Below are 144,179 nucleotides of genomic sequence, written 5' to 3' on the forward strand. Positions count from 1 at the left end.
CAAGTAAGAAACGAATGTTAGAAGTACAGTCAGTAAAATACTGGCTCCCACTTTTCCTGTTCCATTATTTATAAAATGGGAACATTTATTGTCTTCTTATCCAGTGTCACTATGAATGAGACACTGCCACTGTCATTAATTAGAAACTCAAAAGGCAGCCAGTATTCATTTAGGTGTATTCTACATCTCTTATTAGAAATAAAGCATTGTTTTGGTCAATATAGGATATTAAATGAATGTATACTAAGCAAAATAAATCATGACTTGTACTGTTTATTCTTACTTTTCCTTAAGATACTTAAGGAAGGCATGCCTGGGTCAGTTATTAGTTTATGAGATTTTATCTACTTGGACTATAAAATAAAAACTGAAGTTATTGTGTTGCATAGCAAAAGTAACTTTAAAAAGTTTAGAGAATCACTGTTTCTAATAGCATTTGTCAACTTGACCTTCTCAACTTGACCCTATTAAATTTTCAGAACACTTACTAAAACAGCAATCCATAAACGAGTCTATGATTCTATGACCTTGCAAACTGAGATATGTAAATGAATCTGGCCTACATTGCTTCACTGAATTCTTCAAACAGGTCACTAAACTTCTCTGGGCTTGAGTTTCTCAGTGGAAAATGAGGTTAGGTTAAATTATCTCCAGTAACCCTTACTATCTCAACAATTTATGGTATCTCCACAATTTATGATAGTGTTCTCTTCCTGTTGTAGTCAGAGGTTACAAGGAGAACCATTACATACAGAACACATAATTTATAGTGTTATTTATAATGACCATCCAAGGAGTAAAATACAAAGAAAGTGCAGGAAATCTGTCCATAACACTAAAGACGTAGAAAATCCAAACGAGTCTGTATTCCATGGCAATAATCTGCATGACTTCAGCTGAAAACCTAGAGCCCACAACCACAGTCATCCTCAGCGACAATGAGGTCCTGAGCTCCTTAAGATGAGAGCAGCAGAGTACATATCAGGAAGCCAGCACAATAAACTTTTGGAGATTGAACAGAACACATCTTCCCCTCCAGAGCCATGAAGTGATGCTCGAAGTAAGGACCAAAGCTCCCCTGAACTACAGCCATTCTCAGCAACAAGGTCCTGAGCTCCTCCAAAACCAGCCAAGCGCCTATAGGTGAGCCACCACAAGCATGTACTATGCTGTTCTTCGCTCCATATCTCTTTTCTATGCTGCCAACAGTCCTCAGGTGGGCCATCCACCCGGAGCAGCCACACTACTTTAGTTCAGCTGGTGTTAACATTGATCACGGATGTTACCAACTCACTACATTCCTCCTCTCTTAATCATAGGCACTTTTCCTTGTAAATCAATGAAAGCATCAGATGTGTGGCTTGTTCATTCCGAGATATGATTTCTAGCAAAAGATTTAAATGAAAACACTAGATTGGAAAGGACTGGACTTCATGAAGAGAGCTGATTTAAAACGAGGACATAAATCCTTCCTGATCATGAACAATGGTAGTGGAAAGCTCAACTACTATGAAACAGGGTTCAAGAACTCATGCAGTCAGTCATGCCCTCCGTGCTCTCATATCCACATATTAGCCACAGCAGACCACGTGGTGTTTTTTGTTTTTGTTTTGTCTTTTTGAGATAGGGACTCTCTATGCAGTTCAGGCTGGCCTTGAGCTCATTTTGTAGCCTAGATTGGTCTTGAACTCACGATCCTCCTGCCTCAGCCTCCCGCATGCCGGGATTACAGGAGTGTGCTACCATGCCCGCAGGCCAGGTGTTTTTAAGTGAGCAGATTCTAAATGATTACTATAAAGTATAATCTAATACTAGTCCTGGTTTACTGAGGATCTGTAATTTCACCTTAACTCTGCCTTGCTAATTAACTGGCACTTTACATCTTAAGATTTGTTCTGTTCCATATTGCTGTATTTTGAACTTTTTTTTGATATATTAAATATATAGTCTACTAATATATATTAATGTCTAGTGTTATATGCCCTCAGTGCTGAAATGCTCATAAGGTACATCTAAGAAGAGTGAGGGCTGCTGGGAATGTAGCTCAGTGGAACAGCACGTACCTCATCTGAGCAACATTTTGGATTTAATCCCCAGCCATTCGGAAAAATTAGGCTGTGACTACTTTTTCTTCATAGACTGTGTTTGCCAGTCCAAGTCTATGAAAGCACAGAACATCTGAACTCCACTTTTCTGCTTCAAGCCACATGAAAGGAAAATTAGAATGTACTCTTTTCCAATATACATTCAGTTGAACTGCAACAATTCTACTGCCATCTTTATAAAACTGTGTGGGTCATCAGGATATTGTATGAAGGTTAAGAAAGTTTGTCTACATGATCATTGAGTATTCATTGCGCCAGTACCTGACATTATAAAAGTGTCAGGTGTCTCCAATTTTAAATATTTGATCTGCTCTGATTAACTCAGAGTCTGAGAGTTCCAGAAAACTGTCTAGTATTCAAAGCATATTAATATCTTCAGACGCATAAACAGATTCTTTTGGAATAAAACTTTAACACAAGAAAATGAGTCTCAATAGAACTGTGGCTGCAACTAAAACTTTTGTTTTAGACTATTTCACATTTGTAATGGAATCTTATACTGAGTTGCACCAGGTAAGAATCTTTTCTTGTATGAAGAGCTGAGAATTCATTTTTTTAGAGCACTACAAAGAAAAATGGAGGTCTAGGGTATCTGTATCACTACTGTCTCCTCCATAGTATGATCACAAAGCTTTGCATACCACGCTTAATAAATATTGATTAAGCTTAACTGGAGAGGTAGAGGAAACACCCACAAAAGTTCTTGATATAATTACTGCATAATATCATTACATAGCTTCAAAGTCAAGAAATGTAACTCAAATGTAAAACATCTTCAAGTAATTTACAATGTATCTTTAAATTTATGCTGTCAATGTTAAATATTTTCAAAGTGTCTACTCAAGTTCTTTTCAATATTTGGCATTCATAGTAAAAATCTATTATGTAGTCAAAGTAAACACTAAAAAGATGTAAGGCAAAATAATTCATTTTATTTCTTAAATGCCTCCATATATACAATCATAAAAATTTGCATGCATCATGATTTAGGAGATATTGTGCTTTCACAATTATTAAAGTTAAGATTTTTCTGAGGAAAATCTAACTTGATCACTTGTAAACAATTTAATGGCTGATGAGAACATGTTAAATTACTGTTAACCCAAAATTTTAGCACAACTGTGAATAGCATTTAAGCATGAATACCATCATTTTACTTTTGACACTACACTTAACAGTATTTATATGAAACTTTCCTGGGGGCAACAAGACTGTGTGCTGAGTTACAGTTACATATGGACGAGAGCTTTGAAGTCAAGACATCATCACAGTCCACATTATAAAGATATAATTTAATGAAGGTTACATGATGGAAAGTCAGCAAAATACGCTAGCACAGCGCAGTAAATTGCAAACTAAGCATGCACTGAATGAAAGGACTACTTTAGGCCAGGGTGAGTCCTTGATTATTGCCAGTTTTTCTATAATGTTCAGGTTCTCAGAGGTCACTAAATTTTATAATTATCTCCAAACAATTTTCTTCAAGGTCACTTAAACTTTGTCTAAACAGCTGGGTATGTTGCCAAGCAACATCACCATCTCCTTTGCTTAACTCAGCTTCCAAAATAACTTCAGTGGCACCAGAAAAGCCATCGTAGGAACGAAGATTTTTATCTGTTGGAGGAAAAAATTAACATTATGCTTTTTGTAATTTAAAAGTATAGAGACAGTTACATAATGCATTTTCTATAAGCTAACTTACAGGTAAAAATCAACCTTTAAAAAACAAATGCATATTACTCTATGGGAGACATGCATCATTTGAAATAAATGATTTTTCTCTTTCATTTGTATTGCTCCTTCTGATATATCAAAGTTAAACCATTTTTTGTTTGAAAAACACTTTTGTGGTAGGAAACAAGAAGGCAGATTTTTTTTTTGAAGAGGGGGAAAGAGTTTGGGGCAAGCAGAGTAAGGGAGGAGATAGAAGAAATGAAAATGCTCAGAATACGTTATACACATGTACAAATCCCACCCTTCCACCCATCAAATATATCATGTATTACAAACAAAGCTTAATAAATATTTCTGCTCCAACATTATGAATAAGCTGTGGTATGAAAATGTTAGAGCTGTATCTCAAATACATAGTCTTCAGAGTGGTAAATAAACATTTCATGATGAATTCTCCAGTCAAATGCTTACCGCCTGTCAAGGCTACTTGTGCTGCCTCAGATCGCAATTTCCAGTTTATTGTTCCTGTTTCAAAGGTTTGACTACTTGTTTTAATGGAAATGCTCTCTATTTTTAGGCCAACTGACCCACACTCAAACTTCCAAGAAATATAAGCAAAAGATGATCCTTCTTTTCGAGCTAAATACACCTAGAAAATAGAGAAGGGGGAAAAGAGTTGTTAGAAAAATCAAACAGTGTAGAAAATAGTGAAGCTTTGTACTGTCACAGAGTACTGGGTACATGTATCACAAACTGATTTTGTCACCGAAAGCATTCTTACTGCTAACACTTTTTTCTCCTATATTCAATATTTTTCTTCTTTATTAGCAGTTTTTCCTGTAGCATCCTTTGAAAAAGTTACTACAAAGTAGGTGTCCCACAAGTACAGTTGTAAAGGATGGCAAGCCAATCAAATTTTGGGAAACCAGTCTTTCAAAAAGTACATTCAAAATGAGATTTATTATGAATACTGCTGAAAATTTAAGATCATTTTAATGATTGATAATTTTTTATTTAGTTTTCAATGTTTTTCACAGTGTTCACCCCACCTTGGACTGCCAATATTTCCTTAAATTATTTTACTTCATTTTGTCTAACTTAACCAAATCATAAACCTTCTGAAGACAGTTATTAGATTTATAGGATTTAATTTATTAAGTATTTAGTAAACATTAAAATATGCATATAAACACTCAGATCTGCAAGTGAGACTCAATTCTTTTACAAGTACCCCTACTTTTTGGTTGTGGGACAAATAGTGGAAAGTAACACACAGAACACATCTGTCTGCTTTGGCAGCTTATAGCTGCTTTTCTTCAGGTTATATGTGCCTGCTAATTTGAAAGATTTTAGAATCAGGAAGTTTGGGATACGTAACAACCAATCACTCTCCAATTAAAATGATCTTGAGTTTCTCAGAGTAGATATGAATAGTCAACAGTTGTTTGTTGTTAGTAAGTCTAATGTGTGGAACTGTCAATTGCTTTATTCAAGTTCAGGACAACCTTAGTCAAGCATCCTCTGATGCTCACATGAGCTTCCTGTATGTTCTTTTTACGGCTGTTTGTAAGAACCTGGGGTTCAGAATTGCACCCTTATCCCCCCTGGGATTCAACGGTTTCACCAACCCTAACCTCCTGGGCATGGAATTTAATCTATGATTATCCTTAGCTTAATTACTCCTTCACAAGAGTGGCTAGTAAAGGAGGTTATCTGGTAAAGATACCCCAAACAAAAAGTTCCTGAGAGAAACACAACTCCGAAAAACCCGGGGAAAGCAATCTTTTCTTAAAAATTAATTTTAGTAGTACAATTGAGATGTATAATGATCACATTCATCACAGGGAATCCGTACGCATACATGACATATCTTGGTTCTTTTTTCCCATTCCTCTCCCCTCCCTTCAATCCTTTTCCCTCCTTATTTACAAAAGCTTTGTTTTCACTTTATTCTTTTTTCTTCCTTTCTTCTTTCCCTCTCCCTACTTCCCCTTCCCAACTGAACCATTTCATACTATTTTATATTTTGGTCCTTATTTATACTTTAAGTTTCTCACAGTAATGAGACAATACAATATTTACATCCGACTTATTTCACTTAACGGTATGGCCTCAAAGTGCATCCAGTTAACTAGAAATGTCCTAAGCTCATCCTTCTTTATGGCAGAGTACTACTCCCTTCTATATATTAAAAAAAAAGCCTCACATTTTCATCTTTCATCCATTGATGGGTATTTGGGTTGTTTCCAAGACTTAGCTATTACACACTGTACTGCTCTAACATGGGTGTGCATATATTGTTGTGGTGTGATGGTTTTAGTTCTTTTGGGAAGTTATCAAGCAGGGAATAGCTGAGTAAAATGAGACCCCTAGTCTTAGTCTTTTGAGGAATCTCCACACCGATTGTCATAGTGACTGTATCAGTCTACACTCCCACCAACAGTAAGGAAGGGTCCCTTTTTTCTCACAGTCTTGCCAGCATTTGCTATTGGTTGATTTCATAATAGCCATTCTTTCTGCAGATGGAATCTCAGCATTGTTTTAATTTGCATTTGTCAAATGACCAGTGAAGCTGAACACTTTTTTTCATATATTTGCTGTTTCTACTTCTACATTTGAGAAGTGTGTATATTCATCTTTGATGTCTACTTTTGGATTGAGTCTTTAAATTTGGAGAGTCTAATTTTTTTTTTTAGCTCTTTGTACATTATAGATAGTAAACTTTTGTCTGAGAAACTGGCAAACATTTTTTTCCACTCTGTAGGTTATTTCTTCACTCTGTTATTTCTTTCATTGTGCACAAGTGTTTTTTCAAAATGAGATCCCAGTTGTGGACTCTTCATATTTTCCATGTAATCAAGGTTTTGTTCACGAAGTTGTTGACTACACTTATGTCTTCAAGAGTTATACCTATTCTATCTTCCAGCAGATTTAGTGTTTCAGTTTAATACTTTAGTATTTGACCTATTTTGATTTTAGTTTAGTACATGGTGAGACACATGGGTCCACTTTTAGTCTCTGGCACATGGAAAGTCAGTTTTCTAGTATCATTTATTAAAGAGGCCATCTTCCAGGGAACATGTTTGGCCTCTTTTTCAAAGATAAGGTAGCGGGGTGTGTTTGGAGTTGTGTCTGCATCTTCTAATCTGTTTCACTGATCCTTGGGACTTTTTCTTTTGCCAGTACCATGGTGTTTTAAATCACAGTAGTTCTGTAGTATAATTTCAAGTAGGGATTGTGATGCTTTCTGCCTTGCCTTTGTTGCCCAGAATTGTTGCTCTTCTAGATTTCTTCTAGTTTCAAAAGAATTTTAGGAATGTTTTCTCTAGTTCTGTGAAGTATGATAATAGCATTTTAATTAGGACTGCATTAAAATCGTAAAACAATTTTGGAACTATGGCCATTTTTACTATGTTGGTTCTTCGTACCCAGAAGCAAGGTATATCTTGTCATTTTCTGATACCCTCTTTGATCTTTTTTCAGAGTACTGTAGTTTTTAATGTAGAGATTTTTTATTTCCTTTGTTAGATTCCTATTTTTTTTTCTGATTCTATCGTGAAAGGTGCTGTTTCCCCAGTTTCTCTGACTTGTTATTTGTGTACAGGAATGGTACTGAGTGTTTTTGTATTCAGATATGCAATTAAATTTGGATATTATACCTAGAAATCTTTTCATAGAGTTTTTGGGGTTTTCTATGTAAAGTATCACGTCATGTGCAAATAATAAAAATTTTAACTTTTTTCTTTCCTATTTGCATTCCTTTTATTTCTTTCCCATGTCTAATTGCTCTGGCTAATGTTTCCAGCACTACATTCAGTAGGAGTGGTAATAGTAGACACTTTTGTTTTGTTCCTGATTTTAGAATGAAAGCTGTCAGCTTTTGACTATATATTATCATGTTGGCTGCTGTTTTTTCAGAGATGGCTTTTAATCAGACTAAGATAAAGACCATCCATTTTAATTTTCTGAACTTTTTAAAAAAATCATAAATGGGTAATTTGGGAAAAGTAAGTTTAGGACAGAAACAGACACACTTTAAAGATTCCCCAGTACCAAGATACAAACAACCAACCCCCACAAATTGTCATTAATCCCCTTAAAATATTTCTTCTCACTTCAAGCACAATTATATCATTCTTGCCATTTTGAAAGAGTTCCAGAAGTCTTCTTTTGTGCATGTCTTTAGTTGCACTGTCCTGGATGTCTGAATGTTTCGAGCCAATTCAAGATGTTTAACTTTCATAATCATTCTTATTTGGCTTTTCTTCTTCTTTTCTTAAGACAGGGTCTTGCTATGTAGTTCAGGCTGGTCTTGAACTCAGTGATCCTCTTGCTTCAGCCTCCTGAGTACTAAGATTATAAGTGTATGCCAACATGCCCAGCTCATAATCACTTTAACTTTGGAGAAGAGACAGAAGTTGCAGTGTGTCAAATCCAATAAATAAGGTAAGTGAAAGACATGTCATAATGTTTTTATGAGCCTCTTCCCACTGAATGGCACTTGGCAGTAGCATGCATTATATTTTTGATTATGCCTCATAACGACATTCATAAAAACGACTTCCAGAAAATGTCAACATAATGGGATAAGCATGATAAAAGCAAGGGGAATATTCTGGGGGGAATTAATGGTAATGTATCTTTTATTGTAATAATTTTAAGACATTATTCATAGTTTTGACCACCTCTTGAACACTGAATTGGTAGTTTAAAATGCACTAAATCAAGTATTTATATGAAAACCTCCTATTATGGTCATATGTATATCAAATACCATTAGACCACATTAACTAAGAAAGAATTCTAAGTTTTCAAATATTTATTTGTCTAGAAAAAAGTATTATTTTTTAAAGTACTGATTGTCTAATTAGCTAGCTTCCTAACTAGCAGACAAATTTTTATCTATTGGGTTTTTTAATTCACAGGTTTAATTATTATATAAAATATTATTATTATTTCTGGAATCTTGTTTTGTAACCTGTGGATTTACTTAGAAGGTGAAGCAGCTGTGCCGGTAAAATCAGTAATTATGGAGTTTTTTCTTGTAGACTGACTTCTACATACTATATTCCACCCCACCAATCACCAGAGACCCACCCTCATTGCCAGCATCTGTAAGCATATATAGATGAACACAACCTGCAAGTCAGAACAGGGCCAATTACATCTGTGACACAAAATCTAAGCTGTATTCTTACAATGTACACAAGCGGAACCTATCCTTTGGGTTGTGGCTATAACCACTGTTTTCAGGGCTGAGAACAGTTTGTATACCAGTTTCTTTACGTATTTTATGTAGAATATAAAACAATTCTGCTCAAAATTTGATTACTACATGTCAGGCTACACGATTTCCTGGGGATTTGATTTTTAGTGCACTGTTTGAAATTGTTCTTTAGTACATTCTTAAAAATTATCCTGCTCAGGCTGTGAAGATTCACTCTAATTAAGCTCACCATACAGATAGGCGCCCTGCAGTCAGGCACTGCTGCAGATATCCAACAGAGCAGCTGCACTTCAAGGGATTTTAACTCAATGCTGGCGTATTAGAACTGCTCATGAATCTTATTTCTGGTTATTCCATTTATCACTGAACTTAAACATGAATTTACTTTCTGTTTCCACTGTACTTAAGTCCCTCCTTTGTCTCTTGTCTCTGGGTTCCACTATGTAGTGCTGGTTGACCTCAAATTTGCACTCTTCCTGCATCAGCCTCCTGAGTGCTGACTCTGTATTGAATTTCCACTTTATTCTATTTTTAGCCTTTCTAATTACCTCTCTTTGGAACACAAGTGTGATCATGGCCTTTCTTCGCCTGATCTTTTCATAGCCTTCTATTATCTAATTGCAAGGCAGTGAAAATCCCTGAAATTCAGCAGCTGTTCAACTCTTTGGTCTCACTTCCCACCGTTCTCCTCCATATCCCCTATTACTGACTCTTCTCTGAACAGACCAGATGTTTCCCACCTAACTGCTTTTCCACATGCTATTCCTCAGGCCCAAACACTCCCTTGCTTCCCCATCCTGTCCTCGTACTGAGAAACCACCTCCCTCCTCTTACAAAATCCATTCAGATATTATTTATGCTGCAAAAACTTCTCTGACTTAAGAAATGTCTTTTACTTTTGTCTTCCTTCTCTCAGTCACACACAGTCTCATATTCTTCTAGTGTTTACTCCATAGTCCAAACAGCTTGTTCTCCTGTGTCTGTCCTACACTAGCTGACATATACCTTGAGGCTGACACTGTACAAATGAATTCTTGATACAATGCCATGCACCAAAAAGTGCTAAAAGCAACTATTGATGAAGGGTGATAAAACTACTGAAAAGTATCTGGGAATATCCAAGAGATGCTGTGAACAAAGCACCATACCTGGTGTTTACATAGTCTCAAAGTGGTGTGAGACTTATGCCACATACATTCAATCACTCTTCTTTACAAATTCAGCACTCTTTAGTAAACACACACTATTAGGTACTATACCAGATACAGCAGTACAAAGGTAAGTAGGAAATAACAAGGTATGTCTGTGCTTGTGGAGGAGAGACAATCTATTCTTACACATATCTTGAATCAATGTCATGAAGGAAAGGTATGTGGTGCAATAAATTGATAATGGGTAAACTATATCCAGTTATCTGGGGCAGGAAGGATGGAGCTTTAAGGCAATTTCTGAGAATAGGTCAAACAAAAAAGGTAGTAATGGGAGGTTCTCCAGTGAAGGTAGAAGGCAGCTGCAATGAAGAAGGCAAGCAGTAGCCCAGAATAAGGCACAGCCAGAGAAGCAGGCAAGGGCTACCTCCAGAGAGAAATGGAGATGTTTCTTACACTAACGGCACCCAGGAACAACTGAGGTTTTGAAGGCATTTCTCTAGTCACAGAGTGAAGCACATCATTGAAGGGATCAGGGCAGATGCACGGAGACTAGATAGGAATTTAACAACATTTCTATTAAGGTGTTATTACTTGCTCCCCAAAATATGTACTGCTTTTGATTTAGCTTTTTATATTGTTTTCAATGCACATATCATAGAACAATAAATTTAGTAAGTCCATATGACTCTCAAAAAAGAGCTCTATGAGAGGCTATGAATTGGTTCTAAAAGTCTGAGAGCAGGCATGTGAGATGTATCATATGAGCTGGAGATTACTGAAGAAGGGCCTGGTGGAGCTAGAGAATACCTAACATGACAGCATGTTGGTAAAGAACTACAAACAGCAATGCAGGTGCAACATACAAGGGTTAAGGACAACTGTTACTTCTAGGTCATCACTTCCTACAAGTACATTTACTGTTATTAATTTGATACTAAATATTACAGTTTGAAATGGCCTTATCAACTGTAATTCTAGCACCATGTGAGATTGAGACAGGAAGCTTGCAAGTCGCAGCCTAGTCTGGCAACCTACTAAGACTTTTGTCTCAAAATAAAAAAAAGGTTAGGGGTGTAGTTCTGTGTGAAGGCCCTAAGTTCAATCACCAGTACTGAAAACAAAACAAAATGAAAACAAAAACACAACAAAAAACAAAGCAAACAAAGAAACAAACCAAAAAAGTACCCTGCATAAAAGTACATCAAGACATAAGCTTTCCTGAGTAAGGATCTGTTTTCTATTTAATGGCTCTCACATCTCATTCACATTGCTTAACTCCTTCTCATATAATAGATTCTCCTGTGGCAACAGTGTTCCACTCAGAGATCCAGAAGCTGTTCCCCTGCCTGATGCACACCTACCATCCTTCAGCATCCAGCTCAGATGTCACCTGCTCTGTGGAGCTTTGCCCAACACCCGCAGCCAGAGATAATTACTCCCACCTCATGGTTTCCATAGCAATGTGCTGATATCCTTATTATAGCACTCTGCATGGTTAAGATGGTTGTTTACACTTTGGTTTCCCTGCTAGACTGTAAGGGAAGAAACTATACCTTTAACTTAGCTGATAACAATGCCTGGCACAACAGGCACTCAATAAATGTCTGTTACTGAACAAATGAGTGTGCAAGAGAAAGAAACAGGCCACAGAATAGCTGTTTCTATGTGCATCACATCTGTAATACCTCATTATTTTCCCCACTATTACTTTATTAGTGCTATTGCTTAGAAAGAAATGCTTCGTTTTTCTTCAGTTCAGCATGTACAGACTTGTCCTCAAGTAAATAGCACTTCTACGCTGCTTTCTGTTTAGAATTTTCAGGCTAAGGATAGTCCTCCAGAAGACATTCATTTTTTTTTTTTTTTGCATTAACTACATGATCACTTACAGGTATATACACTTTGAAATTGTAAAATTGTATGGTTTATGCATTTCTTTAGCTAGAAAAGAAAATGTACAAATTTATAATTTCAATAATCCTATGTTCTTGGTTTAATAAAAAAATATCTATAATCATTTAGAATATGTTTAAATGGACATTTATATGGTTAAATACCAGATAAGCTTTGAAATAGAAAATAATTTTTTTTGTTGTTTTGTTATTTTGGTACCAGGGGTCAAACTTAAGGCCTTGTGCTTGTCAAGCAGGTGCTTATGCCACTGAGCTAAATCCCCAGCCTAAGTTTTGAAGTAAAAATTCAAGATTCAGGAGAAAGAAAACCAAAATAGAGACATTACTTCTACATTTGTTTGGTGTTCTAACTCATATTTCAGGGACAGCATATAGTAGATGCTCATAAACACCGGCAGCTGTTAATCTGTTACTTTTAAAATCTATTCAATTTCTCACAAATGAACAACTTCCCTTTCCACTCAAATATTTTGACAAGTTAACTTCAAAAGCTTTCTATAAATTTAATAAAGCCTATGAAAATTTATTAATATGATATGGCATTGAGGTTACATGAATGGTTCTGAGTTCGTTTTTCGCATGGGTCTAACAAGTAGAGAAGTTTAAAAGCAAAGCCTCTTGTTACTGCTAACATGTAACAATAATGTACAAACTCGTATCAGTAAACTCTGTAGTCTCAGAATCCATTTACTTACTTAGTATTTTAGGCCACAGAAAAAATAACCAATACTCCTGTTCTGTCATCCACATTCTTATGAAATGAAAGCTTATTAGTTGCTTAGCTTCCTGGTACTTTTGACTAAATGTATTATACTTGCTAACAGCCAACAGCAGGCTATCAATATGTATCTGTTAAGAAAATACACTGCCATATACTTTAGTTATGAAAAAAGTGATATGGACCAGTGACTTGACTGTTTTTTCTCATGAAAGTATTAAAGGCAGACTTTTTGATTAAAATGGATATTTCTTTGACATAAAGAATTTCTAATATACTTCTGACTATATGCTGGGAATGAGATTTCCTTTTTTAAGTTAAAGAATTACTAAAATCAATTTTGATACCAGTTTTCACATTAGGCAGAACTGAAAAATGAAGCCGATTTCTATTTGTTTAAACAATGACATAGATTGTAAACAGTATTATGCATTAAATTACCATGTTCCAGTCTGTCTCAACTTTTCTGAATATGGATTCCATTTTCCACACTCCATTCTCCCATCCAGAAATAGTTTGATTGTTACTTGAAACTCGGACATAATGATCTTTCACAATATTGTAACAAAGGTACAGCTGTTTAGAAATCTTCTCATTTTCAGAGGGAATGAACAGGATTTCCTTTCTCTTAAAAAGAAAACAGAATTAGTTTTTCAACTTTATGGAAGATATTAAAAGTTAATTTAAAAAGGTTAATTACTTTAATTACATACAAGGGTAAGAGACTCCTTCAACTTGAAAAGAAAATTATGCCAATAAAATATCTAGGAAATATTAATAAAGATGAAAAGTATGAGCTCTGACTTAACTTTTGTGATTTGTGATCCACCTGAATTCATTCACTGTTCTTCCTTTCTGCCACCATCGTCTACCTGTAAAGTGGTATATACTACAACAGCCTCCTACAGCTGACTTCTTTGCATTCCACTTGTACCTGCTCTTGTATCCATGTTTAAGGTAGTGACGAGAAAGCTTTTAATAAATATAAATGGAGATGTGTCTCCTCCTTGTTTAACTCACTTCACTAACTTCACACAGTACCTAAATTCCAACATCATTCCCCAGGGTTACAGGCCTAACATGATTTGTCCCCTGCCCACCTGTTTAACGAGGACTCGTGTTCCTCTTCCTCTTTATTTCTATGGGCCTATCACATTATTTTCCTTTAGTTTTTCAAAAATGGTGCAACTGGTTCCTGCTGCAGGTCCTTGACACATACTGTCGTGTCTAGAGAGAATGTTATTCTTTCTAATCTCAATATACTTGATTCTATTTCATCTATCCAGCCTCCAGTGTACCAGTGTCCTCTTCTGGTATTCTAACCTAGGAGAACGTCTGACAGGTATAGCTTAATACTGTCATCTGAATGTGTTAAATTACTATAAAAGATCATTTTTTATCTTAAAATTTCACAAAATTTTTGTATCTTAATCCAAAATAAATTCATGTTTGTTTTTGTATAAAATAATCCCTATTTCCTGAGTGCATCTAACGTTTGAAAAAGAAGACACATGTATTCTGTGCTCTTATGTGCCACATACTCAGTGGCTTCTTCTCCTGATGTGTAGCCATAGTAGCACTTGGGGTCAGACAATCCGTGGTGGTGGAGGGTGTCCTGTACAGTGCAGGTTATTAAGCATTCTAGGCCTACTAAGTGCCAGAGGCATTGGCCCTCTTCTAGGTCATAACAATTATCTCCAGACCCTGTCAAAGGGCCTATTGAAGGGAAAATCATCTGCTAGAGTACTACTGACCTGTTTCAACATCCTGCTATAGTAATTACTAACTGATCAGACTGGTAGGCAATGCTTTGTGTTAAGCTTTAGGCAGTACATATTAAAAAATAAACCTTGGAATGTGTAAGAATCAATCAGCAAAATATAAAATCTATTAAGCCCAAAAAACTATATATGAGTATATATCACAGTCAGAATTTTAAAATAGGCACATTAAATGTATGAAGCAGAAGGTGATTCTCTAGGAAAACCTATGAATACTGATGGCAGAAAGGTAAACAAAGTAGTTTATTACTTTTAGAAATTGATTTTAGAATTATGTATTATTACACTATGTGTTAAAATGAGCAAGTAACAAACACTTTTTAAAGGTCTTCTCATTCTTTTTTTTTCCAGTGCTGGAGGTTGACTCTAGGACTTCAAGAATGCTAGGCAAGCGCTCAGCACTCAGTCACATCCCTGGCCCCTCTTCTTTATTCTTTTTTAATCAAAGTTATTTCATGATGCTAAAACAAACTAACTGCAAATAAAATCTAAAAGGGTTATCAAGTATTTTAGAAAGGATAACCAATTACCAAAAGGAAAAGAAAAATACCTTTGTCACTGAACACAGCATGTATGCAAACAAATAAAACAATGTGGAGTAAAAATGACATTTTCATATATGCTTTAAATTTAAGATTAAGATAAAACTGTCTCTGAAAATAACACCAATGTTTCCTTCACTTTCCAAATAAGATTTAGTTCCAAAATTTTTAAAGATTATTTCTACTTTTTTTTTTTTTGTCTTTTTCCTTTTTATCGGTACCAGGGATTGAACTCACAACTGCCTGCTTGCAAGGCAGGCGCTTATGCTGCTGAGCTAAATCCCCAATCCCTTCATTTACTTTTAAAACACCCATTTTGAAAGGATGTTAACAAAGAAAAAATTTATTTTTTTAAGTCCATGGCATTAAAATACCTAGCAACTGAGAAACTTCAAATATTTTCAGAAGAGAAAATTGGGTATATGACCCAATTTGTATTTTTAAAGTTTAATCAATTTACATGCAATGCAAAATAAAGAACCATCCATTAAAAAAAAAAAAAGAAATGATGGGGATTTGGCTCAGCAGCATAAGCGCCTGCCTTGCAAGCAGGAAGTCGTGAGTTTGGTCCTGGGTACCGATAAAAAGGAAAAAGACAAAAAAAAAAAAAAAAAAAAAAAAAAAAAAAAAAAAAAAAAAAAAAAGAAAAGAAAAGAAAAGAAATGAAGACCTACATAATATCTATGGTTTAAACTGAACACAGCTGTGAATTAAATTAGCTCTTTTTAAACTGGCTTCATTTAGATTTATACTTGCAACTTGCAGCAGCAGCAGTGATTTGAATTATTTGTTGAGTTTAGCTCTGGTAATTCTATGGCTGAATCAATACTTCCAACTGCCTGCTATAGATGATAGGATAAATTAAAATGCAAACATAAAATTTGCCGGAGATAATTCACTCATTTTGCGCATTTTTCTTCAGTAGAGGAATGACCTATTGTCAATGGTAAATTTAGAAAAAGTTGTATAAATTTTAATTTATTTAGATCTGTTTGATACTGACATGAGGAATTATTTCCCTTTAAAGTATTTTATTACACATTTACCTAGATATGCACATTAAATATTCTCCAGTGATTCAATTTCAAAATCCCTACAGGAAAAGAAAATCTATTGCACTTTTTAAATGTTCATTATAGAACCAAGCACAATGGCTTTCACCTGGTTCTTAAGTAGGACTGAATTATAGAAATTGAATTTCCACTGATCTGCTGACACACGCTTGTAATCCCAGCACTTGGGAGGCTGAAGCAGGAGGACTGCCTTGAGTCTGAAGACAGTCTGGGTGCTACATGATGAGTTAAAAGCCAGCGTAAACTACAGAGTGAGACCCTATCTCAAAAAAAACCAAAAACCAAAACCAAGACTAAAAGAGATCAAATTTCCATTACTATTTAATTTCTGGAGATCAATCAAGTGACAATATTAAAATAGGTTTGATAATATAACAGAAGTCACACCGACAATAAGTTGTTGTTGGGTTTGTGGTACATGGCTGCAATCCTAGCACTTGGCAAGCTGAGGAAAAGGAAGGATTGCCATTGGGACCACCCTGGACTACAAGGCCAGCCTGAACTACAAAGCAGAAGCCTGTCTCCAAAAACAAACAAAAACAAAAACCCCTCAAATGCAAAGTTTTGCCAATACCAGATGTATGCAAGCACAAACCAAGAAATATACTTTCACCACCTAAATTATCGAAGTTCTGTATTTCCTCACCGTGCTTTTTTAAATTTCATGTAGAGAAAACAAAATTTTTTTTTTTTAATGTTTCAAAACCTCATTTTAAAAACCTGAATAGGCACTTTGCAAGAGGACACAGTATTCACCAAAATGCAAACTGAAATTGGGACAGTACATATATGACCAGAACTGTTGAAAAGATTGACATAGTAATACCAAATGTAGACAGAGATCTGAAAACAAATTTCAGATGGCTACTTAGAATGCAAACTAGTACAACTACTTTCGAACACTGTTAGGCAGTGTTATGGTTCAGTTCTAAAATGACTCCCAAAGTCTCAAGTATCTGGAAGGTGACTAAATTACCGGGACACTAATTCATCAATGTATTTAATACATTAATCTGTTCATGAGTTCTTGGCTGGATGTGCTGTTAGGAGGCTGGCCTATTTAGAGGGGGGTCACTGGGGAGCACTACTTGGAAGGGTACATTTTGTTCCCACTCCTCCCTTATCTTTCCACTTCCTGGCTGTCATGAGTATGCAGCTTTCCCCTGGCATGCCCTTTTTGCCTTGGAGCCAACCAACTTGTAAAAATCATAAGCCAAAACAAATCTTTCTCCTTTAAATTGTGGATGTTAGGGTATTCCAGTATGGGAAGGTGATTAACACTGACAATGTCTACCCAAGTTTGGGCATACTCATACTCTCATGACCTAGTGATTTCACACTTAGGCATAATGTAATTGAAATGCATAAATATATTCATTGAAAAAATATAAATCAATGTTGACAGCAGCATACTTTAAAATAGTCAAAGCCCAAACAACCAAAATGCCCACCAGTACTGAAATGGATAAACTATAACACTGTTGTAGCATGTGTGCAGATGACCCCCAAGCCTCACGCACTCATAGGTGGAGCTTTTCAGAGGTGGACAGATCTAGAGTGTGTGATCCTGGGATCAAGGGTGTGCGGTAATAGATTAGTCCTTTAATTTATCATACTTTTGGGTGTGGATAATGAGATGGTGTGAGCAGAACTACCCAAAAGGTCTGTATAGCCTGGATGGGACAAAGGGAAGGAGAGGCTGCTGCTTGCTGCCTTCTGCCTGACACACAATGAACTGTTTCTCCTCTGCAGTGTCACCCTGCCTGGGAGTCAGGTTAGTATGGACTAAAACTTCTATAAATTGTGAGCAAAAATAAACCTTTCTTTTTTCAACCTGTAGGTGTCAGGTATTTTGTCCTAGTAATGAGAAAAGCAACTAAACATCAGATCCACACAATGGAATATTATACAAGAAAGAGAATATGTTTACATATTGCATTACATATGAATTTCACTACTATAATGTGTGAAAAAAAGCTATACACAAAAAGTATGCATTACATGAGGTCATCTATTTATTTACCTACAGAAGAAGAGGTAAAAACTAAGATGTGATGTTAGTAACTAGTTATTTTTATGGAGTGGAAAATAGCTATTGGAAAGAAACTCATGCTTATTTCTGGGGTTCTGGTGATCTACTGTTTCTTTTGATGATTGAATATATGCAGCAGTACTTTGTTTAATGGACATTTATGTTTGTAAATAATTTGGTTTGCAAATAAAAGCATTGGGCAAAAACTTGTTTTTGTTTGTAAGTTATGTACTGTGTGACAAAAATGACTGCAGCCATCTTTGCTGCACAACACAAATGTAGCCATCATTTCCAAAATCATGCAATGAATTAAGTTCATGAACTGAGATATCATGTAGCTGCTCAATTTGTAAAAACTTGTTGAGAAATATATTATGTGTACTCTTCTGTTTATTCTTTAGTAAAAGTTTTTTTGTGCTAAGAACAGAAAGGTGGAAATGGGAAAATTCTACTTTAGAGTACTGTGCTAATTCTTTTATGATTATACTATTTCAATCAATTATCACTTTTCTTCACTTTTTCCATTTCCAAATAATAACACAAAGACCACGACCAATGGATTTTTTCTGTAAGCAAAGAACATATTATATAATAAGCATAAAGTAATAAAGGACTATCATTCTAGAATAAATTAAATACCTCTAGCCTCACTTCACCTCGAGCTACTCTCCAAGCCAATGACCCAGATATTCTTCCACCAAATTCTCCAGGTTTAGGGGTTCTGGGAGATATAAATTCAACAAGCTCCACAATTATCCTCTGTAGAAGTTCTTTTCTTCTATTTTCTGATAAAGATAGTTGTCTCTGTCATTAATATTTTAAAAAAAGATAATATTAAGGGAATGTAGAAGTCCAAATCTAAGCAAGAATGTAATTAAAATATAACATTTTTATTTTATGAGGTCTTAAAAGAAGTGACCAACTTGATTTTCATATACATATTATTTGGAAAACAGGACACTGAGGAAAGTTAATTTTATGTCGAGAAATCATTCAACACACATATGTTTACATCACTTCTATTAATCCAGATTTAGAATGGAGATATAGCACATTCTATTTTGGCTATGATGGATTAAGCTACTGTTGTGGCTTGCATCTTGGTGTTCCCGCAAAGCCTCATGCAGTCATACACAAGGCTTTTTCAGAGGTGGCTGGATCTACAATGTGTGATGATGGGATTAAAAGTGTATGACTACAAATTATTCCACTGATTGGTTTGACACTTATCCTAAACGAGGTGGCCTAGACAGAATATAAAAAGAGCAGAAACAAGCTGCTATTGTTGCTGGTCACGAGTAGCTTGCTTGCCTTGCTGTCTTCTGCCTGCCTTGAACTGTTTTTCCTCTATAATGCCCCTATGCCATGCTATCTGCCTTTGGAGTCAGCTAATAAGGAACTAAAACCTCTACAAACTGTAAATAAATCTTCCCTCCTTTAATGTCAGATTTCAGGCATTTTAGTGCAGCAATGAGGAAGACTAACTAAGACAGAATTTGGCACCAGGAGTGAGGTCAGAAAGGCTTCACCTGGATTTCAAAGGAAAGCCAGGGAGGCTATAATGTGTGCCTGAGAGGGTAATACATGAATCTCCCAGTGTGAAACTGAAAATGCAGTAGAGAAATCAGAAGTTTGGAAAAGCCAGGAATGTAGATCGTCTGAGGAAAACTGCAAGGAGGGAGCAGAGCAGGCCCAAGAGAGAAGCCACGGGAGCTACTAAAACCACTAGCAGTACTACAGGCATAGGTCAACCTAAGCCCTTTGGAGTTCATATCTTAACACAGACTGCCTCAAATGCTAGACATGGAATTACAGGAGTTAATGTTTTCCCTGCAAGGTTTTGGACTTGTTTTGTTCCTATTCCTTTCTGTGTTCCTAATTTGTATGTTTTGGAACAGAAATGTGTATCTTATGCCACTGACTTCTGGAAGTATTTAACTTCCTTCTCCTGTATAGGGGCTTGCAATTAAGAGACTGCCTTAAATCTTTGTGGAGACTTTAGACTTAAGATTTTTCAGCAATAGTGACACTGTTAGTATTTTGGCAACTCTTGGAGATAAAGGGATGTGCATGAGTTTTTAGGGGGCCAGAGGCAGGGAATTATAGATTGAGTTTTGATGGCCCCCAAAGCCTCAGGCAGTTATAGGTGGGGCTCTTTCAGATGTGGTTGGATTGAGAGAATGTATCTGACTCATGGTGCAATGCTTGAATTAATGATGCTAGGATTAAGGGTATTATCCACCCTAAGGATGGGTAGCCTGGATACAATGTAAAGGACAGAAAGAGGTCCTCGCTTGCTAGTTACTTGTAGTCTGTCACTTGTCATCAGTCACTTGCTTAACCTTCTACACACCGTGAACTGTTTCTGCTCTGTAATGTCTGTCTGCTAAGCCAACCTGCCCTGGAGCCAGCTATTGAGGACTGAAATCTGTATAAACTATGAGATAAATAAACTGTCACTCTTTTAACTCTGGATGTTAAATATTTTGTCTCAGCAATGAGAAAAAGAAAGACAGAATTTGATACCCGATAAGGGGGTTATTGCTGTAACTATATCTGACTATGTGGTTCAGGAGCCTCTGAAATTGTCTTATGAGAAGAATTTGGAAAAGTTCAGAGATCCTGGCTGAAAAAGCAGCACTGGAAAGTCTAAGGTTGTACTTGATGGGACATTCTGGTCAGAGCTCAGAGAACTGAATGGTGATATAAATACTGCTGGTAAAGCCTAGGCTTGTGAAATTTCTGCTGGAAAGAATGACTACATTGGGTATTAGACTCTGGACAATGTGTGTTATGGCTTGGCATAAGATCTGTCTGCATTTTGCTCATATTCAGAGACTGCCTGAGACTGAGATAGAGCAGTGATTAATTAGCTGGGAGGAGACATTTCAAGGCAGTCTAATGTTGAAGCTGTTACATGGCTATAGTTCGAGGCTTCTGTCCTGATCCACATTGAAAATCAAGAGTAAAGAGCTCAGGAGAATGATTCAAACTGTTGAGTGTGGCCAGAAAGGAAGTTCCAGTAAAACTGTAGTCTGCAAAGATGGAACAGAAGAGAAACTGGTCACTAAAAAGACTAGCAAGAAAAAGGCAGTTTTTCAGGAGAAGACAACAGAAAAGATGGCCTGAGAATATCACAAGAACTAGCAGGACTCCAGCCTTTGCAGCCTCAGAGTTGCAAAGGTAGAACGACTTTTTGAGAAGTCCCAGAGCATCATGTTCCAAAATGACAGTGGTCTAGAGAATCTGATCCTCAGGACTGGAATCAGAGTCTCTAGCAATCCAGGCACTCAGTCTTTACATCCAAGAAAGAAGGAAGACTGGCTACTCCTTCAGCTGGCAGCAGACCCTGGCATCAACTATGTGGTGCTGGTTTTAGGTGCACATAGAATTTAAGAGTTGTGGGGTGAGGAAGGCTTCCATTCCAATTTCACAAGAAGGCAGCATGCTTCAGAGAGAGCAGTGTGTGACACTGTGAGTGTGAAGCCAAAGGTGCAGTGGAGACTCCAGACGGAGGCTGGAGAAGCCAGGAAAATGAATCAACAGAGAAAAGCTGTAAGGAGTGAACCTAGAAAAGCAGCTGTGAGAGCTGCAACCAGCACTGCTGTAGGAGTGAAGGCACTCAAGTCCTTTGAAATTTGTATCTTGCCAAAGACTGCCAGGGATCCTGGATAGAACTATAATATTTAATCTTTTGCCCTGCTGAATTTTGGCCTTGCTTTGTTCCCAACCCTTCTTATGCTCTTTTATGTACCTTATGGAAGACAAATGTTTAACTTGTACCACTGTACGTTGGAAGTTTTTAAACTTTGTATTTATATAGGAGTTTTCCGCCAAGTTTGCCTTAAATCTCAGAGGAAACTTTGAACTTGCACTTTTTTTTTTCTGGTACCAAGGATTGAACTCATAACCTTGTGCTTGCTAGGCAAGTACTTACACCAGCTGAGCTAAGTCTCCAGCCCTGAACTTGCACTTTTTAGCAGTGCTGAAACTATTAGCATTTTGGCAACTCCTGTGTAAAACGATGTGTATGAGCCTTTGTGGGTGGAATATTATGGTTTGGGTTTAGACGTCACCCAATGCCTCATGAAATCACAGGTGGGACTTTTTCAGAGGTGACTGAATTCTCAATGTGTGATGCTGGGATTAAGAGTGTGTGATGACTATATTAGTCCACTTAGTGATTTGGTATCACCCTAAACTTGGTAGCCTGAACAGAATATAAAAGGGGCAGAAAGAAGCTGTTATAGTTTGCTTCTTTTTGCTGTCTTTTACCTGCCTTAGAACTGTGATGGTGCTCTGCCATGCCTCCTGCCTTGGAGCCAACCAACTATGAACTGAAAGCTCTACAAACTGTAAGCAAAATAAATTTTTTCCTCTTTTATCTTTGAGTGACAGGTTTTTGTCTCAGCAATGAGGAAAAGTAATTAAGACAGTTGTGTTTTGTCAAATCCTTGCTAAAAAAAGATAGAGAAACACATACACACATATTCAAACACTTGCTTGGATGCAACAGACAGCTACCGAGATAGCTAGAACTTGAAAAGTCAAAATACTAAGAGACGAAATGAAATGAGTTGAAGAGAACTTTCTGTACCCCTCTCTACCTCCAGGCTTTTGCTAATTATTAAGTAGCTGAGGAGAAAAGGCTGGAAAATTAGGCACAAACTGGTGATCAAAGTGCTAAAAAACAAAGCAACCTTCTTAGCAGAATCGAAGTGCAAAAGAGAAAATAAATTAGCAATGTAACAGTTTTCTGAGACAAAGGTTTCTAACAAATGCTCCAAGTTTTCAGGTTTTAATCCCCTAGGGTTATACATGAGAAATAAGAAAAAATTCAAAATAAACTGAGACCTCACTATGAATGTCATCACTAGGTTAAGGTGATCTGCCCTATTCTGGCTGCTAGCCAGAAGCAAAATTAGTTTACTTTTAAATTTTAAAAAAAAATCCATGAGTATAGAATTAAATATTTCCCTATAGAAGAAGTATTAAAATGAACTTTCCATTTTAGACACCCTGAATTCTTCCTCTCCACAGAAGTAGTCACTGTTAGGATTATAGGTGTGACGGCACACATCTGCAATCCTAGCACTGGGGAGGTTGAGGCACGAGCACTACCATGAGTTTGAAACCAGCCTTGGCTATACAGTGAACAAGCAAAGGGAAGACACAGGACAAGCTTCTTTCAGTCCCTTATACTGTATGCAGGCTTCTCACCCTAGCGTGGGTGTGGGGACTCACATCCTTAATTCCATCAGTGGACAATGATTCAATCATAAACTCTAGATTCAGCCACCTCTGAAAAGCCCAACTCTCATGACTGCATGAGGTGCTGGGTGGACATCTAGACACAAACCATAACATATACCTGCTTATTAAGCCCATTAATAGTCTCACGAAGTAATTCTTCTGTTATTGCAGTTCTTCTGGAGATCACTTCTTCATGTTTACAAGAATATCTCCAAGTGACATCAACTACCTGAAACAGATAACATTATAAATATTTAATAAGATTATAACTATCAACCTTTATTTGATAAGTACTTTTTTTTTTTATCGGTACTGGGGATCGAACTCACAACCGCCTGCTTGCAAGGCAGGTGCTTATGCTGCTGAGCTAAATCCCCAACCCCAAGACATACTGTTTTGTTTAAACTTTAAAAACCTGTGAAGGAAGCTGAAGAGAATATGCTGATTTTTAACATATTTCTTAACAGATATACTTCCAAGAAACGCTTTGATAAAAGGTGAAAACTTCAGAATACTAGCTTTTTAAGATTTATGCACAAAGCCTATTCTACTAATTAAACAAGTAAAAACTTAATTTTATTGTATTCAATTTGTATTATAGAACTTATTTTTGATAATGGTGTAATGCTAATTCAATGGAAAAAGGTGTGGTGTGGTGCCACATGCTTGTAATCCCAGCACTGAGGATGCTGAAGGATTGCTGTGAATTTGAGGCCAGCCTGGGCTATGGTTAAAAAAAAAAAAAGGAATCTTCGCAACAAATGGTGCTAAAACAATTCATTAACCATGTGCCAAAAATGAATTTCAATCTGTGCTTGGGCCAATATGCAAATATTAAATAAAAATGGATTGCAGGTGTAAATCTAAAAATGTAAAGTTTCTTTAAAAAGTGAGAGATATATTATGACCTGGACTAGACAAAAATTTCTAAGCTACAACATTAAATGGCACAGTCTATAAAAAAAAATACACAGGCCAACTGGCCTTCATTGATTTGGTTTCTTCAAAAGTCATTAAAGAGCATCAAAAGCTAGTGAAAAACTTTGGCAAATCACATATCTGATACAGTGCTTACATAAGAATAAAGAATTCTCAAAACTCAACAATGAGAAAACAAGGGGAAATATCAGCCAACAGCAAGATACGAATGGCAAATACATAAAAAGGTGCTCAGTATTACGTGTCATTAGCAAAGTACAAAAGAAAACCATAGCAATATCCACTATACACCTATTAAAAGAGCCACAAAATGTCCTACCTCATCTTTAGAAAATGCAATGACATAGGAAAGCTTTTTGCCCCATCCTGTTTCATAAAGGAGTGGTTTATCACAGACATCTTCACATGCATCACAGTGTAGCCACCGCTGCTGAGAAGCAGAATAGACTTCTGTCCAAACATGGTCTACTCAAGTAAGTAAAGGGGAAAAATAAGGAAAAAGACTTATGCATATAAAACCACAATGGCTTCCAACATCTAACACTAACTCTTAAGGATCACATAAATCGTAATATTGTAAACTTTAGCTCTGAAAGTGAGCACTTTGTGGTGCATACCAGACTAGAATAATCACTTTTAATGTAGTAAATTTTAGACAATAAAAACATGTATCCTCTAAAGAGGCAAACATATTAAACAGAGTATCAAAATTATCAGCCTCAGTTTACCAGTGTGAAGGAAATTAATACTATTTTTGAAATTTCAGTATGTTTCTCTGGCCCCTAAAATGTAGAAACACCAGGCAGTATAACTGAATTTCTCATCATTGTTTGACTATGAAAGAATAAATATTAACTGAAGGTTTCATTTGATTCTACAAATAACAACACTGAAAACACACAGAACTGTAAAAGAAGAAAAACAACTTTTTAACATGTAGACAACACAAGTTATTTCTAAATAAAGACGATAAAGATATCTATCATTTGGCTTTCCTTAACACAATTTTTGTAATGATTTCTTTACTAAATCATTTATAGTAACCCCTCTAATAATGAAGACTTCTATAGCACATAACTATACACTCTTATCTATGCAAAAACATTACTATAAGTGCCATGGTAAAGCGTTAATAAAAGAATATAGTACAAATATAGTACCGACACTGTGCTGGTATATTATAAAAATCTTGTTTTCTTCTAAAAACCTGAGGTTAGTTATTAGTGGTATTTTATAGATGACAAATGGAAGCTAACAGCAACAGGGAAATATGAAAAACTGATGAGTTCAGAGAGTAAACTTAAGCTGTATATACAAAGCCATGTTGCTTCTCCATTCATGCACATTCTGTACCTGTGTAATCCCAAACATAGCGAGCCTCGAACCCTAAAGCTCGGCAGCACAGTGTGAAACAATTGGCCCACTCGCCACACCGTCCACATCTTGTCTCCAAAAGCTTCTCGGGGTTGTTGTATCTGGTTTAACAAAACAACAACAAAAAGTCAATAGCTTTTATATGCTATCAAAATAAAATTTTTAAAAATGTGTATTATCTCTATGATAATTATTAATCATGTTTAATTCCCTATTTTTAAATATCAATGGAAAGACCTAGAATATGTAAGACACTGTGCTACAATCTTTGTTGAAAAGTGACTTGTAGATGCTTTTCTTTTTTGTGGTACCAGGGATTGAACTCACAATTTCGCACTTGCCAGGCAGGTGCTTATGCCGCTGAGCTAAATCCCCAGCCCCCCAAGAAGTGACTTTTAAACAGTGGCAATGTCTTCAAGGAGTTCACAGTCCTATAGGGAGAAGCATTAATACATTTTTACTTTGTAGCAGAATGAGACAGAAACTTTACAGTAAGTCTTATACACTTTTGTGAAAAGTGATTTAAGAAGAGAACTCATATGTGAAGTGAGTTTTGAAATACAAGTTTGCATATACAGATTCTGTAGGAAGTCTAAGCATTAAACATTAGCAACTAGTAGTAATTAACTCACTGTGTTAAAAAATAAATGACTTTAAGTTACTCAATAAAGACTTTAGGTTAATTTTACTTAAAAGCTGGTTTCCTTTCTAATTATCACTTTGATTAAATTTTTATTCTTCTCAAGTATTAAAAGTGCTTGCTAATTTGGAAATTGTTTTCAAAGATGTCTTCAGCATAAAAGGTACTTCAATTGCCAGACATGGTGGTGCATGCCTGTGATCCCAGCACTGGGAAGGCTGAAGCAGGAGGACTGCTATGAGTTTGAAGCCAATCCAGGTTATGTGGTGAGTTCAAGGGCACCCTGAACTACATAGCAAGACCCTGTCTCAAAAACAAAAACAAAGTTACTCTAATTATAAAATTGTCATCAAAATGGAGGATAACAAATTTCCACATGGTAACGAGAAGGCTTTTGAGTTGGTAAGCAGGAAAAGTGCTTCAGCTAACTACAGATGTCATCCATGAGCCCAGCAGGCAAAAGAGGTAAAAGAATGGGAATCAGTGAGCTGGCTCTGTAGTAACAAATTTGTTGAGCAGATACTTTTGCTTAAACTAAATTAAATGCATTTACAACTTAGTTAATTAACTGAAAAAGGTGTGTGTGTATGTATGTATGTATGCATGTATGCATTTATTTATTTGAGACAAGGTCTCGATGTGTAGCTCAGGGTGGCCTTGAACTCACTATGTAGCCCCGGCTAGCCTCAAACTCATGGCGATCCTCTTGTCTCAGCCTTCTGAGTGCTGGGACTACAGGCCTGCACCATGACACCTGGCAAGATATGAATTTAAATTGAAGCATAGTAACAAAATCAGAATATCCTATGACTCCATCTTCTGTATATGCTACTTGTGCCAAGACAAACGAATCAGATGAGGGGCACGGTGTAGCTCAGTGACAGTGTGTGTGTCTCTGTGTGTGTGTGTGTGTGTGTGTGTGTGTGTGTGTGTCTGTGTGTGCTTGGCATGTGTAACCCTCTGGTTGGATCCTCAGCTCAGTGACAGTGTGTGTGTGTGTGTGTGTGTGTGTGTGTGTGTGCGTGCGTGCGCGCGCGCTTGGCATGTGTAACCCTCTGGTTGGATCCTCAAACTCTCCTTGAGTCAAAAAAAAAAGACTGGTCTCTAATTAATAGTGTTTAGGTCTGGTAGGGCTGGAAGTACACATAAATGACAGAAGGTTTATCTAGCATGCTTGAGGCTTTTGGTTGGATCCTCTGTACTGAAAAAACAAAAAAGCATTTATTATCCCAGCCTGATACTGAAAATACCTACAAATAAAACAAGAAAATTATTAAAAAGGAAATATTTTGCATTAGTATCTATGCTAGTTTGTACCAGTCTATACTGCATTATTAGTTTAAAATCCAAGAATTTATGAGGATATATATATATATGTGTGTATATATATATATATATATATATATATATACTAATCTCTTATCTACTCATCTCTGCAGAAGGGTTGTACAGTATATGCTCAATGAAGAAACAACACTATAGATAATTATTGCGTATTAGCTATTATTTAGCCTATATTTTGTATATAACAGGCCTATTCCAAATTAAGGACAGAACTGAATTCCTAAGCCAGCCCACAACTAGAAAGAACATGGTATCTTTTCTTGCATGATAATACAAACAAACTTTGTAACTTTTGCTAATTACAAAATCTGACATGAGTCTTATACATTAAAAGATGGAAAAATTAATTGAAAAATTAAATTTTTCTTATTTAAAAATTAGTGATATAAGAGGTAGGTCAGGTTGGGTGGGTTTTTCCTAATTAAAACAAATTTCTACCTTTATAAGAAAATAATATGATTGCATTACACTCCACTTATACTTCCTTTATTATAATGTCATGATTATTTTCAGTTATTGTATTTACTATCACAATGATCAGAATTTCTCATTAGTATTTTTATTGTACATCAGTACTATCAGAAAATTAAAAATCATGTATTAAAAGAATACATGATTTGGAGAACTGAAAATACTGTGACTATGCTCAAAATGTGTAGAGCAACAAATTTCCTGTAAAAAGAGTAAAAAAAGAATATTAGAGTTTGTAATGGTATGGTCTCTCACCAATTTTCAACTCTTGTAGCCTGAAAACAGTTACGGACTCTAAGCAAATGAATCTGCATGGTTGTATTCTAATAAAACATTATTTACAAAAACAAGTATGGGCTGGGTTTAGCCTACCAGTCATTGCAGACCTCTGTTCTTAAAAAACGTATTTCTAATAGTTTAGATGAAGATTTAAGAGCTTGTCTAATAAAAATTTGCTTCTAATCTTTCCATTAAGAGATTACATAAGTTTAATTTCTGGGTACCTACCTTGGGAATCGATTGTTGAGCTGACATGCATCACAGTAATGATCTTCTACAAGATGTGCACCCCATTTTAGCTCATCCTCATTGGGCATTAATGATTTATCTCTAGATCTAGTCTTTCCACCACATTTGGTGCATGAAATATCATTTACCCAGTGAAAAAATTCCTCCTTAAACCAATGCAAAAGCTCCAACAAAAGAAAATCCTCATCACTTATATTAGTGCCTAAAAAGTTAAAAAGAGAACCAAGTGAGGCCCAAAGCTGACAAAATCTGAAAATATTCACACATATTGTACGTATTCTCAATTTGGGAGCTGAAATGTAGGAAACACAGCATGATAAAACAACTTTCATAAGTAAGATGTATGAATTGCCAGTGTATGACAAAGAGAACTAGGCAGAAATACAATGACCCGTGTAACTACACATTTGGAATAGGACATTTATTGTCTTGTATTTTTAGTTTTTGAGGTAGGTCTCCCTATGCTGGCCTTGAACTTGCTATGTGCTGAGAGTAGCCTTGAATTTGCAGTGATCCTCCTGCCTCAGCCTCCAGAGAGCTAGGATTATATTCCTGGCTCATTACTGTTTTGTATCTATCCTTTGGCATGCATTCACAAGTGTTACATGGTGACAGGAAACTAGTCAGTTTGGAACTATCTTGAAACACAAGGGAGTCAGAAAAGTCTAATTTCAAAAACCATTTAAGAATAGGAACATTACAAGTTGGGATACAGATGAGGGCTTAGAGATATACAGAACTCCAAACAGGCATGATCAGAGGGAAAAAAACCCATACCAAAGCAAGTAATAGTCAAGATTCCAGGAACTCAACATAAAAAAATGGAATGATAAAAATTCATTAGAAAAAGAAATCACCTGTGAAGGAAAACCCATTAGAATCACAGATTTCTCAACTCAAGTCCTTAAGTCAAGGATAGCTTGGAGGAAATACTTCAAGCCCCAAAAGAAAACAATCTCCAACCCAGACTGATATACCCTGAAAGACTGTCTTTCAAAATTGGTGGAGAAAAAAGATACTTCCAGGACAAAGAATACTTGATTAAATTCATGACCACCAAACTAATGCTCCAAAAAGTTCTGAAGGATATTCTACAAAAAGACGAGACAGTAATTCCATGAATCCCAATAGAATGAGCACACCAGGCAAGGCAAGCAGTTAAACAAAAAAGGAAAAAAAAACAGAATCAACCACAGGAAAATATGTATGACAAGGATAAATCAATACATGTCCATTATAACTATCACTGTGAAAGGTCTCAATTTACCAATCACAAGGAAAAGATTGACAGAATGCATTGAGAAACAAGATCCAACAATATATTGCATATAAAAAACCATATTTAGCCAAAAAGAACTTCATAGACTGAAAGTCAAAGAATGGAAAACAATACCCCATGCGCCACAGGAATCTGGACTAATGCAGGGGTAGCTATTCTATTTGAAGACTTAGTGGATTTCAAGCCAAGGGTGACGAAAATGGACAAAGGTCACTATATACATAAAGAAACAACCCCCAAAAGGAAGAGAACAATTATAAGTAAATATGCATCAAATACTGGCATACACAACTGTACAAAACAACACTAATGGACATGAAAAATCAGGTAAAGGCTAACACAACCGTAACGGGCAACCTCAATACCCCACTGGCACAAATAGATCAACTAAACAAAAACATCAACAAAAACTATCAAAATGAATCAAACTCTCAAACAAACGAACTCAGCAGATATCTATAGAATGTTCCACCAAACAACAGAATGCATTCTTCTCAGCAGCACCTGACACTTTCTCCAAAACAGATCATATACTAGCTCTTAAAATATACATAAGTAAGTGCAAAGGAATTGAAATTGCCCCATATATATATATATATATATATATATATATATAATCAAATCATGGTACAATTAAACTGGAAATCAAAGGCAAGAGAACATACAAAAGTACATAAACACATGGAAATTAACACCCTCGTAAACAACCAGTAGGCCACGGATAAAATTAGAAGAAATTAGTTTTTACAATTAAATGATAACACCAATGCGAAACATTGGAACTTAAGGGATACAATGAAAGCAGTCTTATTAAGAAAATTTATAGTAGTGAATCCCCACATCAGGAAAACAGAGGAGCTCAAATAAATAACCTAATGTTGAACCTCCAGATCTCACAAAAAAGCAAGTTAAACCCAAAGCATGTGTGAGGGAGGAAATTATAAAGATCAGAGTAGAAATTAACACAATTGAGATTAAGAAAATAATACAAAGAATCAATGAATAGAAGAGTAGGTTCTTTGAAACAGTAAACAGATAACCCCCTGGCCAACCTTATCAAAAAAAGGAAAGAAAAGACCCAAAGCTGGCAGGCCACAGGGAGAATCAGATGCCAGCCCCTTCATGAGTCAGTTCCATTCACAGGCCGCCAGGTAGAGACCAAATGCCAGCCTCTTCCTGTGAGTCAGTGCCATGAGTGCTGCTGGGTAGAGAACGAGAAGCCAGCTCCTTCATGTGAGTTCACACAACGTAGCATCTATGGGCTATTCCTTCTGAAGATGGTAGACATAGTTAATTCCCTTAAAGTCCTGTATTATTTTATTTTGTCTTATCTTGTTTGATCTTATTATATCTGATAGCATGAGCAGCTATTTGAAAAATAACAAGACATTATGGTAGCTATTTTGGATTTACTATTATCTTGTTTTGAAGCCCAGTATTGTGTTGTTTTGTTTTTATTGGTTCTATTCTGTTCTGCTCTGATTTTACTGTGTCTGATGGTATGAGAAGCTATTTTGAGGACAAGAGGCATTATGGTAGCCACTGTTGCCTTCTTATTATCTTGTTTTGAAATCCTGTATCATTTACACTGTTTTGCTTTGATTGGCTTTATTCTGCCTTATTTTGCTTGGTTTTATTTTCCTTAAAATAAAAGATTTTTTAAAAAAAGGCCCAAATTCATGAAATTAAGAATGAAAAGGGTGAAATCACAACAGACTGCAGAAATCCAATCATCAATATTTACTCTAAGAACCTATACTCTAATTAGATGAAAAGCTGAGAAGAAATGGATAGATTCCTAGACACATATGAATTACCAAAGATGAATCAAAAAGACACACAAAAAATTTTAAGACAAAAATTCTAAATCACCCAATCTAATTCTACTACTGCTGAAACTCTTTAATGAAACTTAATGGGAAGCAATATTTCAAAAATCATTTCTGGAAAGCGTTACCTTGATAACAAAACCAGAGAAGGATCTAACCAAAAAGAACTAGAGGCCAATCTTCTTAGTGAACATAATTATAAAAATTCTCAGTAAGATACTAGCAAAAAGAATATAGAAACCATCAAAAAAGATTATATATCATGATTAAGTAGGATTCATCTAACCTACTCATATCAATAAATACATCAGATTAACATAATCCAAGGACAAAAACGATAGGATCAGCTCAATAGATACAGAAAAAGCATTTGACAAAATCCAACAACCATTCATGACAAAAAGTCTACAGAAAGTTAGCATCCAAAATGAACATATGCTTCTCAGATGAAGAAATACAAGTGGTAAATATATATATGAAAAAAGTGTTCAGCATCACTGGTTATTACAGAGATGAAAATTAAAACAATGCCAAGATTCCACCTTACCCTAGAAAGGACAACAACTATCAAGAATCAAGAAATAAGAAATGCTGGAGGGGTTGAGTACTGAAAGACACTAGAGAGAGAGAAAAATGACTACAATTTCCAGAACAACAACAGAAAGAAAATATCACACAAGACAAGCAATTAAAGGGCCTCAATTCACCAATTAAAAGAAATAGGTTCACAGAATGGTCAAGAAACAGGATCCAAAACCATGCCGTATATAGGAAACACATCTGACTCAAAAGGAAACTCACAGACTAAAAGTCAAAGGATGGAAAACGATACTCCATAAAATAGGAACCCAGAAAAAAGCAGGAGTAGCCATTCTGTTTGCAGACAATGTAAACTTCAAACCAAAAATGGATACAGGTCACTACATACTTGTTAGGGGAATAATTCAAAAAGAAGAGCTAACAATCGTAAATATAATTATATAGTACCCAACTGTATAAGAGAAATACTAATAGACATCAAAAGCCAAATATGCAACAACACAATTGTAATAGGGGACCTTACTACTCCACTGTCATAATGAGATAGATCAACTAGACAAAAAGTCCGCAGAGAAGTAACTGAACTGAATCAAACCTAACAAATGGACTTAGTAGACATTTACAGAGTGTTCCACCCAACCACATCAGAATACACATTCTTCTTAGCTGCACATCTCTCTAAAATAAACCATATATCAGGGCTGGGATTTAGCTCAGCAAGGCATAAGCGCAATGTCATGAGTTTGATCCCTGGTTCAAAAAAAAGAAAAAGAAACCTAAATCTTGAGGTGTATCGTACATATTCAAATAGACCATCTATTTGCCTACAGAACATTCTTAAGTAAATGAAAAGGGATTTAAATTATCCCATGCATTTTATCTGGCCACAGGGTTCTGAAATTGGAAATTAATGGCAAAAGAAATTGTAAAACCTACATAAACACATGGAAATCAAATAACAAGCTCTTGAACAATCAATAGGTTACAGATGAAACTGAAGAAGAAATTAAACAATACCTACAATTCAGTGAAAATGCAGATACAACATACTGAAACCTATGGGACACAATGAAAGCAGTCCTAAGAGGGAAATATGCAGCAATGACCTGCCACATCAGGAAAACAGAAGGAGCACAAATAAACTTCTTAACGTTACACCTCAAGCTTCTAGGAAAAGAAGAGCAAATCAAGCCCAAAACTCATAGAAGAGAGGAAATTATAAAGATCAGAGCAGAAATTAATGCAATTGAGACTAAGAAAAAAATACAAAAAATTAATAAATCAAAGAGCTGGTTCTTTGAGAGAATAAACAAAATTGATAAACTCTAGCCAACCTTATCAAGAAAAAGGAGGAAAAAATTCAAATCCACGCAATAAGGAATGAAAAGGGGGACATTACTACAGATTCCATGGCAATTCAGAAGATTATGAATACCTACTTCAAAAATCTTTAGTCACATAAGTTGGAAAACACAGAGGAAATGGACAGATTTCTAGAAATGTATGAATTACCAAAGCTGAATCAAGATGATATAACAATTTGAAAAACCCAGTATTAGTTACTGAAATTGACTTTGTTAGTAATTAAAAACTTAGTAACAAAGAAACGCCCAGGTCCTGATGGATTCACAGCAGAACTCTATAAGAAATTTAGAGAAGATTTAATGCCAATGCTCCTCAAATTTTTCAGTGAAACTGAAAGGGAAGCAATTTTTCCTAACTCATTCCTGGAGGCAAATATCACTGATACCAAAACCAGACAAAGACCCAACCAAAAAGGAGAACTATAAGCCAGCCTCCCTAATAAACACTGATGCAACAATTCTCAATAAAATACTGGCAAATAGAATGCAGCAAATCATCAAGAAGATTATACATCATGACCAAGTGGGATTTATCCCAGAAATACAGGGATGGCTTAACATGAACAAATCAATAAATGTAATGCACGCCATCAACAGAGCCAAAGACAAAAATCACATGATCATCTCAACAGATGCAGAAAAAGTTTTTGATAAAGTTCAACACTTGTTTATCATAAAAACCCTACAGAAACCTGGAATAGATGGTATTTACCTCAATCTGATAAAGGCCATCTACAATAAACCAACAGCCAACATGATACTAAATGGACAAAAACTGAAAGCTTTCACTCTAAAATCAGGAACAAGACAGGAATGTCAACTATTAACACTCCTATTCAATATAGTTCTGGAATCATTAGCTAGAGAAATCAGATAAGAGAGAGAAATAAAAGGAATAAGGATAGGAAAGTAAAAAAATTATCACTATGGAATTACAGGTATGTACCACCACACCTGGACACATGTACATTCTCTATGTATTTGTGATAAACTTTTTCTTAATTTTTTTACTGTATCTGGGCATGCATTTCTTTCCCAAGTTTTTGTGAATTGTCATGAATCTCCAAAACTATATGCCTGTAAGTGAACGAGTGCAGTTAAAACCTGTGTTATTGAAGTGTCAACAGTATCCTATCTTTGCATTTATGCAAGACATATATAAAAACAGAAAAAATTACAGGAGAATTAAAAACTACAGAGAATTTATAGGTCAGAAATAATGTTGATGGATGGGAAATTAAGTATTTCTAGTGTTAATTCTGCACAAATTAATCTAATTTAATGTAATCTCAGTTAAAATTATGAACATTTTCTAAATTCTGACAGCCTACCTACAGAATTCATGTGTCTCTTCCTATGACAGCAGGTACTTTATTTTGTTTATTGCTACATTCTCATCACCTAGAACTGACTGTTACACAAGGGATACTCACAAAATATTTGAATGAATAATGGAAGGACCAAATAGACTAGTCTCAAACTATTACTCTGAATTCAGGAATAAATCACCAGGTTTCCTGTAGAAAGTTATGACTATTATACAATCAGACTCCTCCTTCTAAGGTCAATATTGTTAATAACAGCTTGGAGAAATGCAAGTGGACTCGTGTTTGCATAGGACAGCTGCTCAGAAATCTTAGACAGAATGAGTGTTAAAGGGAATGCTGACTTAGATGTAAATTCCTATAAAGATACTATTTAGAGCATGGAGAGTTTATCCTAAAATATAACCAAGATTTCAAATTTGTAAATTTAGCATCTTCAAAAAGATCATATAAATATAAATAGATTTGTAGTAACTCTTCAGTGGCAAAATAAAATTAACAAGTTTAGGCCCTGACTTTCTACCCTTTGAAAACCACTGCTGTCAGTGACAGAAGAGAAAGAATGCGAAGAAAACAGGCTATATTCATTAATAGACATCTCATCTTAAGATGCACCTTTACAACTCAATATTCTTAGCCCTTGTCTACATATGCAATCTAGGAGGCCAGCATATGTTAACACTTTTTCAAAACGACACAGAATTCTTCCTCGTCCAGAATGGCTCGTATCTGTTTCTGGCACTTAATCATGAGAAACCTTCGGACTACCAGGCCAGATCTGTCAGACTACATTTTCCCGAGCTTTAATTATCTGTAGAAGTGTCTAGGACACAATGACAAAGTCCTCATGTTTGCTTCAAGCTACAATATTTTACTTACTTCATAAACCAGAGAAAGATTTTGTATGAAAAGGAAAATGATCCACCTCAGAAATGAAAGAAAATTACCAACGTGCCAGTAGAGGCTTTATCATTTTCTCTGCCTGACAGTCAACAGAGGACAGCCTGCCAATTGCTGAACAATATCCATTTGCTACTACTTTATTTACAGAATTGCAACCTTGGGGAGAGGGCAATGCCTGAGCTAAAAGACTACAGATTTCAGACCCTCTTCTAGTAGGAGAGATTAAATGACCAGTTTTTGTGAAGCATTACTTCAACAGGCTCAGATTAAGACATCATTACTGCTTTTTCTCCCCTATCTTCCTGATGTCTGGCATGCAAATGCAATGGCTGGCACTCCCACAAACACTTTAGGCAGTAAGCTGATGGGTAAAATGAAACCATGTACTCCTATCTGCAAAGACAGAAGGGCATCTAGGTGTCTGACAGCAGCTCATCATTAACCACTAGATTTCCTACATCAATGACTTCTTACATGATAAAATAATCCCTTAGTCACTGGAGTAATTACTATTTAAGTCTAATCAAACTCACCACACCACTTACTTCACTAATGTTCAGAATTCCTTCATCTCTTACACTCCTTGTTTCTATATTGTATGCTTCCATAACACTGTCAATCAACAGAACTTTTAGCAGTAAGAGAAACAATTTCATATTTGAACTGTCTGATAGAGTTGCCACTAACAACTTACAGAGTATCTAAACAGGAATGTAGAACTTGTGTGAAAATTTTACTTAATTTAAACATAAAAGTGTATGATGTCACACTGTTTTCAAGAACTTCTACTATTCTTTGTGTTGTCTTTTTCATCTTGCCAGTCTCTTTTCCTTCATGGCTTCATCTCTCACCTTGAAGTAAATTCCAAGGCTTGATCCCTTAGCCAAATTCTAGGAACATCTTTTCACCTGGAAGTCCAGACAATTTGCAGCAGGTACCTCGACCTCAATCTCTGCCTTTCTATCAAGTGTGTTTCTGCTGAGTCCTTTAAGTTTCTAGTAAACTGGATTCAAAATTAGCCAGTTATCTTCAAAATCTTCCGTATAGATACACAACTCTGTCACATCAAATGCAAGCACCACAAATTCTATTACTAAACCAACTTTTCTTTCTCCCTTAAAATTCCAATACCTGTTCATCTTCTTATATAAAGTGTATTACCATGTTTCAATTCTCTCCCCATATTCTTGAGTTTTGCTCAATTTATAGCTATTACTGACAGATCTTCCTTAACCACAGTTTTGATTTGCTTCAACAGATAATCCTGCTGAAGTAAGGTATTCAAGACTGGACTTCCCTAAGAAGTCATTTTACCTCTGTTCTGATGAACAGGGCATACATCACTTTTGCTATATGTTTAATGTACAACAGCAATAAATAACAATAGCATAAACGTAGCCATCTGGGTGAGATATGTGCTTTCTTGCTTGCTTTCATAAGATATGGTCCTTATACTCTATTTCAATCTTTGTAAGAAATAGAGTTATTGGGGCTGGGGATTTAGCTCAGCAGCATAAGCGCCTGCCTTGTAAGCAGGCAGTCATGAGTTCAATCCCCGGTACCAATAAAAAGGAAAAAGACAAAAAAAAAAAAAAAAAAAAAAAGAAAAAAAAGAAATAGAGTTATTTCTTTTTACCTTTAATTCCTTTTGGAAAAAAAAAAAAACTGAAGATAAACCCAGTGTATACTGATCTGCTTGAAACCAGTGCCAACTAAGACATGATCTCATCTTCACCTAGTGTCCATTACATAAGAGATGCAAAGGACGCATACTGCCATCCAAGGGACGAGAATACTAGAGAACAAGAACAGCAAAGGACACTAAAGCCTCTGACATGTGCAGCTCCAGCACCCGTACACTCCCCTTACACAGCCAAACCACATTCGCACTGCTCTGCAGACTTCACATGGTCTCTATGGATGTTGTTCACGAGGAGATTCCTGGTCCCTCTTCTGTTTGTCCTTTCTGATGTTAAAAGAAAAGTCCAATCTTTTATTTGTTTTTGCCCAATACTAGCCAATACTAGACAATAAGTTCATTCTTTATTTCAATTAAAAGTACTTGAGTTTGAAAGAGAAAATGTGTATGTGTATTCATTAACATATACACAAAGTCATATTCCTGTGATGAAGTTATTTCATGAGGTTTGGTTTATCTTCACCTTATTTTCCAAATTTTACAAAACAAAAAAAAAGTATATTTTCTTTATATCTAGAGGGGAAAAATGCTGGAGCAAATGTCAGTAGAGACCATCAGCAGATTTTATGGGACATAGACTTGACATCTTGGGTAACAGATATGAAGTATTTTAATACACTGACAACACCATTCCCAGGGTGAGGACAGACAAATACATTAAGATAACCATGCTGCTCACCTAACTTTGGATCCTTTTGGTAGATTATTGTTCATTGAGCATTTGGCAAGATGTATTTAAAACTGCACTTCATATATCATATTTGTGGGGCCCTGTCTCAAATCCTGTTCAACTGCTATTCAAGAGAGGGATGTATTACTCACTGTCTTTCCCCTGTGCAGCCTAGCACAATGATTCAAATGCAGGATGCAACCAGTAAATACCTGGTAAGTAGACATTTATATAGGATATCACATAAAGGATCACAGTGATTTGAAGCTGAACAGGGCCTTCATGACCACATATTGATACAAGACTGCTGTGTAAAGACACACACAAACACAAAGACTTTGAATGAAGAATACAGAAAATACAGATTTATCATGAGAAAAACTGCAAATGGAGTGAAATATTTAAAGTATTCAAAGAAAAAAACCCTCCCACCAACCTAGAATTCTACATGCTGGTGATATTATCCTTCAAAAGTGAGAGAGAAATAAACACTTTTTTAGGCAAACAAAAACTGAGGAGACTTCACCATCAGCAGACCTGAAAGAAATATTGCAAGAATTTCTTCAGGGAAAAGAAAAACAATATAGGTTGGAAAATCTATATTGGGGAGGACAATGTACAATGTATATACTATTGTTGCCCATGACTGATATGTTTTAAAATTTTGTTTTAGTTTTTTTCTATTTGAAATAAATGGATTTAAGGAAAAAGAAAAAAGAAAAAAAAAAAAAAAGAAAATTAGGCCTACAGGAGAAAATAAAGTACATCAGAGAAGGAATAAATGAAGGTAAAATAAAATCCTTTATTTTTCTTATATTTAATCAAAAATAACTATAAAAACAACACCAATGTGTGGTAACAGTCACAATATATGGCTAAATGAATGAAGGACAGTAGGGTTGCAAGGGATAACAGAGAAGAACTGAGATAATTCTGTTAAGTTACTTGCACTCTACACAAATCACTATGGTGTTTTTGAAGGCATGCTATATTAGCTAAAAATGTATACTGCAAATCAGGGCAATCATCCCCCCATCAAATTAAATAATAATCTAGAAAACATAGTATTAAGTATGACTTAAGGGATACAAACTCAAAATAAAAACTTTGAGTAAATTAAATTACATAAAAACTCAAAAATACTATAATTGAAACTTAAATTCTAAGATCATTAAACTAATAACAATTGTTGGATGATGAATATGTCAGACATTTCTCTAAGCTGTTAATAATGTCCTAACTTATTTCTTAAAATTATTATTCTTATTTTCTGTTATGGATTAAAAACAGGTAGTCAACTTAACACCAGCTGAATTAAACTGTCATGGTGCTGAGCACAGATGGCTCACCGGAGGAAAGTTGCCAGCATAAAAGGAGACATCGAGAAGAAGAGTGAGGCATTGTGGGTTTTCCTAAGTGTTGCTGTGTTGAGCTGTTGGTTCTCCTGGAGGAGCTTGTCATGCTGGCTTCCCTGAGAGGAACTCAGCTGTTATCACTGGAGGGGCTTGGGACTTTGTCACTGAGAATCGCTGCGGTTCACTTTGGGGGAGCCCTGGTCCTCACATTGAGCATTGCTTCCTGTCTCTAGAGGGGAAGATGTGTGCTGTATAATTTCAAGGAGAAGCTTGTCATGCTGGCTTCCTGGTATTTACCTGATTGTTCTTATAGTTCGGAGGACCTCGGAACCTCATTGTTGCTAAGGATGGCTGTGGTACTCTTCAGGGCTTTATTTTGAGCGTCATTTCTTGGCTCTAATGTAGAACCCTCAACCTACTGGCTCAGCTCCTGCATCCTGCTGGCATAAACTTTCTAGCTTCCACTGCTGACCTTTGGGCCCTTCCAGTACAGATCCGTGAAACAGACTGGCATGACTCCTTGATGTAGGCTCTAGACCTCCAGTTGGACTTGTGGTGGTATTGTCACGGGCTCTAGGTCTTCAGCTGGACTCATGCAGGACAGTGATGTGAGATCCAGACCTTTAGGTGAATGTTCTGGGTCTTTAGCGTTGTGGATAGATTTCCTGAACCTTCTGGTATTTAACTTTGGGTGGCCATCATAAAATAATATTATAATTCTGTGTCTTTTATGTAATTATTCTCCTTGTAACCCCTTTTCAAATGAAGAAACTGAGGCATGGAAATACTTATTCGGTCAAACATAGTGAATAATAGCACTGAGTTTACAGACAGTTGGCTTTCAAATCTACTTTTTTTTTCTAATTTACTCAATAAATACATAATGTCTACTTTTAGTAAAAATAAAATAATGGCTTAATCATGGATTAACTGGAAATCATTTCTGTAAGATTCATATTAAATTTCACTACTTCACATTAACAATTCCATCACATATTTCATGGGCTACATTACTTAACCTAAAAATATTTACCTATCAATGATTAAAATGAAAACACATTCAGAAAAAACATAAAAGTTTCACATGAGAATGCTTAGAACAGACATTTGTTCAAAGAAGGTATACAAATGGCCAATAAGTACATGAAAAGATACTCAATTAGGGAAAAGTAAATCAAAACTACAAAGAGATACCATCTCATCCCTGGCTATTATATAAAACAGATACAGTAAGTGCTGATGAGGATATGAAGTAAAATCTTTGTGCATTGCTGACAGAAATGTAAGATGGTAGCTACCATGTAAAACAGTATAAGAATTCCAAGAAATACAAGCAACCCAAGTGTTCATCCACAGATGACCGGAGAAGCAAAACATAGTATAAACACATAATCATCCTTAAAATGAAAATGAAAGAACATTCTACTGTAAGTTATAGCATGAATGAATCAAGAGGAAAATTATAAATGAAATCAGTGCATTATAAAAATACAAATGCTGTATGATTCCACATTTACACAAGATTACTTTGGTAGTGAAAATCATAGAAACAGAAAGTAGAATGGCAGGTGGCACAAACTGGAGGGTGGTGGAAAAGATAGAGTTTCCGTTTTAAAAGATAAAAATAGTTATGGAGCTGGATGACAGTGATGGTTATACGGCATTATGAACATTTAACACTATTACTGGGCATGGTAGCAAACTGCCTGTAATCCCAGCACTCAGGAGAACCAGGCAGGAAGATTGCTATGAGTTTGAGGCCAGCCTGTATTATAACAAGACCCTCCTTCAAAAAAAAAAAATTTTTTTTTTAAATTAAACAGTACTGAACTGTACACTTAAAAATCGTTAGGACAGTAAATTTCCTCATATATATATTTTAGCACAACACAAAAAATTGTAGAAAATGTATCTAATATACTATTAAAATACATCTAATATAATTTTAAGAATCCACATAGAAATGTCATATATTTACAATATACATGGCAAAAGGCACTACTTTAGTATTTGTTTAGCAATGATGTAAAGCTGCTACCTTTATCCAATTTTCTAGCTCTGGATAACTTTTCTTGTGATTTCCTTTTTAGTTCTTTGACTGGAATACAAGTCAAAGCTTTCTCTTGAAGAATGGGATTTTCATAGAGCAGCACATGCTGAAGGTTGGACTGAAGAACTTTTAGAATGGTTGAATCAGCTGTAACCTGATAGAAAAAAAGTACTAAAATTAGGTTTTCAATATATGCTACAAAAATGACACATAATAAAAACTTTGTGGTTCTCTGATATCATATAGAGGAAGGATGAATAAATTCACTGATATACACAATATTATGCAAAATCCTTACCATATTAATATTAGGAGATAGCCACATCTGTATTAAGAGTCTAAGATGATCTGTTTTTTTTTCCCTCTCTATATATTACAGAGGACATATTTAAACAGGGATTCTACTCTCCCCTTAAATTCTGCCCAAACTTATTCAAATGCTAACTGAATAAACAAACATGCTGCAGGTGCTGGGCAGTTCTTTTCTCCCATCAGGAGAAGAGGCTTCACCTGACCTCAATTTTTATATATTGATTTCTGCTTTCTTCATCAAGAGCTGCACTACATGCAACAAATCTACTGAACGCTAACAGCACAGTGCTCCTTGAATCAGTTGTTTACCCTTGTGATGGTATGGCTGGATGGAGATATAGATCACCACCACTGCCCAGCATCACCACAGGTTATTGTACTGTATCACTAGACTGGGAAAATAAATCAGAATTCAAAATCACAAGCACATTTTTCAACTGAAAAGCTGAAACTCTTGCAGAATCCTAAGTCAAACTGTTTTAAGTCAAATCATTGCAAGTCAGAGAGCATTTGTATGCAGAGAAAGTCTCTACTACAGACTGTGGAAATAAAAATTTAAACAGTATAGAAGGAAGTATAGACGATATTAAACAACAGAATAAAAATGGCAAAAAAGTATTCAATTGTGGCAGTATACGCCTAATACTATGGTTGGGAGGTCAAGGCAGAAGGGTCATGGGTTCCAGGACAGACTAGGCTACAAAGCAAGACCTTATTTTCAAAAACCAACCAACCAGAAACAAGCAAAAAACAAAAACAAAAATAAAGAATGATCAGTTAAAACCTAAACAAAGGCATTTTTCTAAGAATAAAGCATAAAAATAATAGACACTTGGGAGTCTGGAAGAACATGGTGGATAGATAGCAGCAGCCTCAGAGGCTCTCTGAGAAACCGCACTTGAAATCCAGGAATCATGCCAGGCAGGAAGTCCTAGGCAAGGGGGGATATTCTTTGCCAACCCAGGGACAATCTAAATTAAGAGAAACCAACTAGAAACGCAATCCCGGTGATACACCAGGAACAGATAAGGTCTCAGCAGGAAAGCCGGACCTTGCGCCACTGCAAACTGCGATCTGAGTTTCCTGCAGCTACTGTTGTGTCCCGGTCGGCACAGCGGGGAGAGAGGTGTGAAGGCTCTGAGAGTGGGAAGCTTTGAATGGAGTTGGGAGCAGGGCTGGCCGGGTGCCCTGCATTGACCTGTGGTGAGTGAGTGGATCGGGACCCTTCCATAAAGAAGGAAGCTTCAGCGGAGGACATACTAGGACCGGGTAGACTTCCCAGAACAAGATGCTGTAGTGACTTCAGTCACATATCCCCCTCTCAAGCGGGACTGGTGGGGAGTGCCTGGCCTGTGAGACACCGCTAGCTGAGATCCAGTAGGCTAGCCCAACCCAGGTCCCAGTGCCTGGAAGTGCACCCCAGCGGTGAAGCCTTTGGTAGGCTGACCTGGAGAGGCGGGCCCTGCATAGACTGCCCACGTCTGTGTCTCCCTGGTGCTGCTGTGGTGGCGGGAACACCTAGCTGGTGCAATTCAAACAGACTATGGCCCACAGGGAAGGAAGCTGGGCCTCCTATATACGCTTATATATAATGAACAAAGAATATAGGAAGAGGGAGCAACAAGAAAGGGTCCTCGGCCCCCAATCCTGAGAAACATGCAATAGCAGACATGGCACCAATAGACATAAAGCACTATCTCCAGAGCCTCATAGATGAGTTCAGGAATGAAGTTATTAATGACCTGAAGCAAGATGTAAGCAGAATAGTTAGAGAAATGCTAAGCACCACCCAAGAAAAAACAGATGGTGGAATGGAAGAACAGAAAAAAAGGGGAGAATTGTTTGATGGAGAAAATAGAGAAAGCATAGAATACATGAAGCAGGTTCAAAGAGATTACCAGGAAACTAAAAACTCTATCGAAAACTGGCATAACAGCTTGAAAGAAACTAAGGATAGATTATCTGAACTAGAGGGCAGATTTGTAATATGGGAGCATGAAATGAAAAACTTCTTAAAAATAACAAAAAAACAAACAGCAACAATACAAAAGCTAAAAGATGATAAGAGGATCTATAATTTAAGAATTAAGAACATAAGAAATGGGGACACAAACAAATGGACTACAAAAGCTATTCACAGAAATAATCCAAGAGAATTTCCCTAATTTAGCAAATGGTAAAGATACTCAGATATATGAGGCATACAGGACTCCAGCCACCTACAACCCAAACAGAGCTACACCCAGGCATGTAATAATCAAAATTCCAGAAATCCAATATAAGAACAGAATATTAAAAGCCGTCAGACACAAGAAACAGATCACTTACAAGGGAACACCCATCAGAATTACAGCAGACTTCTTGGCACAAACCATCAAATCATGAAGAGTGTGGGGGGAAATAATTCAAGCTTTGAAAGATAACCTCCAGCCAAAATTGATATATCCTGCACAACTGTCCCTAGAAATTGATGGAAAAACAAGGTGCTTCCAGGATAAAGAGGAACTTGGGGAATTTGCAACCACTAATTCAACTCTACAGAGAATACTGCAGGATAGTCTAAAAAAGGAAAATACCAAGATTCCAGAAATAGTGGCAGAGAGGCCACAATGAATGGAGCAGAAAACAAAATGAAGAAGACAAACTGACAACAAACGACAGAAAAAGAGCTCAACAGAAATGAGGCAGAGAAGATCGGAAGGTAGGAACAGCTGTTTTGGACAGGACGGGACATCATAGTAGCTAGTGCTGATTTAATATCCTCTTGTTTTGAAGTCCCATCAAACTTGTATTCTTCTGTCTTATCGGTCTTAAAAGGTTGTATCTTATTGGATTTTATTATATATGATAATATAAGCAAAAAATTTTATAGACAAGGAGTTCATATGGAGACCATTGTTCATTTTCTGTTAATTGGTCCTAAATACCCTGTAATGATGTCATTCTCTTGAATGGTTTTATAGTGTCTTGGTGTGTTTTGTGCTACAGTGTACGAAGTTGTACTCAGGGATTTCAGGGAAAGACACTATGGTAACTATTTTTATGTCAGGGTATCTTGTGGTGAAACACTATTTTGCTCAAGTGGTTGTGATTTGACCGGCACTGTTCTGTTGTTACACCCTCTTTTATCTCAATCTCCTTTTTTTTAAAAATTATTTACTTTTTTAATGTTTTAATTAAGGGAAAAATAAATAAAAAATAGCAGGATGCATTATAGTAACCTACTTTGATTTCCTATTAACTTGATTTGAAATCCTGTATTGCCCTCACCATCTTGTTTTGACTGATTGTCCACTATTCTGCTTTGCTTGATAGTACCAAGTTCGAAAGAACAGGCATAACTGTGAAGACAATAAGAATCATTATGATGCCCATTCCAGTTGACTATTATTTTCTTTTAAAATCCTGTAATGTCTCCAATGCTTTGGTTTTATTCTTTACTGTTTAGTTCAATTTTATTATAACTGCCAATTCTTCTTAAAATAGCAAGAAGCAGTATGGTAACCATTGTTGATCACCTAGTATTTTGTCTTTACATTATCTATTATGTCCATCCTTTTGATTTGACTGACTCTGTTCTGATATGTCGCATTTGGTTTTACTCTCTTCAAAAAAAGTAATAAGAACTGTGGGAGTAATAAAACCCAAAATGTGTAATTGTCATTGTACAAAAGAAAAGAAAAGAAAAGAAAGTGCTCTAAAGGTTATAACTGCATATATGTTTAAGTGTATAAGATAGATAACCATATTACTGAGTGTTTTTTGGATCATTGAACAAAACTGTTTGTACTCTCACTGTTTGAAAGTCCACTTTATATGCTTCAATAATGTAACTTGAACAACTGTTTCTAAGATGCGAATATATAAACTATTAACTAGTGATTTCTTACTGTTTATTTTTTAAATTTTGTATTACTTGTACCCTTTTTCTGTTTTTTTCTTTTTCTCCTTAAATTAAAAAAAAATAATAGACACTAAAGATAAATCCAAATGTCTTCAACTCCAGTTAACAGAAATTCTAGAAAGATAGTAGAAATAATAGAAAGAACATCTCAAAGAAATAGAAACAAATTTCTCACAGCTGAAGAGCTACAGTAAATAGAGACCCAAACAAAATCTAGGCATAAAATTATGACATTCCAAAATTATGACACTCCAAAATTAAGATTAAAAACAAAATCCTAAAAGCCTTTAAGCATTAAGAAACAGTATATGAAAGGAAAAATAATTTGACATCAGGCAACTCACTGAAAACAATGAAACAAGTCAGAAAGCAAAAAGCAAAAATAAAGCAAAGAAATTAGCAATACAAAATCAGGGTCAGAAATAAATTCAATCTTACTAGCAACTACATTTGTGAATGGGCTAAATATACAAATCCAAAAGTAGATACTAATTTTTTTAAAAGAAATTCATTACCAGAGAAAACATGTCAAGCATTGTATTTAGCACTGAGATGGGAACACAAGATAGGCACAATCCCTTTCCAGTCTAATGGGAAAAGGCATTAAATTATAGAACTATCAGTCATTTTACAAATACTTGTCTGTGTGAATGTCAGATATTAGAAAAATAATGGAGATCAAAGAAAGGAAGTGATTGCCTTCACTAAGCAACAAGTCTATGGATATGTACTGATACAAAAATGTTCATTTATATGAATATTTATTAATCCTTTATTTTCTAGGTCAGCTAAGTACAGGGATACAACAGCTAAGTTAAACAACTTATTCACAGATATGTTACAAATTATAGAACAAGTAAATATAAAACAGACTTTAGTTTATGAACTAAGGAAATGACATTTCCCTGAAAAAAAAAAAAAACATTTATCATGAAGTATGAAGGAAAAAAGAAAGCTAGCAAAGAAGAAGCATAAAGAACAGTCATGTCAGAAGAAATAGTACAGCAGCCTGGAAAGAGTATGTAGAGGATATACTTAACTTATCTGGAAAGATCAGAGAAATGAGGTGTCAGCACCTAGAGAAGTAATATTGGAAATAAAAGGTGAGGGTGAAGCTAGGTTGGGGAGCAGCTAGACTTTTCAGGTCTCTTTCCAGTGTAATGGGAAGACATTAAAGAGATTCAAGCAAGAGAGTAAAATGATCACACTTGTATATTACCATAGCCCTCTAGCCTTCTGGAAAAAGCAGGCATCTGGCAATCTGACAAGGACTACTTCATAGAGTATCAACAAGAGAGCTGATGGCTTAAACTTGGGTGCTTACAGTACAGCAGAACAAAGTGAATGGGGGAACCCATTCAGGACCCTTTCTGTCTCCCAGGAATTATTCTTATTCTCCAATAAACTTTTCTACTCTTAACCTCTATTGTTCCTCAGAATTCACTCTTCAATTTCAATTACATAAACTCGACGTAACTGACATCCAGCAGGTAATATATTTTCCCCCTGTATCATCTTGGAGATCCCACCAAGATCTCTGGAAAGATGTAAGAGTTTGCTTTCGTTTCACGGCACCCCTAAATATTTCAACTCCATTCTGGATTGTGACTTATTTAGGTAAATGAAATTGTCATCCTCTAGTTTGTCAGTTGCTTATATCTTGACTTTTTGTCAAAATGGTGATAGATTTAAATTGAGAGCATAGAGAGGTTATGTTTCTCTGTCTCTCTGATGGAACATTTTATTTCTGCAGGCAGGGACTTGTATTCCTGTTTTTAAGCTGCGTTAAGATTCACTAATTGCTGAGTTTAATTATGTTCCTTATTTGACTCATTTGATAGATGGTTTACTGTCTTATTTCAGATTGCAGTTCTGGGGGAAGGTAAGTAGACTTTGATACTAACCAAAACTCTGAATCTGTAAAATGCTGTAAGACAGATTGTATCTGAGACACAGTTACTCTGCCAGTGAGCTAACTATCCAGAGCAGCTTCTACTCTCAAAGCCGAGCGCTGGCCTCAGTCGGGGATTAACCAGAGGTGCTGTGTTGGCCACACAGGCAGCTGGTCATGTGGAACCAGTGAAAGCTGACAGAACAACTGAGGGGACAAGGGTGGGGTAACTCCCAGGTGGACATCCAAAGGTTCCTCAATGAAAGCTGGGTCCTGATACCCGAACTGTGTAGTCAGCAAAGAAATCTACACTTGTCTATTTTCCCATATGCACTCCTCAGTGAGTGAGAACTCACTCAGTGATTTCTGATATCCTCTATTCCAGAGTGACTCTAGACAACACTGTTAGAATCCTCTCTTAAACCTCCATTAGGAGTTGAGCTACAGTTTTTGACTTTTTTCTCTCTGCTAGTAAGACAGACTCCCTCTTCAGATAAGTCTTGATATATTTATGGGGCCAGGAATAGGAGAAAACAGAATCCTCTAGATCTCCTAAGAAAGTTTTGCTGGGAAGAAAGTCTAAGTTAAAAGAGGTTTTTTCTTTTCTTTCCTACTCTGGGAGTTGGTTTTGGAACCCCTTGGCTTGTCAGACTACCTTCTCAACAAAAGCAGACACTCCAGGAGTTTGGGCTAAAGCAGCCTTTAACACAAGGGCAGAGCTATCAAAGGGATGATTTATGCTTGTGCCTTACTTGTGCTAACTAAGGGTGCAAACAAAATTTTAGTTGGCCTTTCTCTTCTGTCATGTGTAAGAGGAAAAACTGATAAATGTGCCATTATGAAATTTGAGCTTGCTAGACAATGTCAATCCTTCATCTGCGAGTTTCTTAAGTGTACTACAGATATAGACAGACAAATATTTTCAGAGTGGGTTTAAGAAGAGCCTGCGTAGGACAGATACATCTAGACTTTACCAATCTGCCCTGTGGTTCTCCCTCCAGTCAAGTTGACAGATCACCAATAACTGTCACTTTGACTCCAGCCACTAAAGACCTGCAGGGAAAGAGCACTCACGAGTGCAGACCACCTACAGGTTTTGGAGATGTTTAACAGTAAAGTAACATGCAGACTTCCAGGAAGATGGTGGAATAGTGAGCATCAGAGAAAGAACTCCCCTAAGATTTGATGTCCAAACATTAGAATATAGCAATGTAACATAGAAGAAGAGGTGGAGGAGAAGGAAGGGAAGAGGTGGAACCAAGGATCTAGGGCACACTTGATGTCTCCCCACGGGGAGAACAAAGACAGAGACTTCAAAGAAGAAAGAGGTGGCAGCAGAGCTTTCTCCAAGCTAGGACTGAGTAGGAGGGGCAGCTCAACCTGCACACTCATGGTTTCTATGGTGATACCAGAGGCCTCCATGGAGAAATGCACCAGTGAAATGAACCAGTGGACCCAGTGGACTGCAGTGGCTGGTGAGTTATTTGGGTTGAGACATCCCCCAGGAGAGGGTGATTGGCTGGGAGCCACCTGGGAGAAGGGCCAACTGAGCTCAGAACTCAGAGCAACTGCAGGCTCCATCTAGTGGCTCCCAGCATCAGGATAAGGTTTAAATTGGCAAGGAGGTAGGGAGCCCAAGTACAAGATGGCAGAAGGTACAAGGATTGGTGCAGACTGAATGGGTCTGGTGCTAGCCCAATGGCCAGAATCCAGTCTGAAATTCAGTGGAACAAGAGCTGGAAGCTCACTGCGATTATACACTACTCTGCTGTAAAACTACAGTTGGATTACTCTGATTAATCAACAAAGGTCTGAACTCAGCCCACACTTGACTAACAGTGAGCAGAGACATGCCCTGATGTAGAAATTCTTTTCTTTCTTTTTTCTTGATTGACTTTCTTGTTTTTACTAGTGTGAACATGTAGAAATTCTTTTCTTTCTTTTTTCTTGATTGACTTTCTTGTTTTTACTAGTGTGAACATGGTGTCTAGTTTTTTTGTTGTTATGCTTCTGTTCTTGTTTTTACTTCTTCCCCGTCCTCATTTGTTGTCCGAAATTTGTGTGATCTTCCTTTGTCCTCCAGCCTTGCTTCTAATTTCTTCCCCTATTTCTCTATTTTTTTCTCCTAGCCCCTTTTAAATTTTCTACCTGAAGATAAAAATCACTATTGAGAGCTCATTTGCATAAATTTTCTGCTTTAGTCTAGATTTTATTACATAATCATAAATCTAATACAGATAAAGGTGGCAAATTAATAATTAGCATAGATGGTCATTTTCTATGCTGTTTCATGCTATTATAGCTGACTGTACCACTTTAGTGAAGGTGACACAGCTGTAATCAGTTGTTCTTCCTGGTATACTAAGATTGCCTAAGCATCATAAAAAATACTATAAGCCAGTGCCAAAGAAACAGAGGCTAGGCAAACAGGCTTTGTAATATGTTTACACTGGTTATCATCAAAACGTTGTCTTTTTGTGGTTAAAACGGTAAGGTTTTCTTATTAAAAGATGCTCTTGGTATAAAACTAAATTAAGAAACAAAGGTTTTCATATAGTTCTGACACTCATTATTGCTAATTTCATGGTGTACTAAATGTATTCATGCCTTCCAAGTGTACAGATCTTCTAAGATGTAAAACTAGGCCTGAAAATTAGGGTGATAAACTTTTCTTCTAAACTCAGATATCTGTCTTTCTCTTGAGCTCCAGCTACTTGTGATAAGAGGCAAATGTCCATCCACCATGAGACCACCATTCAAATAAAATTTTTTTTAAAAAGCTTATGTGATGTGTATGTTACACATGTGTCATTACATTTAGAGACACTCAGCCACTGAGCAGTCATGTCACATGCTTCTTCAATAATATCCTATTAAAGGATAATAAATCATTTAATAGTTCTAAAGTGAGACCTTCTTTCTGTACTAGACAAAGATGACTGACTAAAAGGGCTATTTGATACTAAGATAGACATTTAAAAATGTTTCACAGAGAATATCATGATTGTCATGCCGAAACATTATAAGTGGCTCGATCTTTTTTCTGTAATATTTTATAATTGTTATCTGTTAACATTCTGCAGAGATTCAACTATTAAAACGATGACTGGTAAGAAATAACAGTCCTCTGGGTATGCTTTACATTTCAGAGTGCTCGATATGCAGATGAGATTATAATAGTTAAGCTAAGTGCTCCCATGCAATACTGATATAACTGATCTTCTCTTCTGGGTGTTCAACAACTGAAGTTTTGAGACCATGACCAGAAAGATAATTGGGCTAAGACAGCTACAATTTTGGCCCTCCAAAGTCAGTGAAGACCCAAGACATGGGGAAACCAGAATCCTACAACTTTGGTGAGTCACCCAACCTCCTGTGCTGAGAGAATTTCAGAGTCCAGAGGATGGGAATCATAAATGTACGTTGTGCCAAAAAAGAGGCTCACCAAAGAGGGAAAAAGTCTCTCATGCTTTTATAGAAAACAACATGACCAAGCAAGACTAGTGACCACTAGACTAGTGGCTAACACTGACAAAGGAAGCTCTGTATAGTTCCAAAAGTAATGCCTGAGGAAACTTAAGTGATCTTGACAGTAAGAAGTTTATTTTCATTAACATGGGTCTCACTTTAATTTGGTCTTAAACACCCAAGAGAAAAGTATAACCAAAAGATGTATAAAAACAGTATTATAGTGGGCAGGGGATTTAGCTCAGTGACTTAATCACCCGCCTGGCAAGCATAAGGTTGTGAGTTTGATCCCTGGTACCAAAACAAAAAACAAATAAACAAATAAACAAAAAAACCCAAAACTAATACCATAATAATAAAAAGGAGTCCCAATCACTGACCCCTTCTGGCAGTTTCCAGCTCTACTGGTATAGTTTAGTAATACTAAAAAACTACAGTGGAAGCTATAAAGCTCAATAAGAATCTTTAAATTCCTTAGCTAAAACTGTCCTTCAAAACTACCAAACTCTTTGTCTTCTTACAGCTAAAACTATAGGGACTTACAACAAAAATTCTAGACTTGCAGATAACCTCCATCAGTAGAGGTGTCTAAAAGCCAACTGGTTATAATTGGTACTCCACTCTTAGGAGCAGTTTCTGGATGTGGCTCTTTCCCCAACCTCCTTTTTCATTCTAGTGCTCATGCTTTGATTATATACATTTTAATTTTTAAGAAAATTTGTGTACTCCTTCCTAGAGGCTACCTAAAGGCTCCTAGTGATCAGGCTGATGGGACCAATGACAGATGTGCCACTCTTTTTACTGGGATCACTAAAATCAACCTGGTAAAAAAGGAGTTCACAACTACTAAACTGCAACAGAAATATTATAGGCAGTCAGACAGGGACAGGTCCTTTAGGGAGTCAGTGCACAAGATGAGAACGCATCAAAGAAAAAAGTAAATGGATTTGAAAATAACTGATGAAATAGCACCAACATATCTTAGCAAATAACTATTATGAAGTTAGGAGGGGTTGGGAAAGAAGAAAAATGTTAGGAATGGGTTTTGCCATGAGCAAATTGGTCAGTAGTTACAGGAAGAAAACACCCACAAAAAGGACTACTGAATGGTCAAGTAAAAATAAACTGGAAAAAGTCCTTGGAATTTAGTAACATGGACACTATTAATCATAGTAAGAACAGTCTTGCAATAGCATTAGTAAAGAAAACAAGTTGTAAGCAACTGAGTCACACAAGTGGTATCCCAAAGTGGGCTAAGTGAAACAAGGCAGCTGTACAAGACAGTCCATTGGGATGTGGCCAAAAAAAGATTAGAATTTGTATCTATATTACTTTTATTCAAATGTAAAGCATTAAGTTATAATAGCTACTGTTTATTTCTGGAGGAACTATCTTAAGGAAGAAAAAAAAAAAAGCCACAGAGGGAGGGCTTACCAGTGAGTGGCATGCTCATTCTTCTTTAAAAAGTTGTCATGCCACAAAGTTTTATAGTTCCAATGAACCTAATTAAATAGATTCACAGATTATATGATGTAGTTGTAACTTAACCCTCAATTCTGGCTAACAAGATTATCAAGAACTACGGTATTAAAGCCAATACTAATACAGAAAGCACATGCAAACAAGGAGAAAATGACAGGGCTAACATACATACTTTTTCAATGCCAACCCTTCAACAGCTACATTTTAATGCAAAAACGAAAACAAAATAAAATAAAAAGTCACTGATATCTGACAAAGTTAGAACTCAAATTAAAACTAAACACAACTATTTAAGTCATGTGTGGTGGCCTGTAATTCCAGCACCTGGGTGGCCAACCTGGGCTACATACTGAGTTTAAGGGCAGCCTGAACTATGCAGCAAGACTCTGTCTCAAAAACAAAATGAAACAGTAAAACAAAAAAAGAAAAGAAAACCAAAAACCAATCTTATTTAAAATATGTATTTATGGAATTAAAATATGGATTCAGCAAATGATATGCTGTTTTTTTAAGAATTAAATATTATTTAGTACTTAGTTCTTCTTTGCAATGTTTTATAGTATATTTGGTATACTGCCAGTGGTATACATATACATGTATGTAATGTATATACAAATAAAAACATATTTAGAGTGCTCAAACATATGCTATAGATAGGGCACCTGAAGTACAGAACTCTAATAGACAAGTATATACTAAAGATACAGTGGTGAGCATGGGGAAGAGCAGTAAAATACACAACACACAAGATCCAGGGGTGTATATATGTTATTGATATGTTTTTACATAGGAGACCTATTGTTAAAAATGCAGACTCTTAAGTTCAATCCTCTTCATTGATTCACACAGGTTAGGATTATGTTCAGGAATCTGCACACGAAGCCAGAAGAACACATGAAAACAGGCCTGTAGGAAGGCATTACAGCCACTGAGATGACTTGCCAAACCCAAGGCGGCAGAAGACGGGCAACACTGCATGTGAAATTTTATAGCAAACGGGAAAGGAGAAGGCTACTGGAACAAAAGGAGGGACTAGCTTTCACTAAAAGCAACACATTTTCTCAGTTTAACAAAAAGAATAAATGCAACAGAAGTTTTGATATAGATTCAGTGATAAGAAATCTAGGGACAGGGCTGGGGATTTAGCTCAGTGGCATAAGTGCCTGCCTTGCAAGCAGGCAGTCGTGAGTTCGATCCCTGGTACTGATAAAAACGAAAAAGAAAAAAGAAAAAAAAAAAAAAAAGAAAGAAATCTAGGGACTTTGCAAGGAAGAATATGATCCTGTAGCAGAATTGATATAAAGACAACAAAAAGTCTCCATTTTGGTTTGAAAGAATTCTTATAAAAATGAGGCACTTAAAGTACTATCTTTTTTTAATGAAGATTTTTCAGTTACTGAGAGAGTTAGAATTCATCCAGAGTATTTCTAATTTTAATTTAATCCTTTCAATATGGACAATCCTTACTCATTGTGGTTTTAATGGCATTTGAAAGATCTTGAAAAATTAAGTTTATTTTCTTGCCTTATTTCTTAATATATTCATTGGCACAACTCTGAAAAGACTAAGCCATAAAAATAGAAGGCTGCTGATTGCATGGAGGTCACAGCAGCTGGGAAGCATGTACTAATGCTGCATATGGCAGCAGTTTACTGCCTACAGAATAAAAAAGTTATCTGGAGTACAAGTAGACATTTAATGTGAAATCTGTTTTAGATGAGAGACTTTTTCTTCACCTATCATACTTCAAATTACTTTAGTTTCTGATGTGAAATATATTAAAGACTATAAGAAAAAATACAATGTATAATTCTGTCAAATCGCGTGATCTAATCAGGGGAAGTAGGAAGAGCAAATTTACTTCTTTGGTGAAGAATCAAGGCTCCCAGTAGCTATGTTCTACCTTGATGCAATTCTTTACTCTGTGGCTTTTAGATTTAGAGCCCGTTTTTAAAGATGAAAATTCTGCTTAGTAATGAATTTTTAAATGACATTTTTAATCAACCTGGAGTTCAACAAACATTTCTTACCAAAGAAACTATTTTTTCAATTTATGACAGTAATGTTATTGCAAAAAAATCAGGAAATATTTTGCTGCATATTAAATTATCTAATATGTTTATCACTCAGAGGATATTATCTTTAAGATGTCTATATATGGCTTTCCAGATCTTTTAAAATTATATATATATATATATATATATATATATATATATACACATATGTATGAATGTTTTTTATATGAAAAATTAAAATGTTATCTCTATATAAAACTTGCTATTTAATGCTGGAATTGTTTGTTTTTTTCAATATTGTAATATTTTTCATATAAATGAAGTAGGAGCTAAAATAAACTAGGACATATTTAGCCCTAATGTTTTATGTCAAAGTAACATTTGAATCTATTTCAATCTACATTCCAAGATTTGTCACAACAAAGAATAAATAAATACATGCATTCTTGAACATACAAAAGTACTTTTCATGTGATTGGCAGGAAGGGGTCCAAGACAAGCTCTTCCCACCACTGATGGGGAGCTGCTGTGACAGGTGAGAAAGGGATCTGAGTTGGGCACCATTCCCACTATTGATGGGACTCATGGACCGGAGACCAGTAGGAAAGCCAGAGACATAGTACGACCCTGGCAAGAGCACTCACGATGGACAGGCAGGGCTGGGGTGCAGAAAAATCTGAAGCAATGGTAACAGTATGAGTCAGCAGGTGAAGTGTGGAAATTGATTGGGATTGGAGCCAGCATGGGTCTGGAGAAAAAGCAACCAATCCAGTGCCTGTGAGTCCAATGTCTGCTATCACAGACCTGTATTCAGTGTGGGCTGGGAGAACCAGCCATCCACACCTTGGAGAAGATCACCCCATGCCTCATCACCTCCCTGGGAACCGAGGTTAATTGAAACCCAGGTGCCTAACCCATTCCCCTACAAAATGGATGGGTAGCCAATGCAGGAAGTGCCTGGGACCCCACAACTGGCTCATCCAGAGGAAACCAGGAAAATGTCAAGATGGAAGAGGAAAAGGCAATTCTAGCTTCATGCCCACATAGAACAAGTCCAGGAGACATGGAATGGAAGAAATTTAGAAGTTGCATGCCCAAAATTTTTGGGATGATGGCAACTAACATAAAGAAATTACTTCATGAAGCTGTAAAAGAAATCAGATCAGAAGGAACATCTTGGGGGCTGGAGATTTAGCTCAGCGGCATAAGCGCCTGCCTTGTAAGTAGGCAGTCGTGAGTTCGATCCCTGGTACCAATAAAAAGGAAAAAGACCAAAAAAAAAAAAAAAAAAAAAAGAAGTAACATCTCGGGTCAAAGAAGAAAATGACAAACATAATAAAAGGGCTGCTGAACATATCTAAAGAAGACATAGATAAGAAAAAAAGAGGAGCACAGGAAAATAAGGGAAACCTTGAATAAGCAACGTAAGGAAGAATTGGAACACATAAAACAGATTCAAAAAGATATCCAGAAAATTAAAAATGCCATTGAAAGTTGAAAAAACTTCTTGAAAGAAACTGAAGATAGACTTTCAGATTTTGAGGACAGGATGGCAGCTAGCGATTGCAAAAGGAAAGATCCCTTAAAAATAACAAGGAATCAGGAAATGACAATTCAATGGCTGCAAGATGAGGCAATGAAAAATAATTTTGGGATAGGTGTCAGTGAAAAAGCAGGGGTCAACACAAATGACATAAAAAGACTATTTGCAAAAATAATAGCAAAAAACTTCCCGAACATGGGAAAAGGACCTGACATGCAGATAAGAACTCCAACTAGCCATAACCAAAATAAGTCTAACCCAGACATATAATAATCAAGATCCCAGAAATTCAGCACAAAAACAGAATACTGAAAACTGTTAGAGAAAAAGTAGATTACTTACACAGGAAAATCCATCAAAATCACGACAGACCTCTCAACACAAATCATCAAGTCAAGAAGAGCTTGGAGTGAACTATTTCAAGTCCTGAAAGAAAAATAACTTCCAACCCAGAATGATGTAAAACTGTCTTTCAAAATTAATGGAGAAAAAAGATATTTCCATGACAAAGAAAAACTGAAGGAATTCATGACCACCAAACCTCCTCATGAAGGTACTGAAGGACAGTCTAGAGAAAGATAAAATGACCACAGTTCCAGGAACAGTGACAGAGGGGGACTGACAAGTAGAGCAGGAAACTGAACAGAAGGCAATAGTAGAGGAGCCAACAGTAGGAAAACAGCAGAGCAGAGAGATAAGCCAGTGCAATATACATGACCTCAATTCACCAATAAAAAGAAACACAGGCAGAGTGATCAAGAAACAAGATCCATCAGTAAGTGGTATATAAGGAACATTTAACTCAAAAAGATATCCATGGACTCAGTCAAAGGAGAGAAAACAATGCTCTGTGTGACAGGGAACCAGAGAATAGCAGGGGTAGTTTGCCCACTGACCACAGAATGGATAAAACAGATACGGTATTTTTATACAAACAACAGAAAGCAACTCAACTATAAAGATGAATAATCAGGAGGCTCTTGTAGGTTAATCGATGACACTTGAGAATACGCTGATGGGTGAAATGGTTCAGATTCTTATGGGTGAACATCGTGTTGTTTCCCTAGTATAAAAAGGTGAAGGAGTTAGTGGGATCCAAAATGTACAACAGATGTTGTAAAAATGAAAGGGGAGGAAACATGTAAAAAGGGAGGGCAGTGGCCATTGTTAACTTCCTATTATCTTATTTCTTTGAAGTACTCTCTCATTTTCTCTGCTCTGTTTTGTTTGATTTTATTGTTTGTTTTATTTTAGTATATCTGATGGTATGGGCTGCTGCTCTGACGATAAGAAGCTATATTATGAAAGACTGTTGATTTCCTATTATCTTGTTTCAAAACCCTGTATCATTTTCATTGTTTAGTTTTGATTGATTTTGTTTTATTTTGTTTGATTTTATTATGTCTAATGATATGGGCAGCTATTTTGATGATAACTAAAGGCATTATGCCAACCACTGTTGATTTCCTATTATCTTGCTTTCAAGTCCTATACTGCATTCACTAGGTTGACTGGTTCTATTCTGTTTTATTTTGTTTAGATTCTCTTTAAAATAAAAAAAATACTTATTGTGTCAAAACAGATAATATCATCATGCTAAATATACCAAAATAAGGACACAATATATTTTAGGAAATCCCCTATTTAAGGGTATGAAGAAATTCCTTTATCAATAAGAGGAGGAAATTTGCAAACAAGAAATTAAGTATTTAAATTTTATGACCAAATAACAAATTTCTTCTCTTCTAAGTTTCACACATAGGGCCTGGGATTTAGCTCAGTGGCATAAGTGCCTGCCTGGCAAGCACAAGGTCACAAGTTTGATTCCCGGTACCAAAATAAATAAATAAATGAATAAATAAAAAAAATAAATTTCACACATAGATCTAGATACAGATTGAATTATTATTAGTTTGTCTGATAAAATTTAGTTTCAAAATTGACTAGCTTGGTAGAGGTACGGCTCAATGGTACACTACCAGCCCAACATGTGATGCTGCAAGTTCAATCCCCAGAACTGCAAAAACAATCAAAAAAAAAAAAAAGGAAAACTAGCTCATCTTATTTTTTATAATCATTATTTCATAATACTATATTGTTGTTTTATATTTTCATTGAAATAATTATAAATTATAATTTTTCAAGTAAACACTCATCTATACAACAGGCAATAATTACAACAGTTATGAGAATTCATGAAGTTTTTAAAAATTTCATATATACTCTAAAATTGTCATATGCTAAATAAAAGCATACATTTAAATTAGCTGTGTAATAACTGCTAATGCATATTTTAAGCAAATCATACTTTGAAATCACATTTTCAATCTAGATAAAAATCACAAAAACTGGAAGGAAGCATAATGCAACTACAAATCTGAGGTTCTATATCACTGAACAACTATCTTTGCTGTTAGAAATCTGGTTTGGGAAAGCAAAAGGTAAATACATATACAAGGTCATCAGGAAGTTATTTTCATTAGGAGCCACTGAACAACCAGCATTAATAACCAGCAAATTTAAACATCAGTTTGTTCATTAGAAAAAAGTAAATTAAAACCAAGATGAGATACTACTTAGCCAGTATAATGGATATGATAAAAGAACTATTGGTGAAATATTGGTGAGGATATTAAATAACTTGAACCTTATCATACTGCTGTATGAAAAATTAGAATAGTACAACTATGGAAAAGAACTTGACAATTTGTTGACATTAAACATAAATTGCCTAAGAGAAATGAAAATACATTTATCCAAAGATTTGTATGTGAATGTTTACAGCAGCATTATTCATGATAGTCAAACGCTGGAACCAACCTACTGTTTGTTACTAAGATATGGCCTGTTCTTGCAATGGAACACTAATAAGCAATAAAATGTAACAAAAGACTATCTGATACACTGTGTAATATGAATGAACTTAAAATACATTACAGAAACTGAAAAGGAGCTGGAAGCAAGACTAAATAATGTGCAATTCCATTTATATGAAATGTCCAGGAAAGGCAGCAAGTAATTTTCTAACATCCACCAGCACCACTTACTGAGAACCAAAATATTCTAGTGCTTTGTATCTTAAAAGAAAAACTCACTGGTACACTTTAACACCTTGACTTATATTTTAAAATATTACTTGATATGACTGCAACCAAAGAAATAGTTATGAAGGTAACTAAGATTTTTCTAGTTTACATATATGTTAAGTGGTTTTTAAAACTCTCTTGCACTCTGACTTCAGTATACCATAACCTTAGTATCTCACCTCAAAATGGGCAAGGCAGGAAAAATTGTCAATTTCTAATAGTACGACTAGTGGTGATTAATAACCTAAATAACAAAATAGTCTTTAAAAAGATGTACATTCTTGCAGTGAGTTCAAGAGCAGCCTGGGTTACATAGGCCAGTATAAGGCCAGCCTGCACTACATACTGTGACCTCATCTCAAAAAAAAAAGTGTGTTCTAGTGCTCCATGGATAACTAAGAATTTTCTTTTTTTGTGTGTCTTTTTCATTTTTATCGGTACCAGGGATCGAACTCACGACTGCCTGCTTGCAAGGCAGGTGCTTATGCCGCTGAGCTAAATCCCCAGCCCCGAATTTTCTATATAAAAAATATCTGGGTTGCAGTCATGCACTGCAAGGGACCCCAAGAATACATGTCTAAAGTTTCCTTGGGAAATCAAAAGCTTTATAGGGAGACAAGAAGGGTAGCCCTATAGCCCCTAAAGACCCTAGTTATTCTCACAGCTCCTGAAGACACATTATGGTCCTTCCTCAAGAGACACAGGGACAAGGTATAGAAATCGTACATAAAAAATAGCCACTAGAATTTTACAAGATTAAGAAAAAGTCATTTCTGAGAACCTCTGGAAGAAGCAAGGTTTCTCCACAGAAAGCAAAACTCCAGTAGTGCTCCAGGGGCAGATAAGCAGTCACTAATAACTCTAACGCAGCTTAAATGGGTACCCGTATTGAGGCTACCATTTTTAATTAGATCCCTTATTTGAGTAATCTCACTAAGACTGTAGCACTCAGGCTCTTAGATAGTTTATCTAATGCCACTCTTTGCCCTATTCTGTCTTCCACAAGAAGCATGGAAATCTGACCTGTTCCTCTTATTTGGATTCTATATCCCCAGCGTAATAGTAAAGTTACTTTCTTTTTCCCGCTTAACAGACAGTTCACTAGTCACTCTTCTTGTTTTGACAATTTTTCTTCAACTCAGTCAGCCATAACATCCCAGAGGAGCTGGGAGACTACATACTCCCCAGTAGATAGTGTCTACCGGCCCTTCCAGTAGGAAGAAGCTATAGAAAACAAGAGACCCCACTCTCCCAGCACACTATAAAGAATTACGGGAATATGTGTCTCTCGGGGAAATGAGACAGGAGATTATGTCACGACAAAGTTGGCTGGGGAAGTAAGTGGGACTGTTAATTACAACATCCCAGGACACACACAAAGAACAGTTCCCAAAGCCCTGCACAGGGACGTCTGGTGAGAACCGGAGCAGGTCTTTGATGGGATGGCCTACATCTGACCTCAGTCTGAGGAGTAGGTGATTCAAAAACAGAAGACCGCAGTGAGTTTTGGCTACTGCTTTCTCTCTCTATGGAGAGCCACCTTCATGCTGTAAGGTATACTTCTTTTCCTAATTTTATTTGGCCCAAACTTGCTCTGTAGAGTCTGTTTCTTTTCCTACCTTTAATAAAACTTTGCTACAGTTAAAAAAAAAAAAACCCAAACAAATGAATAAACAAAAACATCAAGATTTATTTTTTCCTAAATCCTTTAATGAACACAGAAAAATATATTTTATGTCAAGGGCTAGAGAAGAGTTTGATAAATACTAGACTAATAACACCATACACCTCTGAGAAGTTTTATTTTCTTTTAAATTCTAGAACTTGTTTTAGCATAGAATCACAATTTTCATGTGTGTGTGGTAATGGAGATTGAACCCAGACCTCTATGTATGCTAGGCAAACACTATACCACTGAGTTAATCCCTAGACCTCTGTGTATTTTATTTGGAGACAGAATCCATGTAAATTGCTCAGACTGGCTCTAAATGTGTGATCTTCCCATTCAACCACTGGAGTAGCTGGACTTACAGACTTGTCCAATTAATACTTTCTACAATGTCCAGAGGCTCTGCAGCAACTGACAGGGTTTCTGAGTTGGGTGCGAAGGCACATACCTGTAATGCCAGCAGTGGGTGAATAAGGTAGATCATTGTGAGTTCAAGGCCAGTGTGCACTTCATAGTAAGTTTAAGGCCAACCTGGATTATGTGATGAGAAACTATCTCAAAAAACAAGATGGGGTTCAAACTTTAAATTCTTCCTAAACTGTCAGATCAAGAACCCCCTCCACACACAAAAATTCAGAAAATGGCAACTGATATGCTGAGTCAGAACACTAACAAATTATTACTTAGCCCAGTGAAGAGATACTTATCTTATAAAACAAAATATTTTCAACATCTGTTGCAACTCATTAGCAATATGTACTGTTTTCAACATGTATTTTTTTAAAAATTTGCAATGTGTACTAGAGATTGAACCAGAGCCTTCACACTGAGCTACAGCAGTATGTATATATATATGTATATCTGTTGGTTTTGCAGGGGGCAATATGCACTAAAGATTGAACCTAGACCATTCACAATCAGCATTATTCTCGTCCCTTTTTAAATTTTTTACTTTGAAAAAATTATTTTTATTTCAGTCTAAGTCACTGACTTTCCAGGGCTGTTTATGACAAACCTACTGTCAGCATCATATTAATGGGGAAAAGACCTGAAAGCTTTCTCTCTAAAGTCAAGAATAAAACAAGAATGTCTACTGTCACCACCAACAAAGTTCTCAAGCATTAGCAAGAAAAATTAGACAAGAAAAAGAAATAAAAGATACATATAGGAAAGAAATAAGACAAATTGTCCACATTTGTGGATGATACGATCTTCTACACAGAATACACAAAAAAACTACCAAAAACTCGTAGAACTACTAACTAAATTCAGTAAAGTAGCAGGATATAAAATCAACACACAAAAATCAATAGCATTCTTACACACTAATAATGAACTCATGGAGAAAGAAACTAGGAAAAAATACCATTCACAATAGCACCAAGAAAAATTAAGCATAAAGTAAAATTATTTACCAATTAACCTAACAAAGAAAGTGCAGGATCTCTACAATAAAAATTATGGTACTCTGAAAAAGGGAGTTGAAGAGAACATCAGAAAATGGAAAGATAGGGCCAGGAATTTAGCTCAGCAGCATAAGTGCCTGCCTGGCAAGCACAAGGTCATGAGTTCGATCCCTGGTACTCCCCACCCCCCCCCAAAAAAACAGAAAGAAATAAAATAAGCTGGGTCTTGCAGAGAGCCTCCGTAGCTGCTGCTATCTGTCCACCATGTTCTCCCGGAAGTCTTCAAAAATGGTGGAATTCTAACATTACCTTTGGAGCAGAAGGTGGATTTAACTGCTCTTGACGGTTCCCTGTATATTGGGTTAACCCACTGGGGTTTGAAGACTGTGCTGTAGGAAGCTGGGTACTGGATATAGGTTGCTGAGATGATTCTGCTTTGTGACTCTTACTTGATTCACCCAATCTGCTACTTCTCTCTACGGCAATCAGGTCACGAATTTTTTGCAATTGCTCCACTGAAGCTTTTTTAGGGAAGATAAGATGTGTTTCTCCCTAGAATTTACAAAATTGAGAAAATTTTAATCTTAACTTTATAATGACAGTCATTCTTACATATACAATGAAGTCAGTACTGTAGAATGTTATCATATTTTAACAGTCATATTTATCTTTTCTCTCCTTGCTGAGACAAAATACCTGAGGCCCAAAATTAAGGAAAGGTTTAATTAGCTCACAGCTGTAGAGGTTTCAATCTATAATCAGCTGGCTCTGTGGCAGGGTGGCCTGTCAGAGGCAACAATTCATGGCAGAAGACAGCAAAAAGAGAAGAGCAAAAAGGAGAAGCAAGCATTTTTCCTTCCATCTACTGCATGCAGGCTACCTGCTCTAGGATAGGTATAAGTACTCATACCCCCAACCCCAGCGTGAGACAATGAACCAATCACAAACTAGATTCAGCCACCTCCCAAAAGTCTGTCCCTTTGATTATATGAGGGCTTGGGGGTACATCCAGACACAAACCATAACATTTTTTTGTATCATTATGGCCATTTTAAAATACAAAGGAAGATAATGCTTAAATATAAACCAGAAACTTAAGAAAAAAAATTCTACTGGCATATAATGACTATTTAATGTGGTTCAAAGGACTGTCAAGAAAAATTTGGAGGGAACAGATCATAAGAGTTGCAAATGCATATACCTATCTTCTTTATAATAGTTATGAAACTATTATTGTCTATGGAATTCCTTATGAGTAATAATGGTAACAAGTGGAAAACCATACAAAAGGATTGGGGATCACATAAAACCAGTGAGAAGTTATACAACGTACGGTAGTACAACTATGGTTGATAACCACTGAATGTTTCAAAATAGCTAGCAGAGAGAATTTTGAATGTTCCCAACACAGCCAGCTGATGTATGCCTGAGGTAATAGGCATATTAACTGCTCTGATCTGGTATATTATACATTGTATATATGCTTTCAAATGCCACACTGTACCACATAAATATGTATAATTACTGTCAATTAAAAATACACAATACTATTTTTATTTTTAAAAATTGAACCATAGCCAATTTTATTGATAATCTCCAAAATCTGCACTAAACATTGCTTCTAAAATGTATACTGTCCTTTATATAATGGTTTTATTATTTCATACTTTTTCCATTTCTTTTGTACAGTTTCTCAGTACAGGCCAGAATCTTAGGTTGCCTAGTTAAAAGCCTGTGATTAAGCTTTTTTTTCAATATTCTCAGCCAATATCTGGCTTCTGAAAGAAAAGACTTTCTTGGTCTTTTCAATTACTTGCTGATAAGATGAGACTGGACTGCTACTTACAATCACATGACATAATTTAGAATTAATCTTGGCATCCAGTCTAACATTGTTAATAAAATTCACAATTGACCTTTCAGCTTGTTCTGGAGTCATACTCAATTTATCAACCAGCCTATTAATGCTGATACACTGGTAGATACAACAGAAAGTCTCAAATATAAAGATATGGGCATTTTCAATGAAATCCTTAAGACAGGCTACCAAAAAGAAGTCACTGTCAATCAATGATTCACATTCCCTCAGCTTCTTCTGAGCCCCATCAAAGTCAACATATAAGCATTCAACACACTCTATGACTGGACTCTTGTACTTGTAAGACTCTTGTGAATAACCTTTACTAGACCTTTCAGCACCTGTCAGAATTTTCGAAAATCTTTGTTAAAACTGCAGTAGCCAGCAGACAGTAGATGGACACACCATCTGAATTGCATAAAGCTACAGCATCTGGTAAAGGAAAAGGTCAGTAATATGTCGACCTTTGAAGTGACTGAAGAAAACCCAGACCAGCAAATGAGCCAGGTTTGCTGCTGAAGAGACTAGAGTGGAGAAAGAACTGTTACAGGTGGTTTCTTTTAAGTGGGTAAGGTCTTCCATGGTGGCACCACAATTCTGCATTAAGATCTCAGAGGCCTGTTTTTTCCAGAGGGAATTTAAAGTGTTTCTAATAATTTCTGGGACCAACATGCTGAAAAGTTAAAGACCTTTTGCTGCTCCTGAGTAATTTCCTCATTCATACTGGAATCCTCCCCACCTGTAGAGTGTAACAGAATGTTCTACCTAAACCTTCATTTGCCAGATAGTCAAATACCACCCACCAATCCCTGACTGGTTGTAACTGTCTCACAGTTTCTGATCTTTGAACATTTTCACAGTTGGTTCTGTTTGTGCTTGAATTTGTTTCATCTGTGCAACAACCATGGTACTTTTCTCTCTCAAGGTAAGTAATGTTATCAGAATAACAGCAAACTCAACCATGTTGATAACAGTATCTAATGTCCCTTGAAATATTTTCTTTCTTATTATCTCTTCACAGAGAAAATCTTCAGGAATGAGAAGACCAGGTGTTCATCCACACAATGTGCAATGCGCATGGTCAGGTCACACTCTGCAATCATGCCAGAGGAGAGTCAATGTTCACTAAGCCTTTACTGGTAGCATGACAGATGGACAATAGACCTACTGCACAAGTGGACATGTCACATAGGCCAGGCCAGATAAGAGGCCTTCTGGCCAGAGCACACCAAAAATAAAAATATATTTTTAAAAATAAAGCCATATAAAAATGTGTAGCTACGTGACTAGAAGTCCACTAATTTCTCCTAAGATACAAATACAATGTTTTGTTGTTTGCAACGCTGCCAACAGAACTTAAAGAGTTTCGCACATGCTAAGCAAGTGCTTACTACGGAGTTACATCCCTGTCCCCAAAGTAGGAATCATTAACAGTAACAAAACACCTCACACCTTTAAGGTTCATTTAATTAATACCCATAAATAAGGTCAGAAAACTTTAAGATGAAACATTACAATAAAACTCAATGTAAAACAGCAAATTACAAAACAAGAAAACATATTCAAGGTATTAAGAAGCAAGAGTGATGAAACAGTAACTATGTCAACTGAAAAGGAGATAAATATAGCTTTTAAAGGTCCTTTGAATCATATTAAATAAACTAGACTTTGTAAGCTAACAAGAAAATAAAAAATTAGTGTGTCTCTTTGGTTTCCAAGATAGTACTTAATAACATGAAAATCAGTTTCATAAGAATTTTTTTAAAGCTAGAAGAGGCTAGCAAGCCTCATTATCCATAATAGCTGCAAAAAAGAACACCACTGTTTATTGCGTTAATATATTCCAGGTATTGTGCTAAGTTTTTTATATACATTATCTCAACTCGTTCTCACAGCCACTTGGAAATGTAGGTGTAAAGTTTATATTCACATTCTATAGGAAAATATGAAGGCTCAGAAAAGCTAAATAATCTACATGATAATACAGAATAATTAGCAGAGCAAGAATTCAATTCAAACTGCATGACTTTGTTTTGCTGTAAGTGACACCATTTTAGAATGAAGTGAGATGAAAAACCAAAAGCTTTCACAACTGGAGGGGATGAGTAAATGGAACACCTTTACAAACGAGTGTTTGTAACGATGACTGAGCCTAGCACAAAGTGGAATACAATGATTCCAACATTAGGAAGCAATTGTCTAGGAGTGGTTATGAGACTAGGACACAATAGTTCAGAAAGAAGATGGCCAATGGGTAAATGTTACAATTAGGAGGAATAAATTCTGGTTTTCTACAGCATACTAGGGGGAACAGATTTAACAATAACGTATTATAATATCTTAAAAGAGAAGGGAGAATTTTGAAAGTACTCACTCTAAAGAAATGATGTTTAAGGTGATGAATGTTAATTACCCTGATTTGATTATATGTATCAAAATATTACATGGTACCTCACATGGTGGTATATGCCTGTAATCTCAGCACTAGGGAAGCTGAGGCAGGAGTCTGAGGCCAGCCTGAGCTACATAGATAGTTCAAAGCTGGCCTGCAATATACAGTGAGACACTGTCTCATGCAACAAAAGATATCACATGGTATTTCCTGAAAATATACAAATATGTGTCAACCAAAAAATTAAATTGAATAAAAGGAAGACAGAGAAAAGAACCACTTCACGTGTCTGACAAGGCTGGTGAAAAGAAACCAGATATTTGGTTTCCAAATACAGAGTTATCTGACTGCACATAGCTTGTGGGAGGAATTAACAGGAGAAATTAAACTCTACTATCAAAAAGAAATTTGGTGGGCTTGAGTTTAAGTCTAAAAAAAATAGCATGACAGGTGTCTGGATCTAGATCTCAGTGCACATTTAGAAAGGGCCCCCATAAGACAGGGGTACACTTGTGCCTCTTCTTTCCTTCCCATCTCTAGTTGATCCTAAAAGAATATAGTTATTAGCTAGGTATGATGGTGCATGCCTATAACTCTAATATTGAGGAAGCTGAGCCAGGAGGATTGTTGTTTGACACCAGCTTGTGCTACAAAGTGAGCTCAAGACAGCCTGAACTGCATAGGGAGACCCTGTCTTAAAAAGACAGAACACACACACACACACAAACACACATACACACACAGAGTTATGGCCAAAGGGTTTGCATTTAAAATCTCCATCAACAGACTTATATTTTCATAAAAAGGTAAAATTATAGGCTTAGATCCAAAATTACATTAAGAAAACAAGAATTCTAGTTTTGTTTTTTTTTTGAAACAAGGTTTTGCCACGTGCTCCCGGCTTGTCTCAAACTCCTGATCTTTCTGTGTTAACCTACTGAGTGCTAGGATTATACAATTTAACAAACCTGCTTCTCAAAGCGTGTTTGCTGAGATAATTCTCACTGCAGCATGTTTATCAAACTTGGTCCCTAAATGCTGAGTGTTTTTCAGACACCAAAGTGAGCCAAACTTTTCACTACCCTCAGTAGTGAAAGAGAATGCAGGTGAAAGGCAGGTATGGTTCCCAGTTGAGAACCACTGCACTAATTTAAACCATAGTGTCACAAATTCATCTGTACCTCAGTCTTCCTTGCTCTCATAATTATCACAAAAAAAGAATACAGCCTGAGAGACAAGTGGGCGTATGAATATACAAGACTTTAATATATAGTTGCAAATTTCAAGATAGATCTTAGATTCACTCTTAGATCTTAGATTCAACTCTTAAAGCCTACTGTCTTAGCTACTTTTCTGGTTGCTAAGACAAAGTACCCCACACCCAAAGTTAAAGGGGGAAAGGTTTATTTAGCTCACAGTTCGAGAGATTTCAATCTGTCATCAGCTGGCTCCAAGGCGGGATGACACACAGCAGAGGGGAAACAGTTCGTGTCAAGAGACTCAGAAAAGTGTCTTTCGGTCCCTTATATTATACATCCAGTCTACTGGGATTAGGGTGGTGCCAATCCAAGCAGTGGACTGATCCAGCAATCATCCATTCTTAATCCCAGCATTGCACTACGATTCAATCACACACTAGATTCTGCACCTCCAAAAACACCCTCTGATCACATGAAGGTTCGAGGGACATCTAGACACAAACTACAACAACTATTAAATTCCTTTGGGTAGCAGAATTCAGTTTCAGTGCCGTTGGTTCTTTCTTCAGTTTAGTAATGATAAAACATTTACTTTAGATATGTCCTAAGTTGTGAAGTACAAGGACAGCCAGAAACCTTAAGTACAATTTAGTTTTATTAAAATATGCTAATATTTTCTGAAATTATGACTCCACTTGTGACTCCAAGTCCCAGAGTGGCCTGTTATCTGGTACCAGAGTGACTTACCTCTCAGGTTGCCTGGGACTGACAGTTTTCTGGGATGTAAGACTTTTAGTGGCAAAAAGAAAAAAAAAAGGGACAACACTGGGCAAACTAAGGGTGACTGAGTTATCCTATCTGGTACTCAAGTTTATTTGTGGAATGAAAGACAAATATGAATTCAGTCAATCTGCAACATTACACAACTAAAAAATGGTTACAGTCTGGGGCTGGGGATTTAGTTCAGCGGCATAAGCGCCTGCCTTGCAAGCAGGCAGTCGTGAGTTCAATCCCGGGTACCGATAAAAAAGAAAAAGACAAAAAAAAAAAAGATTAAAAAAAATGGTTACAGTCTCAGTCAATCTTTCACTGTTATTAAAAAATAAAAATGTCATAAGCTTCTAGAAGATAACCAAACTCTTCTTGTGAAATAAAACAATGAAACATATTAAGATTCTTCTCCTATCACAAAGGAAAACCTTTCTGGTTGGCAACTTAACCTTTTGAGTGTTAACTTCAGATTCCTCATTTCCTTCTGGAAACAGGTGATTAGGTGCTATCATTATTCATGGGTACTCATAAATCATGTTTTTCTAAAAGTCTGAGGTGGGCCACAATTGGTCCTTAAATGCATAACTGACCCTACCCATTCTAGTGTAGTCTAGTCTAGTCTAGCTTAGCCTTGCCAAGTCAATGCAATTGAAATGAAACTTGGAATTCTCTGTGAAAAACTGTTATGTTTTGACTTTAAAATACATTTCCTACTCCTTCTCAGCCTTTTGGCTAAGATCAAGTGTAGTATTTCTCTTATCAGTTTAATACCTGATATGTTCTCTATTCGAGGACAATATATTAAATGGATTTTTGGAACTGGGAGATGGAATAAGAGTTTGTCCCATCCACTCCATGTATCGACCTGGTATTGCAGTACTTCCAGGAATTGTGCACCCCCCAGAGAAAAATAAATAAGTAAAATAAAATGCATTTACTGTTACATTTAAGCACCTGCTAGGTGAAGAAATTACTACTTCTATAGATTTCCAAAATAGTCCAATAAAAACACATTACCTTATTCAAATACTTCATTAACACTATAATAGTGGTTTTGTGTGTGAAGAGAAAATCCTCAACACATACTTACCTCTTCAAAGCCCATTTCAAATAAACATTCAACAGCTCCTCTGACAGGCAAGAGTCTAGTAGAAAAAGCTGTGTTTCCAATCCTAATAGATCTGTATTTTTCATCATTAGGATTTCTGGAAAAAAAAGTTTTATTACATGTAGAAATTTATATCTTCATACTCTTTTTGCATTTTTTCACAATTCATACTGACTATATTGCAACATGGGTAGTAAAGACTCCAACGTTAGGGAAGTAGTCAGAAAAAGTAGTATAATTCTGTGATTCTTTGTATACAATTAGTACAAGCTCACTGTCCAACTACATAGCTCATAGTTACAAATTATGCTATACAAAAAATTCATGTGATGTTTTCACTCTGTGCTGTTAAGAGGTACATTCCTTTTTGAGTCTTTTAGGTTTCTGAAAGAAAAAATTTACATAAATTGCAGACAGGGTGGGGAGGGCTTTGCATGTTTTGTTAAAATGGATTTCATTTGCCTAGCATGGTATGTATCACAAAAATGGTAGTTAATAAATACTTGTGAAAGGAATGAATGAATCTAAAATGATGTACGAAATGAACCATAATTTAGCAAAGATTTTATTTCAAACAAATCCAAATCATGGTTTATCTTTATAGCCACTTGATTTTCTTTTTTCCTTAGACAAATAATTGTTTTTACAATAAGCTCTGCTCCAGTTCAAGATATATTTTGACAGGGAAGTATGGTAACAAAAGGTTAAGTTGCTTCTTCCATAATTAAGATTTGGAAGAGTATTCATGGGGTGAGTAACCAGCACATGAAAAGCTTTGATATTCTTCCATTTACTCTTCCATTTTAGGCAACTTAGCAACTCACCGAGGCCCTGTGTCAAAATATAAAAACAAAAAGTGTTGGGGATATAGATCAATGTAAAGGTCCAAGGTTTAATCTCCAGTACTACAAATCAAGCAAGCAAAATAAAAAAAAAAAAACAAAAAAAACAAAAATGTTGTATCTAGTCCTTCTGGTAACCTGCTATTCCAAGATATATCTAAATTTTTCAAAAAATCAATCCGCCTTAAGAATCATGTAGAAGGCCGGGTATGGTGGTACACACCTGTAATTCCAGTGTTTGGAAAGCTGAGGCAGGAGGATACCTGAGAGTTAAGAGGCCAATTTGGGCTACAAAGTGTGTTCAAGGTCAGCCTGAACTGCATAGCTGTCTCAAAAACCAAACCAAACCAAACCAAATCCAAAAAACACTCCAAAACAAACAAAAAAATGATGTGGGAGCTATCTTTGGCTCTAATTCTATAATTCTCTACTTCTGACAAGCAAAATTTATACATCTAATTTAGTAAATTTAACATGAACACTGTAATAGCATGTAACTTGTGCTGTAATTACCTATGTACCAGGTCCTTTATTTGTGCATTTTGCAGTCAGCCTGTGTTTTTTTTTTTTTTTTACAAACGAAAAAACTAAAACCAAAAAAAAAAAAATGTGTTTCCAATGATAATACGCTTAATAATTGACTACAAATTTAAATACACTGGTCTGATTATAAGACTTACATGTATTCTACTAAACTAGCTATGAACATATTCACTAATTGCCAATTACCTATTTGCTTCCTTCAGACATCAGTGTAACTTAGTTTAGAAATTTAGTTTTGGTTTCTTTCACTTCAGTTCTATTCCTTGCATTCAGTTATTGAGAACTGTCAGTAGCTATTTAGAACACTGTCTCATTTCAATGTTATAGTTTGGATCAAAAATGTCCCCCAACAGGCTCCTGTGTTTAGAGGTGGAGCTTTTGGAAGGTGATTAGATCAGAGGAGCACTAACCTCATCAATGGATTTATGAGTTCATTACTGAATGTGTTCTCTGCTTCCTGGTTGCTCAGAAGTGATGAGTTTTCCTCAAGGGTGCAAAATTGTCAACGTTTCACTTGAGACGTGTCCCTGGGACTTCTGCTAAAGGTGGGCCTACTAGGGAATTGGTTCTCTAGGATTCATTTAACCGCACTCAGCTCTCCAGGTATTCAAAGTGGCTGCTGCACCTAGGACCTAAGAGAGCTTTGGCTCCACTGCTTCTGCTGATGGCATACCTTGCCACTGTTCAGGTGATATTAGTTTTAATGCAAGAATTGTGGGGTCATAGAGATTTTCACCTATATTTCAAAGAGAAAAGCCCTTGAAAGGGCAGTACATAAAGCTGTGGGAATGAAGTGAAAGGTGCAATGGAGTCCTCAGGAAGTCAGAGAAGCCAGAAATACACACCAAAGAAAGCTGCAGCCTATGAGTGGAGTCAGCTCAAGAGAAAGGCTACATGGACCACAACCAGCAAGACCCTAAGAATGGGTGTGCTCAGCCCCTTTGGAACTCACGCTTTACTGTGTATTGCAGAGGTCAGATATGAAGCTGTAAAACCAATTCTTTCCTATGCCCCTATTCTTCCTTTTTGAACTGAGAATGTTTACCTTGTACCATTGTATCCTGAGATTATATAATTTGTTTTTAACTTTTACAAAGGTTCGCAGCTAAGAGTTTGCCATGGAATAATCAACTTGTGTCTATATTTAGAGATCAGTTATGGCTTAAGGAGATATATTTGGGTGTGAAGTTGACAATGAGTGACTTAACTATTTATCCTGATATGTCAATTTCATTGAATTAAGAAACACCTAGTAGATTAACAAAGCACATGCCCGGATGTCTGGGTCAATCTTGAAGGTGTGACTGTGTGAACTATGTCTGGTCCCTCATTCCTTCCATGCTAGCACTATTCCCCTGATCTGTTTCCTGTCCACAGTGAACTAAGCATTTTTTTTTTTTAAACCTGGGACAGCTTGAACACATGAGCCCGTTAAGCTTCTTTCTTTCTTTCTTTTTTTGTCTTTTTCCTTTTTATCGGTATCGGGGATTGAACTCACGACTCCCTGCTTGCAAGGCAGGCGCTTATGCCGCTCAGCTAAACCTCCAGCCCCAAGATTCTTTCTTAAACTGTGGGTGTCAGGTATTGTGTTCAGCAAGGAATAGTTGACTAACACAGTAAACTGGTATCAAGAATAAAGTCTGTTGCAGTCCTGGTCCAAGGCACAGGGCTACTGCTTGTGCTAATGGCAGACCTTGGTGTCATCCATGTGATGCTGTTTTGCAGAAATGCAGAATTCAAGAATTACAGGATTACTGAGGTTTACATCTAGATTTCAGAGGAAGGCCTGGGAGGTTAGCCAATGTGTGACAGGATTATAGTCCCTGTGAGGAGCCCTAGAGGGTGATGCAAGAAGCTGTAAGAGTGAAACTGAATCTGCAATTAAATCTCCAGAAAGTTGGGAGATGCCTCCATGTGGAACATTTGCCAAGAAAAACCTTAAGCAGCAAGTAGAGTCACCCCAAGAGACAGGCCAGGTAGGATACAACTAGGAAGACCACAGGGGTGGGGCTATCTAAGCCATTTGAAAAGTGCCACTACATGTCCTGGATCCTGGTCACAGAGCTGTGGGCCTGTAGGTGTTCCCTGCTGGTTTCATTCTTCTTTTGGTCCTATTCTTATTCCCATTTCCCTATTTCTTCTGTTTGGAACAGAAAGTTTTACCTCATGCCACCGTATCTTAGACATATGTACTTTGATTTATTTTTTTAGGGGTTTCCAGCCTTGTGTTCTAAAAAAGACTTCTGAGTTGGACGTCTGTGAAATGTTGGAACTGTTGAGACTTTAGCAACTCTTAAAACATACACTGAATGCATTTTACATATATGAGATAGGCACGAGCCTTTGGGGGAATACAGTTTGGATCCTCAAAAGGCTCGTATATTCAGAGGTGGGATTTTGTGAAGGTGATTAGATAATGGCACAACCTTTATCAAAGTATTACACCACTGATGAGTTCATAGCCGAATGTGCTGTTAGAAACTGGGGACTGGTTCAAGTAAGGTCACTGGTTCAAGGAAGGAGCTGGGGACACATCTGGAAGAATATATACATATATACTTTGGTGTATGTGGTGGGGTTGAGACAGGGTCTCCCTAAGTTGTCCAGGTGGGCCTCAAATGCATGGCAGTCCTCCCACTTCAGCTTCCCAGGGCTGGGTTTACAAGTGTGTGCCACTACTCCTGACTTGGAAGGGTACATTCTCATCCTCTTCTCTCTGTGGGTCTCCCTCTGCTCTGCTTCCTGGCCATCATGAGATGAGCAGTGTCTCTCCACCACATCGTTCCTGCCTTGGAGTTAACCCAGTCATGTGCTAAAACCTCTGAAAACAGGAGCCAAAATAAACCTTTCCTCATTTGAACTGTTTTTCAGATATGCTATCTCAGCAACAGAAAGGTAACTAACATAATTTACATATTAGTCATATTAGTTATGATTGTCCACAAGTTTCACAGCTGCAATCAATGCCTTGTGTTTTCATCTTATACTATTTAACATGAAATTTTCATTATGCTTCTCTTGGACTCCAGAAACTACTATAGTTGCTACCTTTTGCCTATCATGTCAGATTACATGATACATTCTCTGCTATTTGATCAAACCTCTACCCTCAAATTTGAAAAATAGTTCCAATTAGTGTTATCTTCAGTTTTCTCACCAGACCTCAAGCAGTGTTGATAGGCCACTTACTCAGCTGGTTTTCCCTGGGGCCCTAACTTGCCCATTACTTAAGACAAACCAGGGCAGTTTCTCACACTATCTCCAATTATATGAATTCCAAATTCCTAATGTTAGATAAAATTATTTAATTTTATCTAAACAGAAACAGAAGCCATTCTAAAGCCTGTAACGCGAACTGAAAGCATGTCAAGTCTCTTTCAAGTGCTTAGTAAATATTCATAATGTTGATTATGATGCCAAACGTCATTATTTGCATGCACAGCTGTCCTTTCTCAAAGTACTTTGATCTCAGCAATTTTGGTCTCACTGGACTGAAGGCAGAAGTAGATTACCTTCACAAGGTCACTTCCCTTTCCTAAACAGTGGGGATTACAGAGTTTGGTAGCTTTCCAGGTAGGAAGTTCAAACTGACCGAGGTCTGGAGAACCCAGCCCATAAATTCAGAGTCCACTGGCATCCTTTAACTTTAAAGAAAAGCTGTAAGACTTCTCAGGGAAGACAAGGTAAACTGAGGTGTTCTAGAGGAGATCTCCATGATGGTCACAACTGTGCAATACTGAACAGGCCATACACTGGTCCCTAGCATTTAATAAGGGCTCAATGTGTTCTCCTTTCAATTTGCTTTAATAATCTTTATGTTATCTAAAAGTACTGCCATGGATTTAAAAGCAATACTTGCAATTACTGTCTTTAAAATAGGGGTTACACGAAATTTATAGCCTTCAAACTGAAAAATTTCCTTTCAAACTTCAAGCCAATAATACTCTTTAGAGCTGGCATGGGGGGAAATCACGGAAATTGTTTCACTTCCCTCCCTGAAATATCATGTTTCTCCTTAAAACACCACGAATTTAAATTTAAACGGAGCCTGAATAGGCGATTAAACATGAATCAAACTTGCCTCGAAATTCCTGAAACCTGTGGGAACTTTTAGGGCTCGCCAACTCTTATCCAAGGCAATTATCTTCATTAATTCTTACTTACGTTGAAAAGTATAATCCAGATGTTAGTAAAAAAGTGGTAACTTTAAAATGTTTCAATAAATAAAAATGTGAAGAAGCCACAAAAATTAAAAACTTGTCACTTGGGCTGTATTATGAATACTTTAGTATTAGCATATTTATTCTCAAAATGGGAAGGAAAGTTCGCTGAAAGACTAACTTCTGACAAGCATATGGAAACGCAAGCCACCGCGCTCCACGAAATCTACGCAGTGGAAATGAAGCGCAGCCGGGGCGCGCCTTCCCACCGCCCCCTGCCCTGGCCTGCTCCGTCCAGCCCGACCCGGGACCGCGGGGCCCAGGGCGCACCAGGGTGCCCGGACCGCAGGTGCCGAGTCACAGCAGCAAACGAACTTCCTCTTCCCGGCAGGTCGGGAGGCCGCAGCTCCCTGACCCTCCCGCCAACCCCGCGCTCCCACCTGAGGATGTTGTCAGCGTAGGTGAGGAGCAGCTTGGAGGCCTCCAGAAAGGTCTCCGAGGTGTTCTGGCAGAGTTCATCTACGGCAGGGGACGCCGAGCCGGAGGAGCTGCCCAGCGCCGCCGCCATGCCCCAGAGCCCGCGGCCGTCGCCGCCCCTCGCGCGCCGCGTCCCGCACTGAGCAGGCGCCGCAGCGCGCGGCCCCGCAGCCGGCCGGGGTGGGGAGGGGGAGGGGTATTAGGGGGCGGGGCTCCCCTGTCGGCGGGAACCCGCGGGCCTGGAGGTCCTAGCTACGGAGCCCGACTGGGGTTGGAGCTGCGGGCCGGCCCGCCGGTGGACTGGGAGTGCTGCTTTCCCCTGGAAACCCGGATTCCACTGCGCGCTGCCCGCCCGCAGAGATCCAGCCGCCGACCGGGAGAAACCAGGCGCACTTCCCTTCTTGCCGCACAGATAACCGGCTTGACGGCCTTCCCTTCCAGACACTAGGCAAACGTGTAACTGTGAGATGCTGAGAAGTAAGGCGCAACAGGGAAAAGCACAAAGACCCTGTGAACTGCTGAGGTTTTGAAGAATTCTTTTCACAGTTAGACGAAGGAAGTTCTTGTTTATTATTGGGGATTGAATTCAGGGCCTTAGCCCTGAGCTACATCCCCAGCCCTTTTTAAGAAAATTTGAGACAAGTGTGGCTAAATGGGCCAGTGTAAATCACGTACACTAGGGATAAAATGGAAGAGAAGCAAAAGAAAATTTGTATCTCATAGTAAAGATAATAATTTTGTGACTTGTTTTGCAGGTGTATCATGTAATCAATGCCTTTTATTCGTCCTAGAAATTACATCCCTAACTTCTTTAATGAAGCCACTGCCTCATCATACCCTTAAAAATACATTTTGATTATTTTTCAGAAATTTCTTTCCAGACTTTAAAAAATTATTTTTCTGGGCCTTACGCGTTTATTTCCCCAAGTAGCCGGTTTAACTGTTGATGCTTCAACCTCTGTTTGCTTTTAACATTTGAATTTTTCCTCCAATATCTGTGTAACCCTGACCTTTACCATGAACTTCATTTACCGTTGGCCTGCCGAATACTTGTAAATTTTAAATTTGGGACAAACTTCAAAACTGATATGTTCGACAAACTCTGTGAGCTAGCTCTGTGACTAAAAATGTCAGTCAGTGAAGTGATTTCTAACTCACGTAACAGATTAATCAGTCAGGGGCTGTAGTCAGTGGGTCTAAGATCGATACATCCCTTAGAATATAGATCAACAAATGTTTTCTATAAAGGGCCAAGAGTAAATATTTTACGCTTTTATGAGTCGTAGGGTTGGCCTGTCTCTACTAATTCTGCCTCTGCAATTGTAGTTTCATACACAACACTGTAAAACGAGTGAAGGTGGTTATGTTATGATGAATCTTTTTTTAAACAGGAAGCCTATAAAATGGTCTAGAAAATAAAATAAATAAAACAAAAACAATCAGGAAGGCTGTGGTATTTGGCCTGAAGGCTATTTTTGCTACTTCCTGCTACAAAACCTCCTGCAATCTAGCTAGAGGTTTGGCCAAAGGCGCACCTACTTCTTAACCACGTGCCCCTAGAATTGAGGTGAGGAATTCTTTATCAGATCCTGGGCAAGAATGAGGTCACACCTAGATGAATGGGAGGAGGCTGGACAGTGCTTCCCTGGCTGGCCAGGCACCTCAACAATTACAGGAAGGGTGAGTAAGACTAAGGTTTTAAGTAACTGTGTCTATCACAAATTATATTCCTCTTAATTTGGGTCTCCATTTCCATCAGTGTATTTACTTACTATTATAATAAATAATAGAATTATATAGTATTTATGATTTTTTTAAAAGACTAAACCCTTTTCAAATACAATCTTGGGAAAAAAAGTCTCTAAATACCAAACAGCAAAGTTGAAAGATTCTCTGGGCTAGAGATGTGGTTCAGTGTTAAAGTGCTTGCCTTGTGTGCAAAAGGCCTTGGGTTCAATCCCTAGGACAAAAACAAAATCCCTAGGACCAAACAAAAAAGGTTAAGTGCTGTAGAATTAAAAGAGAAGAGGGATGGAATAACTCTTCAGCTGCAGCATTCATACTGTAATAACACACCTATAAAGTCATAGAGGTCACCATTTTGTTGTTTTGTTGTTTCCAAATAACTCTTACCCAACTTTTTTTTTTTTTTTTCTTATTTAGTGGTGGTGGTGAGGATTGAATTGAAGGCCACTAGCATACTAGGCAATAAATGTGCTACTGAGCTAAATCTCCATCCCTTCTTTACAAACACTTCTCTTAATGTCCTTGAGTAATAGAAAAGAGGGAGAGAAAAGGATACCGAGTGAAAAAATTATTTGACACATCATTTATGAAAGTATTAAGGGAATTCATTATAAAGGAATCTATCCCACTTTTGTTTGCTTCTTTCATTTTAATTAAGGTATTTAGCTACCTTAATTTCTTTTTCTTTTTTAGACAAGATCTCACTATGCAATCCAGGCTGGTTTGAACTCACTTTGTAATTTAGGCTGGCCTTGAACTTTGTAGGGATTCTCCTGCCTCAATTTCCATTTGCTGGGATTACAGGTTTGTACTACCACACCTAGCTCCTTAATTTCTTTGTACGCCTTATTGCTTCACACAACTAAAGTAAGGTCAGATTTGAACTTTGTTTTTTTGTATCAGGGATCGAATTAGGACTTGCGCTTGCCAGGCAGGCACTTATGCCACTGAGCTAAATCCCCAGCCTGAACTTATTTCTTTTGATATTGTATTTCCTTTGCTGTCTCAGTATAACACTTTTTCTGTCCTAAGGCCAGCAAAATAATACCATTGTTAGAGCTGTATCATAGCGACCCTATTCTTAAATGGAATAGGAAAAGAAATAACCCACTACATTTCCCCCAAGTAAGTTTTGTTTTAAAAAGGGAAAAAAAAAAATCTCAATAAAGGCTATCAGTAAGGAGTGAAGTGAACCCTTTCGAGAATTCCTGGGTGGTGATTTACTATTCTGTGATTCTGTTAAGTTGTTAGCAAACAACTATTCAGTGGATGATTTGTACACAGCCAGTCTGAGACACATAATAGTTTTTTGTTGTTTTAAAACAGCATCTTGCTGCACTGCAGGCTGGCAGATAGCCCAGACTGGCTTTGGACTACCAATCCTTCTGCCTCTCCTGTGCTAAGATTTCAGGTGTATGCTACCATGACCAGTTTTCATCAGTGACATTTATTTATTTCGAGACAGGTCTTGCTATTTAGTGTTGCTGGCCTTGAACTCCCAGCAATACTCCTAACTCAACCTCTTGAATGCTGAAATTACAGATGTTTTCTATAGCTTCTCTTGATAACATTTTTGTTTTGAGACAAGGTCTTGCTATATAATTCAAGCTGGCTTTGAACTCTCCAGCTGTCTTCCTGCTTCCGAATCCTGAGTGCTAGGATTACAGATACACACCACCACTCTTATCCCTTGCCCACATTCTAAAGTGAGGTGATTTGGGGGGCCAACTAGGCAACAAATAGTGGTTTTGTTCAAGGAAAATGGGAATAGGGGAGATTCTGGTGAAGGAAATGTGAGTTTACCATACTCTTCCTAGGGAAATTTAGATTCAATAAAAGCATATTTCAGAGCTGGCATGGAAGCACACACCTATGATCCCAGCATTCAGGAGTCTGAGGTTAGCCTGAGGTACACAGTGAGACCCTGACTGAAAAAATGTTTCAAATTAGATCAGGGCTGCTGGCACATGATCTTTAACCTGTAAGACTAAATAAAAAGGCCTTAGAATGTCACCCAAAACTTTGTGGTCTGGTTCCTGCCTTACTCTCAAATTATTTTGTCCCACACCTCAAATTTATGTTTGTCACATGGAACAAACTTGTAGTTTGATACCCTGATGTTTTATGCTTTTATTGTATTCTTCCTGTCAGGATACCCTTTCCCACCTGATTTACTGGACATATTTTCACTTATTTCCAAGATAAAGTTCAAGAATCACTTTTTATTTTTGGTATCAGGGATCGAACTCATGACCTCGAGCTTGCCAGGTAGGCACTTTCGTCACTGAGCTAAATCCCTGGCAGAATCACATCTTTGAAGCCCTTTCTTATTTAAAAGAGGTAGCATAGTAACTTAATCATACCTTTTGTATTATTACATATCTACTATTTTGTTCTATCAGCACCTGTCTCAGTAGTTTGTACATACTTGTTTCCATGGCTCTCTCCTTCTACTGGCCTAGGAACCTCTTGAAAACAGAAATCATAACCCTATTCATTTTTGTGTCTCATCTTCTAGCACAAGGTAGAAAACAATCAGTGTTTGTTGAAAATATAAGCATAGGTTTAGAAATGAGGAAAAACTAGGGTGCATAGATGACTATTGGGCTGGTGTTTGTAGCTCAGTATACAATGTTTTCCTACCATACCTTGGCCTTGGATTTGGTCTTCCCACATGACAGAAGGAGAGAGGTGTCAATCTGCTGGTAGGAAACTATAGTTGTGACTAAAATTATAAAGAATTTGAAGTAAACCTAAGAAGTCTTAACAAGAGTTAAGTGGAGCCAGCTTGAAGATTTCAGTTCAAGAAAACATGGCACTGTAGCAAGAAATATGGTACTAAATCATGTACAGCTATAAAAATTATAAAACATTCTCATTCCTTCCAGTGGAAAGCAAAAATAAAGATGGTGTCTTTCTACTTTTCTGTAAGATTCTAAATGATTTGTTGCTTCTTGTCCAAGATGATTTTATTACACAAAAAGAAAAAATTTTAAACCAGCACATTAAAATTGTATGTTTCATATGATGTTAGCTTTGAAGAAAATTTTGGAGGTCTTTTCACAAGATAACTCATTTATTTATTTAGAGACAGGGTCTTGCTATGTAATTCAGGCTACCCTTGAACTCAGGTGATCCTCCTGCCTTACCCTCCCAAGTGCTGGGATGACAGGTGTGCACCACCATTCACACTGTAATTTAAAAGTATTGTATACCAATGAAAAAAACAGCAAATTTTGGTACTTCTTACCCAACAAGTTATTATTTAACATGTTTATTCTAATTCTTAATACTAATCTCACTGAATAAAAACAATTCAGTACTAAAACATAACTGGACAGGCACAGGATCAAAGACTGAAAATCACACTGGGCTTCTCTATCATATATATGTGATATATATATATATATATACACGATATATATATATATATATATATATATATATATATATGTAATTTCTTTTTTTAAGGCAAGGCCTCATTATGTAGTTCAGGCTGGCCTTGAACTTACTTATGTAGCCTAGACTGGCTTCAAAGGCATGGTGATCACCTACCTCAGTCTCCAGAGTGGTGGAATTACAGGCGAGCACCATTTCCAATGTATTTTAGACAAAGTAAATTTCCTATTTCACTTCAACATGGGACTAACTAGGAAAAGCTAAACTAGACCCAAATTCTTGGGAATAAGGAAAAGCGATCCACATGGTAACAATAGCTTCAAAGGGTTATCACCCAGGGAAAAACATAAATTTAAATAGAAAGTCCAGGTGCATATTTTATGGTCAACCACCTGAAACAGTACATGAGCAACAAATGGTCAATAAATATCACCTACTGACTTATATTTTATATATGCCTGTTAGTTTTCTTCCAAAGATGCATAGCCAGCTCTAAGGAGATAAATGAGAATTTCAGACGTTTAGAAATAAATGTCTCCATTCTTTATTTTTGTTTCCATTCCTATCAGACATTGGATGTGGTATGGTGGACAACAATTTTTCAGAATAAAAGCTATTGTTACAAAAGTATTATTTGATTACTATAGAAAAGGTAGAAAAACGTGGGTAAGAAAAGTTATGCTGGGACACACCATACTCCTTGTACATCCTTACAGCACTTTATAAAATTATTTGTTAAAAGTTAACTATCTTGTGTACTGTCGGCCTGGAGTCTCAGTATCTTTGCATATCAACACAGTATTCACTTGCAGAATTATTTTAAAGGCTGCTTGGCATTTGGATGTGATACAACCAATGTCCTGCCAATGACGTTTGGTATTTCTCGCTATTAGCAACAGTACTGAAAGGCACAGTGGTAACTTTTGAGATTACAATCACTGTCTTTCCTAGGACTTCAGTGGAATATGATGGCGTCCCTACGCCAACATGGAATATCTAGGTACTACCACCCCCGCCCCCTGGTCCCGCCGAAGTTCCTTTGTGCTGGGCAAAAAGCTACCTATCGCGTTATGCGCTGGTCTTTCACAGTCTGCGAGTCACTTAAGCATAGTAGCGAGGAGCGCCTCTGAAAAAAAAACAAACCTCACATGGCCGTACCAGCCTCAGACCGCTACCCTCAATACAATGTGGCGCTGCGCTCCCGGATGAGGCGCGCTCTTACGCGACGTGGCGCCTACGTGAGCACGTAGGTACGTACGTACGTACGTTCGTACGTTCCGTGTTTGCGCGCGTGCGCCCTGCCTTCAATGCTGGGGACTGGTTGCTTGGCTGGGGTAGTACTTGTTACAGGTATCGGCTGCTTCAGATTCATTTTATGGCTGTCGTCCGCTTTCACATTAGGTCGGGGTTACGTTTCAAGCGGGAAAATGGGGGACTCAGGGCTTGATTTCGTCTTGCCTTACTTTCTAGGTACACGCGTCCTTGTGGGAAGTGTTTGGGAGGCAATGAAGGGAATAGTTTACACCCCTTTGCTCCCTGCCCCTTGCCTTGTACTCCTGCAGTGATCGACTTGTCGTAACCTCTCCTTGCACAGATGACTCCATTGGAGAAGTTTAGAGGGTTGCAGAAATTTCCCTTTCCTTCAGTTACAAGTTTAGTTAGAGTCAGTTCTCAGCCCAGGTCTCCAGACGCTCAGTCCCGGGCTCTTGGTCCTGGTTGCCTTTTCAAAAGGCTGAATATCCCTGGGTATTGAAGATGAATAAAGCCTATTTACCCCACTTCAACCAAATGGCCCTGAAATATGATTTCTGTGTCGTGGACACTAGAAATAGTACTTTAAATAAACTCTAATCCTTTAAAAGAGTGCTTTTTGTAGTTAATATTACGTTAGGAATGCCATGATAGGGTTTGTTTGTTTTGAGACAGGGTTTCGCTGTGCAGTTCAAGCTGGCCTTGGGCTTGCTTTGTAGCCCAGGCTGGTCTCAAATTTGCAAACAATTATTCTGCCTCAGTCCCCAAATACTGGGATTACAGGAGTGCACCATCACTCCCGGTGATAATTTTGATTATAATTGCTTTCATAAATCAAATAAATCATCGGTTCACTTTGTCTTCTAATATCTGTAAGGTAGTTGCAGTCTGAAAGATGGTTTGATGATGAAATATAAATTAACGTGATCTTATGTTTTCTGTGCTCATTAGTGCACATCAAGCACCTAAAAGAACATCCAGGGTGCCATTAGACTCTTAATCTATTTAAACAATGATTATTTCCTGGCTGTTTTGTGGTTTGTTACAGGAATGTGTGTGTGATCATCCGAAATCTCAGCATGTCAAACTGCTTAGGAAATTTCCTGAAAGTTGCAAGCACTCATCTTCTACATTCAAGGTTGTGCCAGCAGTTAATAAGAAATAAAAGGAGGTTTTTTGGAACTGCGCCAACATCCAGATTGCATAGGCGGGTTGTCATTACAGGGATTGGCTTCGTCACTCCTCTTGGTGTTGGAACTCAGATAGTATGGGATCGTCTTCTCCAGGGAGAGAGTGGAATTGTTTCACTGGTTGGTGAAGAGTATAAAAATATCCCTTGCAGTGTTGCTGCTTATGTGCCAAGAGGTTTTGATGAAGGTCAGTTCAATGAGCAAAACTTTGTGTCCAAGTCAGATGTCAAATCCATGTCTTCTCCCACCATCATGGCCATTGGGGCAGCAGAATTAGCCCTGAAAGATTCTGGCTGGCATCCTCAGACAGAAGGTGATCAAGTGACTACGGGTGTTGCAATCGGGATGGGAATGATTCCTCTTGAAATTGTTTCTGAAACTGCTTTGATGTTTCAGACAAAAGGGTACAATAAAGTCAGTCCATTTTTTGTCCCTAAAATCCTGACTAATATGGCAGCAGGCCAGGTCAGTATTCGACACAAATTCAAGGGCCCTAATCATGCTGTATCCACGGCCTGTACCACAGGAGCTCATGCTGTGGGAGACTCTTTCAGATTTATAGCCCATGGAGATGCTGATGTGATGGTGGCTGGAGGTACAGATTCTTGCATTAGTCCTTTATCGCTTGCTGGGTTTTCCAGAGCCCGAGCTCTGAGCACAAACCCAGATCCTAAGGTGGCATGTCGACCGTTTCATCCAAAGAGAGATGGTTTTGTAATGGGAGAAGGTGCAGCTGTGCTGGTGCTGGAAGAATATGAACATGCTGTTAAAAGAAGGGCCCGGATCTATGCAGAAGTTCTGGGCTATGGACTCTCGGGTGACGCTGGTCACATAACTGCCCCTGATTCTGAAGGAGAAGGTGCCTTAAGGTAAAGATTGATTGTTTTGTGGAAAATATTTTTAACGTAAGAGTCTGTTGAACTCTGAAATTAGAGAAAGTTGTAATTTCTTGGTACACAGTATTGTTTTTCCATTTTAGGTTAACCAATTTGTTTTTTTAATTTTTTTGCTTGAAATCTTTGAACAGTTCTACAAAAATTAGGTTTTAATTAAGGCTGTTCAGGTTGTAAAGATGACTGTATGTCTTGCTACTTTTCCAGGCCTCCATTTGTGTTTAATCAGTGTGCACCTTCTCACTTTGGTACTTTCTTCCCTTCATCAGACTTAGAGAGTAAAGTCAACACTTCTAGGTGTAGCTGGTCTGTGCTCCATTCCACTAAGGTTCTGTTGTTCTCAAATTATCCTTCTCAAACTTTAATCACCCAAGGATCTTACTGAAATGCTGATTCTGACTATAGGTCTGGGGTAGCTCTTAAGATTCTACATTTCTAATAAGGTCTTAAGTAATAGTGATGCTACTGGTTTAAAGGCCACAGTTTGAAAAGCAGCTTAACTTTTGTAGAAGAGGTAAGAAACCACACAGAAAAATCTTTATCATGTCAGAAGAATTCTAAATAAATACAGAAGCCAAAGAACAAACGAATCTAAAAATAAAATCTTCTGGAGTAGCTTTTGAAAACCTGAATGTTATCTGGGCTTGATGGCAGACACCTATAATTGCAGTAGAACTGCCATGAGATTTTTCTGTGTGTGTGGTTTTTTAGAAGCAGGGTCTGGCTGTGTAGTTCAGGGTTGGCTTTAAACTCGTGATCCTCCTGCCCCAGCTTTCTGAATGCTAGGATTACAGGTGTGTATGAACACACCCAGCAAATAAAGAAGATTTATTTGAAAGGTATTTGACATACCAAAGTAGTAGATTATTGGGAAACATGCAGTTTTGTATTTATTCATGAGAGAAAACTTGGAACATAGTTGCAGATATTTTAATTCTTCAGCTTCCCTTTTTTCATGAAAAATTCCTAGAAGAAAATTATTGTAGTCTTCAGTCAACATGATAATTTTCTCCAAGGGAAAAGGAAAAGCCATTCCAAAAAAATGGGATTATATTTTATTTGAGATGATATAGTTTTTGGTGTGTTCAATTCATGGTGATGAATCAGTCCAAGGAATTGGGTGTGATTAATTTGACAAAATTTGATATTCATGGTAATTAAGTTAGGATTCATAGGATGCCTGTTTCTTTTGCACAAACCATTGAGGTAAAGAAACCGTTAGGTAAACTAGTTCTAATAAATTAAATACTGTTTTCTTGTTAGATGTATGGCTGCTGCTCTGAGAGACGCGGGCGTCCAACCTGAAGAGATATCCTATGTCAATGCACATGCTACTTCTACACCATTGGGAGACGCTGCAGAAAACAAAGCTATCAAGCATCTCTTCAAAGACTACGCTTACACCCTTGCAGTTTCCTCAACAAAGGGAGCCACAGGACACCTGCTGGGTGCTGCAGGCGTGGTCGAAGCAGCTTTCACTGCACTAGCTTGTTATTATCAAAAACTGCCACCTACTTTAAACCTAGATTGTACAGAACCAGAATTTGATCTCAATTATGTTCCACTAAAGGCACAAGAATGGAAAACTGATAAAAGGTGTATTGGACTCACCAATTCCTTTGGTTTTGGTGGTACAAATGCAACACTTTGTATTGCTGGCATGTAGGACAAGTTGTGTATAATACTGGCTTTTAACTTGTAATTATAGAAATTATATATAAATATATATAGTTACATTAACATTACTGAAATACCTTTTATCTATATTAAGGTTTCTCAATCTTGGGACTCTTGGTATTGCCATGAGATAGTTCCTTGTTGGATAAAGGAGGGCTATCTTGTGCATTGTAAGATGTGTAACAACATCTTGGTCTCGTCCTACTAGGTTGCAGTAACCGCTCCTTCCCTAATCATGACAACTAGAACTATCTATAAATATTTCCACATGTTTTCTGGAAGACAAAATAGCCCACCCATGAGAACTGTTGATCTGTTATCCTAATAAACTCCCCAAGTTCTTGGTTTCCTAAAAGACGAGAGTAAAAATGAATTGTATTTCTTATTCTTCTTGTATTTATCCTGGCACCAACTAATTAATGGAGATAGAGATCTTTGAAATAGAAATTGTTGGTGACTCAGAACACATCTCAGGCTGTCTCTGTGCAGGTATGGTAGTGTATGGTATCCTGTGTTCCTCCAGCTTCCCACCACAGATGCTAGAGGTTTTGCTTTTCTGCCTTGAGAATTTCTCTAAAGCTAAAGGATCCAGCTCATCTGTAGAAGGCTGGAAGTGCTTGGGGTTGGGGTTTGGTTCATCAGAGGCATGGCTCAGCCAGTGAACGTGACACTTGGTAAGTAAATACCTCAGCCTCTCTTTAGAGGAAGAGCTACCATTAAGGGTTCCAGTGAGCTGCGGCACTGCCCACAGCATTAACCAACTCAGTAATATCCCCCTTCCTGGCTTTTTCTTTCCTGTCTGGTTTTTTTGAGACAGAGTCTCACTATGTAGTTTAGGGTGGCTTTGAACTGGTTGTGATCCTCCTGCCTTTACCTCCCTATTACTGGGATTTTAGACGTGTGCCACCATGCTCAGCTTCTCTTTCCTGATTTTTAATACCAGTCCTAAACCACCTTTTCTCAGGCTGTGCTTTTTGGGTGATTCAAATTAATAAATTTTTTTTTTTTTTTTTTTGTAACAGTTTATCAGTGAAAAGGGATAAATGTGTGTGTTCTAGCACAAATGTGTAGAATTTTCCACATTTTAGTGAGCTATATAGATTGTCTTGACTGTAACACTATCCCTATACGCCTAACACTCCAGCCATGTGTTGACATAGTTTTAGGATTTATATCTAGATGTCTCCCAAGAACCTCATACTCTGATAAGTGGGGCTTTGGGGAGGTAATTGGGTCACAGGATCTGGATGCTTATATGTGGATTAGTTCATTGATGAGTAATTAAAAATGATTTAGGAGGTGAATCCTGATTGGAAGAGGTGGGTCACTGAGGATATGGCCTGAAGGATCTCTGTGCTTTCCTGAGTCCTCTCTGATTTCTTTCTGCCATGCTGTGAGCCACCCTGCCCTGGAGCCAGCCTACTGTGGACCGAAACCTTTACAATCTATAAGCCTTTCTTTTGGTTTGTGGGTGTTGAGTGTTATGTCTCAGGGATGAGAAAGTAAGATACACAACCATATAATCAGCTTTAATTTCCACTAACACAGTGGTTCAGCTGAAAGTTACTGGGTACTAGCATAGAACTGACTGTACTGGTCACCAGTGATAAAGGGAATGTTCCAGGGAAGATTTTGTAAAGGAACGTGTGTATGTACGTGTGTACATATAGGTCTTAGGTTAAAGGGGAAGATGGGAAAGGAAAGATATTCTAGCCAGGGAGAATTCAGTGGGAAAAGGTCTAGAAGTTACAAAATTTATACTAAACATAAGTACAATAAACCCTGGAGAGGAAGATGAGATAATGTCAGAAAATCTGTAGGACGTCAGTTTTGTTAAGTCAATAAGGGTAATGAGAAGCTATTTGAGTTTAGAGATGGTATGATAACTTTGTAAGGTTTTGATTGATTTAGACTAAATTACATTTTAAGCATTCCCGTTTCTTTTGTTTTTGGTTAGGATTGACCTTAAGAGATTTCTCATGGGAGGTTGGAGGATGGAGGTGAAACAGCTGCTGTTTTTTCAGTGTTTGAGAGGGTCTCACCATGTGGCCTAGGCTGGCCTCGAACTCACAGCAATCCTCCTGCCTCAGCCTCCCGAGCACCACTATACCCAGCAGCACCTGCTGTTTTGTAGGAGATCCATGTTGCTTACCTGCTTCCCCTAGATCTTTCTTCAGTATCCCTGATGCCTGAACTGGTATGTGTTTTAATTCCGTGATAATAAAGGACTGTAGCTTCTGCCCTATACTACTCAAATTAGAAGAAACAGCTGACAGGTTTTAGTTGTTCTTGTGTTTATGTTTGCAGGGAACTTTATTTTCATCTTCCCAGCTCCCAGCCTTGAGGATTTCAAATTCCAGAATCAGAAGATCGTAGGTGAACGTAACAGAAGCTGTTTAGCTAGTTCTCAAAATTGTGTAGAATTTTTTTTCTCTATCATAGTAGTTCTGTTTCTCTAATTGAGTCTTAACTGACAAATGTGAAGAAAGGTAAGTTATTAGGGTGACATAGTCCACATTTTCTTTCAGAAATATTGCTCTGGCCCTAGAGTGAAGGAAACTTGATTCTCTCAAGGAAATACAATCAGAAGGAAGTAAAAATCTAGGCTAAAAAATACGGTAGTCTGGATGAAGCAGAATGTCTTGACCCAAGTTTCTACCAAAGCTGGAAATTGTGTTTTTAAAAAAACAACTTTATCAGGGCATTATTTGCATACAATAAATGCATACATTTTCAGTGTAGTTCAGTGAGTTGTTGAACAGGAACGTATGTATTACTACCACTTGTGACAAAATAAATAGCATATCATCCTCAAAATTCCATTGTTTCCCTTTGCCATCAATCCCCTCTGGAGCCTTAGACTATTACTGAAGTTTCTGAGTATAGGTGAGATTTGTTTTCTAAAATTTTATATAAATGAAGCTACACACACAACAATATGTTTCATGTTTTTGAAGTTTATCCATGGTATTGCCAGTAATTCATTCTTGTATTGCTGATTTTTTTAGTCTTTAGTCAATTTAGATACTCTTGACTTTTTCTGTTTCTAATTCCTACTTAGCTAATATTTTAAATTTTCATTTTATCTCACTATTATTTTTAAGTGAATATATATTGCCTCTTGAACAGAACATGATAAGAAGCAACTTTCAAGCAAATCGTCTTTACCCTGAAAATAGCAAATTTAAAGTAGTATAACAAAGGACACAAATTTATGTAGGTTATTGAGATTATTAAACATTTTGCTAGAAATTTGAAAATTTCCTATGGCTCACCACCATGAGTGTATGACTAGTTTTGGATCCAACCATCTCATACTCTTAAGTCTTTACATTTAAAGAAGAAAAGAACTTAATAAAAATAATTCTTAGCTCATACATTAGTTCAGATTCTCTGAGAAATAAATACCAGAGCAGTTTCCCGTGTAAGAAATTTATTGGGAAAGCACCTGTGCAGGATAAAGGAAGAGAGACTGATAAAAGCCTGAACCCATGAAGAGAGGCACAAGAATAAAAGAAAACTGGGTAAAAGGTCTCAGACTGAAGTGTCATTCTATGAATGTTTTGGTCAGTATTTTGGAAGATTAGTACTGAAAATCTCTCAGGAAAGAAATTTTTCACCTATCAGGAATGGACCCATAGCCCTCACTATGCTTGACCACTGGCTGGGAGCTGTCAGGGCACAGGAGGTAGACTGGTCATTTTTCATGGCCATTGTAACCTATCCCTTGCCTCACAGAGAGAAATCTATCCAAGAAGGTTTGGTGTGTGGGGTAGCTTCTTTGTGGTTCTTGTTGGCCTGTCTTTCTAAGCAACAGTTTTTAGAATATAGAATTTGGTAGGGTAAATAATAACCCATGATGCTGCAGTTAGTCTAAGTTCTATAGGTAATATTAATCTTCTAAATCTACTATTCATTCCCACCCTCATTTATCATCTTGGCAGGTCTGGTGGCTCCCCTGAAAATGTGGTCTAAGCCTTTATTCCTATATCCTTTTCCTCCTGGAATATATTCTCTTTCCAAGACCAGGATGTCTGATACTGTAGATAATTAGAGTTGCAAAGATCAGAAACGAAATTCCCATTGTGGTTATATCATTAGACATGATGGTAGATAGGGTCACTCCTATTTTCTAACCCTCTGGGTTTTGAACTCATGTGATCTTATTAGAGACTCTCATATTGAGATCTTTGGTTTTTAAATATCTGCTGCATCCTACAGATGGCACCATGTCTATTCAGAACGCTTTCTCTGAGCTGGTGATTCTTTCATGTCTTTAGAAGGCTGTTCTAGTCTCTTTGGGGCTGGTTGCCCTTGAATAGTCTGATATATGGTTCAACTCATGGATCTGATGGTCCTAGGCCTGCCCCCATGAGCTATTTCTTTTCTGTACTTTACACCACCCCCAACCCCTTCCCTGATACTGTTTTAAAAGATTCTGTGCTTGCGGATCAGTTACCTGAGAGGTTGTGGCTGAGGGTCTATAGGCAGGAAAGGATAACCCATATGTGAAATAGGTAGCTATACCCATGAGGATGGACCACAGGTTGTTTGATTTGAGCTAGATGGGCATTCAGAGGTCACACTAGTTGGATCCATCTTGGTAAAGTGGGATTCTATTCTTAGGCTCTATCAGCTTTTATCTCTGCCATTTTCCTTTGTCAGGTGCTGTAGGGAGCCGAGTGACAGGCATTGCTGCCTCGATGTCTCTCTCTCTCTCTCTCTCTCCTATGGGCGCTGCGTCTGCCTACATTAACCATAATCCTCTCCTGCTTACGTCACTTATCCGGATGTGATGGTGACCCTGTTGTATGCATCTGTTTAACCTCTTCCTGTCTCAGTTCCCGCCCTTAGCCTATAAAAGGTGTGATTATTTTCTGAATAAACTGGAAGCTTGATCGGATCATTTCGACTTGCTTTCGTCTCTTTTTGTCTCCCCCATGTCTTTTATTTAATCCCCGTTTCTCCTCCAGGAGTTCCGAACTTGTTGATCTGCAGGCCGGATCAAGGTGCCTTTTGTTGCAGCTTTTGAGATGACCAATGGCAAAGCCTGGCTAAGGTCATTTGGCAGAGTCAATTGGTTATTTACTTCCTCTACTGTAGTGCACACTTTCTGATAGGTACAGATGTGTGATCCAGCAGTATTTACCCTTCATAAACTGTTTGCCATCCACATTCCTCTGATAGTCCTCTGCTTGAAATGGTCCTCTGCTCTACTTACCCTTGTTCTTTTATGTTCTGAACCAAAATCCAGGCCTCTGGCCACTACCCAGAATTTTTGTATATTTTTACCTCTTGGGCCACTTCTTGTGTACAAACCAAGTAACAAGATGCAGGTCTGCCTACTGAGGAAGGATATTTTGCCTCAGCAGTGTCTTTTCGGTCCATCCTGAATGTCATTTATATATTTATTCTTTTGTTTGTTTTTGGGACAGGATCTTGTAGTTCAGGCTGGCCTTGAACTCAGCAATCCACCTCGGCCTCCAGAGTGCTGGGATTAAGGATGTGTGCCACCTTGATTTGACTGTCTCTTTAATGTGACTGCCATACGTTTTTCAACCAACTACTGCAATAAATATTTAGAAGGCAAAATCAGCAGAATTTGGTAATGAATATTTATTCATTACCATTTATTCTATTTCTTCTTTCAATTCCCTTTCTTTTAAAGTCTTCTCTATTGTCTACTTTCTTAAAATGTAAATTTCATCAGAATAGGAATTTTTACCACTTCCTACACTTTTTTTTTGGCACCGGGTATCAAACTCACGACCTTGCATTTGCCAAGCAGGCACTTACACTGCTGAGCTAAGCTCCAAGCCTTCTTTCACTATTATTATTACTGCTTCGTAGAACATTGCCTGGAACAAAGTTGGTCTCAATAAACATTTGCTAAATGAACAAATGAAGTAATTTTAATAAATTTGCCAACTACTTACTGATTGGCTTACCATTCCTATTACCTAACCTAGCTCCTATCACAAGAATTCTAAGTCATTCCTGCCTTTTCTTCTTTCCTTTTCCCAATCCTGCAGCAATTCCAGCTGATAATACTTACACAATATGCACTTCATTTTATTCTCTGGACTGCAGTGCCCAGCTTTTTTTCTGTTTCCATTATCCACTGCTCTGAAACACTCTCTTATAGTAGCTGAAAATTGATCTGTTTAGGATATAAATTAGATCTTGTCGTTTGCTTGTGGAAAAACCTTCTGAACACTTCCCATTTGATTTAGGATGAAATTTGAACCCCTGACAACAGTCTGCATGGTTCCTCACTAAATAGGACCTCCCTCTCAATTGTACATCTTAATGGTTGCATCCAAGCATGCTTGTATTTTTCCTATATCTCAAATGCAGTAGCTTGTTTCTGCCTTAATATTTGCTCTCTCTTGACCTGGATCAATGTTTATTTTTAAATTTATATGAACATTGGCTCCTGTTTTTATTCAGGTTTCAGTATACAATTCTCAACCAAGGAGGCCTTCTCTAGCCACCCTGTCTAAAGTACCCCTTTTTCTTTCTTCTCAATCCCTTTCCATCTCAGAGCCCTGTTTTGTTTCTTTATATCTCATCCTATCAAAATGTTCTTTTTTTATATGTATCTTTTGAGCTTTTAGTTTCTAAAAACAGTATTGCTGAACAAAGCACAATGTGCAGCACATACACATATGTGCATATAAACCTAGACATATTCAATCATATGTTCCAATACAAAAAGAAATTTAGTCCCAACAATACTTGAAAATGTCTCTAGAATCTAAAAGAACAGTTTATCATGTTATTAGAAAACCAAGACAGTTATTGTTAATGTAAAATGTAAGTACAGAAGTTAAAACAGCCACAATTAGTGCATACAGGAGTGCTTTTTTTTAAAAATCTAGTTACATGGAATTAGGTTTGATCTTTGGAACAAGTAAAGGAAGGGTGATGGGTGTCATGGTAATTTCTTTAGAATTGTTTCACACAAGCAGCCTAGTTTAAACTACATCAAGAGACTACGTAGTATGATCAAATGATACTGAATGTTTAAATTTTAAAAATTTATTACAGTAAAACATGCATTGCCATTAATGCCCCTCAAAATAGTCCTTGCTTTAAACACACTGGTCCCACTGGTGTTGCCACTTTCTGAAGCAGTTCTGGAAGTCCTCTTTCATGTGTGTAGTGACATATCTATCTTCATGTCCTGAATCAATTAAAAATTTCATTTTTCATGGTTATATTTAAGTCACATGGGGTGAGATCTGGTGAATGAGGTGGATGAGGATACAACAATGTTTTTATGAGTCTGCCTTTCTGTTGGATGACCTGCAGCAGCAGCATTCACTGTATTTTTGATCACATCTCTTCTACACTCATGAAAGAACACTTCTAGAAGTTTCGGAAAGTGGCAAGAATAATAGGATAAGTGTGTTTGAAATGAGGGGGACTATGTTTTTGGGAGAATTAGTGCAATGTCTCTTTTGCTGCAATAAATTTCTTAATTTTATTTAAATATTTGCCATAGTAATATAATCTCATTTCATAAATAAATGTCATCTTGAACAAAAAATGGTGTAGCTTAGGGTTCAGTCAATTGTTTCTTTCTGGAGAATTGCACTGAGAACCTCAGTGGTGCTGAGCAAGCACTCTACCACTGAATTACATCCTCAAATCTTTCTTTCTTAGGACAAGGCCTCACTAAATTGACAAGGATAGCTTCAAACCAAATACCGTAAGTATTTTAGATGTAAGATTGTGTATATATGTGTATACTTGTAAATATATAAAATATTTATGCCATAGATAACATAGATGGTAAACTAAGGGTAATATAGATAGCTAGAGTAGAAATATTATAGGCAGTCATGTAGGGCTATACTCTCAAGGAAGTCAGTGCAGAAGATGAGAACACATTACAATTGAGGGTAGAGGTGCATCTGTTGAAGGCCAGGCCTAAAGATAAAGACAAGATGACCAGGTCTTCTTGCCTCCCCAAGGGATAAGATAATTGGTATCACTTGGCCCCATAAAGTCTAGATAAACATCAGTTACCCCTGTGGGTGACCAGGTCCCCAATTCATCACTTCCAAAAGATGGTATACATTTGCTACATGATCTCCTTCTTCAGTGGAGCAACATTACTTAAGTGGCTGTACTTGTAATCTTATTTTTTGCTCATAATTTTGACCCATGTTGTGCTCATCTCATAATTTTGCTCTATAAAACTTCCTTTGAGCCAGGGCTCATTGGTGCCTCACTTTCAGGTTCTCTCCTGTCTCTCAGGAACCATCTGTCTTAATACAGTTTTCGTACTATTAACCTCCATTGTTCCTTAAAATTCACTCCTTGATTTTTGGGGAACATGAACTCTGTGTATCTGACGTTTAGCAGATGGGGAGTTACATTTGTTTCCCCTCTATTGGGGGTATAGCTCTGTGGCATAAGTGCTTATACCAGCAAAGCCTTCCCTTGGCAGTTATAAAACATAGATGGCATATGACATGTGCTCATTCAAAAATTAAAGTTCTGGTCGTCACAGCTGAGGTAGCCTCACAGCCATGGTGAAAGGCAGAGTCGGGGACAAGGGGAGCGGAGTGCACCTGAAGGGGTCTCACTATGCAGTTCAGGCTGGAATTGAGCTCATTTTTAAACTCAGGCTGATCTCAAACTCGCAACAATCCTCCTGCCTCAGCCTCCCGAGTGCTGGGATTACAGAAAAAGCCCAGGCAGATGCTGGATCACCAAGAATGTCATTGCTTACACTGGTGCCCATTTTCCTGTCTGCAGCTTTTGTTATGTTTTTGGTATATAAAAATTTTCCTCAGCTTAGTTAAGAAGAAGGAATGAATATGAAGGTTCCCAGAGATCTGGATGATGCCAAGGCTCTAGGAAAAGTCTTATCCAAATATAAGGACACTTTTTATATGTAAGTACTTTTATCTTATTTTGCTACATATATTTTGTATCCTTTCAGTTGAGAAATATTTTCTAGTTTTGTTCAAGAAAAAGTTTAAAGGGGCTGTTGCTAAGTTATTTATTTATTTATTAATGCAGTGTTACAGTATTAAATTAAAAATTAAAACTGCAAAAAGAATTGAAGTTCTGTTGAAATATGTAACTCCTTCAATACAATCCCCCTAAATTATGATTTATGTCTAGATGGCCACCCAAAGCCTGATGCAGTCTTAGGGTTTTTTCTGGACGTGGCTGGATCTACGGTGTGTAGTGCAATGCTGGGTTAAGGACGCTGAGATTAAGGATGGGTGATCATCCTTAAACACCACTGACTGGATTAGCACTGCTCTAATCCTGGTAGGCTGGATACAATATAAGGGACCGACAGAGTCTTGTGTCAGTCTCTATGGTTGCTTTTTTGTCTTCCACCACCATTAACTATTTTTCCTCTGCCATGTGCCACCCCGCCTTGGAGCTAGCTAATTACGGGCTGAAACCTCCACAAACTTGTGAGCTAACTAAACCTTTTCCCCTTTAAGTTTGGGTATTGAGTATTTTGTCTCAGCAATAAGAAAAGTAACTAAGACACCCTACCACTGACTAATAACATTTTATAGGATCACAGTAAACTAAAATGTGTAATGGCCTTTCTGTTCTGGTCTACCTTCAGCGAACATCTGTAGGATTTCAGCATTTCATTATCAATTTTGTTAAAGATGGCCTGTTTATAGATAAATACTATATAATTTTGCTCTCCAGGGTGGTATAGTAGAATAGAAGAGAAATTTGGACTCAGTAAGCCTAGTTCTAGGTTATGACTGCCTCAGTTTTCTCAGTTGTGGAATGAGGCTGATAATACTACCTTTCCAAAAATGGTTTCAAAACTCTAAGGGTGATTAATACACTAAGAGTAGTCTTCTGTACAGAATAGCTATTTTAAAAAAAGATTTTCTTATGAATGCATTCTTTAGCAATTTGACTGTTAAGTCCAGAAAATTGTATTGGTTTTTAATTTTCTCATTTTATATACCGTTGTCCTTGGGAATTACTATGAAGAGAAAAGCTTTGTCAAGATAAAAGTGGCATATTTAGTCTTTAAAAAATTTCCCCTAAGATAAGCAGTCTGAAGCATTGAAACATTAACAAAGAAGCTTATGAAATTTTTTCTAAAGAGGTGAAAGATTAAAAAGCTGCCTTTCTTGGCTGGCTCAGACTTTCCCCTTTCTAGCTGTGGGGAAGGATTAGATGACCTCTTCAGGTTCCTTCTGAGTTGTGGTTTTGTTTTTTGATGTCTATTTAAAGATTATGTTAATACCGTTGATGTGAAATCCTTTGTTCACAAGAGTATTTGAAAACATTGGATTGTGACCTAAATTATGCCTACTTGGTTTCTGTGGCATATATGAGATCAACAAGACTCAAAAGTTCATGTTTTAAAAACATAAATCTTTTTTCCTCTCAAGATTTTTTTGAAAACTATGGTTTGGTCTAAGCAAGAAGGAAAAGCTTGATAAAAATGTATTCAGACACTGAAGGAATTAGACTTTTAATAACTAAGCTTGGTTATCATATAGAGGTTCAGAAAAATAAAGGAATAATAATGTAGAGTGCAAAGATCTAGGAGGTAATTCCCAGAGCAGCATGTTAGCTAGAAAGAACTGTCATTAGAAGAGGATACAGAGTTCTTCAGATCCATAAACATTTTGTATCTAATAACCAACTTGAATAGTACTTTGGGAAAATACATTCTGGAACCAGTTTACCTTACCTCAGATATTGGTTCTGTCCTTTATGAGTTCTGTGACCTTTTTGAGTTCTGTAACCTCATTATCCTGCACATTTCTTAGCTGTAAAATGGAAATAATAGTAACTAAACTTAGGGTTGTTGTGAATATTAAAGGAGTTAATAAAAAGTGGTTAATGTAACGTCTAGAATATAATATATTCAGTACAGTTGATTTAAAATATTAGGCATTATTGTGTTTTACTTGCTTTTGTCTTAGTTTTTTTGGTATATAAAATTACAAACATTAAAATAGGTTTAATAAGCCCAGCTGTACTCATTTTGTAATTATCCATTTATAGACAATCTTATTTTTTTAAATAGTTATCCACTACCCTCTTTTTGCTTGATTGTTTTGAAACAGATCTTATGTATCATATTATTTCATTTATGAATATTTCCTCATGTATCTCTACAGTAGAGGTAACAATATCCCAATATGTCTTATAAGTAAAGTTTTATTTTATTATAATGAAGGTTTCCAAAATACCACTGTGACATTAAAATGACTTTGACCTGAAAGTATTTGAGAAAAGGCAGTTTTTCCTTGACTCCTTCATCTGCCTAAAAGCTGAGTCTCTTTCTGGGCATGGTGGTATACACCTATAGTCTCTGTACACTTGAGAGGCAGGGGGATTGCAAGTTTGAAGGCATCCTGGGCTACTGTTATCTGTTTAGCTTGAATGATACATAACTACATAGCAAAGCCCTGTGTCAGAAACAAAAAACACAACAACAACACAAAAGTAACAAGCAGAACATCTCAAAAGAACCCAGCAGTTTACTTGGAGAGAAGTTGAGAAGTTGGCATCACACCTAAACAGATATAATCAAAAAACTTATCCTGTATCCATCTTTAGGGTTTGCCTTTCCTAAAAGTAATTTGCTTTGCCATAAGAACATCTTTTTCTTCTTTTTCTTCTCTCATTAAGATATGTAAGCCCCAAATTTTAATGACTATCTCCAGTCACATTTTTCTGGGAGCTCCTCTGTATTTACATGAATAAAATCTGTCTTTCCTCTTGCTGCACCATCTTTTGTCAAATTAATATACAGCCCCCCCCACAAGAAACATACTAAGAGGGCAAAGGAAAAGTTATTTCTTCCTGGCATCAGCTACACTTACTGTGTATGGCTACTTTTGTGCTATAATGGTGGTGTTAAGTAGTTGCCACGTAAGATTGTACATTCAATCCTAAAATATTTACTATCTGATCCTTTATGGAAACTGTCTGCCTTGTCTTACTCTAAAAGACAAGGAGATTCTTTCCTTCTTTTATAAACATAACCACAATCAGTGTTCATATTTCAGAATGCTAAGAATAATTACTGGTAACAGATAGGCAACTAATGTTTGCATTCTCACCTATTATTTAAAAAAAATAGTTGAATGGCTTCAAGGCAATGTGGCATGGCAGAGGAAAAACAGTCCATGGCATTGCAAGCAGAAAGCACCAAGGCTTCCTTCTTTCTCTTTTTTATTCCAGCCTATTAGTTGGTGCCATCCTCATCCTGTTCAGTAAGACCATCATTCACACTGAGAACTATGCTAATCCAGTCAGTGAGCTAATCCAGTATCATACATCCATGATCCAGCCTCAGCTGTGAGCACATGAGGCTTTGTTGGGACATCTAGAATTGAACCAGAACTGATGACTCCGGTGCATAAAACAGTCCCATTATGCTCATGTCACTCAGAATGAGTGAAAAGTTCACACAGTACCTAACTAGGCCCTCAGCAATCTGCATCTACTCTAATCACTGTTTCTCCCCTGATTATCTTTGTGCAGACCCCTAAAGGCATATCCTTTTGCACTTGTGGCTTATATCCTTTTACACTGGTAGTTCCTTTTAACTTCAGTGCTCTTCTAATAACCATGGTTGGTTCCCTCAGCTTTTCCAGGGGCTTGTTTGAAAAAAATCCTGAGCCTGCTTACTGCTCTGTTTGAACTGGCATTCATCTCACTCTGTCCTCCATACACTCGATCACTTTTGTTACATTGCACTTTTTAATTTTCCAAGGCATTAACCACCTTCTAGCATATCTTATAATTTACTGATTATGTCCTTTTATTTGTCATTTGGTCTTGCCAGAAAGTCATTTGCTTCATGAGAGGATTCTTTGTTTTGTTCACTAAATTATGTGTCTAAATCAATGTCTGGCAGAGAGAGGTGCCTAATAGATAATTGCTGAATGACTGAAATTATTCTACTTATGGGTATGAAGAAAGCACAAATGCAGCTTGAATCAAAGGGCTTCTGACTAACCCTTTCTAATACTTTGTGTCTTTCTTTCTCCTCAGCCAACAGTATGAATGTCTGTATTAAGTAGTTCTCAAATGGTATTTAATCCTTCAAACAACCCTAAGCAAATAGGCATCATTATGACCATTTCCAGGTGACATGCTCAGGTCTGTGAAAGTTCAATTCCTGCTCAACCTTATATGGATGGTATGATGAAGAGCTGGCGCTAGAATTTTAACTTGTGTGACTTCTAAATCACTGTTTTCAGCCACAGGAGTAACACTTCCCCAGTGAGCTGAAACATTCTATAGGTAGCTATTTCTGGTAACTTCTCCACTCACTCATTCATTCAGCAAATGTTTATCGATGGCTATGTGTCAGGTCCTTAGTCTCTATCAGAGATTGTGGGTCTGCCTAGTTTTCATTCCATTCAACTCTTTGAAGAATTATGATCTGGGCTAATGTAGAAGGAGACTAAGGTAGTCTCTCTTTTAGAGAGAATAAATTTTAAGGCCATCGAGAAAATTCTTCTCCTACAAAATCATCCTTCTTCACTCCAACTTATTCTGATATTCTACCTGAAGTCCCTGGATTAAAAATGCTTTCTGAGAAATTTCAAAGGCTTTCATTAAAGTATATACATACATACATATATATATATTTTTTTTTCAGTTTCAATTCATTTTTGTAGCTGAGGAAAAGAAGGCTTAAAATGATTTTGAAGCATCAAAGTCTGTTGTAAACACAGCTATTTTTCACTTGTCCTCATGTTACTAGGCCAAACATGAAAAAATACGAACAAGGTAAGGTGTGGGCACATTCTGGGAAACTCGGTATTTTTGTTAAATTCTGGCTCTGCCAGTTATTTTTATCAGACAGAAAGCTAACAGGAGCCTGAAAACACTGATTTACTCCTGTCTTTCTGGAGCTGGGCAACAGGAGCATCTTGGAGGAAGGGCGGTTCAGTACTTTTGCAGGTGGTCAGACCAATTAAAACCATTAGGGGATGGGTGAAGCTGGCAGTCATTCTGGGTTGACTTGTTGCTTGGACATGCCTGAATACCTTATTCAAACTGATTTTTAGAGGGCATAGTCTCAAGGGACTCAAGAAAGAAAACTACACGATCTACGGGTCTATAGCCCTCATTCTGACCTTACATGGGGTAGCTGGACCCAGGGGAACTCACATTAGACTAGCTAACATACTCACCCTTGTTTAGCCAAGAAATGTCTAAAGAACACAGATTCAGTTTGCTTACATTGTGAGTGAAAAAAATGTGATAGAAGGAGACAAGGTTTTAGGTTAAAAAAACAAAAAACAAAAAAATTTTTTTGTTAAATTCTGGCTGGAGCAATTTTTAACCAAGTTGCTTATGTTCTCTGGATTCCATTTTTTGTTTTTTTTAAACTGGGAAAAGGAGTTAATCATACTGTATTGGTCAACTTTCTATTTAAACAAAATACCTAACTTATACAATTTAAAGGAGAAAGGGTTATTTTGGCTCACATATTCAGTCCATCGTTGACTGGCTCCAAGGTAGAAGCATCACAGCAAAGGCCATAACTGAGGAAGCCTGCTTTCTCCATATCAGCCAGGAAGCAGGGAGATCAGGGGAAAACTTAGGAGAGGCTGATGCACCTTTCAATGACATGTCTCCAGTGACCCAGTTCTTCTAACTGGGCCTGGGCCCATCTCCTAACAGGAAATTTATCTATGAATTCCTCATCAGATTTCCATTGATGAGGTCATTTCCTCCCTGATCCTATTACCTTCCAAAAGCTCTACTTCTGAATACATGAGCCTTTTGGGGGGATAATTTTGATATAAATTATAAAACTTACTTTAATTAATTAAGCATAATTTGTTAAGCATTTATTGACATCTAATATCCATAAGGAATTGTTCATATAGATGTTAGATTGATCTATCTATCTATCTATCTATCTATCTATCTATCATCTATCTATATCCTGGCAAATATAGTTGTTCAATAAGTAGCAGATATTATCATCTTATGCAAACTTAAGTAAAACAAACAATTAGTCTTTTAGATTGTTAGTAGTACAAATATCATATCAGTTAGTTTCACAACCATGATAGCATCCCTGTGAATCTTACCTGATAAGGGGGAAGATCGTTCTAACTGGAAGTGCCACATCTTTCTGGAGTGGTTGTGTGACTTCCAACAACTCTGATCAACCTTAGCCTAGAAAGAAATTGACATGCACTAAATATCATTTTATTTCACAATTAATGCAGACTTCTTATAATTTTGATTGGTAAGGAGTCAGTCATTAGAAAATTAGAAATTTTAATGAAGATTCTTCTAGCTGTCACCAATAATGGGGCTATAATCTAATTCGAGATTCTTGGCAAAGCAATACTCATTTCAATTCTCAAAAGTAATTATTTAATGTTTATACTAATTTTGTATTTCTTAAGTGTTTTCAATTACTTTTTCCACTATGCTTTGAGAGGAAAAACCCCAAAAACCAAAAAATAAAGGAGTTGAGCTATTTTACCATGTTAGTCTTCATTTCACAGATGGGCAAATGTGGTATAGTTATTGAGCAGACAAAATGTATCTTGTTACACTAACAAAGATAATGCAAAGTTTACCAAATGAATGGATACAACCAGCACCTATTATTAAATAAGAAACACATTTATACACACACATACAACTGATAGAAAGGATGCTTTAAATCAAAGCTAGTAATGCTCATTGAAGAACAATGACTCTACATGACTTCTTTCAGAAAAATTCACTTGTCAAACCTAACCTAATTAAGGATAGTGATTTGAATTTCAGAATTTCCATTGTCCTCTTTGCCTTTATCTATTCTCTTAGTTCACTTATTGTTAATGTTTATTATGTAATGACCATATAATTTCAGTTGAATATATATATATATATATATATATATATATATATATAACTATAAATATAACCATAAGCATTTGTTTCTGGTTTCTGTACCTGTGAGTTGTCTAGGCTGCTTCTGCTCCATGCTGAAGACACAGTATCTGCCCCAGGATCTGTTTTTCTCATGGTGATGACCTAAGCACAATGGGATAAGCTGAATGCAGAAGCAATTTTAATTCCCTTATGGTGGCACATCCCATTGGCCAAATCAAAGCACATGGTCTCTTTAAAATTTGAGGGGTTGATTGGGTGTGATAATGCACCCCTGTAATCCCAGCACTCAGGAGGCTGAGGTGGGAGGACTGCCATGAATTTGAGGCCAGCCTCGACTACTCAGCAAGAGCTTGTCTCAAAAAAAGTTGTAAAATTTGAGGGGCAAAATAGTTTATAGCACCTACTCTGAGGCCATTCCAAGATTTTGAGATATATTTTTGGTGAAGGCTGAAGGCCAGTAAAGTTCTGCAAATACAGACGATATCTTTCTCTTCTTTTTCCTTATCCCACTATCTTTCTGACTTGTCATTTAAAGTGAAGGAACATCTACACAATACAGTCAGTCTCCAAGGATGTACCAAATAAAAATACTATATTCAAAGAGGCTGAGCAGAGATTTTCCAGTGGTAGCAGATTTTTGGCTAATATACTTTAATTTTTGATCTCTATGTTTGAGAATATGACTGAAGATTTCCTTGCCAAAACTAAAGTCCATCTACCTTTCTCTTTTTGGGGGGGAGGGTACAAAATATTGAACTCAGGAACTTTTACTTGCTAAGCAGGCACTTATGCTGCTGTGCTATAACCCAATCTCTTGAATCTGAGTTGATTAGTAACTTGCTTTAACTAACAACATGCATTACAAACTATGATATGCCAATCGAAGCACAGTCATTACTAGGCCTTGTGTACATTTGCTCTTTCTGTGGTATTACCAGGAGAATAAGCCTGGGCTAGTTTGCTGAAAGATGAGAAGACCATATGGAGCAGAGCTGAGACCTCCTAGCTGCCCCTGGTGAAGCCATTGCTGATCAGCCAATCTGTAACCAATTTACAAGCTGATTCTGTGCAGAAGTGCCCTTAAATCAACAAACTGCCTCATTAGCCTATAGATACATGAAATGTAATAGATCGTTTTACTTACTTTTCTCTGAGACAAAATACCCAACAGCCAAAGTTAAAGGAGGAAAGAATTTATTTTGGCTTACAGTTTATAGAAGTTTCAGTCCATACTCAGCTGGTTCCAGGGTAGTGTGGGACATGGAAGAGGAGAAACAGTCTATGGTAGAAAGACAGGAGACAAAAAGTAGCAAGCCTGGCTTTTCCTTTTATCCCATCTAGGCTACAAGCCTTTTGGGTGAAGAGGGTGGGCCTTCCCATTATTCAGAACTATGCTAAACTAATCAGTGGACTAATTTAGTGCTACACACCCTTAATCCCAGTGTCACACATCCTAGATCTAACCAGTTCTGAAAAGCCTCACTTAGGAACATATGAGGCTTTGAGGGGACATGTAGATATGTATCATAACATACATGATGGTTCTTTTAAGCCACTAAGTTTTGGATTTTTTTTTAAAAGGCAGAAAAACTACAATAACTCTGGATTGGTTTCCCAGATAATTGACTGTACCTGTGTCACTTTCCAAGATCCTTTGCATTCTTATGCAGGCTAGATGTGATGAACCATCTGACCCTGGGTGTGTCTTCTCAATTCTCAAACCTGCATATTTCCTTTTCCCATACCCTGATTGTCTACAGTGTGTATGTACAGTGGGCAGGCTCTTTCAAAGGAAGTTTATGAGATTCTAATTTATTTTGGGAAAGACAATTATTCATACAATAAAAAAGGAAATAAAGCATACTGTTTTCTGTTGAAGCTGTCAGATGAATTTTGATTTTGGTAACAATTGTAATTAATTTTAGCTGGGTAGAAAATACCTTTTCTTTAAGGAATCACTGAGCTAGAGAGAAATTTGTCTACTCACTGTTTAGCATTTAGTCTCCATGAGTAGGCTCAGTAATTTTACACTGACAGCTAATATTGCAGGGAAAGCAAGTCAAGATAGGGAAAAAGATTGGGTGCTGTGGTGTATTTCTGCAAATATTTGATAATGGGTTTCAAATCAAATCAAAGACAAGAAGCCTGATATAAAGTTCTGTTTTTCTCTTTTTTGTCAGTACTCAGGTGCAGTATAAAAATAGAAATAGAAAAAGATATGCACGGTTTCTCACAGTTCAAATTTTTGCAGTTAGCCAAAATATTTATGAGTAAGATCTTGGCGTCTGAGGAAGACACAGCTTTCCGGAAGTGTCAGGAATGGACCATTTTCTCATTAACCCACTACAAATTTTCTGTGGGTTGTGGGTTGGTACTTTTTTTTTTTATCAATGTTATTTCTGTTTATAACTAAACTCCAGTGGACCACTCTCACATTTACTGGTATGTATCACTAGTTTAGTTTTTGTGGTGCAGTATTTTAGTGAAACACTTGCTCTGCTTTCAATTAACCTATCAGGCAATGAGGAATGTATGACAGTGAAATCTGTATAAAATACAGATGTGATAGGATGTTTCATACTGTTTTTATATACACTGATAAACTTACTAATCTACTTATAAAAGCCTTCTGAGTTGTGGTAGATTTACAGAGTTACATTTATACTTTGCCTTGTGTCCTTGCTGGAGGACAGAGGCTTTGTTCTTTTTTGCCATATCAGGTTTTAGCATATGTAAGTACTGCATAAATGAATAGGTAATTTTGAAGTGACAAAAGGGTCAGCGTCCAGCAAGTTTCTTTGTAAGGGCAAGCAGAACATGATAGATCCAGCCTTCTTTTGCTATTGACTCTTGCATGTAAACTTCTCCAGTATAAAAGCTTTCCTTCAAAGTATTTCATGTAATGTTTTTCTTTCTGAGGCTTGCCCTTTACAGAGAGTTGATCGCAAAAGGATTCACTCTGCACAATGATCTTTTCTTAATTTACTAAGAGAAGAAAGTCAAGATTTCTAGCAAGAATGCCAGTGCAGTGATTTCTGTATTTTGTTCATTACTATATCATCAGCATCTGGAATAGTACCTAACATAGTAGGAACTTTGGAGTACATTTTCAAGGGGTGAAATGATAATAGAGACCAAAAATCAAGGTGAAATGTCATACTGGCTAAAGAAATTGTGAAAACTTTCATACTTCTTCCTTAGATTCACTGATAGGAGACTACTACTTTGGAAGAAAGGATTATTTATCAGTTCTGAAGATAAATATGCTTTATGTGTTCCTTTATCTGAATTCCTTTTTCTCCTTCAGGTCATACTTTAGGGCGCTTGTCAAGTTCAACCTAACTTCCACATGATACATATTATAATTTCTACCTGGATGCTTCCCCAAAGCCTCATGTATTTATAACTATGGCTTTTGAAGGAGTGATTGGATTAGGGGTGTTATACTAGCTAAATGAGCTGTTGGGAGGTAGGACCTACTCAGAAGAGGTGGCTCACTGGAAGGATGTATCTCTCTGTTTGGCTCCTTCCTTTACTCTCTGCTTTCTGATTGCCATGAGGTGAGTGGTTTTTTCCTCCACTATATCCTTCTGCCATAACTTCTTGTCTTGGAGCTGGCCACCTATGGACAATCATGAGCCAAAATAAACTTCTCCTTTAAGTTGTTGTGTGTCTGGTATTATGTCTCAGTGATGGGAAAGTACGACAAGGTCTTTTATAATCACTTCTCCTCATGATCTCCTCATATATGAATATATGGAGTAAGATACACCTCTGCGGTCACACAAAGTTTGATATGCCTGTCATACAAATAGGCGGAGATGTCCAAAAGACAATATTATATACAATTTTATGCTAATAAAGCTTAAGAGAGAACTGTGCTAGAAGTACAGATCTAAGATTCATTAGTATGTGGGTAGCAAAGAGAATCATGAGGATGGGTAGAATGACAAATATAAAAGAACATTTCTCAAGAATGTTCGTGTAAATTGTCTGGACATCTTGCTAAAATACACATTTGGATTTAGAATCTTTGGGTTAAGGTGCAAGATTCTGAATGTCTACCAACCTCTGACAATGGCAAAGTCACTGATCCATGGACCACATTTGTAAAACCAAAAAGATAAATGATGGAAACTTGAGGGATAACTAGGCAAAAAAAAAAAAAAAAGCAGTTAAGAGATTGTTTAAAGTAGCCAGAAATGAGAGAAATAAAAAAAAAACCCTTAGACTCTGTTCCATTCTGTATGATAGTATCAAGTTTGAGGGTATAGGCAACTACTTTGAAGGCAATAAGATTCACTAAGATGCCCATTCTGGTTTGACTATTGTCTCCTTTGGAAGTCCTGTAATGTTTACAATGCCTAAGTTTTATTGGTCTTGTTCTCTACTGTTTTGTCCAACTTTATAATATCTAATGAGATAGACAATTCTTTTTAAGGAAACAAGAGACAACGTTGATAACCATTGTTGATAACCTTGTACTCTGTTCTACATCATGTGCTATGTCTATCCTTGGTTTTGACTGACAGCTTTGTTTTGCCATATTTGACTTTATTCTCTCCCCCGCCAAAAGTAATAAGAACTAAGGAGTAATAAAACCCAAAATGTGTAAATTTTGTTGTAAAAAAGAGAGGGGAAAAAAAAAGAGCTCTAACGGATATAACAGCAAGTGTGTTTAGGGGTGTTAAATAGCTGACTATATTAATGTTTTTGGATCATTGAACACAGCTGTTTGCAGTCTGTCTGTTTGAATGTCCACTTTGTATTCTTTGATACTGTGATTTGAGCAACTATTTCCAAGGTGATAATATGTAATCTATTAACAGGTGATTTCTTACTGTTATGTTTTTTTTTGTAGTTCTGTATTATGTGTACCCTTACACCGCTTTGTTTTGTTTTGTGTTTTTCTCTTTTTCCTCTTAAGTAAAATTAAAAAAAAACAAACAAACAAACAAAAACAAAAACCCTTCTGATTAGAGCTATGGAGTCAAGAGTGGAAAGCATTTCAACACAGAGCATGTTGCCAACTCTGTCAGATGTTCTCATGACTCAAGAAGGTAGACTAGGTTCTGTTAGATTTTTCCAAGAGGAGAGATTTGATGGTTTTAGGGCAGTCTTATTGGAATAAAGATTGTAGCTTATTTCAAAAAGATGCAAAGAAGAAAGCAGTGGTAATAACTGGATGTATAGGGTTTTAAGACAATGTTTGTATGTTGAAGAGAAAGAGGAGTAAGAGAAGGAAACTTTGTGCAAGGAGTAATTAATTGATAACACAATTCCTAAGAACATGGGAGGTGAATGGAGAGAGACTCAGAAAAGAGGAACAAACACTGAGTAATTTCTAAGTTCTAGGGGTAAAGTAGGATACTGAACCTTAGGGAAATGAAATTCTTACTTGAAGCGTCTAATCGCCCATGGGGACATAACAGAGAAAGATGGTACATAAAGATGGCAGGTTTAAGGAACATGCTGAAGATGTGAAATAGCTTTAGGGAAGACAGGAAGGGGAAATTGATCAGAACAGAATTTCTGAGTAGTAGTTTCCAGTCACAATCTGAGGCCTTCAGTTTATAATGGTACTAAAGCTCATGGTTTTGTCATGAATGTCAATAGAGTTCAACAACCTGAATGCAAACGCAGTAGAGGTGGTCCGTGGTTATGTTTTCTATGAGCATGTGCAATAGTCTACAAGAGGCTTTTTAGATTTTTCACACACATATGTGAGTGGATCCACACCCACATAGAAGGTTGGGTGTGGATTTAAAGCCACCAATATTAAACTTTTATTTTATTTTTTATTTATCTTGTAAGTCCTTTATGTATTTATTTTTATTTTAAAGGGAATAAAACAACAATAAAATGAAATGGAGCAGTAATAAGACAGTAGTAAATCTACAATAGTTACTATATTGCACATTGTTGTTCTCTAAATAGTTGCTCAGACTACCGGTTTTAGGCTGGCTGATAGGCAAGGGTTTAGCTTCCTTTCTGGTTCTCCCTGGTCCACACCCCTTATTTTATTTTGTTTTATTTTATTTTATTATATTTTATTTTTTGAGTAAGTTTTTATTCCATATATTCTACTTGCAAGTAGGGTTTTGGATTATGGGAATTACCCTAGTTCCTAGCTCAAAGAAATACCATGAAGCATATAACACAGATGGAAAATCATGGTGTTTTATTCTATGGACTTCCACTCTCCAAAAATTTTGCTATTAACCACAATAACTTCTGACCATTCCGGTGCTTGAAATGTGTTAGTTTGAAATAATATAAGCAACAAGTATAAAATACAAATAGAGTTGTTAGTACTAATCAAAGAGTGTTATATAGATCAACAAAAATCATTTAAGATAGTGATTTCATGCTAAAATGATAGCATGAGGTATGTTAGGCTTAATAAAACATATTGTTAAATTACGTCTACTTTTCATTTTATCTTTGGGATATGACTACCATAGAATTTAGAATTACCTGTAAGGTTCCCATAATATGTGGATAGTGCTGGTCTAGGTTTGTCTCTTTTTGGAAGTCAATTATTTTCTATTCTGAATTACTCTCCATTGCCATTATTTTCGGTGCCATATCAAATCCAAGTCTTTCCCTTCTACTTCAATTCAGATTATAGCTAAATGTACCATCTACTTTTTGCTTGCTACTGTTTGCAAAGTAATTGAGTCACACCTTTTGATTAAGATTCATCAAAAAACATCTGAGCCCCAGCCCAATCCCCAGCCCAATCATAGTATATCTTGTTATCTTCACAATAATTGTTTATTCCATCAGGTATAGCAAAAACAAACCAAAATAAAACAGAATAAAATGAGTCAAAACAGAATATTGAATAAAGCAAAACAATCAAAACAAAACAAAATGGTGAGAACAATATTGGATTTCAAAAACAAGATAGAAGCAAATCCCACATAATTGCTACACTGTATAATGTTATCCTCTCTATAGATGCTCAGACTGCCTGCTCCAGGACTGCAAAGTCAAGCAAACAATATAAACATTGAGTTGCTTTTTGCTCCTCAATTGCTATCAGCTGAGCCTGACCTCTGAACCAGCTGGTCACTTACAGGGGATGGGGTTAGGTGGGAGGTGGTTGGTGATTCTCAGCCTGTGTGCTGGTCGGCTCATAGGTGGTGCTATCTGACTTTTCCCTTCCTGGGCCTCTGCATGACCTGCACAGCTTACCAGAAAGCCTGGCCAAAGTTGGCTTGTTGGTGTGCTCCTCCCAGTCCAAATTTAATTACTTTGAGTCATTAGCAGATTTCGATATTTTCTTTTTTTGTCTTTTGGAGACAGGGTCTCGCTATGCAGTTCAGGCTGGCCTTGAGCTCACTTTGTAGCACAGTCTCAAATTTGCAATGATCTTCCTGCCTCAGCCTCCTGAGTGCTGTCATTAGAGGCATGAGCCACCACATCCAGCTCAATTTTGTTTTTATGGTATCTTTTTCTTTACATTCTTATTTAGGGACATTTAAGGACGTGATTTATCAACAGTCATTGAAAAATGTGAGCCTGTCTTTGGCTTCAACTTATAATTAGATTAATTTTCATAGTCATGTACTGTCTGCAGTGTTTCTTCCCTCATTTTGTAGTTCTTATGAGGAAGATATTGATGAGTAGGGAAACTGAGTGTAAGACTTATTGACAAAGCTGGGCATGGTGGTGTACACCTATAATCCCAGCATTCGGGAGGCTGAGGCAGGAGAATCATTGCAAGTTTAAAACCAGCCTGGTCTACAAAATGAGCTTGAGACCAGCCTGAACTGCATAGTGAGATCTTGTCTTAAAAAAAAACAAAAAAAACTTACTGAGTTTTTCTAAGGTCACGTAGATAGTGAGGTGCAGAAGTGGGACTCAAATCCATGCTTTCTATAGTAGATGAGGTGCTTTTGGCTCTGTGTGATGGGGTATCTGGCTGGTAGTGGTATAATGCAGAAATTTTCACAGAGAGAAAAGATGGAACAAGTGGTCTCAGATTAGTTCAGTAAATGAGACTGGTATTCCTTTGATTCTCTTGATCTTCCCTTCAAGGCCACAAGGTGGTTGTAATAGCTTCAGAATGTTTTCACATTCCAGAATCTAATGCAAGAAGGCAGGCAGGAGACCTTATTTTCTCTCTCTCTCTGTCTCTCTTGTTCTCTTTCAACCCTTTGCTTTCTTTTTCTCTCCTCTCTGAGCCTCTGCCTTTCTCTCTCTCTGATATTCTTTTCTTCCCTCTTTCTTCTTCCTTCCCTGCATCCCTGTACCTCTCTTCCTTTTCCAGCTTTCTCTTTTCTCTCCCATATTTTCCTCCATTCCTTTCCCTTAATCAGAAAGAATATCTTTACAAGAATCATTCTCCAAAACTGTCTCCATATATCTCATTGTTCAGTACTGTTATATTTTTAATCCTCATCGTAAGCAAAGTTGGAAAAGAAGGAAAGCTTCAACAGTTTTAGTCTCTATCACTAGAAATAGATTTAGCTATAAAAGATGCCAGATAGTTTTAGGAAGTGACTGTGCAACTGGTGGCAAACAGTGTCTGCTGTCTGCACTCAAACATATAGTGCCCTTTTAATTTTATCTCATCAGATTTATTTTTATTACTTAGGAATACAAATAGAGTTTGTTCATTTACTTAGGAACTATTCATTGAGAGTCTAGTAAGTGTTCTCGGGCTACAAATATTAATGGATGCCTTTCTTCTCTTTAAGGAACATGCAACCAATGAAGGAAGGCAAGACCTCGATGAAAACATTTTAAATGTAACTGAATGTGTAAGTGTGATTGTACTGGAAAATGAACTACAGACATTTAAGGAAACAATTATCACTTCCAAATGCTAGTATGTGGCATTTAAGAACTAGAACAAATGTATTACCAATTTAGTATTCTGCTGGGATGTCTGAGTGCAATATGTTCTTGGTAATGATGCAAATCTCTGGCAGGGTACAGATAGCAAGAATCTTCATCATTGGTAGAAAGTAAAAGACAATGAATTAAAAATGTGGCAGCTGAATCTGTGTGCACAGCCCTATAAACCAACACCGACACATTGCACTGTTTTGACAGCAAACCATTCTCAGAAAATTTAAATAATCTTTCATCTGTGGACACTGGCCAAACTTGGACCACCATGTTGGGCTTGCTGGTTAATATATGATCACAACTAGTTTTGATTCCTTTTCTTTTAAAATACAGAGTACATCAAAAAATGTATACACATTTTAGGAGAAGAAAACCTTTCATAAATATTTTAATACTAAATTTATTGAGACATCTTGAGACTAATATAAGTTACCTCTGGCCCCTACAGTTATAAGAAGTACTCAGTGATGGCCATTAACTTCCAGATATTTACTGTTTTTCTTTTCCTAAAGCTAATGTGCATTTTTTTGAACACTGTACATTCCTTCTATTTTGGAACTCCGTATATTCCTTCTATTTTGGAACACTGTATATTCTTTCTAGTACCCTGTGGCCAGGATGTTTGTAATTAGGGTACAATCAAAGTTGGACTGCACACACGTTTTCATGGGAAGTTCCAAGACAATAGAAGGCTGGGCCCAGAACATCAGGAGAAGATGGTCCTTTGAAACCATTGATGTTCAAGGTGAGGCTCATAGATAAGGTGAGTGAGTCTCTTCCTGAAATCTAGTGTTGGCAGATATTTTGGAGACAAAAATTCTATTGTTTCCTATTTAGAGAATATTCCTCAAAATATGAAGCACTTGACTCTTCGAGTATATGTGCTTTGCCAGTCCTTGTTTCTTAAAGGATTTTAGCAAATTATTAAAAAAAGTCTCAAATTTGAATTCTTCACTGGAATAAAGAACTCAAAACTAGTACAAATTGCATTGTGACTTAACCATATTCAGCAGTAAAAACAGGTTTGGGTTAAAAAATCAAAAGTATTTTTTGTGAAATAATTAAGATATACAAAAAGTATGAAGCATAAAAAGTTTTGTGCTTTCAATTAATAAAAAGTAAAATTTGTTTTTAAGTGGTATTTATTTTCTCTTTTATATATAAAAACTAGGATTTCCCGTCTAAATCTTTATTATAATTAGATAAAAGAAAATGTCTTTGGTTGCTTCTAGACCTGATTCATAATTTAGCTTTTACATTGATCTTGGCTTTCATTTTATATACAAAACTGCCTCAACAATGAAAACAATGCGCAAAAATTGGAAAAGTTATAAATAACAAAGAAAAATTACCAAAATTGATCAAATATGTATTTATTTCTGCAGTACTGGTGATGAAAATTTATTTTTAATGGTTTAAAAGACTGCCAGTGTATACTTATATTTTCAGTAGTTTCTTCAACTCTTTCAAATGTCACGTGATTTACTTTCTGATGATGAGCATTATTGCTAGTAAATTTAGGGTCATGGTTCTGGATCTTATTTCCAACAATTATTAAACATCTCCTGGCCAATACCAAGTTTCTTTATGGAGCCTGGTCTCAATTTTCCTGGTATAGTTTGCTTCACTTTAGACTTTAAAATCATTTTAGAGTTTAAAATAAGATGATTAGTTCCCATAAATTAAGCGTCATTGAATTTCATTATTTATTCAATCCAATTATTCTTGAAATCCTCAGATATCCTTAAACTTCATTTCAGTCATTAGTATCCCTATTTCACTGTCTTGTCTCTCATTCATTCATTCATTCAGTTTTGCTGTTGGTTTAGTTTTTTGTGTTTTTCTCTGAGATAGAGTCTCACTACACAGTTCAGGCTGGTCTTGAACCCACTATGTAGCCCAGACTGGCTTTGAACTGATAGAGATCCTGCTGCCCCAGCCTCCCAAGTGCTGGAATGATAGGCATGTGCCACCATACCCGGCATGCCCTGACTGTTAGATCATCAGCCATGCTCCCTGGCTTCCTCACTTTCTCTGTCCAACTGAAGAACTATCTCTTCCTCACATCTCGCAGTTCCTTCCTGTGTTTAACCTTTCACCGTACCTGACATTCCCATTCTCAACCCAGGACAGCCCAAAACTCCACCAGAAGATCTCACTGAGGGACACCTCTACCATTTGCGTTTACCCTGGCTCCACTGCTATGCTCACCATTATTAGCAGATGATGGTTTTATATTTTTATTTTTTAAATTAAAAAAAATGCCATAGTACATGTTTTCACTGTACTCACTGTGGAGAGTTGATACATGTACATAATACATTTTAATTCTTTTTCCTTCCCCTTCTCCCTCCCTCACTCAGATGACAGTTTTATCAGAAAATGGTGATCATTACAGTGGATATTCCTCAAAGCTCTTTGTCTTTAATCTTCATAGCTTAAGACCTTTCTTCATCATATCCCACTCTCTATGCTACCATTGGTTATTTTACAAGAACACAACTCAAATTGCTCCATTGACTAAATTAAGCAGTGACTCTCTTCTGCCTATAAATTTTGGGCATAGCATCCAAGGTCCCTTGAAATCTAGTGTTTGCCTGTTTTCCATGGTTTTTTTTGGGTACCGAGGTTCGGACTCATGACCTTGTACTTGCCAGGCAGGCGCTTATGCTGCTGAGATAAATCCCCAGCCCTCCATCTTCATTTTATGCCTCAGCCACCAAAGACTGGAGAATGACTGGAAAGTACAAGGAACCAAGAAGACAACAAGGATGCAGCCAGCTGTCAATCAAGGTCAGGTGCGTTTGACTGACAATTTGTGAGATTCCAGGCACATGTCATGTTCTAGGGACTCCATTCTGGGGAAATAATACTATGGTTTGAAAGTAGAGAGATGTCTTATATTTGTCTTTCCTTAAAGCAGAACTGAGATATATACCTGTGTGGAGAGCTTATTTGGAAATGTGACTCTGGAGAACAGGTACAGGGAGTAGGGAAGGAGGGGAGCCAGAACAAAGAGCTCCTGTTGAGTCTGCCAGTGCTACATGTATCTAGTGTAGGACCCAGTGGGGTTCTGGGAGGTACCTCATGCAATGCATCTAAGAACTATTTGGTTGAGGGATACAAGAAGGCCTGCTTTGCTCACCAGCTTTGGTTTTCCAAAGCTGAGGTTCAGGATGGCCTCACTGGCATTAACTCCCTGTACATTTGGATTAAGAAGGAACAAATTCCAAGTGATTCGGAAGACATCCTGGGCCATCTTCAAAGCAATCTTTCTGCAGAAAGCAAGAGTTATGATAGTACTGGTGAGGGAAGGGGGTAATCCATTTATTTCAGCACAAAAAGAGGTAAAAGCCTGCACAGAGATGGTAACTGCAGCAGTGGCTAAAGTAGAAGGTAAGAAGACTTTGAAATGTGCAGAGGAAGCATCAATTTAGCTGACCTTTGGTGGATATCCTCCTGAGACAGTGGGATCAAACAGCACATGGTCAAAGCCTGCACACACAACCTTTCCGTAGCTCCCTGTCTGTCTTATAATAACGGTCTTTACAGTTGTCCTCAATGACCCAGTGTGATCTGTTTGCCTCTTCACCTGATTTCTTTTCAGTTCCTCCTCCTCTCTCTCCTGTATTCTTACTGCACTTTTCTCCTTGTGCTGTTTTCTCAGGTCCTGCCTTAGGACATTTGCACGGGCTCTGCCAGGGCAAGACAACAATGCATGTTGGTTCCCTAGAGGTCTGATTCTTACTTTCTTAACATCGTTTATCTCACAGGCTGATCTTGGTTACCTGCTTTACAATCTTAATGCTTCTTACCTTTCCTTTCCTCTATAGCACATCACTAGCTTCTAACATTATAAATTTTTTTTTCACCTTGAACTTAGTGTTTATTTTTCTCTTCGTCTTGCAGAAGGCAAGCCCCACCAGGGCTGGCATCTTTACTTGGCTCCTAACTACTGCAACACACATCTGGCAGATAGGAGATATTCAGGAGTGTTTGATTTTTGAGTAAAAAATGAAATAATAACACTACATGGTAGAAACGGCAAAGTGAATTCTTTAGGGAAAGGCTTGCTGTAATTGTCTTTCGTATTTTCTTGGGCTTAAGCTATTTACTGTCTAATTAACAGGAGCATCAGCTGCATACTCATAATGAGTAGGGACCAAGATAGGCTAGACTTATAACTGTGCCCTTTCTTATACTGAAACTCAGTGTGGAGCACTGGTGAAAAACATGCAAAACTGTCCTAACAGATTGACATCTGATGAACCACAGCTGAAAGTCTTCCAAAGAAAGGTGGAAGGGGCCATTCTGTCCAAAAAAGATAATCAGGACCATGATGCTTTATCATATTAGGTAAGTGGTATAACATCTAAGTGTACGTCTTAGTAATATAACAATGGTCTGTGGTTTATAGGCAAATGTGGTTTAGAGGCAAATGTTTACTGATATAGTTTTATGTAAAAAACATGAAGCAAAATTCATACAATGCAAATGGTTTGTTGTCTAGCGTCCAGACTGGTGGTGTGAATATTGCACTCGCCTAGGAGCTGGAGTGTAACAGCAGGAAGAAAGTATGTCTTTTGCTTTTGCTGTTTGCAGCTGCCAAGAAGGGCTTCTCTGCCACACCATGCTACCTTGGAGCCACACCATGCTACCTTGGAGCCAGCTGACTATGGACTCAAACCTTCAAGAACTGTAAGAAATAAACCTTTCCTTTCCTGACTTTGGGTGTCAGGTATTTTGTCTCAACCATGAGTAAAAGGTAACTAAAACACCTCCTAACTTTGTTGCAATGGTGCTCAGATTTCAACATGAGGGCTGGGAGCCAGGCTCTGTGGTAGAACATGTGCTTTGCATGTGTGAAGGTTCATGTGTGGATTCAATTCCCAGCGCTCCCCAGAATGCTTTGCAACATGAATTTCAGTGGGTACAAATCAAATTCAAATTGTAGCAGGTGTACAGTAATCACTTAAGGAAAGAAATGAAAGCAGGTTATGCTAATGGCAAAGTGATTAGTGCTTTCAGTCTGGGCTAAACTAATTAAATAATGTGAGTTTGAATATCTATAATTTTCTCAACTATGTATTTATTCTCTTTACATCAATTGTGGCAGGGCACTTATCAAAGATATTTATTTAATCTTTGTGTCATACTGTACTTTCTATAGAGCTTCTGGCAGCTGATGGGGTTTACTTTAAAGAAAGCCTTCTGGTCAATGTGATCGCTCAGAGCATGACAGCTCCTTTTTCTGTAAAGACATGCTTTGAATAGAAACCATTTTCTCAAAAATAATGTAGTTTAGCCTACTTAGTTAATCAAAAAGTATAAGGCTAGGGGATAGTTTCATCACGTGGAAAGCTTTTGATGCATTATCTCAGCTACTTGCCAAATGCAGTCTTCCAATGAAAATCACCCCATATACTACCAGATGGAATGTTATGCATGTACATATAAATGTGTGCCAAGATTGTATGAGGAAAAAATTAAAGCGCAGGTGCCAGCTCTGCCTAACATAGGACTGAAAGCACCAAATTTATAAGTGGGTGCTTGCCAGATAGCAGACCTCTCAGTTTATCCAATTATGTAAATGGAACTTGCAGAATGATTTTTGGATGAAAGCCTTCCACTTATAAAGCACAATACTGGGTCTAGATTTTAATATTTTTACTTCCTCTTCAGTTTAATTTTATTTTCCATGTATCAACTCCAAACAAAGAATATGAACATTATGTACTGCACACAAGTATTAATAAGAAAGTAAATGTTAAGAACACAAATGAGGGAGGCCCTAAAAAGGCATAGGCTTGTATGCAATTGAAGTTATTATTGACTTAAGAGTAGACTGTCATAATTACAAGATAGTTTATGCAAGTCTTGTGGTAGCCACAAAGAAGAAAATTATAATAGGTTAACAAAATATAAGGAGGAAAATAATCAATGCAAATCGGTGAAGAAAATTATCAAATCACAAATGAAGACATCAGGTGAGGGAGACAGGAACAAAACAACTGCAAAGCAGCCAGGAAACAATTAGAAAAATGGAAACAAAAACAGCAACAACAAAAAAACAAGCCTCAACAAATTTAACAGAACTGAAGTCATCAAATTCCTACCTATCAACAATTGTCTAAATATTAATTGATTGTACTTCCCAATGCAAGATAAGCTTATAAAGAATGAAGGTGTAGTTCTTGAGGTCCTGAGTTCAATCCTAAACCAAGAAGCATGCAAGAAACAAAACCAAAATAAGAAAGAAAAAATAAATTAGAATGATTGAAAAGATAAAATTATAAAATCCAGTGATATGCTATTTTAGAGATGCATTTTAGTTTTATGGACACACATAAACTGAAAGTACGCTGGAAAAGATATCCCATGCAAGTGAGAGTGGAGTGACGATACATATATCAAACCAAATAGATTTTAAATGGGAAATCACGGAGAAGGTTATTATATGAGGAGAGAGTCAATTCAAGAGGACGGTGTAATGAGCATAAGCATATATATACTCAACACCAGAGCTTCTACATATATAAAGCAAATATTAATCCAAGGGAAGAAATTAATAACAGTAATATAATTTAACCCAGGATGTAGTTGAGTGGAAAATTATGTAACATATAGACACGAAAAAAAATCAAGATTTAAAGTTGATACAGAAAAGTGCAATGGTGATATTTTTGTCTTATTAAAGGCTATGCCAGCCAGGTGTGGTGATTCATCCCTGTACTCCCAACACTTGGGAGACTGAAGCAGGAGGATCACAGTGAGACCAGCCTGGGGTACAATGTGAGTTCCAGAGAGGCCAGCTTACATGATGAGACTCTACCTCAAAAAACCAAAAGGGAAGAAGAGGGTATAACCTTCAGTTGTGTTTTGTGAATTGGCTTAACTAACAAGGAGGCATTCCCTTGTTACCAAACTTATAAACACATTCATTAAGTGGAGACACATATATGATATTTTTTCTTATGATTTACTACACAGGAAAATGTTTTATGTTTTTAGTAGGAAGTCTTAACTATGTTTATTTCTCTCCGGATCACATTACCTGAACTTTTGTATCTTGGATTATGGAGTCTTCAGTGAAATCCCAAAATAAAAATAATTATGAATACATGTTTCGAAAACTTATATATTACAGTTGTTTCCTTACTTGAGTTTTTATTTGGTAGGTAACATAAAGCAGAATTCATTTATTTCAGAGGCAGAATTCTTCAGATTCTTTTTCTTAAAATTAGTAGCCAGCAATTTATTATTTATAGAAGCACCAGATTTCTGTTTGATGCAATTTTTATGCAAAGGACATGAAAAATAACTATGATCATCTAAATAAGATAATTGTACAATCTCAGTAAAATTTAATTTTAGGGAAGCTGTCTAGTTTTAAATTTATAATGTTTGAAAATTTGTACACATTTAATATGTTATCTTTTTATTTTATTCTTTGATGATCCATTTCATTGGAAATGTAACTTCCAAAGCTTGTAGTCATATCGTTATCTTTCCTTCAAATAATTTGGTCTGAAAGTAATGAAAACCTCAAAGGAAAATGGTTATATACATTCACATGTTTATATGAGAGTTATATATGTTTCTTTTAATGGCTGGAACTTGTTTTAAAACAAAAAGTAGTGTTCACATCATAAACTTACAGAGAGTTCTGACATGTTTGAAATATGTTTATGATCTTTCTTGTAAGTGGTGTTGTTCAGAATGTGGAATAACCAAGTGAGGAGTTTGCTTGACATGTGTGTTACTGGGCACTTGTTGAAATTCTTTTGGGCCTTTGGAATTCATTTTGAGGAACACTTTCCTCAAGTTATTCTTCTGTTCTGCAGTTAAATAGTAGAAAGTATATTCATGGTAAAATATTTTAAGAAAGGATGAACAGCAAATTACAACCTTTCCAACATTTTTGAACAAATTTTAAATGAACTTGATAGCTTCCTTTCCTGCTCCCCCCAATGAAATCTTATTAGTTTTCTACCATCAATACACAAGTGATGAGCATTTTTCTATGGTGAGGTTTCAACCATTATTCAGGATAGTCTTCTGTTTTTACATTTTCAACTGATAAGATGTACTGTGTATATTTACATGTTTTTAGTTGTGTTCTATTTTTTGAAGCCTTTAAGTGTCATGCCAGTTCTTTTCTTGTTATATGGAAGTTCCCTCAAATGCTTACTGGAAGAATAAGGGAGGGCCCAGTCAGAATGGTTGGCATTTTGGTGTTTTAGGAAATACTTTATTTTGCACAAGCATGTGGTCAGATCATTTTATGCCTATGCAGCCTGGGTTAAATATCAAGTGATACACCTTTCCAGTGCTGTATATTTATTATAAATTTGTTTTGTTTGAATTTGTGGTATGTAGACTATTGCCCTGGTCATCATAATGTAATCTGTAATTGAGCATCTTTTTTCTTTTGCACTAAAAATTTTTAAATAAAATATTTAATATTCAGAAAATAATTGAAGACTTCAATACCCCATTTTTACTATTGGAGAGAACACTAAGACAATCAATACAGAAACTTCTGACTTGGACAACACTATAAAGTCTAGACCAAATGGATTCAACAGAAATACAGAACTTTCTATCTGGCCACAAAAGAAAACCAATTCTTATTAAGGACATAAGATACATCTTTCAGGACAAATCAAACTATGGATGACAAAGGATGTTTCAATAAATTTAACAAGACTGAAATACTAAGTACTGGTCCTAACCACAACAGAATAAATCTAGAAATCTATAGCAGTTACAAAATGTAAACATTCATAAATAAGTAAAAACTAAACACCACATCATTGAACCATCTTATGGACAAAGAGGAGATAAAAATATTTAAAATTCTTGATGTGTTTCTGTACCAAGTTTTATTTATCCATTTGTTTAATGGTGGACAGGTGGATTCAAGGAATGGGCTATTATAGAGAGTACTTGGAGTACAGCTATCTCTTTGATATGTTGATTTTATTTTCTTTTTATACCTAATAGTGAAGTTTCTGCATTTTATAATACCGAGGTTCTACTTTTAAATTTTTGAAGATATTTAGACTGTTTTCCATAATGGCTATCCTAAGTTAAATTTCCATCAACAGCCTTAAGAATTTCACTTTTCTCTCATTCTCAGCAGCACTTGCTGTTTTTTTATAATACCTGTCCTACTTGGAGTGATGTTGTTTTGATTTGCGTATCCCCGACTGTTAGTGATGTTGAGCACTTACATGTTTTAACCATTTTTAGAAATTTCTATTCATATTAGCAATTGTTTTCGTGGGGCCAGGGATTGAACGAAGGGCCTTATGGAGACTAGTCCAGAAGTCTATCACTGGGATACAAGTACAGTCCTTTGTTTGTATTTTAATTAGATCATTATTATTATTGCTATTTTGCTATTAAGTGGTTAAACGCCTCATATATTTGGATATTAGTCCCTTGTTGATGTGTAGTTTGCACATATTCTGTCTACTGTATAGGCTGCTTGCCTATACAATTGTTTCCTTTTTCATTTGATGTAATCCTGTTTATAAACTTTTACTTCTGTTGTTTGTATATTTGGGGTCATAGTCAAAAAACTACTCAGATAAATGTGCTGAAGTGCTTTACTCTAGTAACCATATGTTTCCATATTCTAGTAGTCCTACATTTAAGTGTTCAATGCATTTGAAGTTGACATTTGCATTGAGAGATGGAATCTAGGTTCACTTTGTGCATATTCACATCCAGTTTTCCCAGGACCATTTATTGAAGACATTGTCCTTTCCCCAATGAGTATTCTTGTCACTGTGTCAAAAATCAATGGACTGTCAATTTGTGCATTTTTTCTCTTTTACTGGCCTGTTTCTCTGTTTTCATGCCAGTCTGATGCTGTTTTAGTTGTTATAACTTTGTAGTATCTTTTAAAGTCAAGTATATTGATGCTCTAAGTTTTATTCTTTTTATTCAAGACTCCTTTGGCAATTAAAGTTCTTTGTGGCTTGATACAAATTTCAAGATTTTTAAAAATTCTGTGAAAATAATCATGTTGGAATTTTGATTGCTGTTCCATTAAATCTGTGGATTGTTTTGAGTAGTATATACAGTCTAATAGCATTAATGTTTTCCAATCCATGAACATGAGACATATTTCTATTTAGTTGTGTCTTTTTCAATTTCTCTCACAGTTTTCAGTATACAGATCTTTAACTTCCTTGGTTAATTTATTCCTATGTATATTTTTATGCTGCAGCAAGTGGGGTTATTTTATTTCCAGAGGCTCATATTAGTATCTAGAAACACAATTTATCTTTGCATGTTTGTTTTGTATCCTGCACCTTTACTAAATTTATTGATCTCTCTAACAGAGCTTCTAGTGTTTCGTATATATGAATTGCATAATCTGTAAGAATAGACAATTTTACTTTTGACTTTTTATTTGGATTTTTGAATTTCTTTTTCTTGTCTAATTTGCTCTGGTTGTGTTGAAAGAATAGTTATCCTTGTCTTTTTTTTTTGATATTAGAGAAAACAGTTTCAGTTTTTCACCATTCAGTATGACAATAGCTGTGGGATTTTCATGTAAAGTTTTTATTAGGTCATAGAAACATCCATGTGCACTTACTTTGTTGAGTGTTTTGTTCAGCTGTGTGTTTTCTTTGGTCATGAATTGGTGGTGAATTTTTTCAACAGATTTTATATGGTATATTACATTAATTGATTGGCATATATTGAACCATCCTTCCATTCCAGGAATAAACACCATTTAGTCATACTATGTATTCCTTTGAATGTGCTGTTAAATTCAATTTATGAGCATTTTATTGAGAACCTTTTCAACTATGTTCATCAAAAATATTGACCTGCAGATTTCTTTTCTTATGGTTTCTGTATCAGGATGATGCTGACTCCTTGAAATGAGTTTGGAAGTGCTATGGTTTATATCTCAATGTCTCCCTTCCCAAAACCTTGTAGGCTCACAGGTGAGGCTTTTGAAAGTTGATTGAGTCACGTGAGTGTTTTAACTAATTGCTGTTAGAAGATAGGACCTGTTTGAAGAAGAGGGTCACTGGGGAGTGACCTGATGAGCTCCTTCCCTAGTTCCTCCCTTCACTCTCCAGCTTTCTATACACTATTAGGTGAGCACTTTCCCTTCATTCCAGGCCTTTCAGCTGGGTCACTAACCATGCAATGACTGAAACTTCTGTATGCTTTATGAGCCTTCGGAACTGGTTCATGGAAGGAGTTTGGAAAGATTTGGAGATGTTGTCTAGAGAAGCAGCACTGTAATGTTGTAAGCTAATCTTGATGGGAGATTCTGACTGAAATTTAGAAGACCAGAATACTGGTTAAAGGGTAGGTGGTAGAGGCTAGTTTCAGAAGTTTTCAGTTCATGACAAGGACTCCATTGGCAGTTGGATTCCAGGCAATGTATATTAGACTCTGGCAGAAAATCTGACTACAGTTTGCTCGTGTAATGAGATTCTTGTGGAAGACTAGTATTAAGGTGGAGAGACTACTTAACCTGTTGGAAGAAGTTTCAATGTGGCCCCACTGCTTGCTGCATTTAAGATGTATTATGAAAAAAAGGGGCAAAAAAATCTCATTTGAAAAGGTTTCAGTTCTTCTAGAAAAGCAGTGTCCACAAAATGGAGTAGGAGAGAGCTTGGTTGGTGAAAACATTAGAATTAATTGAATCAGGAAAATAGAAAATGGCTTGAGGGCATGCCAGGAATCACCAAGGCCTCCCCATTCAGACTCAAAGGTACAAAACTGTCCAGCTTTACTTTGAGAAGAGAACCTCAGGGCCTCATGTTCCAAAATGACTACCTACAGAATTTGTTCCTTGGGATTAGATTCATGATGTTCAGTCATCTAGGCACGCAGAGGCCTGTGAAGCTGTGATTCATGGAGGCCAGGCTACAGCTCATGGTGGCAGCAAACCTTGGCATCATCCACACATTGCTGGTTTTACAGGAACACGGAATATGAGAATCATGGGGTCATGGAGGTTTCCTTCAAGATTTTCGAAGAAGTCCAGGGAGGCAAAGCAGTGTGTCTGATCAAACAGTACATAAAGCTGTGGAAATGCAGCTACAAGTGCAGCAGTGACCATAGTTGGCAAATTCAGGCACAGGAACAGCTGAAGCAAGCTGCAGGAAGCAAGCAAAACCAGCCCCCAAATGAAGTCATGTGGGTTACAACCACCAGAGATACTGTAGGGGTGGAGCTTGCCCTGGGTGCTGGGCTTAGAGTTACAAGATTTAATATTTGCCTTGCTGGTGTTGGTCTTGCTTTGATCCCATTCTTTATACTGTCCTAGTCTCCCATTTGGCATGGCAGTGTATATCCTGTACCATTGTATGTTGGAAGTGTTTAACTTTCTGATTTTTAGAAGAGCTCATAGCAAAGATTTGCTCTGAGTCTCAGAGGAGACTTTGGACTTGGGCTTTTCTCATAGAGATGTGCTAAATGCCTTTTGCATGAAGAAATGGGCACAAGTATTTTAGGGGCAAGAGGCAAATGTTGATTTATACTTATGTGTCTGCCTAAAGCCTCATGTGCTCAAAGGTGGGGCTTTGAAAGAGTGTTTGAATCATGGGAATGCTATGGCTGAAGATGGTGTTAAAAGGTGCGGCTTGCTCAGCAGAAGTGTGTCACCAGTGGCACAACCTGACAGGTTCCGCTCTTCACTCTTTGCTTTCTGTCGAGCATCAGGTATTTTGTCACATCAACAAGGACAATGACTAAGGCAGGAAGTGTTCGTCCTTTTTCTATTTTTTGGAAGTGTTTAAGGGATACAGTATTGGCTTTAATTCCTGCTTGAATGTTTGGTGGAAGTTCCATGCGAACGTTTTGTCTTGGGCTTTTTTGGGGTGTGTGTGGGAGAGACTTTTGATTACTTTTGATTAGCTGTTGTTGACCTGTTAAGCTTTTTCTCTTTTCCTGAGTCAGTTGTTTATTTAAGATCTGTCTTTTTAAAAACATCTAATTACAAATTTCTTTCCCTTTTTCCTGTCTCTCTGTCTCTATCTCTGTATCTCTGTCTCTCTCTGACAAGGTCTCATTATGTAGTGCATGATGGGCTTGACTTCCTGGGAATACGCTTGCCTCAGCCTCCTGAGTGCTGAAATTACAGGCATGAGGCACTGTGCCTTGCTAACTTTCCCTCTCGATGTTACTGTTATATATCTCACACATTTTAGTATGTTGTTTTCATTATATTTATCTAGAAATTAAAAAGATTGACTGATAGATATGTATCATGTATGTGTTTGATGTTTTGATTCACATGTAAATTGGATAAAGATCGAGTCAAGAGCCAGGGATTTAGCTCAGTGGCATAAGTGCCTGCCTGGTGTGTGCAAGGTTGTGAGTTCAATCCCCAGTACAAAACAAAACAAGCAAATGAAAAATGAAAAGAGTAATAAACATTTTCATCACTTAATAAGGATGATCTCATCAGTAAACAAGGTTGGAAAAATTGAATATTTACATGAAAAAGAATGAAATTGGACTGCTATAATATACCATACACACACAAAAAAATCAACTCAAATTGAATTAAAAATGTAAATATAAGACCTGAAACTCAAACTTTGAGAACAAAACAAAGGAGAAAGACTCTGGTCTTAACAATGATTTTTTGAACTAGACACCAAAGACACAGTTGACAAAAGCACAGGTAATACTCCAGAAATTCTGTACAGCAAAGAAAACAGTCAACACAATGAAAAGACAGCTTACGGATTGGGTGGGAATATTTGCAAACCCTACATTCTATAAAGGATTAATATTCAAAATATATAAGGAGCCTATAAAACTCAGTAGGAAAACTGAGAAACTCAATTAAAATTTGGCAAAGCAATTTAATAGATATGATATACAAATAGCCTAAACATTTATGAAGACTTCTTAAAGGCACTAATCTCTAGGGAAATACAAATCAACACTGCAATAAGATGTCACCTCATGCTGTTAGGATGATTTTTACCCAACAACCAAAAGATGACAAGTGTTGAAATAGAACCCTTCAATGTTGTAAAAGGGAACATAAATAGGTGCAATCATAATTGAAAATATGGAGGCACTTCAGAAATTAAAAAATGGAATTACCATATGACCTAACATTTCTATGGCTAATTAAACATAAAATATAAAATCACTATCTCAAGGAGATATCTTGCCTTTATGTATATTGCAACGTTATTCACAGTAACCAAGTATGGAAACACTGATAAATGAACGTGTAAAGAAAACCTGAGGCACCCCCACACCATAAACACAAACACAGACACACACACGCGCGCGCGCGCACACACACACACACACACACACACACACACACATACACACACACAGAGTAGCTTTCAGCCTTATAAAAGGAGGAAGTCTTGCTGTTTGTGACAGTACCGATATTTCTGGAGGACACAATGCTAAGTGAAATAAGCCAGGCATGCAAAGATAGGTATTGCGTGATCTTACGTATATGTAGAATTTTAAAAAATTGAACTCATAGAAACGCAGAGTAGAGGGCCAGGATGTAGAGATACTGGTCAAAAGTATGTAGTTTCAATACAAGATTAGTGGGTTCTCATATACAGTGATGACTAGTTAGAAACATTATGTTGTATACTTGAAATTGTTGTGAAAAGTAGATTCAGTGCTTTCCCCCACCTCCGTAACACACTTAAAATAGTTACCACGTGAAGTGATGGGTATGTTAATTATCTTGATTGTATTAACCATTTCACAATGTACAAGTGTGTCAAAATATATATCTTAAATACTGTAAACTTTGACATATTTCGGTATACTTGGAAAAGATGAAATAAATCTAAATGGCCACACGATGGCGCCAAAGGCTTGCTTGTTAGTATATGACTTTTTCATTGAACCAGCAAATTTTCTGTACAAACGTTGCCAAACTGGCTTAGCTATTTTGTTTTAAAAACAAACAAATCAATTCAGCATAAATGATTTTTTTTTGTTTTCAAAATAATGTTTTCTCTCTAATCATGTTCTCAAGGCAAAAGGTAGACCTGACCTTTATCCTCATTACCTTACACTTGTGAAATTGAAGTTTTCTAAGCCCAGCATAGCACATTTTCAGAGCTGTACAAAAGACGAATAAAATCCTAAATTTACTTATTAAGAATAGGAGCATTAGACTCATTATAATGGCGTTCCCATTCCTTTGAGAATGCGGACATTTCTCTGTGTTACTTTTGCAAGACATACCAAACTTGAATACGCCAATCTGTATGTCTCCGTGTCATTAATTTCTAGGACCAGACTGGCCTCAAGTAGGTTAAATCAGAACTGGTACCAAGTGCAGCAAACACCAAATATACAACTGTATTGTTGAGAAGATGCACAAAAAACCATCTTGGGAGGAATGATTAAATATTAGCAAAAGTTGCTGAAGAAGTTTGTTAATTTCATTTTTGGGTCTCCTTCAGACTAAGATTACAGGATCTGGACAAAGATTATAGGCTTCTTACATTTCAATTCACACATGGAAATTCACAAATTTGAATTGTTATCAACAATTCTGACTTTTTTATTTAAAAAGGAACATCATTTTTGTATCAGAGAAAATATAGAGAAGTAATACTCTTTTTTTTTTTTTTGAGACACAGAGTCTCATTGTATAATCCAAATTGGCCTTGAAATTATTATGTAGCCCAAGCTGGCATTGAACTCTCAGTGATTCTTCTGCCTCAGTCTCCCAAGTGCTGAGATTACAGGCATGCACCACCACACCCAGTGATACAATACATTTTAAGTGCATAAATTACTCTTTCATATTAGTTCAGAGGCGTACAGTGCACTGACTTCATTAACCTTGAGAATATCACAATGGATAAAAGACTTTATGAACTCTGAGTTAGAAATTGTTGACATCTATTTTAAATAGCAATATAAATTCTGTTCCAGGGATATAGAAACATGCATATCTTTATTTGGTATATTCTTTGGCAATTACTATAACTAAAACAGGAGAAAATTTTATTCCTTACAAAGCAGAGAGGAGCTGACAATACTCTTAAACTCCAGCTGTTGTACCTGGGTTTACTTCAAAACAAACAGAGGTGAATATGGAATATGGAAGAGCTTGTGCCAAAAGTTGCCTAATTTGATCTGACTTCTTCCACGTTTTGGAGCCACTAGTCACCAACAGCCTACTTCTAATTTTTAACCTCTTCTTATTTAACATGATTGTTAAATGAAACTTCAGCATCACAGACTTGCCAATGTCCTTATCCTCTTTTCTATCTATCAAGTGATGACAGTTTTATCGAACAACAAAACCCATCTTCTAGGACCAGTTAGATCTGCACAGCATGTAGCAGCCATCAGAAGAACTTTGGGCTCTCTGCATCCCTTAAGTTTTGAGGAGGAAGGAGAATGAAGTAGCAGAGTAAAGAGAAATACAGAAAGGAGATGAACAATATCATAATTTAAAAATTGTACCTTTGAAAAGATGGAAACTTTAGGCCACAATCAAAAGTATCCAAGATCGCTCATCTCTCTTACCCTAGGTTTGTTTATGATCTTTTCTTCCAGTTCTATCATACCTAAAACATCTGAAAGTTAATTTAACTCTATTAATTAATTTAGCTGGTTAGGTAAAGGGCAAAAATGTGACCTTAAAAAATACATTAGACGTAGTCACTGCCTCCTACTGTATGTGGGCTCTACTGTCACCTACCAAATGAGTCGTTATCTTTCTTCTGTGGGTGGGCCATCACTTTTCTCTTATAAATCAAGCCCAAATTCTCTATAGATCCACAAATTTCAACTCCCCAAAACAAATACCCCCAACTTCTGACTGTAACACACCTCTCTTTTGAAGACCTGCACTTTCTTTTCTGTGAGTGTGTAGTTTAAATTCGCCAATAAACTTTGTAATGTTTCTTTAAAAATACTGTTAAAAAGAAAAGGATTGTAACAAGCTTGGTGACCAGGCTCGTGTGAGTGCGTGAACGTAACAATAGATAATGTGCATTTGCTACTTTCTTAACTTACACAATAAAAGTTTCATAAGTATTTGTAAGTTGCTTATTATTAGTCATCATTCTCTTGACGATTTTTTTTTTTTTTGTCTTTTTGAGACAGGGTCTCTATGCAGTTCAGGCTGGCCTTGAGCTCACTTTGTAGCCTAGGCTGGTGTTGAACTCACAGTGATCCTCCTGCCTCAGCCTCCTAAGTGCTGGGATTACAGGCGTGAGCCACCACACCCGGCTGATGATCTCTTTTAATAAAGTATATATTACTTTCCTATTGGACAGAAGAAAAACCTGAAGCTTAATATGAAGTTTCTTTCCAGTGTGAGATTGGGAGCATATAGAGATGGGCTGCTTTTTGGTCCACTGTTCTATGCCTGCACTATTGAGAAATTCAGCCTTGGTGCACCCAGTCATTACCCATGGCTTTCACATAACTTCTATGAAAGAAATTTCCAAAGCAAATCGAAGAGTTTTACTGTCCTTTTATGTGGTAATTTCACTTCTGGGGATATAAAGGGAATACTACTACAAAAGAGAATGAAGATATCCATTACAGCATTGTTTATACTGGCAAGTAATAAACTTCCTAAATGTCCAACAAATGAAAATAGGATAAAAATATCTTCCATAGCATATTAAATATTTACCAAGAGGCCTTATGTTACTAACGTGGTATATGCATGGATCCATAATACGTGAAAAACTGAAATACATAATTGTATTTACATCATGGCAATTCTGTGAAATTTTGTATGCATAAGAAAAAGGCAAAGAGAAATACAAAGAAAAGCTTCAAATGTTATTTCTTATGGCGATGACATTTTGGGTGAAATTTTCTGTTCGCACTGTAATATGTACAAATAACAATCACATTTGAAATGCAACATATGTATGCCTGGTCTAGGTACCTCACGGGATCAGTATGAAGATCAAACAAGAATATAAGTAAATAGCACAAGCTTAAACTGTAATACAATTCAAATATAACCGTTAAAATGTCAGGCTAACCTGATTAGGGAAAGAGTTCTTGGATTTAGATTGAGCGAAATGCTGATATACCAGGATAATCAGGATTGGCTTCTCTCATCTGTCCTTGTGATCTGTAAACTAAACCCTGTCTAATACCTGTTTTTTGTAGCTTATAAGGAAAAATGCTTTTTTAAAAAACCATTTTAAGTGGTTCAGAGAAAAAAAGGGAGGCAATGATTTTATGACACACTAAAATTATGTGAAATTTTACTTTCAGGGCAAAAAATAACACCTTTAGGTTATAGTCTGTCGGTGGGTGCATCTGTGATACTGTAGCAGGGTTGAGTAGTTGTGGTGGACATTATGAAGCCAGCAGAGCTGAAGCCACTTACTGGGGGCTGTCCATCAAAAGAATTTGCTGACCCCTGACTGCAGCCGGGCTTTTTCTCTAAATCTTACCTTAGCCTCGATTTTTCATAACTGTTAGCGATGCTGCCTTTCCCTACTACTGTGGAGTTAAATGGTTTTTTGAAAAGGAATGGAAGTGACCGAGTGGCCACAGCCCTGGTCAGGGTTGCACTGCAATATTTGCTAACCTGCATATACACGTGGGAGCTTCTCACCCGGAGCTTAGGAGATATTTGGGGGGCAGAAGATTTTGTCTTTGATCTACTCAAAATTTGACCCATCTGGGCCTCCCTTCCATTTCCATAATATTGATGAGGCCAGGGTAATTTCTGATTCTCTATGTATTTCTAGAATGATTTGTGTCATTTTAATACTTAGTAATTCTTTGTGACCATTAGGAAAAGCTTTTGCTTTTCCAATGGTCTCTCTGTTTCTGGGCCACGTAATTAACGAGTATAAAGCAAGGAATCAACACTCAGGTGCCCAGGCAGGTAAAATAAATGAGTGAACCCACCTGCTACGGTTTGAGTTTGTGATGTGTTGAAAGCTGGTGGTGGTGTGGAGTGGTGGTAGAATCTTTAAAAGGTGATGCCTGGTGGAAACTGTTAAGTCACTGGGGACCTACATTTACTGTTTGGTTCATTTCTGCAAGATTCAATTATTATAAAAAGAATAAGCACAGTCCCTGAATCTTTCCGGCTTCCTGTTTTGCCCTACGGTGTCTTGTTCATATGTTCCTGCCTTTGTGATCCCATCTATATGTGGATCTCATCAGGGTCAGAAAAGATGAGTGATTCTGAACTTTAAGCTTCTAAAACTGTGAGCTACGTAAACCTCTAATCTTAGCCAGTTTTTTTTTGTCCCCATTACAAGTATCCAAGACAACCAACTTATAAAGAAAAAATGTTTCGATGGTTTCCATCCAGAGTTGGTTGACCCTATTGCATTTGGGCTGTCGAGGTAGCAGTTCACGGCAGGGGTATGTGGTGGGGCTGCTTGACTCATGCATGGGGCATGAGACAGAGACAGAAGGAAATGGGCTTCCACACCCCCTCCCAGGCCATTTGCCCAGTGACTAGAAGATATCCATTAGGCTGTATTTCTTACAGTTTTCAATACCTCTCAGGAGCGCACCAAGCTAACTAAGCCTTTACCATGTGGACTTTTGGCACAATTTCAGATTGAAACTATAGCATTTTTTTTTATTTAGAAAGTACCCAGCCTCAAGTATTTGGTTGTAGCAACAGAAAACAGACCTTATCTGAGTCCTAAAGAAGCCACGGTAAGCATGAGATCCGCTGCCGAGTGCTTTCCCTATCTAAGTGTGCAGGTGTTGCTCAGCTCCCGCTGCCTATCACCAGACACTAGACTTTTTTTTTATGTTTTTGACTGATAATAGAAAATATGGGCTTTGATGTGCAAAATTCTATTTAAATTGAGGCAATGAACTCAAGTTCTAAAAATTACAATGTAGCTCTCTTTTCCCCCTAAATCTTTGAGTATAGAATGAGCCTCTGGATTGTTGCTTTTTTAATATATCATACTTCCATGTGAGACAATTCTTATATGACTTTCCATAGCAAAAGTTCAAGGCAGCCTTGTCCATCAGAGAAATCTCTTCTTTGGAACATGATACCAAGATGAGGTAGCAGGAAAAAGTGTCTCTAAATGGACTTGGGCCTGGTGCTAAGTTAGAATCTGCAGGCTTTAAAAGTTCTTAGTATGATGACTTTGATATTTTTTATAATGCTGATTCTGAAGCTTTTCTGACAAATAATCCCTTCTGTCTGTATTCACTTTGAAGTTGAGCTTTTCATTGTTTGGCTTCATGTTCTTAGCAAGCACGGATTATTTAGCTAATGCATGTGAAGAATCTGGGTTTGTCTTACAAAAAACTTCTAAGCATAATCTTTGTATTTCTTCTTTGTTCTGGATTTTAGGGACCTGTGGTAGATTTAAAAAAAATTCATTAGATGTTAATTGAGGGCCTAGAAAGTGCAGGAATTGCTGTCATTACTTGGGAAATAACAGCGAAACCCTGCTGTAATAAGACTTACGTTTTAGAAGAAAAGACAGGCAAAGGATAAATAACACACGAGACAGTGATCGGCAGTCTTAGGAAAAGTGAAGACAAGTAAGAAAACAGAGATGAGTGGGAGTATTGTTTTACATGCTACAGTCACGGAGGGTCACTCAAAGGATGTGACAATTGAGGAAAAACCCAAGTGAGGTGGGTTAGCCATCAGAATGTTTCTAGATGGAGAGAAGAGCAAGAAGCAAACCCTCAGGTAGGTGGCGTGGTGTGCTTGTGGAATGCCAAGGGCGTCCTTACAGATAGAGAACAGCCAGAGACAGGACGAGTAATAGGGAATGAGACATGAGAGGTACCCAGATCATGTTGCAGTTTACCTTTTTCCTCCCTCTCTCCCTCCTCTCTCTTACTCTTTTCCTGCTGGTGATCTAACTCAGGACCTCATGCGTTCTAGGCAAGCAATTCTACCAATAGCCACACTCCTAATGGCACATAATCCCTATTGTATAAATTTATGGACGTGTTGACTTGTACTTTAAAAAAATAGGGAAACCTTTAAAAGGATGATGTTATCCAGTCACTTTCAGCCATAGCAAGTAGAGAAGGGCTTGTCACTGGGGAAACTGCAGGTAGTGTATTGCGATGCTCCATTATAATGGAAGATGGATACGTTTGGATCATATTTATAGTGGGCAGGGGTAACTCCTGTTCACGGACTTCTTTCTCAGAGAAATAGTTTTTGAGTTGTTCTTCCATGCTGGATTGGGTTTCTCTCTTCTGCAACCCCCAAGAAGCTTCTGTTTTCCTCTGTTAGATGATTGGATTGTATTTTATTGAAATGCTTAATTATATGATTGCTGATTTGTCTGTGAGTTCTTGTTTTTTTTCAGTTGCAGGACCATGATTTATTTTTTCTATTGCCTAGCACTGTATTTGCACATAATTGGTGTTGAATGAATGCTTGCTGAATAGATGTGTAAATAAACAATTTAATAGAAAACATAGCTAGGGAGAAGGAAACTGTTAGGGAGATAAGTTAAATCCGAGTGTTAAGACCATGAAAAATTTGTAATTTTGGTAAAAAGTTTCTGTGAGGCTCAGAGTCTGAATTTCCTTGGTGACTGGACCCATCCTGATGGCTTCATTTATCCCAATGAAACAGATTGACTGGGAACTTCTGTTTATATAAATAATGTCTCAGGAGACTATGCCGCGGATTCCATGACATAGCAAAATAATGAATATCCACCTTCCGAAATTACGTAAGAAACACATCTAAACTTTCACTACCTTTGAAAGCAGATAGTAATTTGAAGCTTATTGATGGTGGACTGGTAATTGTAGACATGCCATGTATCTCTCAGTTCCTCTGAAACTGAAGCATTTATACAATATGCTATATGTTTATACATCCGCACATGCTATGTATCAAATTTTCTTTTCCTTTTAATATGAGATATAAAGGAAAAAACTGTCAAAATGATCTTACTGGAGGAATTCTTTTTATGTGGTAATGCTCTAAAAGAAAAACATCAATATGACTTTGAAATGAAAAAGGAAAACACAGGGAGAGGGGATTTGAGCAGTCAGAGACCAGCTCCTGGTGCTTTCTTGTCCTGCCTGGACTGGGGATTTGGCAAGGACACGTGGGTTCGATAATATTAAACACTGTCATGCATCCACACCATCAATCAATACATTAATAAAGAACTGCACGAGCATGCTGTTTGCATCAGGTATAGTAAATGCTAAGGAAGTGGGTCCTATCCATTACAACAGAAAATCAAGGACAGATTATGTTTTTCACACGTAAGAGAAGGCCAGGGTTTGGCAATTGGATCCTTTCCATATCTTTGCCATGGTGGGGCAGTGTCCCCACTATTTCTTCAAAGAGGCCACAAAAGTGTCTAAAGGGGCAGGGATGGGGAGAGGGGACACTAGGGGTTACAGCTGAGCTGCACTTTCTGTCAGAAACAACCTGGAGAATGGCTGCAAAGTAATCTGGGAGAACACTGAGGAAGCTGTACCCGTCTATTCTTATGGGAGGTCAAGGGGGAAAAATTTAACTGAGGGGGAGCGCGTGATGGTTGTCAGGTAAGTACCCTCCTGCAAGAAAAAGGGAAGAATCAGGTGGTTCTTATCTTTCTTATAGCTAAGATTATGTGGAGGCTGGCAGCTGGAGGCTGCCTGGTGATTGCACTTCACACAGTCAGCCAAGTCCTTTGCTGAAGCATGATTTGGGTGGCATATCTCCATACCTGCTGCAGCATGACATTTCATTTCATTTGCCATCATGCAAAGTCAAAATGACAAGTCAGACACAGTGGGGTATGCCTGTAATTACAGCTACTGAAGAGAGTGAAGTGGGAGGAGCACATACACGTTGCCAACCTGGGCAATTTAGAGAGACCCTGTGTTGAAAAAAGAAGGGGCAGGAGATGTTGTTCAGTGGAGCTGTGCTTGCCTAGCATGTGAGACCCTGGACTCAATCTCTATCACTGCAAAAATAAAAATTCATGCATCCATGTGTGCGTGCACACACACACACACACACACACACAACTCTTACACACTCTCATGCACACGTCATACAAGAAACAAAAGAAAAGGGAAGAAGGAGGAAGAAGAGTTATAAAGAGCAAAAACCTCAGCTCAAGAAAAAGCAAAAAGAAAAAGTATTTGGGTAATTACTAAAAAAATACTAACACTGGGCAGATTACTCAACAGATGTTTATTTAGAGACTGTGAAGTCTGAGATTAGGGTCTCAATAGATGGAGTTCTTTATGTGGACTCTTGCTGTCTTGCAGATTTATTACTATATCCTTACAAAGTGAGGAGCGATTCTTACCTTTTTCAAGGAATAGCAAGTCTCACAGCTTTGTCTTGTTATCTCCTGTCTTCTGTTTTCTTTAGTCTCAGCTAGAAATATTTCTGCTGGCATAATACCGTCTCTGCTGCTGGCTTCTTATGCTGATGTGGTTAATTAGGTTTACACCTGCATTAACATTTTATTCCAATAGTTATCTTTTGAACACTCTACCACTGAATATTCTTATCTTTTTTCTTTGAAGAATGGTAGGTTGAGAATTGTTTCAAGCTTTGATCCCTTTTTGTTTAAAAATTGTCTGGAAGCCATATTTTCTTTTTGCATTTCACTCTAAGCAATCAGAAGGAACAAAATCAATGCTTTGCTTAGAAATGTCCTTAGCTAAATACTCATTTTCCTCACTTGCAAGTTGTGCCTCCCAAAAAACACTAGACCATGAGTATAATTCCGTTCCTTGTCATTTTCTTACCCTTTTTCATTCTCAATAACATTTCTCATTTCCATTGGAGATCTTATCTGAATCACATTTATCACCCATGTTTGTATCACCATTCTGTTCCTGATTACTTATGTATTCTCTAAGATGGAGATTTTCTCTCCAGGCACCCTCTTTTCTTTCTGAGCTCTCTCCTGAGTAGTCTTTAGAAGTGGATTATCCATAATCTTGTCTTTTACATAGTCTTTTCTAGCTTTTATCTCGAAATGACTCCAGTTCCTTACCTCTTACTATGTTCCAAGATGTTTCCATATTTCTAGGTATTTGTTGCAAAAGCACCCCACTTCTCTGTACCAATATTCACCTTAGTTATTGTCGGTTTCTATAACAAAACACCTTAGGCTTGGTTGCTTAAATAACAAGTGTATATATTTCACAATTCTGGAGATTGAAATTCCAAGATGAAAGTGCTGATGGCTTTGGTTCTTAGTGAGGTGCCTGTTCCTCACTTACAGGTAGCCATCTGTCTCCTGATTCAATTCTTTGTCTCTATACCCTACTTGGTGTTTATAGGAAGTTCTGGTGTTTTCTCCTCTTCATAAAAAACAATCCTATGATGAGGCATCTTCTTCATGACCATACCTAAACCTAATTTTCTCCTAAAGATCCCACTTCCTTATAGGGCTTTAGCCTATAAATTTTATGTGGACACAAATTCAACAAAAACTAATGGCTATGGGGCATTGCATTTGCCTGTAGATATAGATAATAGTAACAACCAGCTAACAGAGTAGCTGGTTAGCAGCAAGTACCATGTAAAACCGATTTCATCAGAAGGTTTATAAATGAGATTTCTAATTTCAGCTGTTCCTGTTTCAGCTTTGAGTATGATATTAGAATACCGAGATCCCAAACAGAGCCCCACCATGGGGTGAATGAGAAAGCAGCTCATCTCAAGGTGTGAGTGATTCATTTTCTATTATTCTTTAATAGGATGAAATGAAGTACTACTCTTCCTTGACTGTAAAAGCTTGATTTTTTGATTTGATTATTAATTCCTCACCTATGTACAGATACATAGCTGATAAACAGTGCTTGCTTTTATGGCCCTTTTTATTTGCCTTTTGCCTTCATATTCCACAAATGTTTTTGGTGCTTAGCCTCACCACCCATGTTACTTCTGTCCCTTTGTTACTCAGAAAACTGCCACTAATCAAAGACTGAACTGAATATAGACCAGGGAGTATTTGCTTTTCAATAATGAGTTATTTTTCAAGAATGAATCCTGTTAGGGTAAATAATTTCAGGGCCCTGCATTGACTCAGTTGAAATATACTTTGGATACTTGGCATGAGGTATGAGGAATACTTGGGTACGAGAAAAGAACAGGAATAGAGGTGCCATATTTGCTTAAACCTATCTTAATTTTTACTTTTTTGTGTGTACATTACATTGCACATTTACATTATGGATTCAAACTGAAATAAAATATTTCTCTATTTTTGAATGGAGGAACAGAACAATAAAACTTACACTGAATTCTCTAATGAATTTAGTAAAGGAGATAAATTAGATATCTAAGTACAATACAAGTCAGAATGTGCCCCTTGTTACAAAATGCTGCTGGAAGACAGGAAGGAAGAGATTAGTGCTTTCAAGGGAGAAATTACATTAGATTTATGGGAAGTAAAGATATGTTTGCATTAAGTATACACAGACAGTCTATTTAGTTTTTGCTGCTTTTAAATGTTGCATCTAACATGTTCCATCCCTGTCACATTTTCTTAACAGACAATATAAGATTCTCAGAGCTACCAAATGTGATCATGAAAACACTATTAAGTGAGGAAAATAAAGGCACATTGGCATTGGCATTTTCAAATCAAGATAATAATATAAATAAAATAAGTTCTTTTAATGAGCATGTAGACATTTTAAAAAGCAATCCCTTTTTTAATGAAATGACTTTTGATTTTGCATTTTATACTTTTATTGTGTTCTATGTTATTTGTATTATTGCCTTTGAAGATTCTGAAAATTGCCACAATTATTTTGTTATGAACTTATCATCAAAAGATAATTGTTCTTATGAGAAATTTGTTTTGCTCTGGGAAGGAATACTTCAAAGGCTCTGCAAATTTGTGAAGATCAGAGAATTGACTTTCAGCCATCCAAACTGTGCTGCCATCTTCGTGATTCCTAACAGGATTAATATCTTCATTGGACAAGACAGGTAGAGATAATGCCTCCCTCTTTGATTAACTGCATTTAAATTTAAAAATGAGTGTTTTCTGATTATAAAAATAGTCCAATTTAATTGATTATAAAAACTAAAAAAGAGTATATATACAGTACACACAAAAGAAATCTATAATCTTATTTCTCCAAAAGAACTACTCTTACGATTTTAGTATATAGCTAGTATGTATGTTTGTCTCTCTGTGTGTGCATGTGTGTCTGTATATAATATATATGTTTGTATTCCTAATTTGTGCATTTGAAATTATATGGATAACTATAAACAGCTCATAATTTGCCCTTAATTATTCAGAACACTTATATTCTATTTCAGCATATATTTTTGTGGTTACAGAAATTTTTTTTATTTAAAGAAAAAAAAAAGAGGAAATAAAAAACAGAGCAGTAAAAGGGTACAAGTAATACGGAATTTCAAGAAAAAATATACAGTAAGAAATCACTAGTTAATAGATTACATACTGTCATCTTAGAAACAGTTGTCCAAATTATAAAATTAAAGCATATAGACATTCATACAGTGAGATTGCAGACAGTTCTGTTCAGTGATCCAACAAAAGCTCAGTAATATGGTTTTCTATCCTACACACTTAAATATACATGCAGTTATAACCTTTAGACCACTTTCTTTTCCTCTCTTGTTTACAATAACAATTACGCTTTTTGGGTTTTATTACTCCCACAGTTCTTATTACTTTTTTTTTTTGAAGAGAATAAAACCAAACATGACTAAACAAAACAGAGTCAGTTAGAACAGAAGGATGGGCATAGTACATGATGTAAAAATAGAATACCAGGTGATCAAAAATGGTTACCATTGTGCCTCTTGCTATTTTATAAAGAGTTGTCTATATCATCAGGTATAATAGAATTGACCAAAACAGTCCAGAACAAGACCAATAAAACCTACACTTGAGACCTTATAGGACTTCAAAAGAAGATAATAGTCAAACCATAACGGGCATCATAGTAAATCTTATTGCCTTCAAAGTGGTTGCCTATACCCTCAAACTTGATACTATCAAAAAAATAGAATACAGTAAAATCAGACAGAACAAGATGGGGAGAGCAATACTGGGGTTCAAATCAGGTTAATAGGAAAACAAAAAAGTTACTATAATACGTCCCACTATTTTTTAATTTAGTTTTCCCTTAATTAAAAAAAATAAGAAAAAATAGATTAATTGAAAAAGGGGGGAGATTGAGATAAAAAAGGACATTGTAACAGAACAACACAGGTCAGAACCAAACAATTTAAGCATCATTGTGTTTCTCCACTGATAACCTAACATAATAGTAGTCATCATAGAGCCTCTTTCCTTGAATTATTTGAGTATAACTTCATATACTGTAGCATCAAGTATATCAAGACAGTGTGAAGCCATTCAAGAGAATGAAAGAATTGGTAACAGAAAACAAACAACAGTTTCTATATTATCTTTATGCCTATAAAAATTTTTGTTTATACTATCGCAGATAGTAAAATACAGTAAGATACAACATGTTAAAACCAGTGGAAACAGCTGTGCAACAGCTTGATGGGACTTCAAAACAAGATGATATTAAATCAGCACTAGCTTTTATGATGTCTTGTTTTCCTCAAAATATCTATTTGTACTATCACAGATACTAAAATTGAACAACCCAGCTTAAAACCATTCCAATTAATGAGTGAAAACATTATATGGCTTCAAACCAATATGATTGGGAATCGTGATTACCACATACTTTTATGTATACTTATCATTTCTTACACTAGGGAAACTATTCGGTATTTATACATGTGAGTTTGACTTATTTCACTTATGAGTATGGTGTCAAGCTGTACCCATTTATTTATAGATATCTCAATGTGATCATTTTTTATATCTGAGTAGTACTCCATTGTATAAAAATACCACAACTTTTTTATCCATTCCTCAGTTGATGGACACTTGGGTTGTTTCCAAGATCTGGCGATTACAAATTGTGCTGCTATAAACATAGATGTACATATGTCACTGCGGTATGATGCTTTCAGTTCTTCTGGGAATATGCCTAGAAGTGGAATAGCTGGAACAAATGGGACTTCCAATCCCAGCTTTTTGAGAAATCTTCAGACTGACCTCCACAATGGTTGCACCAGTCTACACTCTCACCAACAGTGCAGGAGAGTTCCTTTTTCCCCACAGCCTCTCCAGCACTTGTTGTTGTTGGTTTTCTTGATCCTGGCCATTCTTTCAGGAGTGAGATGGAATCTCAATGTGGTTTTAATTTGCATTTTTCTAATGAGTAATGATGATGAACATTTTTTCGTGTAAATATTTGTCATTTGTATTTGTTCATCTGAGAATTGTGTATTCATCTCAGATGCCCATTTTTGGATTGGATCTTTGAATTTTGGAATCTGAGTTTTTTTTAATACTTTATATGTTTTAGACAGAAGCCCCTTGTCTAAGAGAGAGTTCACTAAGATTTTTTTCCCCAGTTTGTGGGTTTTGTTTTCACTATGCTGGAGATTTTTTTTTGACACACAGAAACTTTTTAATAAGAGGTAATCCCAAATTATTGACTCTGGGAAGTATTTCCCATGCGGTTTGAGTCCTGTTCATGAATTCTCTACGTACTCCTATGTCTTCAAGTTTTTTACCCAGTTTGTCTTCCAATAGATTTAGTGTTTCTGTTTTAATATTCAGATCTTTGATCCAGTTAGATTTTATTTTAGTACATAATGATAGGCATGGGTCTAGTTTTAGTTTTCGGCATATGGAGAGCCAGTTTTTCCAACACCATTTATTAAAGAGACTGTTGTTTTTCCAGTGAACCTGCTTGGCTTCTTTATTAAAGATAAGGTGGTTGAGTGTGTTTGTAGTTGTGGTTGTATCTTCTAATCTATTTCACTGATCTTCGGCTCTGTTTTGGTTCCAATACCATGTTGATTTTACTACAGTTGCTTTGTAGTATAACTTCAAGTCAGGGATTGTGATGCCTCCTGCCTTGCCTTTGCTGCTTAGAACCATCTTTGCTATTCTAGGTCTCTTCTGGTTCCAGATGAATTTTAGGAGTGATTTTTCTAGATCTATGAGGTACGTTGATGGTATTTTTATTGGGATTGCATTGAATCTGTATAAGAGTTTTGGGAGAATGGCCATTTTCACAATGTTTATTCTTACTATCCATGAGCAAGGGATGTCTTTCCATTTTCAATGAGATCATCTTCAATTTCTTTTTTCAGTGTATTATAATTTTCCCTGTATAGGTCTTTCAAAGAACCAACTCTTCGATTCATTGATTTTTTGGATTTTTTTTAGTCTCTATTGCATTGATTTCTGCTCTGATTTTTATAATTTCTTCTCTTCTTTTGGCTTTGAGCTTGATTTGCTCCTCTTTTTCTAGATGTTTTAGGTGTAGCATCAAGTTATTTGTTTGTATTAGTCCTGTTTTCCTGATGTGGGAACTCAGTGCAAAAAATTTTCCTCTGAGGACAGCTTTCATTGCATCCCACAGATTCTAGTAAGTTGTATTTTGTTTTTATTTTCTTTTAGGTATTGTTTAATTTCTTCTTTAATTTACTCTGTGACACAGTGATTACTCAAGAATGTGTTATTCAGTTTCCATGTGTTTGTGGGATTTTTGCAGTGTCTTTTATCATTAATTTCTAATTTCATAGCGCTATGATCTGATAGCATGCAAGGGATAATTTCAACCCTTTTGCATTCATTTAAATATGTTCTGTGAGCTAATATATGGTCTCTTTTAGAGAATGAGCCATATACTGCTGAGAAGAATGTGTATTCTGTTGTTGTTGGGTGTAATATTCTGTATATGTCTATCAAGTCCATTTGTTCACAGGTGCAATTCAATTCTTTTATTTCTTTCCTGATTTTATGTCTGGTTGATCTGTCCATTGGTGTCAATGGTGTGTTAAGATCTCCTGTTAGAATTGTGTTACTGCTAATTTGGTTTTTCATTTCTGTTAATACTTGTTTTATGTAACTGGGTGCTCTGGAATTTGGTGCATATATCTTTAAGACAGTTATCTCTTCCACTTGGAGTTTTCCCCTAACTATTATGTAGTGACCTTCTTTATCTCTTCTGATCATGACTGGCTTGAAGTTCACATTGTCTGCAAACAGAATAGCTACCTCTGATTTTGGGTTCCTGTTGCATGAAGTATTTTTTTCCATCCTTCGACTTTTAATCTGTGAATATACTTTTCGGTTAGATAGGTTTCTTGTAGACAGCATATGGCTGGATTTTGTTTCTTGATCCATTCTGCCAGTCTGTTTCTTTTAATTGGTGCATTGAGACCATTTACATTAATGGTTATAACTGTCATATATTGGTTTATTGTTGACATGTTATCTTTCTGCTGTTGCATCTTTATCTTTCTGCTCTGTTTAATTGTCTGCTTTGTTTAGTGGTTTTTTGCTAACTGTATCTAGGCTGTCTTTTAGTATTCTTTGCAGGGCTGGTTTGGTGTTCATGAAGTTTTTCAGCTGTTCTTTGTCATGGAAGTATCTTATTTCTCCATCCATTTTGAATGACAGTTTTGCAGGGTACATCAATCTAGGTTGGAAATCATTTTCCTTTAGTATCTGAAATACTTCCCTCCATGCTCTTCTTGACTTTATTGTTTGTGTTAAGAAGTCTGCTATGATTTTGATAGGGTTTCCTTTATAGGTGACCTGTCTTTTCTCTCTGACAGCTTTTAATATTGTATTCTTTTGTTCAATTTCTGGGATGGTGATTATTATATGTCTGGGTGTAGTTTTATTTTGGTTATGGCTATTTGGAGTTCTATATGCTTCATTAATCGTGATTTTAGTTTCCAATCTCATGTTTGGGAAATTTTCAGTTATTACTTCTCTAAATATCCTCTTGATATCCTTTATGTTTTCCGCTTCTTTTTCATTTATCCCTATCAACCTTATGTTGTTCTTCTTTGAGTCATCATGCAGGTGTTAAATTATTTTTAAAAGATCTTTCCTTTCCTGTTCACTGGCTGCAATCTTTTCTTTGAGGTCTGAAATTCTATCTTCACAGTTTTTACAACTTTCAGTGGAGTTTTTGATTTCCTGTATATCTCTTTGCATCTGCTTTATATATTCTGTTTGTTTCTTATATTATTCATCCTGGGATTTTATCTTTTTGTTTAGTTCCTCCAATTTTTTTAACTGTGTCTTCTTTAGATATGTTAAGCATCTCCTTCATTTCTTTTATCATTTCTTCTTTTACCTGAGAGATTATTTCTAGTTTGAATTCCTTTAATGCTTCCCAGCATTGCTTCTTTATTTCAGTTATTATTATTTCAGGTATTTCAGGTATGTGGCATGTATTTTCTTCTATGTCCATGGCTCCTAGGCTTTCTTGGGATGGGCTGGATGTTTGAGATTGCATTATGGTCTTTCATTTTGTCATTTTCCTATATTTTTGAGTTTTAAGTGTTGTTCCAAGTGAGGGAGAGAGGTCTGCCAGGCTGGGACGGGGTTCTGTGGCTCAGCCGGAGTCACTGTTCCTGGCAGGAAGCCGTGGCCTTGCAACCAGGTGAGGGAAAGAGGTCTGCCAGGCTGGGATGGGGTTCCGTGTCTTGACCCGACTCTGGTTACAGAAAATTCTAACATATACATGTCTCAACTTAGGTTTTTTTTTGTACCAGGGAGCAAACTCATGACCTAGTGCTTGCCAGGCAGGTGCTGATGCCACTGAGCTAAGTCCATGGCCACTTTTTGTTTTGAGATAGGGTCTTATTATGTAGTCCAGGCTGGGAGCCCATGATGGCCTCAAACTTATTGCCATTCTCCTGCCTCAGCCTCCTGATTGCTGGGATGATGTGTGCATCATTATTCTGTTTTTATAAACATTTTCATATAAAATTATTGTGAGATTTTCAAATTACTCAACAAACAAACATTTTCTGTCAGTCTTTTAAAGCATAGCAATATCTTAAGTTTTAACTATTAGAGATTTTATTTAGTGCATTTAAGAGCATTTAACTTTTTTTTTTAACTATCAATGGAACACTTTTCCCCAACACTAACTGAAATTCATTTTCTGGCTTTTTATCCCTATCATTTTAGCTTATTTATTCTCCAAAGATCTTTATCTGCAAGTATGAGTTTTCTCAACATTCACTCTTCACATAATTTATGGAAAAATTATATACAGAATTCATTGTCTAGCTTATAGAAGTGCTGCTTAGAAATTGTCTTCTATCGGCATCATCTCTTATTGTTTCTCTAAATTTGAGAGAGACAGAGTGACATTCTGGTGAATCTTTTCAAGTTACAAATGACTAAAAAACTGGTTTTTGTCCATAGTGATTGTATTAGTCAGTGCTAAGAATTTACAAGATTGGTTTACACTGGCCACTCACAGATACATATATGAAAGAATACAAAAGGTCTGCCTATGTGCTAGAGACCCAAGGAGCTAGTTGAAGGCGTGGAGCTCACTGTAGTGTCCAGTGTGAGTCTATATCAAGAGGCTGAAGAGTCTGCATTGGAAGGGTGAAGGGCCTGTTTTGGTTACTTTTTTCAGTTCTGAGACAAAATACCCAACATCAAAGTTGAAGGGGGAAATGCTTACTTAGCTCACAGTTTGTTGAGGTTTTAGTCCATAATCAGCTGTCTCCAAGGCAGGGTGACACGGCATAGGGGCAACAGTCCATGACAGTGAAAGACAGCAAAAACAAACAGACAAACAAAAAAAAAAAAAAAAAAAGAGAGAGAGGAGGGAAGAGAGAGAGGGAGAAAAGGGGGAGAGAGAGAGGGAGAGAGAGAGAGACACACACAGAGAGAGACAGAGACAGAGAGAGATAGAGAGAGACAGAGAGACAGAGACTTATATTATATGCAAGCTACCTGCTCTAGGACAGGCATAACACTCACACCCTCAATCCCAGCCCCGGACTGTGAATCAGTCACAAACTCTAGATTCAGCTGCTTTTGAAAAGCCCCTCCTGTGACCACTTGAGGCTTTGGGGGGGCATCCATCACAAACCATAACAGGGTCTGTGGTGGAGGTTGAAGAGTCTGTTCTGGGATCCAGGAGACAACATCCAAAGTGAAGGTGAAGATTGAAACTCATCAGAAGAAACAGAAGAGAGCCTTCCTCCTTTCTCTTTTATATCATAGACCCATAGGGTGGGTCTCATGTTTTCAGTACATCTTTCAGCCACACTCAGATCTATGCTGATTCAGTTTAGTTGGGCTTTTCTTATTCCAGTTGACATAATCAATTAGCTATCACTGTGATGTACCTCTACAGCTGTATTAGTACAACTGTTTGACTCTTGCCTTTGGTGCATTTCTGATTGACTGAGAGCAGGCCAATAACATAGCAATTTCTGGAATGAAGAACCAGAATTTAAGGATTTTCAAGTGGAGGCAAAGTCCATGTTGTCAAGGAACAGTTTTGTGGCTAAAGAAACAAGATAGGAAGGAGTACTGGAGAGGGAATTA

General features: G+C 36.9%; 2 protein-coding genes, 1 non-coding gene and 1 pseudogene across 6 annotated transcripts; 2 read left to right on the forward strand and 2 right to left on the reverse strand.

Annotated features, from left to right (window-relative positions):
* Window positions 1-3,017: 3,017 nt before the first annotated feature.
* Ngly1 (N-glycanase 1) lies at window positions 3,018-76,054 on the reverse strand. 4 transcript variants are annotated; one of them, XM_063257040.1, is made up of 12 exons: window positions 75,869-76,054; window positions 69,866-69,980; window positions 62,865-63,107; window positions 41,768-41,933; window positions 28,745-28,967; window positions 25,762-25,883; window positions 24,728-24,873; window positions 23,588-23,698; window positions 18,856-19,020; window positions 13,230-13,415; window positions 4,251-4,428; window positions 3,018-3,719 (listed from the first exon to the last, which is right to left on the reverse strand). In XM_063257040.1, the coding sequence occupies exons 1-12, from the start codon at window positions 75,994-75,996 to the stop codon at window positions 3,544-3,546; spliced, it is 1,959 nt and encodes a 652-aa protein (XP_063113110.1). In that variant the 5' UTR covers window positions 75,997-76,054; the 3' UTR covers window positions 3,018-3,543. The 4 variants fall into 4 exon arrangements, with proteins under 4 accessions (XP_063113110.1, XP_063113111.1, XP_003480044.1 ...); XM_063257041.1 differs by lacking the exon at window positions 62,865-63,107; XM_003479996.5 differs by lacking the exon at window positions 18,856-19,020.
* LOC134477841 (eukaryotic translation initiation factor 3 subunit E-like) lies at window positions 63,114-69,859 on the reverse strand (annotated as a pseudogene).
* LOC111754694 (U2 spliceosomal RNA) lies at window positions 69,488-69,677 on the forward strand. The gene has a single exon (XR_002789370.1). It is a non-coding gene; the product is annotated as a U2 spliceosomal RNA (small nuclear RNA).
* Window positions 76,055-82,310: 6,256 nt separating the features above from the next.
* Oxsm (3-oxoacyl-ACP synthase, mitochondrial) lies at window positions 82,311-86,416 on the forward strand. Its single transcript, XM_005008295.4, has 3 exons — window positions 82,311-82,400; window positions 83,350-84,360; window positions 85,648-86,416. Exons 2-3 carry the CDS (start codon window positions 83,381-83,383, stop codon window positions 86,048-86,050), a joined length of 1,383 nt encoding a protein of 460 aa, XP_005008352.1. The 5' UTR covers window positions 82,311-82,400; window positions 83,350-83,380; the 3' UTR covers window positions 86,051-86,416.
* Window positions 86,417-144,179: the final 57,763 nt, after the last annotated feature.

The sequence above is a fragment of the Cavia porcellus genome, unplaced genomic scaffold, assembly GCF_034190915.1.
Source record: "Cavia porcellus strain 051 isolate PalLab524CR breed Dunkin Hartley unplaced genomic scaffold, mCavPor4.1 scaffold_10, whole genome shotgun sequence".
In the NCBI taxonomy this organism is placed as follows: domain Eukaryota; kingdom Metazoa; phylum Chordata; class Mammalia; order Rodentia; family Caviidae; genus Cavia; species Cavia porcellus.

Bases quoted from the DNA above. Each gene is read 5' to 3' on its own strand.
- Ngly1 (XM_063257040.1), bottom strand. From the start codon at position 75,996: ATGGCGGCGGCGCTGGGCAGCTCCTCCGGCTCGGCGTCCCCTGCCGTA. The intron at 41,934-62,864 runs GTAATGTTAGAA...TTTTTCTATCAG, and splicing joins ATCCACCTTCTGCTCCAAAG to GTTACAGCTGATTCAACCAT. The intron at 3,720-4,250 runs GTAAGCATTTGA...TTCCTCCAACAG, and splicing joins ACAAGTAGCCTTGACAGGCG to ATAAAAATCTTCGTTCCTAC.
- Oxsm (XM_005008295.4), top strand. From the start codon at position 83,381: ATGTCAAACTGCTTAGGAAATTTCCTGAAAGTTGCAAGCACTCATCTT. The intron at 84,361-85,647 runs GTAAAGATTGAT...TTTTCTTGTTAG, and splicing joins GAAGGAGAAGGTGCCTTAAG to ATGTATGGCTGCTGCTCTGA.